At 44.6% G+C, this 144,179-nt stretch overlaps 1 protein-coding gene across 3 annotated transcripts; it reads left to right on the top strand.

Annotated features, from left to right (window-relative positions):
- Positions 1-57,993: 57,993 nt before the first annotated feature.
- Positions 57,994-138,502, top strand: ST3GAL1 (ST3 beta-galactoside alpha-2,3-sialyltransferase 1). Of its 3 annotated transcripts, none has more exons than XM_075085881.1 (7): positions 57,994-58,146; positions 113,298-114,130; positions 123,774-123,970; positions 125,799-125,978; positions 130,446-130,491; positions 132,958-133,077; positions 134,956-138,502. In XM_075085881.1, exons 2-7 carry the CDS (start codon positions 113,762-113,764, stop codon positions 135,127-135,129), a joined length of 1,086 nt encoding a protein of 361 aa, XP_074941982.1. In that variant the 5' UTR covers positions 57,994-58,146; positions 113,298-113,761; the 3' UTR covers positions 135,130-138,502. The 3 variants fall into 3 exon arrangements, with proteins under 3 accessions (XP_074941982.1, XP_074941983.1, XP_074941984.1); XM_075085882.1 differs by lacking the exon at positions 57,994-58,146 and adding an exon at positions 58,349-58,420; XM_075085883.1 differs by lacking the exon at positions 57,994-58,146 and adding an exon at positions 112,797-112,984.
- The last annotated feature ends 5,677 nt before the right edge of the window (positions 138,503-144,179 follow it).

The raw sequence follows: 144,179 nt of genomic DNA, 5'->3' as shown, positions 1-144,179 counted from the left end.
CAGGCAGCTCCCTGCTCTCAGCCCAGCGCTGCTGAGCAGATGGAGCTGACCACACTGCAGCAACCATTGCTGCAAACTGAGCAACTCAGCAGAGAACAGAGAAGCCAAGGCCTGACTGGTTATGAAAATTGAATTGCTCTGTCATCCCTGAAGCATGGAGGTGTCCCTCAAAGGCATGGGTGTGGGGAGAAAGGTCTCCACCTCTGGGAATCTCAGGCTGTTACCTTTCTGTGAAGGGATCTTTTTTAATTTTTCTTTTTTTTTTTTTTTTTTTAAGTAAAAGAAAAACTACAGAACAGCATATGCATCTCTACAGTCTGAATCACAGAACCACAGAATGGTTGAGGTTGCACAGGACTTCAGGAGGCCATCTGGTCCAACCCTCCTGCTCAAGCAGGGCCACCTAGAGCCAGTTGCCCAGGACTGTGTCCAGACAGCTTTTGAATATCTCCAAGGAGGGAGACTCCACAACCTCTCTGGGCAATCTGTGCCGGCACTCAGTCAGCCTCACAGTGAAAAAGTGCTTCCTGAAGTTCAGAGGAAACCTCCTGTGTTTCTGTTTGTGCCCATTGCCTCTTGCCCCGTCACTGGGCACCACTGAAAAGACCCTGGCTCCATCTTCTCTGCACCCCCCTTCAGGTATTTATATACATTAATAAGATCCCCTGAGCCTTCTCTTCTCCAGGCTGAACAGTCCCAGCTCTCTTAGGCTTTCCCCATATGAGAAATACTCCATTGCTTTAATCATCTTCACAGGCCTTTGCCGGACTCTCTCCAATACATCCATGTCTCTATTGTACTGGGGAGCCCAGCACTAGATACAGCACTCCAGATGTGTCTCACCAGTGCTGAGGAGAAGAATCACCTCCCTCAACCTGCTGGCGGTGCTCTGCCTGACGCAGCCCAGGATACCATTAGCCCTCTTTGCTGCAAGAGCACATTGCTGGCTCATGTTCAGCTTGGTGCCCACCAGGACCCCCATGTACTGCAAAACTGATATCCAGCTGTGATTTCCACCACGCACCGGTGTATGGGGTTGTTCCTCCCCAGGTGCAGGAATTTGTGCTTTCCATCAGATGGGAACAACTGATCCCATCTTTTAACAATAAGGCCATTAAGTGATTTTCAAATAAAGAAGAAACTCAATAAAAGGCAACGTGCAATGCTGAAAAATAGCACTAAATGGGGCACCATGGAGGACATCCCTGCTGGAGAGCTGCTTAATGGCAGAGTGAGGTGCAGAGAGGAAGAGAGGCTATTTCCCTGTCCTTGTCCTGCCTGGATCCTGTCCAGTCTGCTGGGTTATGGCTGCAGCCAGACCTCACACTCATAATAAATGACATGAGGTTTGCTCTGTGCCAAAAGACTCAAACATAACGAAAGTTGTTGAGCACCCTTCCACTGCATGCTGGGATTTGCAGGGGGATAGATGCTTCCAGGCATGCAGCCAACACGCCAAATCCCGGGGAGTGCAGAGCATGTGTGCCTCTGTGTGCGGGAGGCGTGAGCAGGTGGGAGAAAACAGGGAGAGCCATGATTTCTGTCATGGCTATTTCGGCTCAGGAAAGTCCCCCTTGGAGCTGATCCTGGGGGAGTTGTGACAATACAACTTTCCAGACAGGAAAAGCATTGCTTTTCCAATTAAAATATTTCAAAAGCAGTCATCAGTTTAACAAATGACCAATTTTGAAAATATCTTTAATGGGAGAAAAACTGAAAAAAGTTTCAATTTTCTAGTTCTTATTCATTTTGTGTTGACAGATTAGATGAGTTTATGTTATATTTTATTGTGCTGTCTATGTGTTATAGCAGTATTACAGTAACCGGGGCTACCAACCCTTTGCTTTATCTTGTTGAAGTCCTGCATCTTCTGGGAGCAGAGCTGTCAGAGTTAGTCCAGTCCAGAACATTTCCAGTCAGTCTCAGTACATCCTCCGGGAATGTTAAATGGGGTCAAGGGAGAAGGAAGAAAAAGAGCACAGAGCCAGGTATAAATACAGGATGTTAGGTTTTCTTTAACTGTGAATTCTTACACAATAAATGATGTCTTCTGAGACTGGTTTGGTTTATATTGTGCACATATGTTATCAGTAAGATGAACTCTAAGAGAGTTTTCCACAGGGAATTCCTCTGCTTTTATTAAGACTAAAAGAAATTAATTTATAACTATGCTTAATTGGCTGCTGTCTTGACATAACCTTTTGAGAAAAGTGAGGGCTGCTCTTGCTTTTCAGTATCAGGGCATCCCCAGAGACCCTGCTGCTACATGTCCCTCACCTGGAGAAGTGCACCAAAAAATGAGGGTAAGAGTTGTTCAGTGTCAAGCTATACTATGAAGAAGTTGAAAGCTGAAGACTAATGAGTCTTTGGAGCACACCCTGGCCACAGGTCTAAGGGCTAAACAGATCCAAATCTCTTGCTGAGTTGGCAGATGTGGCTCATCTGGAAAGGCAGAGGGGCCATGGATGGTCTGAGAGACATGAAGCAACTGTAATTTCACCAGTTACCCACCAATCTAAGAAATGTGCCTCCTCATTGATTTTCCCTGTATGTTGTACCTCTTGGTCTCCTTCAGAGAAGTTTCCCCAGAACTCCCTGCCTCTGCATGCCCTCCCAAAAAGAGGCCTCACCAAGAAAATACCTATCTCCTAGGATACCCACTGCTAAGGGAGGGCATTTGCTATTCCCATGGTCCAAGACTTCTTCTGCAGTATGCTCTTTTTCAGGTAAGTGTCTTTCCTGAAAGCCAGGCAGACTGAAACTCCCTTCAAATGTCCCCTTTAGCTCCTGATGATGCAACAGTGGAAGGAAGTAGGCTGCTCCCAACCACAACTCACAGGGGAATGGCCCAAGAGGCAACAGGCTAAGTAACTCTGAAGCTATAGATCAGACAAGGAGAATGGCAGTAGTTAAATAGATACCTCTGGTGACAGCTTAAATGACCCTGAGAGTCAAGCCTTTAGAGGCAATTGAAATGTCTGCTGTCACAAGTGAAAACATCTAAGTCTTAAAATGTCTTTTACATCAAACTCTGATCTCTGGTTCCTGCGTGGAGAGGTCAGCCATCTTTCAAGCCACTAGAGAAGCCACATCAGCAGAAAGTGTTCTGTACCAGGGAAGGCTGGGAACATTTAAAAAGAAAAGAAGCAGGGATGGGGATTGTGCAGAAGAGAAAGTTGATAAAGAGTGATGGAAAATCAAAGAGTAAGTGAGGGAAAGAAGGGAGGGAGGGAGGAGGACAGCAAACCAGGGTGAGAGCCAAAAGGCAGGCTGAGAGAAAATGAGAGGAGACTGAGGCAAAACAGAAACTGGGGCAGGAGGGAGGGGTAGGGAAACAAAATGAAAAAGAGCTTGAAGGAAGCAGTATGAAACAATGCTGCGTAGAAAGGAGATGCAAAAAGGAGCAAAACACAGTGAACCACAGAGAAAAACAACAGGACTTTCAGAACAGCAAATGTATCCATAGAAGCAAGATGAAGTGGAATGGGGTATGGACCTTCCTATTTGTCCGAACTGAATTTGTATAAATATATGCTGTCACCAAGAACAGCCCATCAGCAAGTAGATAGCTGGGACCAAATCATCAAGTATGCTTCTCTGGGGCTACAGGAGAGACACTGTCTGTCTTGGGAACAAAGCAATCACTGCTTGGGAGCATATGTTTCAGCCTCATATTTCTAAGGAGAAACAAGGATCTGAGAGGGAAGGAGAGAAAGAAATTAAAGACCTCTTTGCCCTCAGCAGCAACATACAGACAGCTTTTCCTCTGGAGGTTTAGTTTTCTTCTAGCTCTTACACCCAGCTAGGGTCATAGTGGCAGCAGGATGAATAAAGTTGGTTGACACCCATTGCTATGCTCTGTCAGGGATGGTTTGAGGTCTTGCAATGATTTTAATCAGCACAGCTAGGAGGTGAATTACTTCAGGGTGAGCTTCCTTGCTAGCTTTGGTAATTTGAGTGTTAGTAAGAAGCTGTCTTCCCTATGACTGATGCTATTTCCGTCTCTTCTTCTTGTGCAGGCACATTTGCCATCTTCTTGCCCCTCCCCTTTCTTTGCAGTCCCAGTCACAAAATTGAAGTAGAGACCTCCCTGTCTGCCTTTGGTGGCACTTCTCCCAGCCTACCATGCTCATGTAAAAGATATGACATCCCAAAGCTTGTTTCTCTCTATATAAAAAATCTCATACATGTCAGCCAAGCACACCAACCTCCCATCTCCATTTTCTGGTGGCTTTATGCCTTTATGGTCCTTCTCCCTTTGAGCTTTGCAGCCAGGTGCAGGAACCAAGTCATGACTCGTACCCTTCAACTTGGAGCCCAAAACCTGGCAGATCTGTCTATCCTCCTCTCTGTACCGCCCAGCTCTGTAACTTGAAGCAGAACACATCACTGGGGCAGAAGTCAAGAAACATCCTCTGCTGTTAATTACCTGGTTAGTACTGTCCGGTACCAAGAAGTAGAGCAATGATGGCTACCCACTGCTTCATTCAGAGAGAGTCTCCCATCCCAATTCCTTCTGAGGTGATCTAAAAATCTAGTCCTCAGTTCATTCCCTTCACCCCAAGGCTGCAGTAGCAGCAAGAGACATACATGAGCTAAGCACACAACCAGTACTGCATCATTTCCCAGCAAAAGGAATTCCTCAACTCTATTATCTTCTTACATGCCACATCACTGTATGCCAGATATCCACCTGGCTGACCATCTATCAACAGATTTCACCCAACAGAGTATATCCCATAGGAAAAAATGTCAGCCTGTTGTTTCAGTCTAGTTGAGGAAGCAATTAAAAGTTGGGTGACAGCTGTAAACAGCAAAGAGCACTGCCCAAAGCTCCACCTGCAAACAAGGCTGAGGGGTGTACCCTAGGGTGCACAGGGTTTCTCTCAGGCCTGGTAAAGTAAATGTAGAATGCATAAACATGTTGCAGAGCGAGATATCCTTTGGTCCCGGATGCTACTACCTAGAAAGATGGCAACATAACACATCTACAAAGAAAGAGGTAATTAAAGGAAGAAGGGTGGGACGTCAGTGAGCTGCTGCCTTCCAAGTCACTGCCCGATATCGGTTAGAAGCAGAACTGCCTACCTGCATAAACACCTTGGCCATTAAGTTTCCATTCTTTGGCCCTCCTCTCTTATTTGCTGAATCCAGTTGCAGACACGGACAATTTCTCAGCCTTTTTTTTTTCTCACCATCCAGGTGCATCTGGAATAAATATGTCTAGTGTTGTACTTATTATAATTATTAAACATATTCTCTCCACTATTCCTGTCTTTTTTTCTCTGAAGGGATTGACATATACAACTTTGTGAGATTTAAATTTACAATCAGTTTAGATTCAGGTGTTTCAAGGTGAAAAGTCTTAAGGAACTGGAAAGATATGTCTAAATTACATTGTAGAATTCTGCCCTTCCATCTCTGCAACTACAGTTATGAGGAGTGTTTACACATGGTGTGGAATCTGTAGCATCCTGGACATACAAAGTAATTTTTTCTGTGACAGCCAGGACAACAGAAATTAAATCAAATTAAATCTCAAAATAAGTAACTCAGGAAATGGCCATTATTTTATTTGGAAAACAACCAACCAACCCCCTCTAACTCCTGCCCCCCGAAAAAGACCCAACAACAGCCATACCAAAAACCAACCCCTGCCCCATTTTATTAAAAAGGGTGCAGATCCTAAACAGAATTCTTTGTGTTTCTGCCAGTTCAGACCCATTGAGTATCAGGACCTAGTGTGTCCATCTTGCGGCAGTTCACACAACTATTTTCTAAGGGAGGACACTGAAGAACATGTCAAATATATAGTGCTTTGGGAACACACACAGGAGGCTTTTCATTACCCAGGCCCCAAAGGAAATATAATTGGTTTCAGAAATTATGTGGAATAAATCCTTCTGCTTGATTGCTTGTTAATTAACACTTCTGCTTATAATACTTTGCAGTGCCTCCGGTGCCTCCTCTGTGTGTTGTTGCAATGGAAGTCCAAGTTTTGTGTGTTGGACTGTTGGGGTATTGATAGCCCTGCAAACTTAGATATGAAAAGAGTAATGTCTCATACTGAGGCCAGAAGATAGTAGTCAGGGGAGGTCAGAAAAAGCCCTTCACCTTGCTTCTGTGCTGCTGTGCTGTGCTGTGGTGGCAAGGCAAAGGCTAAGGTGCTTCTTACTTTGGGAAGGCACTTGAGTAGGCAGCATTAGAAACGTCCAGGTATAGGAGGAATGGCTGGTTGCTGGTTGCTCTGATTTGCTAGTATTTCTACTGACTCTGAGAGTAGATCTGTAAAGCAATTCACATTTGTGCCTCCCATTTTTTTCTTCGACCATTCTTTTTAAATCATTTCCATAGAGAAAATCTCCATGCATTGCTGCGGACTGTGAAGGGTCTCAGTCATGGGACTTTTAATGGCCTAGGTTTTGGACAGGGGGCAGAACTGTTAGGACGTTTATCTTGGGCAGCAGGTGACGGTGTTAGGCACTGACATTCAGATGAGCCTCTCAGAGAAATTTTGTTAACACAGTGTGCGGATGGTCTATCTCAACAGGAAAATACTTTTCAGGACTTGAATGAAAGCACTTGGATTCAGCATGTCTCACATTTGGTGTCTTCATCTGTGTCCCTGCAACTGCCATCCATTGATCCAAAAATGCATTGGTTTCAACCACATCACAGGGTTGTTAGATCGTATCATCCGCTTCTGGACAGAGAGTGAAAACCCATGGAGCTGCAACAACAAATTCCCTTCCCTCGGATCTATCCCAAAGGAGATGCCTGTCATATGCATGTTAGCACTAGCTGTTGGAGAATGGCTGGGGGAAGGGAGGAAGGGAGGGGGGGCAGGCGGGAGGAAGGCAGGCAGGAAGGCAGGAAGGCAGGAAGGAAGGCAGGAAGGCAGGCAGGAAGGAAGGAAGGAAGGCAGGAAGGAAGGAAGGAAGGAAGGAAGGAAGGAAGGAAGGAAGGAAGGAAGGAAGGAAGGAAGGAAGGAAGGAAGGAAGGAAGGAAGGAAGGAAGGAAGGAAGGAAGGAAGGAAGGAAGGAAGGAAGGAAGGAAGGAGGGAAGGAAGGAAGGAAGGTCCTGCCAGATTTCTGACTTACACTGTGAAGTCGTAGGGAGTCCACAGGGCACCGTGCACCATTTTGGCCCATAAATACCTTAGTGTCTCACAGACACTCGTTGCATGTCCAAGCCCCAGGTCTGTGACTTCTCCACAAGGCTGAAGTGGACTGTAAGGCCTGAAAGCACAGGATTCCTCCCAAGGACATGTTGAACCCCAGGTGAACAAACAACAATGTTTACATGATACCAGGCTTCCCAAGTTGGGTGAAGAGCACACAAGTCGTGCTCTGTTTGTTCTCTCTGTAAGAGTTAGGCAGAGCCACTGTGACAGAACAAAACCACACCAATTATGGGACATTTTCAAGTGAAGAAAACATGGCTTTGACCTGGACTTAGCCTTCTCCCTGTGAAGAATAGTTCTCTCCATCATCATTACATCAGTTGGGACTCCCCTCGGGGATCAGACATAAGCAGCTCACAATTGGTTGACAAGGAAATCCTTTACTCAAACAGTGGTTTAGTTAAGGGTTGGGTTCAAAAATATACAATGAAATGTGAAGGTTGCATTCAAGAATGTTTCCCCAAAAGCTGATTCCACAAAGGTTTTGAGTATCCTGTGTTACTAAATCACTTCTTATTTGTAAACTTCTCTTATATCTATAGCACACACTTGCCAAATTTAGACTAAAAGGTGGCTTATATTTTATAAGAAGTTATGACAGGGCAGGCAAAAATTGGATTTTGGAACTTACGGTGAGTTACAGCCTTGGATGGTTTAAAAAACACCAGAAGATAAATGGATGATACATGCCTAACACTGCACATCGATCACTGTGACCCAGCTTTGGGAAAGGGTCTCGTTGCCTTCACTTCATTCCCTGCAGCCCTCTTTCTTTAACTGCTGCATGGCCCCTATGTGCAATAAGAACCATCCTCAGTTATAAAACGGCAAGAATTTTACTTTCCAGTAATCTAATTTATGGCTGCCAGTGGTGCTCTTTCACTAGTGAATCTTTTGTTTAAATTACATTGGAAAGAAATGGACAGCTTGCTGTGCTGCTAGACACATCTTTGGAAGAGGGAAGGGAAGGGAAGGGAAGGGAAGGGAAGGGAAGGGAAGGGAAGGGAAGGGAAGGGAAGGGAAGGGAAGGGAAGGGAGGGGAAGGGAAGGGAAGGGAAGGGAAGGGAAGGGAAGGGAAGGGAAGGGAAGGGAAGGGAAGGGAAGGGAAGGGAAGGGAAGGGAAGGGAAGGGAAGGGAAGGGAAGGGAAGGGAAGGGAAGGGAAGGGAAGGGAAGGGAAGGGAAGGGAAGGGAAGGGAAGGGAAGGGAAGGGAAGGGAAGGGAAGGGAAGGGAAGGGAAGGGAAGGGAAGGGAAGGGAAGGGAAGGGAAAAATGAGGAAATTTTATCTATAGGGAACATATATTATGGAAGTAGTCTCTCTAAATAAGGGCTGAGAGACCTTACTGGAATAATATGAAAGACATGTCCTCTCTTGTCCAGCTGTGTGTGGTCCCTCGGTCTCCTTTGCTGTCCATTCAGTATTACATTCATTTTTTTAGGATCCATACAGCAGCAGTCACATATTATCCTTCAGTATCAAATGCTGCTTTTCCTTTGGCCCTTGAGGCATGTAGTTTGAATTTGCTTGCCATATGTGACTGAAATCACTTAAATGTCATCTACCGCTTCAGTGTGAAGTGGGCTGGAAAGACAGCCTTCAAGCACACCGATGTCAAGGCTTGCTTTGAAGGAGGAAGAACTTGCGGCTTCCTTACAACTCATACTATTCCTTGTAGTGCAGATGTGCAATATGTTTGGAGGTGAGCTGAAGATGAGCCAGAAAGATCCTGGCAGGATACACCTTCAGCCCAGAGAGGAGATCCCTGAAGAAGGTCTGAGTAATCTGGTCCCTGAGCTGGTAACAAGACAGTTGCTTCAGCCTTGCCTTCAGCATACTGAATGAATTCAATGCACAATGGGCAAAGGCTCACAAAGGCCCAAGCTAGATCAAGTGGTCATGCTGTTCAGCTCGATCAACTGACTTGTTTAGACAAAACTTAAGACACCTCCAATACCTGGTGGAAAGAGGGGAGGGGAAGAGGCTAAAATTAATCTTGTTTTGGACTTGTGGACTTCTTTACTTCTTTTGGTAAAGAAGTCAAATGTTAAAAAACCACACCCTTAGGGTTTAGTCAAGCCCAAAGCAGAAGAGTTTTCTCTGGACAGTTGTCAAATCCTCATCCTTTTTTTCACATCTATAGCAGCAAAGGAATTGTCAGGTGCTGTCGTCTGCACCCTGAGCCACATCAGTAAGCATCACTCACAGCACATGCCTCCAGCACCTGAACCAAGTAGATCTGCTGGAAGGTGACGTTTAAGCCTCTGTCTAATGAGCCGTAACGGCAGAGTGTTCCATTTTCTTCAGCCATAATCCAATTTCCACATAGAGAATAATCCACTCTGCCTTCAGACAGGAACTTTATCCATCAAGGGGAAGAGAGATTATCGCCTTATTGAACGAAACAACTATTGCTCCCGAAGTAAGCTCTCATCCATGTTGTTGGCTGCATGCAGAGAGTGACTCTTTGTCACTGTCGTTTAATATGTGTCTATATTCCCCCTCCACTGTGATGCCCCTGTTACCTATTTCCCAGCTACTCTTTTAATTTTGTTATCAGGAAAGGGGCTTGATCACAAACCCCTAAAATGGATTCTGGCTCCTCACTCAGCAGAAATCAGGAATTTACTTCACCTAGTTTTGCTCAAGACAATTAGCAGAACTTTGTTTATGTGTTGGCTAAGTGCCTCTGAAACACCCATTACGTATGAGGGTAAAGATGGAGTGAATCATTGCTTACAACTTACAAGGTTTTCTTGTTTTCTACAGTTGTGTTGTTCACCTGCTGTTCTCATGGTGCAGATAGTGACAACACCAGATTGCTGTGTGTCCTGGAGTTTATCTACTGCCATTGTATTGAATTTGTACTGGGCACCAATCAATTACTTATAATACAACACAGGCACTCCTTCATATACTCCCCCTCTGCATAACAGGATGTATCACTAGGCTACAGAGAGTGATCCAGGATCTTCTCCTTCAAAGAATGGCAATGGTTTACAACCGCCAAGGATAGTCTCCAGGAAGATTTGCTACAACTGCTATAGCAATTAAGACAAGGGACTGTACTGCAGACAATTGTCTTCTTGGCGACAAACACGGACACATTTCTGGGGTTTATTTTAAAGTGTCCAGGGAGAGCTACACCTAGACTAGTTCAGACTTGTTTCTAGTGACCTGAATGTATACCATAGTTTTAAAGCTTATTGTATTCCTTCCCCTTTGTATATAACAACATAAGTGCAAGAAGCAGGTAACTGAGCTTTAATTCAAAGAGAGCATAATACAGATTAAACTTGGTTTGGGGAGCTTCAGTATGAAAGTCTGTCACACAGTTGTTCGGGTTCTTACTCCAAGACTCATCTACGTCCCTGGGAACAGAAGTCCACTGTGCTATTTTTGAACAGTTAATCTATATCTTTTGAAAGAAGGGAAATACTAATAAACTTGGTTTAGGCTCTCTTTAGGTACCTAGTATGAAAACCCGTAATACTGAAATAAGCCAAAAGTTATAGACAAGATGGCTGAAGATATACTGAATTATAAAAAGACAGAGAGAGATATGAGCTACACTTGTGTATATATACACATATGTATACATATAGATATTCCTTTCTTTTCCACAGTGCTCATTACCTTAGTATGAAAGTGTGAATTTGTTTAACATCAATTTCCCTGGGGAAGCTGAGAGACAAAGACCTGGTGAAGAAAATGGGTAAGAAGAGAGGAGATTTAAGTCACTTGCTGAAGGGCATGGAGACAGTCAGTAACAATCACCTATTTCTCATACTATGCCAACAGGAAGATTGTTTTGACTGTGAAGCTAATACATTTTGCAGTTTATTATAGTAAAATTGCACAGTGGTTCGGGAAACTTAGCCCTGTCCTGATCCAGTGCCAATAAGTATGATGGGTGTAACACATGAACCTAAATAGCAAGTAAGATAGCTCCTCCTCAATCTATGTGCCTTTTTTTCACATAGGAACCTGGTCCATGCAGAGTCAGCTGTGCCCAAAACAGCAGTGGAAACAACCCTGGCAAGAGTTGTAAGCAGATTAGATTTAATTGAACGACATTTTGCTTCGTAAAGATCACACAGATGGAGAGGCCTGCTCTTAAGGAAAGCTAAAGGTCATGCACTGCTTAGGCAGAAGTGAAATTTGTCCATTCTGCTAACTCTAAAAATAAACTGTTAAGAATGTAATAAAATTGGACTTAGGACTGGAGGCATTTTGATTATTTTGAAATGTTTATGCATGAGCCATGTGGATACATGTAAATAACCAAGGAAACAGGGAATTTACATAGTGATTAAAAACATGGGCAAGAAGACTGTAAGTCTGCAAGATAGAAACCACATTGCTGTCCCAAGTCAATCTATTAACTAGGACAATTATTTCATTGCCCGTCATTTAAGACATCGTGGCACCAGAGCAGCAGCAACGTCTGTAACCTCAGAAGAGTAAGTGCGTATGATCAAATCACTGAAACTGGTAAGGATTGTATGGCCTTGTCCATTGACTTCAGGCAGCTTAGGAAAAACCCTTGTTAGCTTATGTGTGATACTAGTTTTTTGCAATTAAACTCTCTGGTAGATAAGATTTTGGATAACAAAAGAATTCTTCCACCCCCAAAGGAAAATGTACATCCATATATATCCATACATATCCATACAAATGTATATACATATATGTTTGAGGGTCACAGAGCAGCGGAACAGGCTGCCCAGAGAGGCTGTGGAGTCCCTTCCCTGGAGACATTCAAACCCCACCTGGACGCGCGTTCCTGTGCCCCCTGCTCTGGGTGTGCCTGCTCGAGCAGGGGGGTTGGACAAGGTGATCCCCAGAGGTTCCTTCCAACACCTGCCATTCTGTGATTCTGTGATTCTGATACATCCCCATGTCTACATCAGTTTCAATCAGTCTTAACAGGGAAGGTGAGTCCTTCTAAAAAACTGACTGAGGAGTGCTGGTTTCTCTGTGGTGGGTAATGACCGTGAAAGAACTCAGAGCTCACAGAATTAAAGCAGCTCATTTTCTGAGAGAAATATTTAGAAAGATGCTGCAGCTAGCAAGCATCTTTTTCGCCATGCATGCACAGAGTGACTGTACGGATGTCTCCATTTCACATGCCTACTCATCTTTCTTGCCTCCCTCTGAACCGTAGGCCAGTTGCCAAAGGCACAAGTGACACAAGATTTAGTGGGAGACCTGCCTGAGCCACCAGTGCAGGTGTCACATAAGTGCCACCTACGTCCTTCAGGTCCTATAGGAGATGGAAGAGTACGAGATCCTAAAATAACTCTCACTGTCATGATAAAATACCAAGCAGTCATCACACGAGGTATAATGCTTCCTTGAAGGTTATCAATTTAATGTGATATTTTGAGAAGACCACCTGTTACAGAAAAATGTTAAATATATTATATTATCAGAACAAATTGCCACCCTAAGGGAGGCGTATTGTTCCCAGTTGTTTAAGGAAAGAATAGCTTAATGCAAAAATAAATACTTTAAGGCCTTTTAATACACCAGCATGCAATGAAGCTTCATCCTACAATACTCCGAGCAAATGCCAAATCATTTTCATTCCCTGTGGACTCCAGTGGAAGCAGAGGGTCTCAACTGTTTTGAGGAGCTTAAAGTACATAAGGAGGAAGGTCACAGTGTGAGGATCAACATGTGTTCATTGTGGGGGCTTTGGTCATCAAATAACCTAAGTTTATTTCTCTGATGCAGAAGACTCTTTCCTACATAAGCAGGATTTATCCTCATCATGATTTGAAACCTAGGAAGAAAATGCCAGTGAGATAAACTGGGAAGTACTGTCTTTCACTGGGGCTTGCACACATCACTGTAGGGATAAGGGTGATATTTTGAGTGGTACAAAACCATCTAAAGACCTCGAATAATATACTTCTCTTTCTTTGCAACTATATCTTGTCTTGAACTGTACGATACACAAGGAGTCACTTCACCATGCGTGAAAGTAGGGTGGTACAAATCAGACCATTTCAGAAGCAGATCTGATGTGAAACAGTGTTTGAGATTTGGGCAATAGTAAATATGGCATCCCAAACCACCTGCAAATGCTTACAAACTATCTAAAGATGGTATTACACATGGGTATGTCAGACCATCCCCACAGTTTTGCTTTATAGTAGCAAAACCTTTTGGAAACCTTTCTGTGCAGTTTCAGTCCACAGAGCCCAGACTGCTTCACTGGAAACATCTGGCATCTGAGAAGAAACCTGCAGTAACCCAAGGCAGGGCTCTGAGCCCAGTGGGTCTGCTCTACATCCCTGTGACCCTAAACACACAAAGCTCCCTTTCACTGGAGTTATCTTTGCTGTGAACCTGACAAGAACACCAGACTGGTGGAGAGCAAAAGGTTGGAGGGCTTCCAGCTTCAAAAACCATAGTTTTAATCTGGAGTGGGGCCAAACACATTAAAAACAAAAGCAAAGAAATTACAGCCAACAGGAAATTCTGATCATTATTTGGATATATTTATCAGCTCCTCAGGATCATAACCCAGACTCTTGCCTGTAACGTAACAATACTAGTTATCATTTGACAAAAAATTAGCACAGGCAGGACTTATGTGCTTTGCTGGTTTATGGGGACTTGTATTTCATGATAAGGATTAGGTCCTTTTGAAAGCTCTCAGCCTTCTAAACTAACAAATTCAGAACTGAATTTAAGTTTATTCAAGGCTGGAGTTTCTTTATATGATGGAATTGTTTTAGGGTCTATGTCTGCCTGGTTTTATGCAAATTATTCCCTTTGTTTTGTTGTTTTTTGAGGCTTTTTGCCTCAGAAGTGTAACTGGCTCTAAGAAATCAGAAGATGAACTACTCAGGCTGCTGGGCAGTTGACAGTGCCTCTATAAATACTGCCTCTATAAACACACAAAAGAAACATAGAACAGAGAAGTAAGATACATTTCTGTCTTCACCATTCGTGTTGCTTTGGAGTGGGAATAACCTCACTTGCTGTGCTGTGATAGAAGAAAGCAGGAAAACTATCAGGCTGGTGCTAGACCAACCTGCTAGTCTTCAATGATGGTGTGACTGCCTGGGTAGATGAAGGGAGAGCAGTGGATGTTGTCCATCTTGACTTCAGCAAGGCATTCAACACTGTCTCCCATAACATCCTCACAGGAAGGCTAAGAAGTGTGGGTTGGATGAGAGGACAGTGAGGTGGACGGAGAACTACCTCAACAACAGAGCTCAGAGGGTCGTAATCAATGGAGCAGAGTCTGGATGGAGGCCTGTCACTAGCAGCGTTCCCCAGGGGTCTGTGCTGGGTCCAGGCCTGTTCAATACATTCATCAATGACCTGGATGAAGGGACAGAGTGTAACCTCAGCAAGTTTGCTGATGATCCCAAGCTGGGAGGAGTGGCTGATACACCAGCAGGCTGGGCTGCCATCCAGCGAGACCTGGACGGGCTGGAGAGCTGGGCCGAGGGGAGCCTCATGAAATTCAACAAGAGCAAGTGCACGGTCCTGCAGTTGCAAAGGAACAACCCCAGGCACCAGTACAGGCTGGGGGCTGACCTGCTGGAGAGCGGCTCTGTTGAGAAGGACCTGGGAGTCCTGGTGGGCAGCGAGGTGACCCTGAGCCAGTAATGAGCCCTTATAGCCAAGAAGGCCAAAGGTATCCTGGGATGCATTAAAAGGAGTGTGGCCAGCAGATCGAGGGAGGTTATCCTCCCTCTCTACTCTGCCCTCGTGAGACCTGATGTGGAGTACTGTGTCCAGTTCTGGGCCCCCCAGTTTAAGAAGGATGTGGAACTGCTTGAGCAAGTCCAGCGGAGACCTACGAAGATGATCAGGGGACCGGAGCATCTCCCTTGTGAGGAAAGGCTGAGAGACTTGGGTTTGTTCAGCCTGGAGAAGAGAAGACTGAAGGGGGATCTCATCAATACCTATAAATATCTGAAGGGTGGGTGTCAGGATGATGGGACTAGGCTCTTTTCAATAGTGCCCAACGACAGGCCAAGGGGCAATGGGCACAAGTTGGAACACAGGAAGTTCCACCTCAATATGAGAAAAAACTCCTTTCCTGTGAGGGTGCCAGAGCAGCGGCACAGGCTGCCCAGGGAGGCTGTGGAGTCCCTTCCCTGGAGACATTCAAACCCCGCCTGGATGCGTTCCTGTACCCCCTGCTCTGGGTGTGCCTGTGCAAGCAGGTGGTTGGACAAGATGATCTCCAGAGGTCCCTTCCAACCCCTGCCATTCTGTGATTCTCTGATTCTGTGATTATGTGAAAGTGTGTGTTGAAGTAATTAATTACCAAAAGAAAGGTCTTCATGCAAAATAGAGCCATCTTGCTAGCAGCTCCCCACAGATGTCTTCTCCTGGGCTCATTGCTCAGGAGCATGACCTGCCTACAAGCATACTGACCAGCAACATGTTTACATGGGACTGGCTACTTGACCCCTTTTTCCTTTATTTTCCCATACTTGTTTCTCCCTAAAACCAGTTAGATCCTTCCTTTCCCCAACTTTTCTTCCTCCCCCAACCCATCCCATACTAGGTCTTGTGCAACTCCCAGATGCTCTTTCCCTGCATCCCATAATGTGTCCCATACCCAGGCAGTGATCCCTCTCTGACCTGTGAGATGAGCTGGGGAGGAGCTGTTTCTGTTTCCCCATGGGGAGCGTGTCACCTCCAGCCCATAAGGCTGAGGCTCTCCTGGGTCAGCCCCAGCCCAGCTCAAGACCTTGTGTCCCTGATTAGGATATTGTGCCTCCCCTGCTTGCCGTTGTGCCTCTGGGTTCTCTGTGTGGAAATGAACCTTTTATTACACAGCCTAATACAGTTCTTCCAAAATATTTCATGTCAGATGAACAAAGATCCCAGGAACAAAGCCCTGGAGCTGTCCTACTGCTTGCTGGGCTCTGCAGCTGTGTGTTGCAGACTTGCTCTACAGCTTTGAGTAAGATACTTGGTGCATACCATGGGGCATCACACACTGTGTGAATAGAGAAGGCTGATGATGTTGTACTTCCTACCGCTGCAAAATGCATTAATGAAATGCACTGTTTTAATGGTTGTGAGATATTGCCAAAGACTTGGTTGAGAAAAACCTTAAAGAAGGCAACACAGAGGGTTGTGTTCTTCCAGAATATGTTAGAAATGAAAAGGAGAGACAGGACTGTCCTGGGAGAAGGATGCTCTCTGGGGCTTGGGACATCTGGATTTGGTTAAAAAGTACTTAGAAATCTTGGTTGTATGGTAATGATCTGTGGCCCCTGCATCCTGGAATAAGCCTACAGGGTGGCATGGGACAGGGTAAGGCCAGAATTCTTGACCCATGCTACCATATGCTACCACATGCTACCACACAGCCTTTATCCCATACTACACAACTTTCAATACCAGCCCTGCTGCCCTGGGGGACTGTATTCTGTCTGTGTTTCCCTATTTGGGCATTGAACACAGATATTGATGCTTCTTTCATCATCTCCCTTGAGGCCAAGGGAAAGCACTACTACACTGGCTGAATTCATCACTGTGTGTAAACTACATCTATATGACAGCAAATCTATATATCTTTCCTGTGTCCATTTACTTTGTTGTTCAGCTAGCAAGTTAAGGAAACCCATCAGGTCCTTGCCAAAGAGCACAATAGTTGCCTCTTTCTCATGTTTGTGCATAGAATCATAGAATCATTAAGGTTGGAAAAGACCTTTAGGATCATCAAGTCCAACAATCAACCCAACGCTACCATGTCTCCTAAACCATGCCCTGAAGTGCCATGTCTACACATCTTTTAAATACCTCCAGGTGACTCCACCACGTCTCTGGGCAGCCTGTTCCAATGCCTGACTACTCTTTCAGTGAAGAAATTTTTACTAATATTCAATCTAAACCTCCCCTGATGCAGCTTGAAGCCATTTTCTCTTGTTTGCTTTACACTAACTTGGGAGAAGAGTCCAACACCACTTTGCTACAACCTCCTTTCAGGTAGTTGTAGAGAGCGATAAGGTCTCCTCTCAGCCTCCTCTTCTCCAGCCTAAACAACTCCAGTTCCCTCAGCAGCTTCTCATAAAACTTGTGCTCTAGACCCTTCACAAGTTTCGTTGCCCTTCTTTGGACACACTCGAGCAACACACAGAATCACAGAACAGTAAGGCTTGGAAGGGACCTCTGGAGATCATCTTGTCCAACCCCTCTGCTTGAGCAGGGACACCTAGAGCAGGGGGCACAGGAACACATCCAGGCGGGTTTTGAATATCAAGATGGACAACATTCACTCCTCTCCCTTTGTCAACCCAGCCAGTCATGCTATCATAAAAGGCTATCAGGTTGGTCAAGCATGATCTTCTCTTGGTGAATCCATGGTGACTGTTTCTGATAACCTTTTTGTCCTCTACATGCCTGTAGACGACCTCCAGGATAAACTGCTCCATCACCTTTCCAGGGATGGAGGTGAGGCTGACTGGCCTATAGTTCCCCAGGTCCTCCTTCTTGCCCTTTTTGAAGACTGGAGTGACATTTGCTCTCCTCCAGTCCTCAAGCACCTCTCCTGTCCTCCACAACCTTTCAAAGATGATGGAGAGTGGCTCAGCAAGAACATCTGCCAGTTCCCTCAGCACTCGCGGGTGCTTCCCATCAGGGCCCATGGAGTTGCAAGGATCCAGTTTGCATAGGCGATCTCTGACCCAATCCTCCTCAACGAAGGGGAAGTCTTCCTTTCTCCAGATTTTCTATCTCTCCTCTGGGGGCTGAGATGCCTGAGGGCCAGCCTTGGCAGTAAAGACAGACGCAAAGAAGGCATTCAGTAACTCTGCCTTCTCTGCATCCTGCATCGCCAGGGCCCCTTCCTTGTTCAGCAGTGGGCCCACTGTATCCCCAGTCTTCCTTTTACTGGTGAAGCCCTACTTGTTATCCTTGACATCCCTTGCCAGATTTAATTTTGAGTGGGCCTTGGCCTTCCTCATCGCATCTCTGCACACCCTGACAACATTCCTATATTCCTCCCAAGCGGCCAGTCCCTTTTTCCACATACTGTGAACCTCTTTCTTCCATTTGAGTTTCTCTAGAAGCTCTTTGCTCATCCATGTGGGTCTTCTGGCTCCTCTGCTTGACTTCTTCCTCCTGGGGATGCACTCAATGTCCTTCTTTTAGTGCACACAATATTCAAGGTGCACCGTCACCAGTGCCGAGTACAGGGGCACGATCACCTCCCTGCTCCTGCTGGCCAGACTACTCCTGATACCAGCCAGGATGCTGTTGGCCTTCTTTGCCACCTGGGCACACGGCTGGCTCATGTTCAGCTGGCTGTTGACCAGCACCCCCAGGTCCTTCTCTGCTGTGCATGGATCCTTTGCCAGCCACCAGAGCAGCAATTTCCTTGGGATTCTGTTTTTATTTTTCCCCAAAGATCAAAAAAACCCCACCCTAAATAAAAAAAAAAAAAAACACAGCTAAATTCTAACAGGTTGTTGGTTTTTTTCCTTCAGTAATTAATTTTTAACTTTCAACAATAAATCTGGTCCCCCTCCCACTGTATTCCATGTTTTCCTTAATACATAAACATGTATAAGCCAAGCAAGTTAAAGGCGTGGACAAAAAAGATAAAGCCCAAGCACAGCTGGTAACATATATAAGGGAGGAAGGGAGGATTTTGCTTTATCTGTGCCTTGCAGTCATGAGGTGATGGTGAAACACTACTGTGAAGGTAGGCTTTGAGCAATCCAATGGAGTGTTTGTAGGGGACTGGAAATAAAAGTAGTCCCAGAATAGCAATCTAAGACTATCTGATAGCTCTAGATTGGAAACAGGACTAGTGGATCTCAAATTAGACACTGAAAACACTTCTTTTCCTAGGGCATTCATAGATTCCTAGACTTCCTAATTTTCCTAGTTGTTGTTGACCTTGGTCTTTGCATACCATAACATAGACTTTAAAGGGACAGGGCTTAGTGTTGTAAATTGAGTACAGCCAGAAAATAATAAAGATGATACAGTCTATAGAACCAAATTTTGCTTGAAAATGCCTATTTGAAGTATCCACAGAAATGTATCTATTGCAGCAACCTCTCACTAAACTATAAACTTGTATGTGCCTTTCAGTTTGGCAACCATAGGAGGAGGCCCCAAGGCTCTACTGTATTGGCAGGTACAAAGGACTTTAATCAAGCATCAGTTCCCAAGCAGTCCCAAATCCTTAAAAACTTTGACTTGAATTTTGTTATCACCACCAAGTCTATTATAAAAGTTTGAAAGACTTGAGAGCCCCAGGTTGACATGGGGTTTTCATACCTTCTGTGCTACCTGAGGTGGATGGAGGAATGTGGAGATTAAGGGATAGGATTCCAATGCTAGGAGCTCTGGAAAAAAAACAAACTAATAGATGTCCTTGTCCAAGAGACAATAATTCATCCCATGTTTCCTGGCTTCAGGCTGAGCCTTCCAGGAATGCACAAACCCAAAGTTCCCAGGCAGCCTGGGAGGAGGAATGCTTGAGGGTCACAAATCAACCTGACTGAAACTTATATATGGGTCAGATATGAGTGGCTGACCACTGAAGAGCCTCTCTTTCCAGTACATCACCTGATGGAGATTTTGAAATTAAAATTTGGTAATATCAAAACAATTGGTAATTCAGTTTCAACCAACAGCATTTTTGACCTCTTACATCCATTTTACTTATGTTGAGAGAGTCATTCCTGACATTGTGATTGGGGAGTGATCAGCAGCAAAATCCAATTAGGCTGGAGTTGATTAACCTGAGCATTACCCTGATAATTGTATTTAGTGTGTAGCATAATGTTGCTGACCCCTGGTAGTGGGTTGCTAAATCCATCCTGTGCATAGATCGGAGGTATCTGAAACAGTCTATGTTCATTACAATTTGGTAATCATATCTGTACAATTTTTCTAGCACCACTTTATGAGAGAAGATGCTGGCAGGACAGTAAACATCTGGTTGTATATAGGAAAACAACAGATGTGACCCAGCAGGCTGCTGATCCCTTGTTCCATTCCTTGTTATCTTGCCCGTGTCTCACAGCTCAGCAAAGGAGTCCCACACAGAAGGGCTGAAGCAGAATTTTACTGATGGACAAGTCTCTTCCTATGCAATGAAGAGGACTCAGAGACAGCTTTCTGAAGCCAGTTGTTTTAGTGTGAGTTTACTATCTAAACATCCTGAAAAAATTTGCTCTAAGTATTTGTCATGGTTTTGGCTGGGATAGGGTTAATTTTCTTCCTTGTAGCTGGTAGAGTGCTGTGTTTTGGACTTAGTATGAGAATAATGTTGATAACACACTGTTGTTTTAGTTGTTGCTAAGTAGTGCTTAAACTAGTCAAGGACTTTTCCAGCCTCCCATGCCCTGCCGGGTGCACAAGAAGCCGGGAGGGGAGAGAGCACGGCGAAGAGAGCTGATCCAAACTGGCCAAAGAGATATTCCGCATCATATGACATCATGTTCAGTATATTAAATGGGGGACTTGACCCGGGGAAGCAGCGATTGCGGTTCAGGGACTGGCGGCGTCAGTCAGCGGGTGGTGAGCGGTTGCAGCTCATGTTGCTTGTTCCCTACCCCACCCCTCCCCCCCAGGTTTCACATCTCTCTCTTGTTATTTTCCTTTTCATTATATTATTATTATTATTATTGTTGTTGCTATTCTTATTATTACTATTACTATTATATTACTATTACTATTACTAATACTATTGCTATCATTAATTATTAAACTGTTCTTATCTCAACGCACGAGTTTTCTTGCTTTTGCTCTTCTGATCCTCTCCCCCATCTCACTGGCGTGGGGGGAGTGAACGAGCGGATGTGTGGTGTTCAGTTGCTCACTGGGGCTAAACCACAACAGTATTATTCAGGCTCGCATGAAAAATGAGTCTCAGTGAACCCAAGTGTTAACTTTGGCTTGTTGCAGGGTATAAGGGGATAGTGAAGTCTCTAAATGCCACAATAATTTTAAAAGAAACAATACCCCAGTCCCCAGACCTCAGTTCTGCTCACAGTGTTCTCATCACTCCTGGGTTTCCCATTTCGCTCGTTTTCATGAACAGTTTTCTCCGTTCACCTCACAGCAGCAATAATTGTAAGCAAGATGAGAGGAAGCGCATTTGCAACAGAGGCACACAGCATTGTAAACGTGGACTTGAAAGATGTTGTCATTTAAGACTACAGGAAAATGTGGAGGCTGAATGGATTTGGACAGTCAGGCCCTTCCCTAAAGCCTTAATGCTTCATGTAAAAATTAAAAAACTGAGCAAGCATGATTTTTTTTTGTCCAAGTTCAGCATAAGCACTCTGTGTGTGTGTGTGTGTGTGTGAGTGTGTGTATGCGCGCGCACACGTGAGATGGCCTTTACCATAACTGGACTGGGGCTGTGGCCTCGGAGGCATATATCTCTAAGTGCCAGCAACTGGGAAGACTGGGATCCAGGGGCAGCTACTGGGCAGATGGAGTGTCTGAGCCCAGCTCCTGGAGGATACACACTGTACATATGTGTATGTGTATATCTATATAGTCCCGCTAACTGACCATTGTCCTGCTCAAACAGAGAGGGGAGCAGGATGAAGCCACTGTTGCTGTCTGTATTCACGTGAGTGCTCGTTGTGTCTGTCCGTGATCTGTGTGGCCAGCCGTGTATGTATGTATATATGTGGTGTGTAGGTGTGCTCTGTGTGTGCTCCTGCAGGGAGTATGTGCTCAGCCTGGCTACTGGTGGGAGCTCAGGCATGGAGTTGTCCCAGCGTCACCTCCTTCAGGCTGCTGATCCAGTCTTCCCTAACAGCAACCATCACCACTGACGTAACAACACCTCTAAGTACAGACGGGAGCTTCTTGACCCACCTCTGGCAGCCCAACTTCACTGCTCCAGCAGAAAAGGCCAAGGAAAAAAGGAAAGGTAAAGCATAGCTATAAAACTCAGCCTGCAGTAGCAGCTGCATCTATCAGCTATGAGCACATCTGATCTGTGGGTTTCGTAGCCCCTCTTCCCTTCCTTTCTCCTCCATCTGCATCCTAGAAAGCTCCTGTCTCCATAAAGGAAAATGTGTAATTACTCCTGAAATCTAGCCAAGGCTTTACTCCCTCCCTCCTTCCTGCCTTCTCAAACCTAATCTGTGATCAAATCCACCCACCAAAGTCAGATGTCTTTCCAGGTATGAACTTTCACACAATCTTGGAAGCAATTTTCTAGTCCTGTGGTTGGTGATAATAAAAAATTAATGCAGCTTGTTCCATGTAGAAGCATCAGTCATGCATTGTGTGTACACTAGATTCACGGGGCCATAGAAATTAGAGATTGGAAAGCTCAGGGGAGAGAGCTGCTGCAGCTCAGGAGCTGTGCAAGATTGTTCTCTGCATCACATTAAAACGAGGAAGGGATTTGGACATTCCTGAACTGTCATGTTGTCCTTGTTTTCTTGTCACCTTCTTCTTGAAACAGAGGTGTGGGCATTGTCTTTCCCAGAGAAAGCAGCTTATTAATTTTAATGAGCAAGCAAGATGTGTGCTGTTGAGGAACAAGCTCAAATTAAAACATTATTATTATGTAATCAGACACGGTCCTACACAGTGACATTTAAAGAGCCGTGTCCTCATTTTTGGTTAAAACCTGCACTAAGCTGGCTTAAGAACCATCAATATTCCTTTCTGAGGGTCTGACCCATGTTAGATATATTTGATTCAATTCTCAGGCTATTATATACTCTGTCATTACAGTTCTAATCTTAATGCCAATCAAATGGTATTGGAAATGCTCCAAATGGCTTCAGCCGAGTAGGACTGAGCCCTGTTCAGACCATGTGCTTAAGGACAGTGTCTGCTCTCAGGTGTAAATCCAGCAGTGTGTCACTAAAATCAATTGAGATATAGCTGATTTATAGAGATGACATTGCCAGCAGCAATTGACTCACTGCAACAATCTGTCTGTGGCCTCAGCTCAGACCAGAGATCCTGGGATACTCACGCCAGGTGCTGAAATCAGTGCACAACAGGACCTGTGTCTTGTTATCTTCTGACTCTTGCTTGAGTTCTTTTTGGCTTAATATTCTAACAGAACACCCATTGGATGCGCTGATTCTGGGGTGGAACATCACGATGTGATTGAAAAATGTTGCTTGCTGTAAAATTATTGCCATATGTTTGCTTGGCCCCTGCAAGTGGCCAGCAACAGGAAGAAACTGTCCTTCACTTTGCCTTGCCAGCTGAGGCTCAGCCTAAATGCCCCTGTATTTCTGCATGAAAATCAAGACTCACCCTGTGGTACTGCTGTGACATTCCCATTGTCCTGCACCCTCATTCAGTCTCTGCAGAGATACTGGTGGTGCCTACAGGTGTTCCCCCTGTTGCATGAAGCCTCCTCCACACTTCTCAGCACAGGGTGTGACATTGCTGCTCACCTTGTTCATGTCCTGGATTCACCCCCTTCGCAGAATTAAAAGTTCAGCAAAGGGGCAGACCTATGCAAGGATTTAGAGGGTTCCTAAGCTGCTGCTGCAACAAATCTTTCAATCCCACTCCAAGTAGTGGAGTACTGGACATGAGAAGAAATCCACAAGAAGCAAGAAAAAAACCCATATTATTTAGCAGTGATTTGCTGATGATGTGGTTTCTCTGTCAAAACCTGTGACCTGAATTACCACTGCCTGTGTTGGAAAACAGATAGCTTTGCAGGGAAAAGAAATCAGACTGGTGGACAGAGCATTTATTAAAATAAAATGAAAAACCCCCACTTCCTTATACTGCACATAAGCAAAGAGGGCATGATAAGAACATCTATCTATGAATGCTAGATCAGGCTGCAGAATGCAGCTGGTCTATGTTAACCACTGGTCAGGGATGCTGTAAACTGCCTTCATGGCCTCTTCAGCTAAAGCCTCCAAAAATGCATTCCCCAACCTGCAGTTTTTTGGATGCAGCTCTAGTTTCTGATAAGCTGAAAAAAAATAATCCCAACCAAAGCAGTGTCATGGCTGTCCGCAGCCACGTGTGAGGGTTGTCCGTAGACCATCTCCCAGTTTTTGTGATCATCTTCACAATGGAGTTCTGAGGAGGTTTAAAGCTGCTGGCAGCCTGGAGTTCTCACTTAGATGATGTTCCTGAGTCACTGCCAAAATATCAGGGGTGGAGGAGCTTCTGGAACAGCAGTGAGCATGACAGTCTGTGCCCTGTCTTGCTTCTGGCTGGATGCATTGCCAGGTGGGCAGTTAACCGGCTCAGCCACAAAATCTCTGGGTAGTCTGGAGGACAGACTTCAGTGACCTGCCAGTTGCATGGTATAAAACCCATTCAAATCTAACCTGGAGAGCACCTTTGCAATCAGCAGCATATTTATCACTATGGAGTGTCATACGCTCTGCTGCAAGAACAGGCCTATTCCTTGTTTTGAAGCAAAAAACCGAGTTTAAGGATGTCCTGTTCATGCTGCCTTGGGTTATTCTTCTCAGAGTTCACAGGGCTCCTTGGGTCAGAGGCTCTGCACGCAGCTGCAGAAAGCTGCCTCACACAAACTTCCAAGGTATCCAGTTCACAGGTTATCTTTTGGTTACGGATATGTCAGGAACAGCAAGAAGGGACTTAACAATGAATTCACTGATAAGTCAGTCCCAAAGCAAGTAAAGAAGCTATAAAAGGGATATTAACATAATACTATGTTTAATTAAGGTACAAAATCAGATTGCACTGTCTTTGATTAATACTTGCTACAGTGTCATGTCTGCCTGCCCTTCTCCAAAACCTGCTTATCTCGTGTGCATAAAGATTCATTGGCTATATGATGTTGTACAGAAGCAGGCTGTGGAGTGGGGAGAAGAAAAGGCACAAGGAGGCCAAGAACACAGCTATGGATTTCACCAAGCAGCCTGCACTTGGCACCCCAGTTTGGCAAGGTGGAGCCATCAAAACCTTTAAAGTGAATGAGTCATCGTACTGCTGGCACTCCAGCATTCCCAGTGTTAGTCCTTCACAGCATCTTGCTGGAGAAGCTATAAAACCTGTCTGTCCCCAGAGCAAACTGGAAGAAAATAACCCACTCCTTCTGCCTCCTGGTTGCTTGCTTTCCTCAAGAGGACCACAAAGTAGCCCCAAGACCTACATAATCTGTTTACTAAAGATATCAGTATGGCTTTAGGAAAATCCTTAGGTAGAGAATCATTCTCTTCTAATCCAGGTGAAGGTGGTTGTCAGGGTAGTGACCAGGTGGGTCAGTGGTCACAGCATCTCAGAGGTCCTGTTGCCTGACCAGACTTTTGCAGGCAGGTGGGTGCTTTGCAAAAGAGCTCTTGGGCCGCTCTTCAGAAGAACTGATATCAAACTGCTCCACATAACCCACCATGGGCATCATGGCATAGCATGTGCTTGCCTGTCTACTGCATCCTTCAGGCACTTCTGTGTATTTCACACTCTCTCTGCAATATCAGAGGCAGCTGTGGCCTGACAGCAATTAATAGTTTTGAAAACTTTGAGAGGGACAATATCAGTGTACTCACCTGAATACTGCTAACTGGATTGGTCACGAGTTTGTCTCAAACAGGTGACCCAGGTCTGTCACACATGCATCTCTTCAAAATCACCCTAAGGCTGGAAGTGAATTTGGTTGGTTTAGTGGCTTTTCAAGTTTTAGCTTTAAGTTTTTATTTGCATGGATATAATGTCACTTGATAAAGCCCAAAGGGCAAAGTTTAGGGTACACATCATGCATAATAAAAGGAAACAGCAAAATTAAACAAATAAATCATTAACACTGGCCTTTATACACCCTTACTCATAAATCAACATTCTTTATGTCCAAAACACTTTTAACTATATATAGATAAAAAGGCCTTTTCAGACCACAGTCTCTTCTGATGAATGGAGTCATTAAATCTCAAAGCTTTTACTATTCCTACACTGTAACGTTTCTGTCATTGTGTCTCTGTAAATTGGATGCTGGTAGGACTCAGTGACTTTAATAAGCTGCAGAAATATTCCCTGATGATGTTACCCTTTATAGAGATATCAGAGGGTGTTTTCTTTGTTTCTGTTCGTAGACACCTTTGTTGACTCTTTGTGTATTGTAGGTGACTTCAGAGGCAAATTATTTGAGGGGTAAAACCCCCACAGTTTTCTTTCAGTGTGTTTTGGCATATTTCAACATACTGGCCTGAAGACTGATTGATGGGCATCACCAATTTTTCCCTCTACAGTTTTTGGGTTTGATGGTAGTTTATTTAGACCAAGGCTTTGTCTGTAATGGGGGATTAGCTTTGATCTCAGCAAGTCATCTTCCCTTGTCCTTTAAGACAAATTCACTTAGTCAGCTGAGTGCTGGTGTGATAGGAATCAATAAATTTGATCCTTCGTATATTATTGCTTTCCTCGTAAACACTATGTACACTGACCACGCTGATCTAGCGCTCTCTTGCAAACCCCTGCTGAAAATCCCGCTGAGTTGCACAGTGCAGCACCAATTTATACTGACTCAGTAAATGTACTGAAGGCACATGGTAGCTTTCAATACTTAGGCTGGTAATGGCAGTACCACAACTCCTGTGCCTGATTGAGGCCTGGGCTAATCTCCAGTACAAACCACTGGTGATATTTTCAATGGCATTCAAAGACTACATTTTAAAGACTTTAAACATTTCTAGGCACTGGATTCATTGCTACTATAAGATACACACTTAAAAACCTATAAAAGTCTGCTCTAAGTGACTTAGGAATTTATGTCCTATCTCCTGAAATGGAAGTCACTGACATGCCCAAGTGTCAATGAAAGCCAGAGTGCTTTAAGTTAGTAAATTAAGCAGCCAATATGATACCTTGACCTAGAAGCCAGGAAAAAGTGTCCCATGAATTCCTGTTGCCATCCCAGTGCATAGAATCATAGAATGGTTTGGGTTGGAAGGGACCTTCAAAGATCATATAATCCAACACCCCTGCCAAGGACAGGTTGCTAAAAGCCCCATCCAACCAGACTTTGAATACTTTCAGTGATGGGGCATCCATAACCTCTATGGGCAACTTGTTCCAGTGTCTCATCACACTCATTGTAAGAGTTTTCATCCTTATGTCCAATCTAAATGTGTGGGTTTGGCTGGGATAGTGTTAATTTTCTTCATAGCAGCTCATATGGGGCTGTGTTTTGGATTTGTGCTGGAAACTGCGTTGACACAAGGATGTTTTCCTTACTGCTGAGCAGGGCTTACACAGGGTCAAGGCCTTTTCTGCTTCTCATACCACCCCACCAGCGAGTGGGCTGGGGGTGCACAAGAATTTGGGAGAGGACACAGCTGGGACAGCTGACCCCAACTGACCAAAGGGATATTTCATACCATATGATGTCATGCTCAGTATATAAAGCTGGGGGAAAGGGAAAGGGAGTGATGTTTGGAGTTATGGCATTTGTCTTCCCAAGTAACCGTTACCCATACTGAATCCCTGCTTCCCTGGAGATGGCTGAACACCTGCCTGCAAATGGGAAGTAGTGAATGTGTTCCTTGTTTTACTTTGCTTGTGGGCACAGCTTTTGCTTTACCTACAGAACTGTTCTTATCTCAGCCCACGAGTTTTCTCACTTCTACATTTCTGATTCTTTTCCCCATCCTACCAGGGGGGAATGAGTGAGCAGCTGTGTGGTTCGTAGTTGCCAGCTGGGATTAAACCATGACACTAAACATACCCTCTTTCAAGTTTAAAACCATCAGCCTTTGGCCTGCTACTACAGGCCCTGGTAGAAAGTCTGTCTCCATCTTTCTTATAAGCCCCCTTTATATATTGAAAGGCTGCAATAAAGTCTCCCTGGAACCTTCTCTCCACCTTCCCTGAGAGGTGTTCTAGCCCTCTGATCATTTTTGTGGGTTCTTCTGGAATGGCTCTAAGAAGTCTATGTTCTTCCTATGCTGTGGGCCCCAGCCCTGGGTGCAGTACTCAAGGTGGGGTCACATGAGAGCAGAGTATAGGGAGACAATCACCCCACTCGTCCTGCTGGCCACGCTTCTTTTTATGTAGTCCAGGATATGATTGACTTTCTATGCCACGAGCACACACTGCCAGCTTATGTCTAGCTTTTCATCCACCAGTATCCCCAAGTCCTTCTCCACATGACTGTTATTAATCTTGTCTTCCTCCAGCCTGTACTGATAAATGGGGATTGCCCCAACCCAAGTGCAGTACCTTGCACTTGGCCTTTCTGAACTTCACTCATGAAGATCATGGACTCACTCGTCAAGCCTGTACAGGTCCCTCAGATGACATCCCTTCCCTCTAGCATATCAAATGCAGCACTCAGCTTGGTGTTGTCTGCAAACTTGCTGAGGGTGCGCTCAACCCCATTGTCTGTCATTGACAAAGGTATTAAAGTGGTCCCAGTACAGACCCTTAAGGGACACCACTTAATGCTAGTTTACATTTGGACATGGAGCCATTGCCTGTAACTCTTTGGATATGGCCATCCAGCCAATTCTTTATCTATCTAACAGTCCATCCATCAGATCTGTATGTCTCCACTTTAGAAAGAAGGATTGGGGGGGGACGACCATAACAAAGGCCTTACAGAATTACACATAGATGACATCTGTAGCTTTTCCCTTGTCCACTGAGACAGTCACTCCATAGTAGAAGGCTTCTAGATTACTCAGGTACAATTTGCCCTTGGTGAAGCCATGCTGGCTGCCTCTGATCACCTCCCTGTCTTCCATATGCTTGAACATAACTTCCAGGAGGAACTGTTCCATGATCTCATTGGGCATGGAGGTGAAGCTGACTGGTTGGTAGTTCCCAGGGTCCTCCTTATTGCTCTTTTTAAAAATGGGTGTGATATTTCCTTTTCCCATCACCAGAGACATCACCTGACTGCCATGACTTTTCAAATGTAATGGAGAGTGGCTTAGCAACTATATCTGCCAATTCCCGCAGGACCCTAGTTTGCATCTTGTTGGGTCTCATAGACTTCTGTATGTTCAGGTTCCTCAGGTGGTTTCGAACATGATCCTCTCTTACGATGGTAGGGACTTCGTTCCCCCAATCTCTGCCTTGAGGTTCAGGGTGCTGAGAGATGTGGGAAGAGAGGTTACCATAGAAAACTCAGGCAAAAAAGTTTTGAATACCTCAGCCTTCTCCGTGTTTCTTGTCACCAGTATTCCTGTCATATTTATCAGGGCAGGGGGTTCATTTTCTTTAATCTTCCTTTTCTGGCCAATGTACCTATAGAAGCCTTTATGATTTTTCTTCACATCCTTTGCCAAATTCAGCTACAACTGTGCCTTAGCTTTTCTGATCACCTCTGGGAGCAGCATCACTGTACTGACATCCTGACAGCATCCCTATATTCTTCCCAGGTTGCCTGTCCCTGCTCCCACTGCCCATGCGTCTCCTTCTTACACTTGAGTTCAACCAGGAGATCCTTACTAAGCCACACCAGTCTCCTGCCTTCTTTGCCTGATTTCTTACACATGTGAATCAAGAGCTCTTGTGCTCTAAGAAAAATGTCTTTAAAGAGCTTTCAGGTCTAGTCTTTTCTGCTGCTTTATCCCTGAGGGCAGTTTCCCAAGGGATCCCATCCACTAATTCCTTAAACAACTGAAAGTTTGCTTTCTTAAAATTCAGAGTCCTGTCTCTACTCTTCACCTGGCCCATATTCCTCAAGATTGTGAGTTCCTCCACGGCATGATCAGTGCAGCCCATGCTGCTGCCAGTCTTTACATCCCCAAGTAGTTAATCCGCGTTGGTAAGCAATAGGTCTAGTAACTCTCTCTGTTTGGATTGTCTGTCACCTGGATTATGAAATTATCTTTGATATACTCCAAGAGTCTTATGGACTCCTTACCCCTTGCTGTGCTGCTTTTCCAGCATATGCCAGAGTGACTGAAGTCCCCCAGCAGGACAAGAGCCAGTGAGAGTGATGCTTCCTGTTGTTGAATTAAGAACACTTCATCAACTTACTCCCCTTGACTGGGCGGCCTGTAGTTAAACACTAACCACTGGTTTCCTTTATTGTCTTGGCCTCTAATTTTCACCCATAGACTCTCAACATGTTCATTGCTCTTTTTGAAAGACAGCTCTGTGCAGTCAATCCATTTTTTTACACAGAGGGTACCCTCCTGGCCCTCCTTCCTTGCCTGTCCCCTCTGAACAGTTTATAGCCATTGGCTGCAGCACTCCAGTTAGGTGACTCGTCCCACTAAGTTTCAGTGATACCAATAGCATCGTAGCTTTCTGGTTGCACAATGGCTTCCAACTCCTCCTGTTTGTTGCCCATGCTGCATGCATTATTACAGAGGCACTTCTGTTGGGCTATTGACCACATCAGCATTTTAAAGGAACAAGCCCTAATTCCTTTGAGGCATTTCACAAGTGTTTCCCTCATGGTTTCTAATACATCAGCAGCTCCTGCCTTCCCTCACTAAGTCTAGTGAATATCTCTCTGCCTCTCAGTCCCTCTTTCCTTCTTTCACTAACTTCTTTCAAAAAAATGTCCCAGCCTAATATCTCTACCAAACTCTCCTTCATCACTCATTCTCTACTCTGTCTTTCCTCATTATAATCTATTTGTTATATCTATGGAAAGCAACTGCACCGAATCCCATCCACAAATACAGAAAATAAATTAAGTGCCAGTGCACTAGAATGGAAGCTTAGGCAGACAGATTATTTTTCTCTCCCAGAATTTGGTTTATTTGCCAAAATGTATACCTTCATGTCAAATCTGGCAGAGTTCCAGCTGATCATATATATATAAAAATATATATAAATATATAAGTATTTAAATGTATAAATATAATATATAAAATAACTTAAGAAAATGGCCCTTTTGTCTAATAAATCATAGCTTATGCCAGCCCTGCAGGCTGTAGGATAACTAAGTTCAGTTCAGATCCTCCAGAATAACACCCCAATGGCAAATTAACAGAGTTCTATATTTGCTGTTTTGCTGCAGTGGTTCCAATTTGTATAAAACATTTACATTTTAACTAGCACAGCAGCAAGAACCCAGATGGCTCACCTTCCAGGTGAGTCTCTGAGTATCTGACACTGTTGATCCCTCTCTTGCTTCTCATTCTCCTGTTTTCTAGCTCAGGAAATAGCTCAGGGAATAATTACTTAATCAGTGCAAAAGACAATATTATTAAGAAAAATAATAAGAGAAAAACAGATTGAGGATGCATGTACAGTGTCCTGGGAGCTGTGATCCAAGAAGCAGGTGAAACCCAAGACATTGCTTAAACTGGCTTCTTATATCACACCTGTCTGTAGATGGGCAAACTTACATTAAGGTGCAGGCTGTGCAGAAATTCGGGCTACTCTACAGTATGGGGGGTCAGGACACTGTTATGGACCCCATGGGGCCCATCTGAGGTCACTGGACATACTGGTGGAAAGGGAAGTGGTGGACTGGGAGTCTCTCCCAGAAGGACACATTGAGGGGCTGCACAAGTGCAGATGCTTGCTCCAGTTTTTCTGACAGCTCCCTGCAATGAACTTTCATGTTTTCACTCACTCACTGCAGATACAGGGCAAACTGAAACTCTAACACGGGCTACGGCCATGTTGAACAAGCATCCTAGCTTGTATCAGGAATAGTGTGGCCAGCAGGAGCAGGGCGGGGATGGTGCCCCTGTACTCGGCACTGGTGAGGCCACACATCACATACTGTGTTCAGTTTTGGGCCCCTCACTACAAGAAGGACATTGAGGTGCTGGAGCATGTCCAGAGAAGGGCAATGAAGCTGGTGAAGGGTCTGGAGGGCATGTCTTATGAGGGGCAGCTGATGGACTTGGGGTTGTTTAGTCTGGAGAAGAGGAGGCTGAGGGGAGACCTTATTGCTCTCTACAACTACCTGAAAGTAGATTGTAGTAAGGTGGGTGTCGGTCTCTTCTCCCAAGTTACAAGTGACAGAATGAGAAAAAATGGCCTCAAGTTGCACCAGGGGAGGTTTAGATTGGATATTAGGGAAAATGTCTTTCCTGAAAAAGTGGTCAAGCATTGGAACAGGCCGCTCAGGGAAGTGGCTGAGTCACCATCCCTGGAAGTATTTAAAAGACATATAGATGTGGTGCTTAAGGACATGGTTTAGCGGAGGACTTGGCAGATTATGGTTGAACTCGATGATCTTAAAGGTCTTTTCTAGTGCAAATGTAAAATATGTAAACAGCTGTGCTGGTTTCGGCTAGGATAGAGTTAATTTTCTTCATAGCAGCTTGTATGGTGCTCTGTTTTGGATCTGTGACCAAAATAGTGTTGATAACACAGGGATGTTTTTGTTACTGCTGAGCAGGGCTTACACAGAGCCAAGGCCTTTCCTGCTTTTCATCCCACCCCACCAGCGAGTGGGCTGGGGGTGCACAAGAATTTGGGAGGGGACACGTCTGGCACAGCTGACCCCAACTGACCACAGGGATATTCCCTACCATATGACATCATGCTCAGCATATAAAGCTGGGGGAAGAAGAAGGAAGGGGGAGACATTTGACGTGATGAGGTTTGTCTTCCCAAGTAAACATTACGCGTGATGGAGCCCTGCTTTCCTGGAGACGGCTGAACACCTGCCTGCCTATGGGAAGTAGTGAATGAATTCCTTATTTTGTTTTGCTTGGGCATGCAGCTTTTGCTTTACCTATTAAACTGTCTTTATCTCAACCCATGAGTTTTCTCACTTCTACGCTTCCAATTCTCTCCCCCATCCCACTGGGGTGAAGTGAGCAAGGAGTGGTGTGGTGCTCAGTTGCTGACTGGGGTTAAACCACGACAAAAGCTAAAATGTTGCTGCTGATAATTTTCTCCTTACCCAAACATATCTCAGAGGCTAAGACAATATTTGGACAGTCCCTCTTATAAACTCCCAGAAGTGGTGTCGATACTTTACCTTCTTCCTCAGTTGCATGAGAAGAAAGAGACTGGAGACACAAAGAAGCTCTTCACACACTGCAAACTGCATTCTGAACTCCATTATGGGATTATGTCCTGGTAAAGTGCTACAGGTCATCCATTGTCAGCCTGTTCTTAAATCCTTCACCAACTTAGTTGATTAACCTCATACTAAACAAGAAAGGGAGAAAAAATCAAGGAGAGGAAAGTGAAAAGGTTTGTGAGAGGCAGCTGCCAGAGTGTCCTGGAGACACAGGACAAACCCCTCAGCACCACATGAATCACCCATACTTACCTGTTGCCACAGGCAAGAGACAGTTTTCCAGATTATTAGGTTGTGTTGTGAGGAGGGATGGTGATGGTATTTTCGTGACATGCCAAATACTGTTAAATGAAGAAGACAAAATCTGGAGAAAGCAAATAAATCAAGAAAAGATGGAAAAGGGACACAGCTGTTTTCTTATTAATTAGGCAGAGTCCGTTGTGTCTATGTGCTGACAGATGTATCCATGACCAGTCCTGATATTTTTTTTATAAAGAGAGAATGTAATGTGATATTTGCTAAAAATCACAGTAAGCAATATTTGAAGAGAGATTTTGGTCCCATAGCAACACCAGCCAAGAATAATACTATAAAAGACATTAACATGGCTAACAATTTCTGTCATACTTAGGGTCATGTAAAAATTGCCCCAAGCACCATCACTTTAAGGTGTTTCTATGAAGAACTTGAATTTTATTTCCCCACTTTGTGAAGACCAACCTAAAAAAAAGCCTGCTAAATCTTTGGGGTTGTGGGGGAATCTAAATGGGCATGAAAAGATAGATTATCCCTTCAGAGACATTCACTGTGCCAGCATACAGAGCAGCATGTGATTGAATAGTCCAGCTGTTGGGTAGCTAGAATATGCAAAGTTCGGTTGAGACCTCGCTCCCCCATATCATAATTAGTCAATTGTTCGTATGTGCTGAACCAGCGCTGAACACTTTCCCCAGCAGCCAGCTGGGGTGTGGAAGATATGGATTTTCAATCCTGGACTTGAGTGAATTTGAAAATAAGCTGTGCAGGGCTGAGTCTCTCTGGCACTGACCACCGATTCCTCACTCACAAACTTCTCCAGCTGAAGGCATAATTTCATCCAAACAGTAGTTTCTGGAGATCTGGTCAACTCAGTCAGTGGAACCAAGATGGCTTGTTAGCTGACCAATCTACTCTGGGGAGAACTAAGTGCTCCCTAGGCTCCACTGGATTTCCATTGACTATAATGGGAGTGTGGTGGGTTGACCCTGACTGGACGCCAGGTGCCCACCAAAGCCACTCTGTCACTCCCCCTCCTCAGCTGGAAAGGGGAGAGAAAATATAATGAAAGTCTTATGGGTCGAGATAAGGACAGGGAGAGATCATTCAGTAATTGCTGTCACAGGCAAAACAGACCCAACTTGGGAAAAAAATTAATTTTATTTATTACCAGTCAAATCAGAGTAGGATAATAAGAAATAAAACCAAATCTTAAAAGCACTCCTCCCCTCTCAGGCTTATCTTATCTCCAGATTTCCTCTACCTCCTCCCCTCCATGTGGCACATGGGGACAGGGAATGGGGGTTGCAGTCAGTTCATCATATGTCATTTCTGCTGATCCTCCTCACTCTCTTCCCCTGCTCTAACGAGGGGTCCCTCCCATGGGAGACAGCCTGCCATGAACTTCTTGAACCATGGGCTGCTGTTCTTCACGAACTGGTCCAACGTGGGTCCCTTCCATGGGGTGCAGTCCTTCAGGAACAGACTGCTCCAGCATGGGCTTCCCACGGGGTCACAGCCTCCTTTGGGCATCCACCTGCTCTGCTGTGGGGTTGTCCGTGGGCTGCAGGTGGATATCTGCTGCATTGTAACCTCCAGGGACTGCAGGGGGACAGCCTGCCTCACCATGGTCTTCACCACGGGCTGCAGGGGAATCTGCGCTCTGGCACCTAGAGCACCTCCTCCCCCTCCTTCTTCACTGACCTTAGTGTCTGCAGGGTTGTTTGTCTCATATATTGTCGCTCCTGTCTCCAGATGCTATTGCTGTTGCTCAGTAACTTCCCCCTCTTCTTAACTATGTTATTCCAGAGGCACTACCACCATCGCTGATGGGCTCGGCCTTGGCCAGCAGGCAGGTCCATCTTGGAGCCAGCTGGATTTGGTTCTATCAGACATAGAGGAAGCTTCTGGCAGCTTCTCATAGAAGCCACCTCTGTAGCCTCTCCACTACCAACACCTTGTCACACAAATCCAATACAGGGAGTTAATTACCTACCGCATAAATAGATGCCTACGTTAGGTATCCTCACCTAGAGCTGATTTACACTCTAAAGGTCCACAGTGCAGAGGTATGTATCTGAGCTAAAGACCTACACCCCGTTTAGTGTCAATAAGAGAGAAAAGGAAACATCTGTGGAGCTATTTGTCACCTCCTGATGTTTGTGTCTGAGCAAGTTTTGTGTCTGAATGACCCTCTGCAGATGCCTCCACCAACTACAAAGGGACTTTGGTTCAATGTGAATGACCTCACTAGAGATAACTAATGTAGCTGAGGTGAAACCCACCTCTGCCCAGCTCTAACCCAGACCAGAGTGCCCCCAAATTGAGGCAAACTCCTGAGCTTTAGCTTCACCTAGGCACTGGAGGGTTCCTGACACCAATTTTTCTGTTCATCATCCTCTTCCTTGTTTTTAATGCTTTTGTTTTTTTCCTTCTGACACCAAGGTTCCTGAATTAATCAGACTCTCCTTTTAATAACACTTCTGCAAACTTCTGACTAAAGGGGAAGTCAACATGCTGCCAGACACCAACGCATCTTCGCAGTAAGAGTGGACAACAAGCAATGTGCTTGTCTGATCCCCTCCCAGCAAGGCTACCTTTAAGTCAGCTTGGATGAATCAGAATTCCATACCTGTGTTTGCCACTGGTGAGTACATTTGTTTCATTTCTTAAAAAAAAACAAGGTGAGACTTTGGAAAGAGCAGCAAAATGAGGATCCCAGCTTATCGACCCTCTCATTTTCCCAAAAAAGAACAATTTTTCCCGTCTTTATCAATATGTAAAAGATGCTAAGCAAACCTTGCCAGTGAGAAGGCAAATACCAAAACCTGCTAAATTCTTCTATCACAACCACATTTTTTGAAAATCTGTACAGTACTGTAGAGGCTTTTTCGTACTTCTGGTTGGTCCTATATGGCTCAGGGCAGTGCTGTGCAGATACACCCAAGCAATATCTGAACACACCAGCTCAGATATTGAAAGCAGACTAACCTTGCTAATGAAGTCTTCCAACCAGGCAGTTAGCCCTCCTGAAAAGCAGGACAAACCAGACAGGAAAGGCTGGCTGTCTCATTCAGAATCATTGCAGTTTCTTTATGTGCTATTGCACTGCTCTGCATAGATACCCTTTGACTTACAAGCTTCATTTATTTCACTGAAATTAATGCAACAGCATGCAGTTACTATGGTGATGTGGGCTACCTAACTATCTTAGGCTACATCCATACTCATGTGTGAACTGGTTCTTGCTGTGCCTGAAGTTTGCTGGCTCCTGACTACTACCAGACTGCAAACCAACATGTGAGAATGGCTGGATGATCAGGGAATGTGAATATAGCTTAAACAGAGATATTTGCTCTTCAGTAACTATGGGCTTGTTTGGGTGTCTCTATGTACCTGTATGCTCCATGTACCTATAGGGGACAAGCACAAATGGCTTGTGATCTTTATGAGGAAAGCGGTGACACAACCCATGTCTCCCAGCCTCATTGCTCATGCACCAGTGTATGTTGCTTTAATTTTGCCAGCCCCCTGCCTTAAACACAGCAGATAAGGGTACTTCTGAGTTATCCTCTTGACTCCAAAAGGCACGACTTCCCAGTAGGTGGAATTCACCCGGTGACAAGATCCTCAAAGTCTCTGAAATACTTTGGATGCTGGAATACCCTCTATATCCAGGGCTTCATGGGATTTAACAGATACACAGTACTTACATTGGTCCACTGCATAAAGGGCTCAATTTGTAATTACCATAAGCAAGTAGAGGACTTCCAAGAGCTTTAATGATTTGTCTGCAGCTAGGAGAAGGGTGAACTTAATCAAAACCATGATTTGCTGTGAGTTACCCACTCAGCTGTTGATGGTGTCTAGCTTTACCCTGCTGCTTGCTCATAATCTCTGGAGCCTCAGATACATGAACATTGCCATGGAGATTTTATCTCACTCAACCTTTTCTTCAGAAATAAGTCTTTGCGTCCACTGATGGCTCAGAAAGCAGATTTCTTTGCCTGGTGCAGCTCACCGGGGCATAAAAAGTTGTACTGTGACATCTTATGAAAATGAGCAGAGTTGCTGTCATACACTTTAACAGGGACTGTCTTCCTGCTAGGGTGGCACAGAAATGTTTACTCTGTTCAGAGATTAGAGAACATCTGTAGAGCTTTCCACTGATAGGAATGCGTCACTTCACAGCAGGCTGTTTGCTGAAGCACCCTATCATTGCCCTAACTGCTCTGTCCGCAGCCGTGTGCTGCCCAGAGGAGGAAACAGGAGTGGGGCCTATTGCATGGTTGCTGTTGCAAGAAAGCAAAAAAGCGAAAGCATAGCTCTGGGTAATGGTAGTGGTGACGGGGAGATGCTGAGTCTTCCTAGCAGGTCTGCTTCTGACTTACCTGCTTCTTGGTGCACTCACCAGTGTCAGACCAATACAGACTACCAGTGCAGAAACATATTTATGGCCAGATCTTAAAAAGTGGCTGTAGATGCAGAAATCTTGCCAAAATTAGGGGAAAAAAAAAAAAAAAGGAAAAAAAAAGAGAGACTAGGGGGACCAATGTAAGTTGGATGCCTATGTAGCTGGGGATCTTAAAAATCGCACTTCCTTTCTGTATTTGTAGGTATTAAGTAACTTTGAAAACTACAGCTGAGATTTATAGATGTATTTGAAAACTTTATCTATGGAGGGTTATATCTTTGGATATATCTTTGGAACCCAATGAGTGTGAAGCTCTTCAGGTGCTCTCCAACAGCCAGCCCAGAGAGCAGAGGGAGCTCTGAGCTGCAGAGACAGTTCTCTGTGGGGACCTATCAGGGTGACAAAATGTTCACCCACAGTTATGGGAAAGAAGACAAATGAGTGTCTCAAGCTGTTTCAAACATGCTTCCTAAAGAGGGGACGGGGGTGAGAAAATGGAAAGCATGCCGAGAGGGGAGGCTTCAACACATCAAGTTCTCTAGCAACACAAAGCCAACAACTTCAGGCTAAATTCACAGATTGTTTTAGCTGGTGTAAAAAAGCACAGTGATCATGCAAAAACAAGCCCACTGGGACATGCACTGATGTATCTGAGCTTTCGACTCTGTCACACCTCTGCTTTTTGAAGTGAACTGTCTCTCATGAACCCCCTCCTTGCACAGAACAGAACGGCCCTGCTGGTTAACATGCTATGCTCCCTCACACAGACTTTCCTTTTATTCTCCTTTGTTTTATTTTTCCCTCAGTGAAAGAATTCATTTTAATGCCATTTAAGCTGAAGGAGTCTAGTGGCTGTTACTGTGCGCTGTAAATGTGCTGCCCTCCTGGTGCAGCTCAGCCTTCCCCCACCCGTGGCAGCAAAAGAAACCAAGAGAGAGATGGGAATGAGATCTGAGCTACACTAAGAGGTGATTATTTTAAAAAGCTCATTGAACAGTCCATTTGGCAGTACATGTGTCACCTGCCAATAAAACTGGAAAGGAATTTTCTCTTTTATCTAGCACACAGCAGTGATTTTTGTCTTAGTGAAATGTAATATAGGTGACTGCCCAGTTCAGGGTGTGCTTGCCTGCTCCCAACACTGCAGACCAGGAGTTACTGCTGTATTTTGCTTCTTAGGCAAAGAAAGAGAAAAAAAATGCTCTCCAAAATAAAGAAGAAGAAGACTGGACCTCTAGGCAAAACGAAATCCAGTGGAACCACACAACGCCTCTCCCCTTATCTCTGTATGTCCACACTGTCTCGGCGTGAGTTGCACAATGGCCAGTTCATGTCCCTAGTACAGCAAATTAGCTTTGTCATGTACACTGACCAGTCCGACCCACCCACATCGGAGCAGAACCAAAGTGAGGGTTTGGTTATTCAAAACACTTCGTAGCCATAAAAGTCTGAAACATAAATGGAAATCCCCATTTTTGAGGTACAGGAACTAGGCTACAGCTAGAAGGCAAAGTATTTAAAACCCAGACCCAAGCAGTCCTAAATTTTTCTCAAGGCTGATAGTACTGTGATGCTTGAGACACCAAGAACACCTGAGGTGCCATGAGTCAATGAAAGCTTAGCTGGAAGCAAGAACTATGTGGGGCAAAAAGAAGAGTAAGAGTGGCAGTAAGGCCAGCAGGAGTCATCATGGTCATGTCTGCTGAACTGCTATATAACGTACACCAGTGTTTCACCAATGCTTCCCATATCATGGCTGAGCATGCGTGTCTTTGGGTTGGCACAGTGCCAGCCTAAACTCTAAGCCTTCAGTAAAGATGTCAAGTGATGGTCAACACCCCAGTGCCCTCAGGAAGGAGATGTTAGAGGGTGGGCATGACTTTGGCCTGGAAAACCTCTCAACCCGCTGCTTTCATGTTCTAACTAGGACTAACCACCTCTTGGCACAAGGAGCATACTTCCCTGATGTTTTCTACTTACTCATTAGCTTGGTTGTGACAAGCTTTCTCCTTATTTATGTTGTAAATACATTTAGATTCAGTTTCCAGACACTGGTCCTCACTGGGTACGGTGAAGCTGGAGTTATACATAAGAAGTATAAGGTGAGCTCTGCCTCCAAAGTCTACACCTGCTTAAGGAGTGGTGCAGAAAGGGTGGTTTAAGGTGAATTCAAGAGCTCCAAGGCAAAATCTGGTTTGGCTGGCAGGATATGTAAGGTATTCAGAACCCTGCACTTTGACAAGGTTTCTGCTTCTCACCTGCAAGCTGAGCATCCGAAATCTCTCCTTAGATCCTCAGTGTGCTGTGATCTGCAGGCATGGAGCACTGCCCTCTCCACGAGAGCTCTATGCAGTACTGTGCGGGGTTACCAGTCACCTCACATGGCTGCGAAGTGGTAGCCAGGGCCCTGAGTCAACCTGCACTGGGGCAGTTTTGCTGCGGGGTGGGGAGGAAGCTTTGCTGTGTGTTGGTTTTTCTCTTGAGTTTAATGTAACCAAATGCACTCAAGAGTTTCTTACTGTTTCACAAAAATTCCAAATTCAAAAAGGGTGAACTAGGTTATCCCAAAATCTCCACACGAATATTAAAATAACTCTATATTCAAAGTGATAATAAATATTGGAGTGGTTTTGCTTGTCTTCTGCTTTCTGAACCTTCAGAGCACATTCAGTACGTGTTCTTATCAAAATTAGAAATGGTATGTATAAATAAAAATACAGTTAATGTATGTTTATATTATGTATAAGAATTATATAAATATAAAAATTTAAATACATAAATATTAATATAACTATATATAATATGTATATTACATACACTTTATTATATAACTATATATATAACATGAAAGCTAAAAATATTATTTTTCTAAATTATGAGATATTGCTCTGTAGAGCATTTTGCTGGGATAGTGTTAATTTTCTTCATAGTACCTTGTATGGTTCTGTGTTTTGGATCTGTGACCAAAATAGTGTTGATGACACAGGGATGTTTTCGTTCCTGCTGAGCAGGGCTTACACAGAGCCAAGGCCTTTTCTGCTTCTCACCCCACCCCACCAGCGAGTGGGCTGGGGGTGCACAAGGAGCTGGGAGGGGACACGGCTGGCACAGCTGACCCCAACTGACCAAGGGGATATTCCACACCATATAACGTTATGCTCAGTATATAAAGCTGGGGGAAGAAGAAGGAAGGGGGGATGTTTGGAGTTACGACATTTGTCTTCCCAAGTAAAGCGTGATGGAGCCCTGCTTCCCTGGAGATGGCTGAACACCTGCCTGCCCATGGGAAGTAGTGAATGAATTCCTTATTTTGTTTTGCTTGGGCACGCAGGTTTTGCTTTACCTATTAAACTGTTCTTATCTCAACCCACGAGTTTTCTCACTTATACTCTTCCGATTCTCTCCCCCAACCCACTGAGAGGGGCTAAGCTGCCTACTGGGGTTAAACCACAACACTCGCAAATCAGCTATTTACAGAAATGGGGGATTTCAATGAAACACTGATGAGAAGCCCAAGATAGACAGCAGTTCTACGCACTGTTTGCTCAAATAGTGGCAGTGATTTTTCTCCCCTTCAGATTTTATTATAGATGAAGCCATAGCACGGACCAGTTCTAAAACTGCTGCACAAATATTGTGTGTTACATCAGCAGTTTGAATGCTGGGCATTCAGAAATGACAATTCAGCTTTCTAATCTGAGCATGAAAAGTAAAAACTATTTCCAAAAGTCTGTTTGTAACTGGTGTATGCAATGACATCCAGAAATCCAGTGTCAGTGTTAAAATTTGAACTCCATAGTCTTTAATTTGCAGAAACACATTCAGTCTCTGCATATGCTACCTTGGGAGATGAAGGTCCATCTGAAAAAGACTATAAATTTGAAAAATAACTCTCATAAAAACTAATGTGATTTATGTAAGCACATTAAGGGGAAAATACCCTGAACAGTTGGTTTAAGTACTTAGACTTCCTAAACTTAATATTTCCATATGGTTACATTGTAATTTTAGATTTTTAGTGGCTTCATACTCTTCTTTGTTAAATTTGAGAAACAAATCAAGGCACTGGCACAGAGAAATTAAGGAACAAATACTCCTGCAATGAGTATTTGATTGTTCCCACATGAACCAATGATTCTTTCTACAAATTCCCCTAATCCTCTAGGAAACATTATTCCAATTGTCACAGGGTTGTTTGTGTGATGTTGTGAACATATGATTATAAAAATCTTCTGATATAAATAGCAGAAAAATAAGGGAAGAAATGAGAAACCTACATTTTATATTTTTTTAAAAAAAGCAGGATTATATTAGCTAAGAAAGATTAGTTTCAAAATACCAGAGATGGTTTGAATTCTTGCTGAATTATTTCTTGCTTCTAACACTTTCACATTATCCCACAAGATTTTCACTTTTGCCTAGTCTTTACTATCACCACTAAAAAAACTTGGTTTATCTGTAGCTTTCAAACTGGCTTATGTGCCAGTTTTTAAATGTACCAAACATTTTGAAAATGATTATTTAAACCAAGAGAACCCATTGTGTGAACCTTCTCAAATCAATGGAAGCCCACAATATATTGGTTTAACTGAAGGTGATCACTACCAAGTAAAATTAAATAGTTCCAAATCACTTTCAGAGCAATGTGGAGGGAGCTGCAGGGGAATCATCTCGGCTCGCTGACCAAAATAGTGTGCAGCAAAATTTAACAAGAAAAATCAATTCTTTGGAGGAATCTCTTCTCTACCATGATCCATTCTTGCTTTCCCCAAAAGAAAGCCATGTGAGAAGGCAACATCATAAACAGCCAGTACAATCTGCCTTCATTATCTGTATTGGACCAGTTAATAGGTAAAGATGAGGTTGACATGAGATGATAGAGTAAGTGTAGGCTGAAACTTGGTTCTCTGCCATGGCCTGTACATCTTCGGGGACACAGCCACGAGTAAGAAAAAATGGCAACACTTGTCCAACAGTGCTGTTCATTTTCCTGAAAGTGGCTGCAGTCAGAGCTAGTAAACGTGACGGAGTGAAGAAGACAGCGGTGGAGAGTGGGCAAGACAGAGGAAAGAGAGGGACAGACAGGGCTGAGATGCCTGAGCTGTTCCTACAGTCCCTCAAAGAGAATAGCAGGACTCTAAAGGGAAAAGCTTTTCTCATTTCTCCCAGACAGAAACACATACAAGCTCCTATTCAGCCATCACTGCTGCCCAGGAAAGTAAATAATGTATAGATATATTATAGCAATCTTATTTATCACATGAGAGCATTACAACCAGCCATGCTTAAAATAGGGATGTTGGACAAGAGAAAGGATTTTCATTCAGCATTTTTCCTTCAGAACAAATACACCATAGAGTGATGGCTAACACACCAACACTTAAACACGCTTTGCATAGATTAAAGGGAACCTGGTCAGATAGATGAATCCTTTGCCTTTTGTTGCAGAGATTGTGCAATTCTTAGCTTGTCTTCTTCAAGAGGCAGAGAAAAAAAAAGCCATTGAGAATGGATTCATTGCGTTCTGCTTTATAACTCAACAGATGTAAGTATTTACTTAAAAATAAAAACATCTGGCAGCTGTCTGGCTGGGCTAGTGGCTGAGCCTGGTATGATTAGATGCAGCTGAATGGCTAATGCTAGAAAACCAAGCTGGATGGAAGGAGCTGAAGTCTGTGATGCTGTAGTGGATGTTAGTATCAGAAAAATGGAAAACAGATATGGAGCAAAAGTATCAGGTTTAAGAGTTTCATAACGTGCTCTTTTTGCAGAAGGACCACAGTTATTAAGGCATTTTCTCATCAGTGCCACATGTATCTCATTACAAAGGTACAATCAATAGAAAGTACAGACTATAGACAATATATATATTGAAACCCAGCTATCGCCCTAACCAGATTTTCAGTGAACTGCTCCAGTGGGCACTCCCAGCACATAAGAGTGAGGCCTCCTCATACATAGGCATTAAAGCCATGCATCTGCTGGAGATGCTGCAAAGCCTCATCAGTGTGATGTGCAGAGGATAAAGCCAAGGAATTGATTCAAAGCTGGGAAAGTAACTTCGCCAGAGAGTCAGATTCATCTTGCCTAAGTCCAGAGGTCTATAATGCAGGCAGTGACATGAGAGGTAGTCAGCACTGGCTTCCTTGACTGTTGCTAGAGAGAAATAGAAATGCTGCAAAGCACATTTATCTAGTCTGTTTTAAACATCCACTTTAAGATGAGATGAGCTTCACCCTGGAAAGACTCATTTCTCTGTGCTGTCTCCAAAGGGAAATGATGGTGACTAGTGCTGCACAGCCATCTGTTGGGTAGAAGTTCACATCTGGTCAGATATATCCCACGTGAGAGATTAAAAAAGCTCAATCTACTTAATTCATCAGAAGCAGATCACAGTACTAACTCGATTATAGCATGGAGGACCTTCAAACAAAGACAATTCTCTTTCCAGTGGGCATTGTTATCCAGCAGAGAGAAACAAGAATTAACAGTTGTAGGCTCAAGCCAGATATATGCAAAGAAAATACAAAATGAGGCTTTTTGTACAATGAATGAGACAAACCATTGTCAAACATCAGCAAGAGAAGAGGTGGCTTCTTTGTCCCTGGGAGCCTCTGATGTCTTTCTGGAGTGTCTGTTCAGACTTTACAGGAGCACCTTGTTCCACTTTACAACGGTTAACTGAATAAAAGCCCTATGGACTGTGTTACTCCAGAAATCAGATCAGATACCTTGTCTGTATCTTCTGGCTGATTTCTGTCTTAAATTTACTTTAAAGCTTACATACTTCCTTATACCTAAATGTCCACAATCTCCTCTGTTCTCCAGGGGAAGTAAGTAAATAAAAAATACAGCAGGTTATTTTGTTTGCTAAAAAAGAGGGCTAATCCTTTTTGAACATAGCTACATTCTACATAGCTATGGAATGATCACAAGGATTTGGTCTGCACAGATAGGAACAATTTTGCAAGCAAAATAGGACAAGCCTTCTGACCAGCTATGCCTAGAAGCAATGGTTCTTCAGTCTTACACTTCCTTCAAGTGACAAATAGCGATTAGAGGGATTGAGTTTTTTCAGCCCCTTTCAGATAGCACCAGTGTCCATAACCTTCTAGTTTCTAAGATAAAGAGAAATCGTTGACCTGCATTTCAGGCTCAGTTCAGATCTCGGAGAATTCAGTAGAACATGTCCTACTGCCTCATGTAAATTGCTGCCAACCAGCTCTTCTGACTCTGTTGTGGAGCAGGGTTAACGCATCATGGGAGCATCAGGGAGGTGGTGTATGTGCTCTGTCCTGGTGTCTTTATATATATTGTTTCCTGCTTTGCTCATTTTCCTTGGTGTAAAACAAGAAGTAGTTTTGCATGAAGCTGTATCTCTCTTCTCAGTGCTCAGAGACACAAGAGAAGCCCATAAAGATGGTATAGCAGCTCCTAACGCAACTGCTCTTCAGGGATGAGTGGCTGGAGTATAAGTTGAAGTAGGTAATATGTATTTCTTTTTAACTTGTAGTACAAGCCAGCTGCAGTAGACAATATGTGTTTGTACTAAATAGGTCCTTGACCCTTGACAGGGACTGCTACGGATTATGACAGTGTAAATGATATCATCCAATGATGATGGTACCTAGTCTTTAATACAGTATAGAGATGGGAAGTGGAATAACAGAGAAACGTCATTTTGTATGCATTAGGATGGGTGTATTTCTGAAGAAAAGAAAGGCAGGTTATATCATTGAGAAGATCTATGAAGATACCATAGGAAAAAGTGGTACGTAACAGCCCAGTACTTTATTTCTTAGACATGTTCCTATGATGTGCACTTTACGGTTAATACTGGGATGGAACTTTTAATGATGTGAGTGGTAGAAGAAGGGAAAGACACAATAAGTGTCCTGCAAAAGAAAAGGTGAAGGTAGATCCCTGGATGATACATATCATCATAGATCTATGGAAGGTGACAAAAAGGTGATTTGTGCTAGCTGAGGGTGGAGTCTTTGCATCTGAAGTTATTGATAGACCAAGTTTTAATGCTCAGGTGCACAGTGGGAGAGTTCACCACCAGGGAAAAATGTCTTCTTGGGGAAATAGAAGACTGGGACAATTGCAAAGGCATTCCAATCTTGGATGAATTCATGAAGCTTACTTTGAAATGCATCCTTATTTTAATTAACGGTACTATTACATGTTGGGTTTTCTTACAATTTTTTTTACAATTACAGCCTGTACCACAGCAGGTGTTTTCCCCCCACGTATCACTTTTTTTGACTTCTCAAAGTATGGTGCAAGTAAGGAAAGAGATAAAAGGTACATTTGATAACACAAACTATCAGTAACAAAGGAAACGGAACCATAGCTCGTGTTATGCTGTGGAAAAACTACTGTGCTGTACAGGCTAGGTTCTTTTTTTTTTTTTTTAATGAAAAATCCTTCCTCCACCCAAACATAAACACTTAGAAACTGCATTTTGGAATAATTTATCTGTGGAAAACTTTAACATTGCAGTCAATATGTGACTGACTCAACAGCACTTCCCAAGACAAGCAGGTCCCTATTTTCAGCCTTCTTTGGGCTGGTCATAACCTCAGCACTCTTGTAGGAGCAAACCAGGCATCCCGTTGTCCATCAGAGAGGTCAGGAAGGGGTCTTGGATGGTGGCCTTTGCTAGGGCCAGCAGAATCTCTTCCAGGCTGTTTAATATCTTTGTTTCTCACTCCTTTTAGTGCAATATAACTGATGCCACCTGCTAGAGATCTATATCTTTGAGCATATGCGATATCAAGCTACGCTTGATAAGGAGATATGGGTCTAATTCATTAAAGCAGGCTGTTTTCTCATACAGGAAACCATATAAAATATTCCCCAGGAATGCATCAAACCCCATATGTAAACATTGGAGAATTTGCTCTCCTTTCTCAACTGGAGGCTTTGCTGCATCTTTTTGCCTTTTGTATGATAGTTAGTAACATTATATTAATTTACAACCGGAATACATCCCTCTCCAGCTAATACTCATTCCTCTTTTAGCTCTTATGCATTCCTGCCTTTCCTGATATTTACTTCCCAATCAATCGACAGCAATCAGATTCCCCTTCAGCTTTCATTTTGCAAGGCTGAGCAAATCTCGTTTGCCCATTTCACGGCTTTGTCCTGCTGGCAGCTTAGAGTCATCTTGTATACCACAATCTTTCCCCTCTTTAATTGTAAGTAAGTAAAGAGCTCTTATCTCAAGGCAGATGGTTTTATTCATTCCTAAGGATGAGGTTCACCTCACTTGCCTTCCCTTAAAGTGCACCTTGACAACTCCCTCAGATTTGCTGACTGCTTTGCAGCCATGAAGCAGGTAACCCCCCAGCCCAGGTAACTCATCCTACACACCCAAGAGCTGTGCTTTAGCTGGCTACCTCCTCTTTCTGAGTGGTGGGCTTATCTTTTGACCTGGCTTGGACAACAAGACAACCTTCTGCCTCTGCAATATCATGGAGATGTGCTATGCAGCATTTTTAACTACAATGGACATGCACCCTGCTCCACGGCTCAGGGAGAGACCCATTTCTGCACCCTGGCTGCATGCAGAGCCTTGTAGATCAGCTGAACTGCTGCAGTGGTGAAGGTGAGCTTTAAACTGAAAGAGGGTAGATTTAGATTTGATTTTAGATTTGAATTTAGATTAAATTTGGTATAAGGAAGAAATTCTTCACTCTGAGGATGTTGAGGCACTGGCACAGGTTGCCCAGAGAAGCTGCAGATGCCTCATCCCTGGAAGTGCTCAAGGCCAGGCTGGATGGGCTTTGAAAACCTGGTTTAGTGGAAGGTGTCCCTGCCCATGGCAGGGGGGTTGGAACAAAATGATCTTTAAGATCCCTTCCAACCCAAACCATTCTATGATTCTATGGTAAGATAAACAATAACAAGACTACAAAAACAGTTCCCCAGTTGCAGAAGAGAGAAGTTGGGTAAACTAAGGAATTGCTTTAATGATTAGAGATGAGAGCTGGACAAAAGATTTCAAAGGCTTGAAAACAGACTTTCTATAAACTAGACAGGTGCTATATGCAGAACATAGCCTACATATAAAAACTGAAAAAAAAGTGATTTAGAAAACAATTAATGTAAGCTTACACAGTGTGATTTCTTAGAGTAAATGTAGAAGAAAAAATGTTTTAAGATCTGGAGATAAATACAAAATGGAATAAAAGGCAAAACTATGTTTATCAGAGAGAGATTAAACAAGATTAATTTGTAAGTTTATTTGAGACAAGGAGTGATTCTCAGGAAAAGATTAATGTAGTAGATTGGGTTTATCTGGTCTTTGATGAAGCAGATGAAACAATGCTACTTAGACAATAGGCTGTTTTCTTGGAATCTAAGGGTGGAACAAGGCTGGTGGTCCAAAGCCCATGTGCACTGAGCATGAACTATTAGAAGTTACAGACAGAGCCTTTGATGTTTTATGTAAAAGTAGATCCAAAATAGCTTCTTAAGAAGATATGGGAACTTTTGCACTTTTCTCAGTCTCCTACCATCTCATTGGATGTACCGGTTTTGCCTGGTGTTGAGGTGCTCACCTTCACTACTGCAGCAGTTCAGCTGATCTACAACCTAGCATAGGAACTCAATGTAGGTCCTCTCCTCATTGGCTCCTCTATCACTTGGAGATGGAAGTTATTATCAATGTATTCCAGGAACCTCCTAGATTGCCTATGCTGTACTGTGCTGTCCCTCCAACAGATATCAGGGAGGCTGAAGTCCCCCATGAGGATCAGAGCCTGTGAACGTGAGACGGCTCCTATCTATTTATAGAGGGCCTCATCTGCTTGGTCTTGCTGGTTGGGTGCCCTGTAGCAGACTCCACTATAATGTCACCTGTCCCTGCCCTCACTTTAATCCTGACCTGTAAGATCTCAGTCAGCTCCTCACCCATCCCCAGGCAGACCTCCATGCACTCCAGCTGGTCCCTGACACAGAGGGCAACACCCCTTCCTCATCTCCCCTGCCTGCTCTTCCTAAAGAGCCTGTATCCTTCCATTCCAACACTCCAGTCATAGAAGCCCTCCCACCACATCTCTGTGATGCCAGTAAGAACTTAGCCCTATAGGCATGTGCACGTCTCTAACTCCTCTCGTGTATTCCCAATGCTATGTGCCTTTGCATAGAGGTATTTAAGCTGGACCCCTGGTGAAGCTGGCTTACTGGCTGGAGTGGCTGGAATTCCTTTGTGCTGCTCTTCAGGTGCTTTCCTGCTGACTTGTGATCCTTCTCCAGGCTCTGGTCATCTATTGCTGGCACTGGCATCAAACTGGTAGGAGTGGGATGGATTGAGGTTGCCTTTCCCTGGCAACTTTAGTCTAAAGCCCTCTTCACCAACTTGACAAGCCTATGACCAAAGATGCTCTTCCCCTTCTCTGACAAATGGACCCCATCAGCCCCTAGTAGACAAGGTTTCTAAAAGCAAGTCCCATGGTCTAAGTAGCCAAACCCTTGGCTGTGGCACCAGTCCTGTAACCATTTGTTGATTCACCAGATTCCACCGGCCCTTTCAAACCCCTTCCCTTTGACCGGGAGGATTGATGAAAATACCACCTGCACTCCAGAGTCCCTTACCATGGCCCCCAGCACTCTGTAATCCTTGATACTCCTCAGGCTGCTCCTGGCTGTATCACTGGTGCCCAGATGAAACAACAGCAGCAGATAATAGTCAGTGGACTGTACGAGGCTTGGTAGTCTCACAATGACATCCCTGATATGATGTCTTGGTCAGCAGCACACCTCTAGAGAGTGTATCAGGTTGGCAAATGGGTGCCTCCGTACCTCTCAGAGGAGATTCACCTACTACTATCACCTCTTAGTTGCGCTGGTTGTTATACGGGGAGCAGATCAGGATGCCTTACTCAGCTTCAGCATCTCTCTTAGTGACAGGTCTTTCCTCTTCAGGCTGCAGAGTGGTGAGACGGTTCTGTAAGGGCAGCTCAGGCTGCAGGGGAATCTTCCTCCTGCTGGTCTTTGCTGTTGCAACCATCCATTCTTCTGCATCATTGGCCCCCCTCCCTTTTGTGTGTGCCAGTGGGAGAGTTTTTGGCTGTTTGGCTGTGGTCCCACTGCAGACTGCACTTGGAACCAGCTAGCTATCTCCTTCTCAGCCTCCCTGATGTTACGCAGCATTCTCACCACCTCCTGCAGCTCAGCCACCTGCTGCAGGAGCTTCTCCACCTGGGCACACCTTCTGCAGGCAGGACTGCCGCCTGTCCCTGCCCCAGGAGGAAGGTCTAGGCAATTTCTGCAACCTGAGGTCTGCACTGCAGCAGCTCCACCAGGGTGGAGGCATCGTCCACCGCTGGGGTAGGTGGTGCAGACCCCCTAGCCAGAGCTGCAGTCTGTGCTCTCAGACGAGGGCCCACCATTCTGCCTTGAGGGTCAGGTAAGATGAGTGCCCTTGACCTGTGCAGGTTGTCACAGAACAATGCCCGGTTGCTGTGTTATGTGTACTTCAAGCCTCCCACTCAGCGAGTGGAATGTCGCTCCTTCAAAGAGGCACCCTCCCTACTTGCCCTTCCATGCAAATAGCCATGCCATGCCCTGTTTGCCCACCCTGTTCTCAGTGTGCCTGGTCGCAGCACTCCCTGGGGCTGCTTTTTGTGGAAGTGGGGAGTGTCCGCCCTTAGTTCTGTCCCCACCCAGGCCACGTCAGCCACTCTCATGGGAGCTGCCATCTCCTGGAGTGTCTCTGCACGCCCCTGGGGTTTCCCCTGCTGAGGAAACCACCCTGTACACCATGTTCCCCTGCTCCATGGTGGAATGTGACTGCACTGGAGCTGATCACCTCTACCATGCTACTTAAGTGGAAAAAAGTCATGATCAGTTACTCCAAAGCCATCTTTGATGACAAGCTCTTCTCTAATCGCTGGTTTGTTAATACCAGATCTAAAACAGCTGACTTAGTGATGCTTTAGTGAAGAATTCTGCTAGCTTTTGCACATAGAAATAATACGACCTCAGTATTTTCTAGTCTACATCTGGGAAATTTATTTCTAGACCTATTTTTTTTTTCTCAGATACTCTATCCTACACCAAGCTCCAGGCTGTGGGTTAACAGCAGATTTTCAGCACAACCTCTCATGATCCCTCCCTGGAGGGATCCTGGCCACACCATTTATCCCTGCCCAGCCCATCCCACCAGCTGGAAGGGACTGCAAAATGTTATTTTAACCTATATATCTGGCAAGAAAAAAACTTTTCTATCCTATATTGCTTTTCTACCATTCAACATAAATGCCTTTTCATACCAAATTAGGCTATGTGACTAACATCTGTCAGGTGTGGTTCATTGTTTTACGCATAATTTTCCCAGGGGATGACTTCCACATGCAATTAGTGTTTTGTTTTTTTAGTGTGTTTAACTTAATGCAGCATGTACAGCCCTCGGTATGTGTGCGATGTCCTTTGAGGAAAAGCATTTATCTTGAAAACTGCATGGTGGCACAGCCTGCGTGCTTCTGTGACATTCAAGAGAGATGAAATGGTTAGCCGGTGCTGATCAGACAAGCACGTAAGCCTGACTTTGAAAGGGTTCTTCTGTGTTACTATATTTATTTTGTTTGAGCCACAGAAAAAATGCATTCTTGTCAAAATGTTTCTTTAACAGGCTTTGCTTGCCATTCTTCTTGTGGGCTGAAAACTCAAACACAAACCTAATAGACACTTCAACCTAATCAACAACATTTATTTTCTGAGTCTAAGCCTAATTTCACCTTCCGGTTTATTCCTGACTATCCTGGGGGATAGCTGAAATTAAAGAAAATGAAATGATGCTAATAACTTCACAATCAGTTAACGCAAACATTTTCAAGTCTTTGCTAGAGAAAAGCTGAGGATTTTCAGCTAAAGCGACTGGGAATAGAAGGTGCTCAAAGAGCTGTGGGATCAAGATGCATGAAGGTAAATCAGGTGAATTTTACTGTTGTGACTTTCCATAGGTGATGCCTGAATTGCCAAGAAGGGTCATTTATGTTGGGGAGATTGGACATGCTACATGTGTATGAAGCACCTAAAAAGGATAACGTATCTGTCTCTGCCATATATTTACTTAACTTTGTCCCCATTTTATGTGCTTATGCCATTCGTTTGTTCTGCAGTAAATTATTGATGGCTGATGAATGTTCCTACGTTAGTTTAACTTCCTGTATACTGACACAGGTACTACAGTTTTATCTATTTTAATATACTCACAGTGTTTTATTCTTCTTTAGTGTTTACTATTCCTTTCAGGCTTTATGTTGTCCTTATAGCAAAAATGGTATTTATCTAAGAGTACGAAAGCAAAGAAGTATTTCATGGCTAGGACTGGTTTTTATATGAGTTTGCTTGAGCTCCAGATCTGCTGAATGGTTCTGCAAATGCAGCTGTGCTGTTTACCGTGTGGTTTTACGTGCCGCAATACCGAAAGGTTTTTCTGACTTTCTCAGGTATTTATTGAGAGGAGGTTGTGCCATATCACAACCTTCACACACAGCAGATGCTCCCGTATACAGCACTAATGAGTCCTAGAAGGTAAAAACATGTCTCCGTGTAATAGTTTGGCCTCAAAAGAAATCCTGCTTTGATGTCAAAGCTGTCCCAGATGCAGTTCTGCACCTAGGTGCTGTGAAGCAGGTGCTGAGAGCACCGGCTGTATGTCAGCACCACCGAGCTCTTGCAGCTCCTTGCCATTTGAACTCCAAGAGCAACCAGGGAAGGATGTTGGATGTTTTTTGTTTCTTTCCTCTTTGCTTTCAACACACCTCAGGTCAGAGTCTGATTCTGTGAAGTGTGGAAGCTGAGGATGTGATCTAAAAGCCCGTTTTAAACTTCTGAGCTCTTACCAGTTGCCTTTAGTGGGCTTTGGATCAGGGGAGGCTATCTGAGGTATCTGTCAGAAGTGCAGGGTGTTGTTTGCAAAAAAAAAAAGAGAAGACGACCAATCCAGACAAGATAAAAACTGTCTCTCTGTTATCATGAAGTCAGTTGCCATTGGTTAGCGTTATAAAGTTTGTTCTCACTGTGTATAATGTGCTACTGGAACAAGTTATGTAAAATAAGGGCAGTACCTCTTATACATTCACATACAGAACATATTTTATCTCTTCAGTGGAGGTAAGATATAACATATATGGCATATGTAGACCATCTGTCTCTCTTACCAATCAGACTAAACAAATTGTGCAAAGTCTGTTTGTGGTCAATATTCTTTGTTTCATGTCATTAAGTTTTGTTGGAAGCATTTAATCTCTTTCACAGATAGCCATGCTGATCAATAGGGGCATCTCTGTACAACACATAGCAAACATGAATCATTAGCTACCTAAAAATATATAGACTTACCAGTAAATCACTTTGCCTTATAAAGGCATCCACCTGTGTAGAGCTTGGTCCTGGACTGGGGACATAGCTGGCAAGGTCAGTAACCACTCCCGCTCTGTTCAATTGTGAGAGCAATTATCCAGCGACACTTTGGCTTGCGCAAAGAATGGTCCCCTTCGACAGAACTAGCGGGGGAAGCTGGGAATGGGGCATTAGTTGGCCACTCTCCTGGATCCTCTCCTCTTCCCTCCCGTTGGGAGCAGAGTGCAGCAATAGCACTTAGCACATCTTTTAGAGCAAGCCAACCATTTCTGAAACACAATTTATCTACACAGGAGAGGAGAAATAGCTTCTTGGCAACCGCATACACACCAAATGCTGATTTTCTGTTTTAACTTCTTCTTCTTGGCCTGGACACAATAGCAGTTGGCTTGTTTGAAAGACGACAGATTACCTACTGAAGGGAGAGCAAATGAGAGGAGAGCAAACACAAGCCCAAATCGGCACTGCCCCCGTGCAGTGCCTAACCTTACATCTTGCTGAAATCCTTGAAACTGGTTTGGTGCCCTGTCCTGGTTTTGGCTGGGATAGAGATGATTTTCTTCCTTGTAGCTGGTAGAGTGCTGTGTTTTGGACTTAGTATGAGAATAATGTTGATAACACACTGTTGTTTTAGTTGTTGCTAAGTAGTGCTTAAACTAGTCAAGGACTTTTCAGCTTCTCATGCCCTGCAAGTGATAAGCTGGGAGGGGGCACAGCCAGGACAGCTGACCCAAACTGGCCAAAGGGATACTCCATACCATATGACGTGATGCTCAGTATATTAACTGGGAGGACTTGGCCTAGGGGCAGTGACCGCTGCTTGGGGATGGACTGGGCATCAATCAGCAGGTGGTGAGCAATGGCATGGTGCATCACTTATTTTGTATATTCTATTATCATTGTTGTTGTTGTTGTTATTATTATTTTCCCTTCCTTTTCTGTCCTCTTAAACTGCCTTTAACTCAACCCATTAATTTTACTTTTTTCTTCCTCATCCTCTCCCCCATCCCCCTGGGGCAGGGCAGGGAGTGAGCAAATGGCTGGATGGTGTTTAGCTGCCTAGTGGATTAAACCACAACACACCCAAAGAGCTTTTAAAATTATCAAAATTATTTATTTTTAATTGTAAATCTGGGATAACTATAAAATAGAAATGAAAAGCTGGATAATACGGAAAAACATGGAAGAGTGTGGAAACCAGTCCTTAAAGCTGAAACCCAGACTTATTTTGAACGCCCACAGAGTAGGTGCCTCCTCCCTTTGCTGTTGCGAGGAGTTAGGAAGGGACAAGAAATTAAATGCATAAAAGGTGAATCTCTGGTTATTTACTAGCAAGGTGACTAAGCTGGTGTTCCTGGGCACTACATTGTTTAAGAAGTTAACAGGAGATTAGCAAAATCAACATTAAAAAAATAGCCAAAAGCCAACATGTTGTGACATCACAGGCTCATGCCTCCTTCTCCAACACCACCGGGGTCCAGCCCTTTTGTGGTATCAGGTTAAACAAATTAGAGCTCCCCTGTCTCTACCTCGGGATGAGGCTTTCTGAGATAGGACAGCCAGACTTTCGCCCACATCTGTTTTGCCTATGTGTGTTAAGAGGAAGAAGCAGTAAAATTGCTTCATTCCTCCTCTTTCCTGATCAATGCTGGTGATAAAGATTTCCTTCTTATGGCTTTTAGACTCCAGCACACCGCTGTGTAGAGGCATAGGAGGACTCAAATCTGAGTCTTCAATAAAAAAGAGGTTTGGTTCCAGCACAGCATGTTTGTAAAATATCTACTAACAAGACAAAAAAATATTGGTCTGCATGGCTTGTAAAACATATGTTAAAAATTCTGCATCATAGACCAGCTTTAAATTATTCATTTTTAATTCCTTCAGCCTTGAAGGGCCTTTAAACACTGACTATGAGAAACAATCCTACCACTGAGGGAACAGAAATAAAATAAAATACTGGCTACTTAAAAATATAGAGAAAAATGCTTTACTTAGACACAGTTTCTGATTTTTAAAATATGAATAAAGGGCTGGATCCCCACTCGGTGAAAGCTGATACGGCTCCTTTGATGTCTGCGTAGCTATTCCCCATCAGCAGCTGAAAGCCCTGGCCCAGAGTTTAGAATAGCTATCGCTTCTCTACATAAGAAGACAAGCGAGATTTGCATCGTTAGTTCAAACTATTTCATATTCACTGAGCTGTTGAGGAAATACTGTCTGTGAAACAAAACCTGGACTTTTTCCCAAAAACATCTAAATGACACTTGTTAGGGAAATGCTGCACTATAAAGGGGAGTGGATCCAACCCTCCAGGGTGGACCCTGCTGTAATTACTATGGCATTATCAGGGAGCACTCGCTACCTGCTCACTCCTTGGGGTGCGTTGGTGAAGTTTAGAGCATCCAAAGGAGTTAACTGAGTGCAACACTGGTATAACAAAGAGAAATAGGTTCCACACTTGCTGTTTCGGGAGGATTCATTCTTGTGCTCTCCTTGGCTCAGCCGAGCACTGGCACAGACTTGAGGAACTTCTCCATGCTCCATCTGTATCTCTGTGTCATGCCTCCCCGGGGCAGCCCTAGGGCAAGCACACTCCTATTCTGCCTTGCTCTACAGAAAGGAGCTTTTCTGACCAAAACCAGCCACTACAGAGCTCTCTTCCATATCTCCTCCTTGCAGCTTGTAACCAAAGTGGGTGTGGTTGCTTGGACGGGTGCACCATGCCTTACCCCTTGTGTACTCCAGAGAAGCAATGCACAGATAGGACGCAGAATGCAGAGAACACTTCGTGTTATTCCCTGCTCCCTTTCTTCAGTCATAGAATCATAGAATGATTCGGGTTGGAAGTTCCAACCCCCCTGCCATGGGCAAGAACACCTTCCACGAGATCAGGTTGCTCAAAACCTCATCCAGCCTGGCCTCCACAACTTCTCTGGGCAACCTGTTCCAGTGTCATCTTGATTAACTATCATTAATTAGGACAACCTTGACTGCAGGGTGCTTTCCTTCATACAACTGCTAGACACACTAATAAAACTTTATATACTGCATATATATATCACCTGTTCTACTAGAATCATCCTTTTCCTCAGTTAAACTCATGGACAGACCGGGTGTGGTACAACAGGTAGTGAAATGCAGAGTGCTCAGCCTTTTCCTTCCCCTGTCACTGTTGCTTTTATAGGATATTTTTCAGAGATCTCACCAGCCTCTCACTCCCTCCATCACCTCAAAAATGCTGGGAGATCTCCGAACCTGATGCACAGCCTTCTTGCTGGTGAGCTGTTCCCCAGCGATTTCTTCATAAACAGACCCACTCACCCACAATCATCAGGAAGAAAATGAAGCAGCAAATTCAACCAATTAGCCTGAAGGTAAGACAGTATAAGTCGAGAGGGTTACAGAAGCTGTCACAGGTGATCAAGCTGCAGGTCCTCAGGGTCGTATCCCACCTCCAGCAAAGAAGCAAGCAGCTCCTGGGAAAAAGCAGTGAAAAGCTATTGAGTGCGCTGTTTCCCCCACACAGTAATTCCTTGTGTTGATACATTCTTTGTAAAAAAAGTCTAGCTTTTTTTTTTCACCCTCATTACTTCAGATTAAATCCCTTCCAAGCCCTGTTTATGAAGGATATAATACTTTGTTGCTCTGCAGTATCCACAGGCAGGATTTAGTGATGGGCTGAGTCCCTTAAAGGTTTTGCATGGGCTCAAGCTCCTAAGCAGAAGGCTCAGCCTGTCACAGGTACTCACACCCGAATGCAAATATCTGCACAGTGCGGTACACGATGTGACACCGGTCTAAATTCACACTTAAGCTTTTACTAATATAACTCTATGGAAACAAGCTCAGTGATGATTGATGACTTACAGCTCCTACGTAGTGCGTTACAGTTTCCAGTGGAAGTATGTTGTGCTGCATGTAATAAACCAACAACGTGGGCAGTTTCGCTAAGTAGATTAATAACCTCTAAACTCATCTGCTTCACAAAGGGAGTTATGCACCGGCTGTCCAGCGTTAAGGAACATGTTTTTCAGAGCTCAGGAGTACGTTCTCCCCTCTGTCTTGTGCTGTGGATGTTTACTGTGCGTGTTACACTGCCCACGGGGAGGGGGGGGATGACTGGAAAGAAGACCAGAGAGATCTTTTGCTGCTTTGGAGGTGCTATAACCTCCCTGCTTCTCCTCTTGGCTCCAGTCTTTACACATCGACACTAAAAAAGCCAGCATTATGTTGTTAAATAGTTTTAGCAGACACTTTATCAGTTGAATGCATCTGTCTGGGGGATTCTTTAATGATGCTGTATTCTTTTTAATTCTGCAGCGTTTTATAGTCACCTTAAAAATGTCTGATGCTGGACCGAAAGGTGTTATTTACTGTGCGCTATTTTTTTTTATTATTATTAATGATGCAACATACGTTTTCTCCTCCGAGGAGCACTGCATTTCGTTTCACTTTCCCTGCTGTGACCACCTCTGGGATCCATACAGCCCAATTCGGATACAGGAGTTTCGGGGGGGTGCGGGGGGTGGGGGGATGAGAACGCAGGCATTTCTGGGCGCTGACCCTCTGGGGAGGGCTTGTTGGGAGCAGGAATTTCATGCCGGCGCAGCCCAGGGGGGAAGTTTGGGTCGGCGGCCGGGACATCCCCCCCCTCCTCCCCGCCCTCCCCACGCCCCCGGGACGGCCGCAGCCCCGACGGGCTCCGCCGCGCTCCGCCGCGCAGCCCCGGGGGGCGGGCGGGAGGGAAAGGAAGGGAAGGGAAGGGAAGGGAGGGGGGGCCGCCCCAGCACCGCCCTGCCTGGCTCCGAGGAGGAGCCGCCGGGGCCCCCGGCGCCGTCCACGTGGCTGGGGGCGCGCTATATGAGCGGGCAGGAAGGCCTGGCGCGGAGGGGAGGGAGGGACGGGGCGCCCGGAGCCGCTCCGCGGGCAGCGCCGGCGGACGCCGAGGCGGCGGCGGCAGCAGCAGCGGCAGCAGCGGGGACTGACCCACCGCCCTTCCCTGGCCATGGGGCTTGGCGGCCCGCCGGCCCCCCGCGCCCCGCCGTGAGTACCGCGGGACCCCCCACACCGCCGCCACCCCCTTCTTCCTCCTCCTCCTGCCGCCTCTTCGCTTACCTGCAAATCCTCCCGCTACCCGCCGCTGCAAAAGGCGCGGCGGGAGCCTCTCCCTCCCTTCCAGTGCCTCATTCGGCTGTTAAGTTCTTTTTATTTATTTTTTTTTTAAAGTATTATTAATATTACTTAGAAGCAGGGGGTGGCCCCGGCGCGGGCGGAGCTGGCAGCGTCCTCCGGCGGGTGCCCCGGCACTCCCGAGCGGGTAAGCTTCGCCCCATCCAGCCGGGATCTCCCCGGCGCCGGGGGGCAGAGGGGGGCTGCGGCTGCAGGGGTGGGCGCCGGGGCGAGGCGCGGCTCCGCGCGGTGCGGGGGGACGCGCCCCGCAGGCTGCCCCGCGGCATCCCCCGCTCCACGGGGGACCGGGTCTGCCCCGTGCCCTGCGTGGAGGAGCCGCTCCGCTGCAGGGTGGGCGCTGGCAGGCGGGGAGCAGCCGGAGGGACCAGCCCGGCGGAGTCCTGATTTTTTTTGTGTTTATTTTTCTCCCCCTTGGGTAGGCTGTGGGGGGAGAGAGGAAAGCCAGCATTACTCCCTTAGAGGGGAAAAAGAGCAGACTAGCTGTCTTAGGTACCCGCTCGCACATCTCTGCTTGGAGAATTAATTTCCAGTGGAGTATAAATAACTAATCTTCGAGGTCAGCAGTTTAGTTGTTGGCTGTGCTTTTATTACACTTCATATATTTGTCTCTATAGCAAGCATACATCCCAGGTCCTTGCTGTGATTAATTTTAATCTTGGCATAAATGAAAACACACTGGTAAAAAAAATGCCTTGATGCGTATTTACTCATTTGAGACACACAAGATTTTTCAACTCTTTGTAACGGTAGGGCTCTTATGTATCCAATACGCTGAAATAACTCATTGTATACATAATTGTAAGTCTGAATTATATATTTGCCCACTGGGCACACATGTTAAAGGAAAAACCTCCCTAATTATGGATCTTGCAGAGAGATTGGAAGGGTGACAAAGCCCTTGTAATCTTTTGGGTCAATTTTCATAAGCTCCAAAAGCTTTTTTTGAAAAGGAAATTAAATTTCAGTGTGGAAAGGGGACAGGAAATTCAAGGATATAAAAAAGAAAGTCCCTATTCTACTTTGATCCTGTTCTCAGGAGTTCATTTAAGTTGGAGCTCTTCAGTGACAGGAGTAAAAATGAAGAGTTGCCTTTAACTGGACTCTTCCTGCCTCTTGGCAGTTCGGAAGATACTCGATTAGCAGCACACTCCTCCCGTATATTATTTACACGGTTTTAGCTGGAGGGGTGGCTCTGTGTGAAGCATCTGCTTTGAAATATTTGGATCGCTACATCCATAGCGTCCCGTGCAGTCTGTGCCAGCCAGTGCCTTCTGCAGCTGATATGTTCACCCCTCCTTGATTTTTACCGCTCGATCCAAAGCTGGTGGTGCTTTGCCCGCTGTTCGTAATGCCTCGACAGAGCTGCTCTCATGTTAGGAGAAGTTGCAGTTGGCCCTGGGTGGTCTTTCCTCCTTTTGGCAATGGCACAATGGTTATCTGCAGGGCATGGCTGCGCTTCAGTCCTTTCTGGCCCCATCTGAGAAACTGATAGTTTTTAATCTGTTGAACACATGTTCAGGCAGTGGCTGGGTATAGAGGGAGGGAATGGTTGGATGTAAATAAAAAAGGTGTATTTGCTTATTGTTAAAGGCACTTGTTTTCTTGATTATCCTGGAAACAACAAAACCCCAGCGTAGGTCTACGGTGGACTTGGCGCTCTGTTCCTCTGCCAATTTCTCACTTCATTTACTCTGTTTTGGTGCTGCTGTAGGGTAACATTTCAGTGGCAGCAGGCTTAAATCCTGTGCCTCAACAAAGTCCTGGTCTACGATCCTGCCAAACCAGCTTTAAAGCTACCACTAGATTTTTAAAGTGCACTTCTGCCTGACCCACATTTATTTTACCTTTCTGTTAGTAGCATGTAAGGGCATAGTCTCCGAAAGAGCAAAAGAAGACAAAAATCCAATTCCTTATTCATTTGGCTCGCTCACTGGTTGCACAGTCTGATTGTGCAGTGGAGACAGCGAGTTGCCCTGTTTGTATGAATTTTTCACACATCCCAGCCAGAAATGAACTTGCAGCCTTATTTGCAGCTTTTCTTCCCAACTTGATGATATTAATAACGATGACGGCATCTCACTTGAGGAAGGTAGCTTTTAAAGCGAAACATCATTCCGTATAAGAGTTTGTGTCAATTTGCTTTTTTGTTTATGTAAAACTGGGAGTAGTTTGAGGGGAAGTTAGGGTCATGCAGATGGCAGTTCCATGTTCTAGCTTATAACAGCATCTTTTATGCCAAGTGCATTGCAAACGCTACTGTTAAATGATAGTAGTAATACGTTTTTATTAGGAACTTCTTTAAGAAGTATTTTCAAACGTGTGGTTGAAGCAGAAGTGTGCTTTAAAAAGCAACGGAGTAAGAGCAAATCGAGCTTCACAGTAAATTTATAGTGCTGTTAATCCCACCACCTGGTGGAGCTTTTCATGGCACCGGCTGAGGGAACGCTGAATAGGGATGCATTTTTTTGTCTTGTTTCAACACTGTCAGACACTACATGAAGAGTTAACTTTTTTCTCATACCAGTCTTAATTAATTTTCTATACCTTCTATATATATTCTACACTTCGCAGAAGGCAGCACAGGACTATCAATGTCTCATCTGAAAAAGCACTCCTCTATAGATAGGTGAATCAGTGAAGTAGGAGATAAATTTCTTCCTTCCTGTCCTTGTCTCCCCCCCTTTCCCCCCCTTTCCCCCCCTTTCCCCCCCTTTCCCCCCCTTTTCCCCTTCAATATGATGCATAGAGCATGACTAGAACCTGGGCATCCAGATGCTATTAATTTTCACCTAGGACCAATTCTTAAGTGGAAGAATAATTTTTAATAGCCAGCCCCTCTTCCAAGATAATCTGATGAAACAGAATCCCAGAATGCCAGGGGTTGGAAGGGGCCTCTGGAGATCATCTTGTCCAACCCCCTGCTTGAGCAGGCACACCCAGAGCAGGGGGCACAGGAACACGTCCAGGTGGGGTTTGAATGTCTCCAGGGAAGGGACTCCACAGCCTCCCTGAGATTACTAGTATGGGTGTAAATTCCACTGAATTAGGTAAGATGCGGCAGAGATACTTTTGGCCCTCTCTGAAGAATGCAGTCCTCCCTAACTGCATCAAAACCTGTCACATTTATGTTACACCTATTAACTGCTAAATGAAAATATAAGTCAGAGGTATGGAAGCTAAAAATAACTTTAGGAGTATCTGTCAGCTCATACTTCAGAGCAGAATTACTTAAAACAGTGAGAAACTTCATCGTTCCATACAGGTGTTTCCTGAGCACTGTGATTAATGTAAGAGACACATAGTGCCTGTGTCAGCAGACAACAGACTAATGGAGGCTTTGGCTAGCCTAGGAAGGTTTCGTGGCAGGCACAGTACACCTGGTCCCACCACTGAGATGGATAAATGCCTTTGCAGTCCATCCAGAACAGGTCTGCATCCCTCTCTGGGCTAGCCTGGTGTTTGAAGATTGATTCAACTCATCTTCCAGTAGGTATCTGCTCTGTATCCCCCTGGAGGTATCTGCTCCAGGGAGCTGTGAATCATGAACGAGGTTCAGGGGTCTTTGCTTCTTAACCATCGTCACCTAGTGTCTTTTGAACTGTGCTGAACTATCTGTACTGGCCTTCTGGAGCTGGTCCAGAAAGGTGTGAGTCTCTGACTCCTTTTGTCATATTTGTGACCTCTGGAAGAAGGTGGCTTTGATGCCTAGGGAATCTCTAGTGGGATCTGAAACCTGCGTTTGGCAGCTGAATTGACCCTGTGGCAGCTATGTGTGCTTACTGGGCACTAACCTTGAAGTTATGAAATGGATAACATTATCAACATAAGTGGCCTCTATTTAGGAGGAAAGTTTGTTACAGAGAAGTTGCCTCCTGCCTCATATGACTCCTCTTGTTCTGATAAGGGTTCTGGGCCGTCCTGGCTCTCATTAACAGCAGCCACAGAGGAACTGCCATCACCCTTCTGGTCACCTTTCCCACTCTTACCCCACCCTCTTCTGTCCACTGGTGCTGAGCATCCTGTGCTCTGGTTTGTAAGTAGCGAACTCAAGTCACTTCACAGAAAATGTCCTGTAAGGCTTTGAAAAGCTCCTATAAGTCAGGGCTGTACAACACCACAGCTGTGAAATAGACATGGAACGTGGAAAATGAGGGGCCTTGGGGGACAGAGAGCTCTTTTCAAAAGAAACTCCCAATACCGTGGGTAGAAGTTTGCTTTAAAGCATGAGTTAAGATTAGGGGTGTCATCAGTTGTAAAGACTGTAGTAATTGTTAAATGTAGTTTTGGGGGGGTGGGGAAAGGAGGGTGGAAAGCAATTCGTTCCTGGCTCTGCTGCACTTTGAAGTACTCTCAGTTAAGTTGCTTCATCTGGACGGACTTGTGCGTCCTTCCTCTGGGAGAAGACAACTTGTGCCCTGCATACGAGATGACAAAGCCTTTGGGCAGAGGCGGGGTGTATTACTTCAGGAAACCTGTAAACCTCATAAAACCACAGCTGTTTCTGTTTGCCGATCATGAGGTATCACAGCGTGCAAAAGAGGCACAACATAAATGGCTGTATTCTGTGTCTGGTGACAAATATTCTTGCTCTAAGGACATCATCACCACAGAGCCTTTTGTTTTTGTAGTAGCTTTTCCATTTCTTTGGAAGACTTTCTTCCCATCAGTAGTTTTTGATGCAGGCTCAGCCATCCATAGCTTGCAGCCCTGAAGGATTTGGGTGAAGGAGGGGGTGGCTGTGGTCGGACCCCACAGGGTCCAAACATGACCACCTTCACCTTGCTGGTGCCTGACACAGGACTGCTGCTGGCATGGAGGTGACCACCCATATTCTGGGTATCCCTAAAACTCCGCCAAGCCAGATCAGTCCTTATCCATCCCTTTGGAGGATCGCTCTGCAGAGCAACAACCAGCACAGTGAAGCCGAGGTACTAAATGGATGCAATTTTAAAATGTCTCTGGACTAGATAATTGCTGCTGACATTTTCCCAGGATCAGTGGATATTTTATTTTTTTCTGGCTGTGGTACACCAACACAAACCAAAGGTTGTTCCTTTTAAAGGACACTAACTTATTTCTGGAGGCTGGATCTTCAATCAATGACTTAATCTTACATATCTGAAATGCTGTGTGTGCTGACACACCACAGTGCTGTACCAGCTCGACAAAAAAAATTAATTCTATCAAATCTGCAAGCTCAGTTACTATGACCCTGCCAGGGAAGTATAAGGCATCACCTCCATTTTTTTTTTATGTAGGAATCAGGTTCCCTATCTCCAGATCAAATTCGATGCACAATGCACATGTCCAGATCTGGATTTTTTTTTTACGGTACCTGCTTACATCCTGCATGCAAAATCATAGATCTAATTGGAAGATGTCATCTGAACATTTGGGTTGAAACATACTGGTTTGAGTCCTGCAGTCAGTCCTTTGGGATTAGTCTTGAAGCAGAGACCTGTGTTACTTCATCCTGAAAGTTTGACAGTCATATGTAAAGAACACGGTGTAGGGCCTGCAACTTCAACAGGAGCTGACCTTACAGAATTTGTCGCTTTTATCACAGAATCACAGAATGGCAGGGGTTGGAAGGGACCTCTGGAGATCGTCTTGTCCAACCCTCTGCTTGAGCAGGCACACCCAGAGCAGGGGGCACAGGAACGCGTCCAGGCGGGGTTTGAATGTCTCCAGGGAAGGGACTCCACAGCCTCCCTGGGCAGCCTGTGCCCCTGCTCTGGCACCTGCACAGGGAAGGAGTTTTTCCTCATATTCATGTGGAACTTCCTGTGATCCAGCTTGTGCCCATTGCCCCTTGGCCTGTCATCGGGTACTATTGAAAAAGAGCCCAGTCCCATTGTCCTGACACCACCCTTCAGATATTTATAAGCATAGATAAGATTACCCCTCAGTCATCTTTTCTCCAGACTGAACAAACCCAGGTCTCTCAGCCTTTCCTCACAAGGGAGATGCTCCAGTCCCCTGATTACCTTCATAGCTCTCTGCTGGACTTGCTCAAGCAGTTCCACATCCTTCTCAAAATGGGGGCCCAAAACTGGACACAGTACTCCACATGAGGTCTCACGAGGGCAGAGTAGAGGGGGAGGATAACCACCCTTGACCTGCTGGCCACAATCCTTTAAATGCATCCCAGGATACCGTTGGCCTTCTTGGCCACAAGGGCACATTGTTGGCTCAGGGTCACCTCGCTGCCCACCAGCACTCCCAGGTCCTTCTCAAAAGAGCCGCTTTCCAGTAGTTCAGCCCCCACCCTGTACTGGTGCCTGGGGTTGTTCCTCCCCAGGGGCAGGACCTTGCGCTTGCTCTTGTTGAGTTTCATGAGGTTCCCCTCGGCCCAGCTCTCCAGCCTGTCCAGGTCTCGCTGGATGGCAGCACAGCCTTCTGGTGTATCAGCCGCTCCTCCCAGCTTGTGTCATCAGCCAACTTGCTGAGGTTACACTCTGTCCCTTCATCCAGGTCATTGATGAATGTGTTGAACAGGACTGGACCCAGCGCAGGCCCCTGGGGAACACCACTAGTGACAGGCCTCCATCCAGACTCTGCTCCATTGATCATGACAATGACAACTTACACTGCATCTGAAGCTGTCAGGGTGTGATAAGGGCATCCATGCCTATATCTTAATTTCTTTTAGTGTGATGGGATATGGTGATGCGTTTTACATGACCTGCCTTTGGGCAGGATATAGGCTGCAGCCTGCATTAGTGCGAGACTTCAGCTATAACAATATTGCTCCATGCATCTAACGCTTTTTCTTACTAGATCTTGATTTAAACCAGTTTGTGCAGATGATCTGACTTAGATTTTTTGGTGACAAAGTTGAGAAAAATACTGGTTTACACTGAATCAAAGAAAACCTTAATTATATAAAGGCAGGTCAAGGTAATTATGGTTTTGATCAAGGATGCATTCTTGCTTTGGGGGTTACTTAATTCCAAGTCCATTACAAACTCTCAGGTGGTCAGAATGACTCATTTTGAAAGAGCCAAGAAGAAAACTTTCCTTCAGAAATGTCAGAATGATTCCTCTGAATTTGATGTGACCTTCATCAACACAGTTTATGTTGGCCAATGGCGGTACTGATATTATACCTGAATTTGGTGTTTTGTTTCTTGTCTCTTTGAAACTATTTTTGTATTGAAGTTATTATTCTTCAGAAGGTTCACCCAACTTTTCTTTTCAGGGGCAATTCTGTGCATTTCAAATAAAGGAAGGTTCTTTCCGGCTTCTTGGCCTAATGCTTATTAGAAGAATTAGAAATCTTCGTTCTTAATCTCTCTTTTCTCTTTCTTCCTCCACATCCTTTGCTTCAGCTAAAACTTGCTCTTGTTGAGAAGCAGTGACTGTATGATCAGGTCTCCTGTGGCTTCACTCTGTCTTGCAAACAGACCTGCTTAATTAAGCCAAATAGTTGGCTTAATTCTAGCCTAAAATTTCATCCTGAAAAGTAAAAATGAGCTTTTGCTTGCCCTGTATCCCATTAACAAAAGTTCAGCATCAAACTTCAAATGTTAATGCTGAGGGCTACCTAATATCTCTGGGTGATCAAGCAGTAGCACCAGTGGAAACACAAAGCAGGTAGATACTAAGTTGGCAGACAGGACATGGAGGCACATACAGTTCAGCAGCTGAGAATGCCATAACCTTTGAAATGAAGTTATGATGAAGTTCTCTCTCATGCTCTGGAGATTATGCTGTAATGGCAACACAGAAATGCAAGGAAAAATTGCATTAGCCTTTTTAAAAGGTTAGTAGTTAAACAGACCTTTGCAAAAACTTCTCTTTTTTAGGAAGGCAATATTCAAATGTAAACTGACTGATAAAATATCACATGGAAATCAAAATCTTATTTTATGGTGCTAAGAGGAGGAAAACAGTTTGGAAGGATAGTGTGGGGATGTTTTATAAATTTGGCAAAAGGCAGCTCCTTTCTTTTTGGGCTGCCAGAAATGCCTGTGGTGTGGCTTACCTGTGTAATTGGGGACCCTGTAATGGATTCACAGGGAGTGCCCGGGCAGGAGGTGCAGCTGTGGGGCCAGAGGATACACCTTTGCTTAAAGATCTCAGGTGGAAAAAGTGACCTCCAATGATATTATTCTGCTGGCTGCAGTGCAGCTACATGAGGTGCCCATAGAAATGCAAAGTGTGTGTGAGATACTGAGAGCTTCTTCACAGCTTCAAGGAGAGTTTTCCTATCTCCATTTCTCTCCTTCCTGAGTAGACACTGACATGTCCTTCAGTCCTGCTGTTCTGGCACCCTTCTGTGGTTTTTGTCCCTGTTTTGCCTGTGTTCTACCTCTCATCCGTCCTGTTTCCACAACTGCTCCTTGCTACAGGAGAGCAGACTATTTCTGTGGCTCCCACTACTCCCTTACCTCTGCCGTGCTTTGTTCTCTGTGTGCCAAGGTCAGAGGGAACCAAGACATAGGGAGGACCGGGGACACTTAAACTTTGCATCTGAGGACAAGCGTGTGGCAGTGGGAGGGCATACTTGTTGCTGAGAACCTGGCGTTGGCTTGGAGAGATGAGCCCTGTCCTGTCTCAGCTCTCTGTTCCAGTCTTGCCAGCTGTAAATGAGAGTGTTTCAGTTTCCTGCAGGTTGAGTTCAACCTGAAAAACGCATGGAGACTCCAGTAAAGTTACAAATGTTGCCCGTTTGACCAACAGCTTGATTTTGAATCAGGAAAGTAATAGGAAATCTTCAACCGCTTAGACAGAAGAGTTTTAGAGATGGGACGGTGGCTTTAGCTGTTCACTGAATGCCACTCCATTGAGTAGTGCAGTCATCAGAGATGTACAAAAGCAGTGCTGATGCAACAAAAATCACCTATATTTCTGCTTTGTCTACTACAATGAAGTTATCACCGTAGCGCTGCAAGGCTGTGCAATTCGGTGCCTTTTCCATGTGGCTGTTGGTGCGCTGCTTTTCCTTGCTTGGTTCCTGAGCCCTTACAGAGAGATATAAAGTGTCATTGACTCACTGTGGCTGTCGCAGCAGATTTCCTGTGAATATTGCAAAAATATGCAAAAATAGATATGCAAAATTAAAAATGGCTTCCAACCAGAAATGGTAGAGGGAAAGCATGTATCGTGGTAACAGGATGCGTGAAATAGCAGCAGCTACACAACTCTGATAAAACTGTGGGGACGCTGGAGCATAGCCGTGCTGCCATCTCAAATGGCCACTTCATTAGCTTGCCAGGGCAGCGAGATGTATGTGTAGTCTGGGAGACAACCTAATAAAGCAAACCCATTAAAAAGCGTACCGATTACGGTCAAAATTTGCCCCAGGCTACCAGATTAGGTTTGATAGGACTTGTTTAAGTATATATGTAGTTCTGTGCTTTTTTGGCCCCTTTGAGAAACTGGAAGTGTTTCATTCACCGGTAGAATATGTGCACTGTAATATTTGAGGACAGTGGAGAATTGTGATGCATATTCTAGCCTGGGGAAAAATGGGGTGGTTTACATCTCCTACAAGTCAGAATTTCACTCAAGTTACAGGAAATTAGCATGATAGAAACTGAGACACCTACATCTACTTTTTTTTTTTTTAATGGTCCTTTAAAATGATGGAAGTTTTCAGAAAAAAAACATATATTGATCAATATATATGTTGGTCCTCCAAATGTTTTTGTGAGTTGACACAATGCTTACAGTTCAGGCAGTTTAATTACACCAACAAGAGTTGGGTGTAAATGCCAAGTTAAGATGCTGATTTGTGCCCTACCTGGGCTTCTCTTAAAGCTCTGTAACTCTGCTCTGTAAAATGGCCAATGCTTCAAAGAGAAACAAGCCTCGGGCAGCGACATAAGTGGTTGTGAGGCCAAAGAGCGAAGGAGCAGGAGATGGATGCTGGTTGTTGAAAAAAAACAAGGCTGTTAAAAAATACAAGGTGATACAGTAATTGCAGAAGTGCCTAAAACATTTGCCAGTAGCAATGAAACAGAGGACGTTAGAATAAGTTGCTTCTCTGCAAGGCGAGAGTCTCCTGTCAATACCGAGTTGAGTGTAAGTATTGTATTGGCAGAGGATGTTGCTGTGTAATTGCAGTTCATTTCTGGGATATTTTAAATAAGGGAAAAAAACGGAGGCTTTGATGGAAAAGAATTGATAGGTTAGAATTACCATCCCGGCTCGTTTGGAGGGGGTTGTCTGTGTTTCATGCAGCACCGGGCGAAGAGGCTGCTCGTTTCTTCCTCTGCTGCTCTCTGACCTGCTGCCAGCATAGGGAAGAGGCTTGTTTATTGTGCTTTGTTTCTGCTGCCTTAAAAGGAGGACATACACTTTTCTTTTACCTGTAAAAGCCCTGGCTGAAGAATGTTATTTAAAGCTAAAATTTTACCAGATTAAGCCAGAAGTGCCCAGTGTGGTCACTGCCTCTATTGTTTCTTGGAGAAGAGCTTCCCCCACCCTAGTTTAGAGAATAGCCCTTTGTCCCTGTGGCTTAAAATACCCAAGTCCTGTCTGTGGGGACTGTCGTCACACTAATTGACCGACAGTCCTAAGAAATTTGCCCCATTTAAAGTTATTACTTTGGAAAAGGGACAGTTGTCCTGTGGGAGCAAGCCTGACCACGAGTTAGATGTTAGTGCAGCAGAAAGCGATCCTTAGATCCTCCTCAGGCAAGCTGTCAGGGGCACACACATCCCAGTTTTCTTATTTTGTCTATGCGTGAATTTCTTAAAGAAGCTTTGCTCAGAATGTCATTTTCCTGATTTATCTTACCACACACAAACTTAGAGGTTCTCTGTGTTTTATGAAAAAACCCAGCACAGCTTCATTTTGGAAAGCTTTTCATCAAGGTGTAACTCTTCCCTGAGGTTGTTCTCAGAACCACCAACCACACTTTTGGCATGTCTCTGAATTTGGAAAATAATGTTATGAGTCTGGCTGTTGTCTGCCAGTAAAAATTTTATGCACTTACTGTCTTGCTTGGAAATTTACTGGCTGTGATACGCAGAAGATATTGGTGTGTGTCCTCAGTGAGGAGCTTCTCATGGAACACGCTGGAGGTGGAACAAGAGACCCTGAGGCAACCTGCTGCTGTTCCTATGGGAGTTTCAGGCTTGATTGGCAGAGGCGCACATGCCGAGGGTGAGATTACCAGGGTGGGTGTGTAACCCTTCCCACTCTCAGAAGAAACAATCTGGCTTTTCAAGACAGCTCTTCTGTGTGGTGAAACTTGGCACCGTTGAAACAGGTGCCGCCAGTTGCTGTGCTGCTGACATGCTCCTCACTTGAATTTGAAATGTGGCATTCTGCCGTTGGTGCCCGAGGGTCAAGCTGAGGGTAAAACCAGGTGAGACTTGCTTGGTTTGAAAAGCATCTCCTTCACAGTCCCTCACCTCTACAAAGGGAATTGTTCTGAATTTGTCAAAGCTCAGATACTTTTTTTTACTTTTGTATCTAATCAGGTTTCATTTGACAAGTGTATCTTTTAGACATGGAAATTCTGTTATTAGGGCACTGACACATTGCTGAATATTAAAAACCCTCTTGCTTTTATAGCTGTCAGAATCAATCTTTCCAATCTCCCCTTCCAGCTGCCATGCTCTCTTCTGAGCTGATTGCTACTCCTGAGCAGGTGTGGCAGCATCGCTTTGGCTGGCGCCGACAATATTGACTTCCAAGGAAATTAAGGTGATTCCGCATCTCGGACCAAGTGCTGTGTTTTGTTTTTAATCCTCTCTTCCATCAGTAACAAATGCTGCGTGACAGTTTCACCTTTCTCCAAGAGAGAATACGGTCGTGCACAGTAACCTTGAGTATAGACTTGTCATATATAATAAGCTTATTAGGGCTTGATCTGCTCATTACCTGGAGAATATTGAAGGCAAGACCAAAATATCTCACAGAGGCAGAGTGGGTAGCATGCGTCCCTCTGAGTCAGCACAGGGATGTTGCTCAGCACGTGTGTTTGAATCGACTGCTGAAGCTGTCGTCTGCTTAATGAGACTTACAAAGCTTGTGACTCCTCATAATCCTGAAAACACATGGCACTTGTATGAACAGGCTTTTTGATGGCAGTTTCTTACCCAAAGCCAACAGGATTCTTTTCAATCTGATAGCAGACCACTTTTCTTAGAACCACCAGTCATCACTGTCCAAGAGTCCAGTTGATAGTATATAAAGGTAAAATTTTCTTTTTTACAAAGTTATTCTCCCCTTCCTAAAGGCAATTCTTTCATGGGTGGGACAGCCCTTATCAGTCGACTTACAGCTCCTATTGAATTTCAACTTCCTGTCCAAAATTCTTGGGACATGAGTTTGTTACAAGACTTTTTTTTTTTTCCCTTTCCAAGGCCACAGTGTAAGGGATCCTTGTCAGCCACACATGGTAAAAAGATTTCAGATCTGATGAGTGAACCTTAAAGCATACAGTGGGAACCTGTAGAGTAACTTGGGTGTTGGGAGAGTTAAAATTTGTAGGTTTTTTTTTATGTTTGTTTGGGTTTGTTGTTTTTTTTTCTGTTTGTTTGTTTGGGTGTTGGTTTTTTTTTCAGGAGGAGCAGGACAAAGCAACACAGTTGGCATCTAGAATTAAAGGTGTCCTTCAGTCTGCTCAGTAGGCTATTTTGGGAGGCATAAATGATGAAGCATCATGGCAGAGAGACTAAACTACTCTATATCAAATGAGAATAATATTTATGCAGGCTCATGCTATCATTAGGAGGTAACTTCATAGTTCCCCATGACTTGTAGATTTGTATCTTGATCTTAAATAGGATGGAGATTTAGATCTGAGCCTCTTTCACCAATATTCTTTAGGTCCACACTCAAACTGGTGTGTTAGCAGGAAGGTACTGCAAACACAATGAATGGCAAAGCCTGTATCCTTTTGGTATAGTTGTACAGTGATGCACAGTTTTATCAAGGTTTTTGACCTTACCTAAATATAAGGAAGGTACTCACTGGCATGTTAGTCTTTTCACTGCCTGACCCTTCAGAGGACATGCTGGCAGGAGAAGGATACAAGTGACTTTCAGATGACATTTTATTCATTCATAAAAATGATGGAATTCCTGTTGAGATGCTTCCTAAGGATGTTACATGCATCTGGCAAGAGCTCTGCTTGCGTTTTCCTTTGATATATGCCCAGAACCAGAGACAGATGCTGTAAATCGAAGTAATTAAATGTGTTGGTTTCTTGTAAAAGATAGTTGCTGTAGTTTATTTCATGGTTCCGGGGTCAGGAGGGATCTTTAAACACAAATTTTCTCTGCCTGTGTAATTTGAAGGTGTTTTTTTTGTTTGTTTTATTTTTTAATTGCAAGGCTTATTTAATAACTTTGTAGGCAAAAGTATTTTGCAATGACAAACATTTTCTGTTGGATGTTATCAGCAGCACGTCCTTCACTCCTCAGTTCAGAGTGCTTTAGGCAGAATGGGAAAGGGACGTGCTGAAGGAGAACCGCTTTGTACTTAGCAGAATTAGAATAAGCCCAGCAAGCACATGGTTTGTGCTTAATTCCAAGAGTCTGAAGCTGATCTCACTCCTACTAATCTCGAAAGGGATTATTCCTGATTTACATCATGCTGAATGAAATCAGAATCTGGCCCTGAAAACCTATTTGTACTTCAGACATTGTCTCAAGGCAGCTGAGCTGCAAATATAAAAAAGAAGCTTGGCTTCCTGCAGGTTAATTGTTTAAATTTGTCAAGCTAAGTGGACTATAGCTTTTAGCAGGGTTTATATTAAACTAAAGACTCTTTATACAGGTAACTGTTGCAAAAACTCAGGCTAGAATCCATTTACCTCTACCGAACTAATAAAAGATGGTAATCAGAGGACCCTCTTTGGTACAACACAGTGCTCTTTATTTGCATAGTACCTTTCATCTGAGGATATTAAATAACTACTTCATTGCAATTCTGGAAGCTGTTCAGCCAGACAAGTCTCTTTAATGACCTGCAGTGACTCTAGTTGCTAGCAGTGAAGTAAAAATAAGCTAGTACACTAGGTCTCTGGTCCTGAGTGGCATCTGTAAGAAAAGGTTTGCAACCTAGAACAGCGTGAGGCTGTTAGCTGAAAATACTGGGATTTCTGGAGTAAAGTCTATGGCATACCTATCTGCTGTGAAGAAAATTGATCTTTATTAGCACAAGTTCAGCTAGTGATCACTGAGGCAAGTACCAAAGGCAAATGTCCACTTTTGGGGTGGGAAATCACAGGTTGCCTTTAGACCATCATGGCCAACTCCTTTACAGCCCCAAACTGATATACTTCTTGCTTACATCCTGATTGTCTACATGCTCTTTTTTAAGGCTGTGTTTATGTCATACCTGTTTGTATCATGATAAAAAGAAAGAGCACCTTTTCACAGGACTGCTCTAAAGGAAACTAGTATGTTATTATATACCCACGCATATTCCTAAATGAACAAGTCACATTTGTCGTTGCTGCAAAGCACAATTTTGGGGTAGTGACACACTTGCACAGTGTTTGAACTACCTAAACACAGACATATAATGTCAGGGAGCAAGGTGGGTGGCCTCATGCGATGGCCTGCCTTATTCCCTTTGATGATTTTGTTCTTGAATTATATTGTCAGCTTTGATTTCCCAATAAGTGTCTCTTTGCCATGACTATTTGATATGCTCCAAACTTTAAACTACAGTAGTGCTATATAGTAATCAGGGTTGTTAATATTTATAAACACTAAAAGCATGGGGCACATGAGTGACTGAATCAAATGTCTTAATTACTGGCATTGGGAAGAGACTGTAAAAGGCTGTCTCAGCAGACTAGCAAAGGGAAACGGCTAGGCACATACTAGGTTGTTTAGATGACCATGGAGGGTGCTGCGTTTATGAGCCATAGGATACATACAGCCCATAACTCACCCGTGTAGTGAAAAAATACTTAATTCTGGGATACTTGTCCAAAAGGCACAGTGAAGGAAGATTTTATTCACACTGGTTCAGTTATCCCATACAAACATCTGCCTCTGCTGTGGAGCTGAGCCACCTTTTCCTGGCTGAAAGTGTGGCTACGTTGTTAAATATATTGAACCAAATTTGATGTACACAGCCATTTGACTGGAGAATACCCTTAATTTTCTTTACAATGAGTAAGAAAGTCTGCTACTTCATCAGAGGCGTAATTTAGCTTTATTGCTAGCTGCTCCCAAGTTGTTAGCCATGACTAATGTAAGCCCTGCCTGTCTATCAGCGGAGACCAGAGGAGCTAATGACTGTATTCCTAGAGAAGAGACTTCATTGATTCAAACTGAAATAGCTGGTGAGCGATGCTGTGAGGAGTTTGCATTAAGAATAAAAGCCTGGTTGTCTGTGCTGGTTTGTCTGAGAAGGGGTTAATTCTTCTCACTTCGGTGCCTGTGGTGGTCGGGGCCCTTTCCAGCTTCCCGCGCTCTGCCGCGTTGGCGGGGGGCCGGAGGGGGCGGGGCCACGGCCGGGGCGGCTGACCCCGACTGGCCAATGGCAGGTTCATTCCATACCATGTGACACCATGGCCGGTATATTAATGGAGCGGTTGGCGCGTGGGGGGGCAGTTGTGGCTTGGGGAATGGCGGTGTTGGGTTGGTGGGCGGTGAGTTGTTGGTACTGAAGCACAGCTCTCCTGGCACCCCGACTGCCAGTGCCGGGCTGGATGTTCAAAGGAAACGTCCCCTCTACACACCATGCAACTGATGCTACGTGGAGTAAATGGGTTGCACTGATCACCCAGCGGGCTCGAGTAGGAAACCCCAGTCACCCAGGAACCTTGGAAGTGATCATGGACTGGCCAGAAGGCAAAGACTTTGGAATATCACTGGAGGAGGTGACACGTGCTGAAGAAGCCCCACTATATAGCAAACTGCCAGAAGATGAGACGCAATATGCCCTGTTCACTGATGGGTGCTGTCGCCTTGTGGGAAAGCACCGGAGATGGAAGGCTGCTGTATGGAGTCCTACACGACAAGTAGCAGAAACTGCTGAAGGAGAAGGTGAATCGAGCCAGTTTGCAGAGGTAAAGGCCATCCAGCTGGCCTTAGACATCGCTGAACGGGAAAAGTGGCCAGTGCTCTATCTCTATACTGACTCCTGGATGGTGGCAAATGCCTTGTGGGGCTGGCTGCAGCAGTGGAAGCAAAGCAACTGGCAGCGTGGAGGCAAACCCATCTGGGCTGCCACATTGTGGCAAGATATTGCTGCCCGGGTAGAGAACCTGGTTGTAAAGGTACGGCATGTGGATGCTCACGTCCCCAAGAGTCGGGCCACTGAAGAACATCAGAACAACCAGCAGGTAGATCAGGCTGCCAAGATTGTTTTGGTGGTTCATTCCCTTCCCCCCCCGCTCTGGGTTTCACGCCTCTCATTGTTTTCCTTTCCGTTGCATTTTTGTTGTTGTTGTTTAATTTTAATTATTAAACTGTTCTTATCTCAAACCACGAGCTCTCCCCTGTCCCACCAGTGGGGGAGTGAGCGAGCAGCTGTGTTGGGCTGAGTTTCCGGCTAAATCACAACATGGGCTTTGTATAAAGAACCCAGAAAACCATGTAATGAACTCGTAGTATTTTTCTCTGTTTTCCACAAAAAACCCCATCATTGTTGTCTTTGCAGATCCATGCTTCTCTACTTTTTCTTTATTCTTTATCAACAATCTGGATGAGGGGATCGAGTGCACCCTCAGTAAGTCTGCAGGTGACACCAAGTTGGGCAGGAGTGTTGATCTGCTCAAGGGTAGGAAGGCTCTGCAGAGGGACCTGGACAAGCTGGATGGATGGGCCAAGGCCAACTGTATGAGGTTTAACAAGACCAAGTGCCGGGTCCTGCTCTTTGGTCACAACAACTCCATGTAACGCTACAGGCTTGGGGAAGAGCGGCTGGAGAGCTGCCCCGTGGAGAAAGACCTGGGGGTGTTGGTTGACAGGCAGCTGAACATGAGCCAGCTGCGTGCCCAGGTGGCCAAGAAGGCTAACGGCATCCTGGCTTGTATCAGGAATAGTGTGGCCAGCAGGAGCAGGGAGGTGATTGTGCCCCTGTGCTTGCCAGTGGTGAGGCCGCACCTTGATTACTGTGTTCAGTTTTGGGGCCCTCATTACAAGGAAGATGTTGAGCTGCTGGAGTGTGTCCAGAGAAGAGAAATGAGGCTGTTGAAGGGTCTGGAGCACAAGTCTTCTGAGGAGCAGCTGAGGGACCTGGGTTGTTTAGTCTGGAGAATAGTAGGCTCTCTAAAACTACCTGGAAGGAGGTTTATATTGTATATTAGGAAAAATTTCTTTACTGAAAGGGTGGTCAGACATTGGAACAGGCTGCCCAGAGAGGTGGTTGAGTCACCATCCCTGGAGATGTTCAAAAAACATGGAGACATGGCACTTAGGGACATGGTTTAGTGGTGGGCGTGGCAGTGTTAGTTTTATGGTTGGAGTTGATGATCTTAAAGGTCTTTTCCAATCTAAGTGAGTCTATGATTCTGTGATTCACCTGATAGAAACCAGCATGAGTGGCACAGCCATGTAAGCAAATGTACAATTTAGTGGTGGAATGAAACTGCCTGGTTAACTCTAATGCTCAGCAAAACTCTCCCCTCCTGCGTCCTCTCCTCTGCGGCAACATGTGCATCAACCTTTGGAGCTTTTGCCTTTTGATTGAATCAAATTGCTCTTAAAATTTTCTCCATCCGTATCCCCACTATAGGGTGAGAGATATTTTTCCCCTGTTCATCTCTGCTCTCAACTGGTCCCACTAAGGCTGTTGTCACAGCAGGTGTAGAGGTGGGGAAACTTCCAGATACACCACATGCCAGATATCAACTATACTGCCTTACCGAACCAGTTAATGTTGTTTAGCTGACAATTCTGTAATGTAGGAAAAGCTGCGTATTACTGGCCAAGCGCTTCATAATTTTCTGGTATTTCTAAAATGGATGCCAGCACTTGGAAATATTGAGTAATTTTTAATTGAAGGGATATGATTAGTAGGTGATTAGTTTGTGAAGTGCCTTGGATGTATGCTGTGTTGTAGAGACAAGCCATCTGGAGTGAGCCTGTGGTTTAGCTTCTGTAATGAGTACCCATAGACTAGGATGCCAAAACGATCAGCTTTTTTACGTAGATAAAGATCTTGAGTAATTCAATCCATTTTCACAGGTCTAAATGAACTAAAATAGGAACATAATTTGGCCCAAAGTTTTAGTTACATGTTCTTAATTATTAAGTCAGAATCGTCAATGCATCTTCCAATATCCTTAATATAACCAGCCACCACAAATCAGACTCTTGAGTTCCTTCCTCTGCCTGCAGCTTTTACCAAATTTGCTGTGGCCAGGATTTTGCCCTGTTTTGCCTGGACAATCAGTATGGCTCCTTTAGGTGTTTCTTGTATTTGCTGCTCCTCTAACCTGCAAGCATAGTCCTCTGCCTCTGATCTCGAGGGTAGGCTGGCAGGGTATAAGAATCACAGAACAGTTTGGGTTGGAAGGAACCTTTAGAGGTCATCTAGTCCAACCCCCTGCAGTGAGCAGGGACAGCTTCAACTAGATCTGGTTGCTCAGAGTCCTGTCCAGCCTGACCTTGAAGGTTTCCAGGGATGGGGCATCTACCACTTCTCTGGGCAACCAGCTGCAATGGTACTGTCTCACTGGTGGGAGTTACTGGGCAGAAGGAGTCCCATCACAAATCTTAGTTACAAAGCCCTTGGCTTGCATTGCTGCAGGGTACCTGGGCGGTACTGTTACTGGGTACCTGCAACAGTACCGTTTGTGTTGCCAGTCTTGTAGCTGCTGGAATTAATTACTCTAAAATGGAGATTGATTAGCAGTATCACAACAAAATTAATCCTCCCTCTTTCTGAAGTTATCATTACATCTTGCTGAAGTCTGATCAATCATGGTGATGTACAGCATTAAAACTTAATTCTGAAGTGTTGCCCTGTATCCAATGTATCAAGGGGTGTAGGAAGGAGTGAGGGTGACTGGAGGGAGTGACTGGAAGTAGCTAAAAGAAAAAAATCCTTGGGAAGGCTTTGATCCGAAGTTGGATATCTGCACCGAGGGGGGAGCGTACTTCTAGAAGGGCACAGTCTGCATATAAGTAGATGTATTCTATTTGATGTGCCGAGATCAAGGTGTTGGAGCCTTTAACTGCTCATCAGGCCGTCTTATCTTGCATTTTTCCTCACAATTTTTCCCTTGTGTTTAAGAATCATTTTTCCTTCTTGTTCTGTGAAGCATTCTTATGCAAAGCCAACTGTCCTGCAACCAAAGCAGGCAGTTTGTAGCACAACAAGAGCGAAGAGATGCAGTTTTGGCTTTGCATAAAAACGCATCACTTGTTTTTTCTTTTTTTTTTTCTTTTTTTTTTTTTTCTCCCCAAACTTGAACTTTAATGAATCATTTGATGGAGGGGAGAAAAAAACCGAGCTGCTATGCCCTGTAGATTTTTCCCAGATCCCTGAAGGAATGAGTACTTACAGATTAAAGCCCTTACTGTTTCCTGTGTCATTGTAAAGCAAATAATGAGCAGGACTTGAAAAGCTCTGGTATCTCCTGGTTTGGAGTACCAGCCCCTCTCAGAACATCAAACAATCATGCCAGCACTTTTTCATGGTACCAGATGACTAAATTTCATAGCAGATTCTCCCCCAATTTAATGCTTCTAATGACTATGTGAACAAGACTTAAAATGTAAGCACAAGTTTAAAATCTCAGCTTCAGCATATGAATTTAAACAAGTCTGTACAGGAAGAGTCTGTTGGGAAGGGAAGCATCATAAATTTGCCAAGTTTTCCAGTTTTTATTGCGATTTCCCCAAAGCCATGCAATCCACAACAGACCCAGGAATAAATTGTAGGAACCAGGTTTTTGCTGTAAGCACAGAGAAGCGGCGTGCTCTGAACGCTGGCTTGTGACGAACGAGCCAGTGGTCTCTCTCTCAGCAAGAGGTGAGCCACTTGGTTAATTCCTTTTTTAAACCAGAGAACTGGTTTAAAGTTCTCTGTTTAAGTAAAATTACTTAAAAGAAAAAAAAGTAAAAAATAAAAAGCAGAACTGGACTCATGCTTCAAGCAGCTTCAGACAGCCAAAGAGGAATGAACTTCAAGTTAAAACCTTGTGTTTCATGTTATTACCTTTTTCTTCTTCCTTTTTCCCCTGCAGTGACAATGTGTCAGCGGATAACAACAGGAAGGGGAACTTTGCCACATGTGGGAATAATAAGAGCTAGCAAGGTCTAGGTGAAGTCCCAAACCACAAGAAAAATGGGAGCACCTCTCTTGCCTTCCAATATATAGGAAAGAAAGATTGAGGCAGGTTTAGATGGAGCATTTGGGCAAGCTAGGCAGGTTTTCCCTACACAAGGTACATCTTGGAGCAGGTGAGGAGATAGATACATACACAGATATATATACACACACACATATAAAAATATATACAACTATCCGTCCTTGATCAAGGGAAACCACTTCAGGCTGACCGAAATCTGTTATTTATGAAATATCCAGACTATATCTATAACATTCTGCTGGTACAAGCCCGAATCACTGGCCTCCCAACTCCACTTTCCAACAACGTCTGGTAACACTTGGTCCCTCTACCTGCAGTGCTGCTACAGCCACTGCTTTGAAAAGATGGGTTTCAATGACAATATTGACCTGAGATTATTCTTAACTACTGTATAATCACAGGCTGAGCACTGGTGACCTACAGTTTCTGGGAAACAAGATAACATTTACTTTATCTTTGTTCCAACAAGAGTCTGTGATATCATCTCTGATTCTAGCCTTTGAAGGGATGCTGTTTGTAGGGATTAGATAAACAGAGATTCTGCTTATTTTTAAAGGGAGCAAAGGGGCTTTGGGTGGGACACTGGATTGAAAACAGGGTTTCATTTCTTTGTCTGCCATACAGGAGCTGGGAACTCCTCTTTGGCTGGTGTGGTTTTGCCAGCTATAGACTGTAACTGCTACTTTGCACCTCTCTCAGAGCTTGCCAGGTTTTAATTATAATTTCTTTTCTATCCCTTTCTTAGATGTGTTATCATACTAAAAAATTTTGGAACAGAGCTGGTTGGGTCTGCACAGTACACTGAAGTATTGACAATCCTTAGGCATCTACTGTTGGAAGAGTTGAAATGCAGATGTCTTATTCTGTGGGGTAGTCACAGATGCCAAAAGTTTCAAGTAATGAAGACATATGGGGAACCTTTGAATTTGCAGTATAATGAGACTCTGGTAGCATAAATAACACGATGGGCTCTTTTTTTTCTCTAAAGGTTCTCCATATCCCAGGTTGTGCAAACATGACTGATGAGATGTTAAGATCTGCCAGAGTAATATTCCTAGGCACTCCACTGTTGTGGATGGGGAACGGAGAATTTAATGCTTACTTGATCCTAAATACACCTATTTATAAAATAAAAGTGTGCTTCCTTTTGCTGGACAGGTATTTTATGGTACCTGAGCTCTCAATATACGAGTGTTTTAAGTAAATGTTTTTCTTTTGTAACCTACAGCCTTGAAACCCTTAATACACAAGATGAGAAGAATGAATGTGGCTCATTAATAGCTCTTGATAGGTAGTAGGCATGGTTGCAAATGTGGTTGGCAGTGTGTTGAGGGTACGTGTCCCTCAGCAGGTTTTGGTGGCCCTATTTGGTAAAGAGGTGGAACATTCCTGGAGGGGGTATCAAAGTGGGCTGCTGCTGGCTGCCTGCCTGTGAAAGCAGAGGTGAAATCCAGCCGCGATGACCCCCGAGTAGTGAGAGGTACGAGAGGCTGCCCAGAGAAGGTGTGGAGTCACCTTCTCCAGAAATATTCAAAACCTCCCTGGATGCATTCCTGTGCCCCCTGCTCTGGGTGTGCCTGCTCAAGCAGAGGGGTTGGACGAGATGATCTCCAGAGGTCCCTTCCAACCCCTGCCATTCTGTGAATGGATCAGTCCACATGCACAGTAGTGCCCCATGGGATGATAGTTTGGAGGGCTGCCAGGCCTAAAGTAGCTGCAAAGGTGTCAGCCTTTCAAGGAGAAAACCTTGGTGGGTGGAGGAATTACTGCCATCCAGGCAACTCCATAATCTGGGGTGCCATGTGGACTGAAATTACTCTGGTACCTACTCAGGGATGTTACTGTAATACTTCACTTGACGTGCAGTAATGGGGAATGGAGGGAACCGCTACCACAGCATTTGTCTTTTCTTCTCTGGCAGAATGAAACCTGGAACAGTGTTATCTCTGTCTTGTCTTGGTCACGGCGCTGGGAGGGGGGATGGAGAGGTGGTAGTTGTACCCATGCCAGGGAAGGTGTTTTCAGGTTGGCAGGGCAAACAGTACATTTTGTTCCCGCTCCAGTACATTTTGTTCCCAGGTATGCCTTTATTCTTAATTTCTGTGGCTTTTCATGCAAGGAAGCACTGACAGCCCTGTTCTCCTGAGTGTCATAGGCTAGCAGTGAGGACAAAAAGGGTCAAGGGGAAGCCATTGGGCAGAGTTGGTGCTCGGAGAGACCAAGAAAACAAACAGCTGGAAAAAAAAGCCTGGCTTCTAGGATTTATTTCCTTAGGAAGTACAGCAGGGAGAACAACCATGTAGGAGACTAAGATATGAAGGAAAAACATGTTTGCGTTTGGCAACAAGCCCTGCCCTTCAGCGCTGAGGATAGGGCTTAGTTTCTACCTCTCTGTCCAGGTCTAGCACACGTGTGTCTCTCACCGGCAAGACTTCTGCTCCATCTGCCCCCTTTCAGTGGTGCTGGCTGACAGTGCTATTGGCAGAATCGATACTGGGAATAATATGCTGCTGTGACCTCGTAATTTAGAAATGACCTTGCAGAAGGAAGTACATTCTCTGGCGTCGCCAAGGGAACTGGAGCTTCATTTTCTTTTAAGAATACTCTTGTTTCTTTTAATTGGGAGAAAACTACTTGGCTTATGAAATGAAAGGGAGTGCATGGAAGACAGGCATGGGCAAGGGGGAAGCAGTTCATACTCCTTCTGGACCAGAGAGCATTTTCCTGTTTTGGGACCTTGCTTAGAGGGCAGGAGATCACTGTGGGATGCATCTGACCAAGTGTAAGCATTGCAACACATGCGCTGCTCTCAGAGATGGTTATTCATCCCTTCATAGGTTGCAAAGAGAAATAGGCACTTTGGCATGTGATTCGTCCCTTTCTAGAGGAAACATCTTAAAAACAGGCTCTGGAGGTGAGACTTCATCCCTGTTGACAGTTAAGAAAGCCATGATGACTTGCTCGGGCGTTGAGGTGTAAAGTTAGAACAGATGGGTCCTGCTCTGGCATGGCTAGGAGTTAGACCCCATTAACCTCTTTGCTAGGGATGTAAGTGGCATAGGGTAGAGGCTGGAGCATCTAAACTGAGGGAGCTAACGTTGGTTTTGTGGTTTTCTTGTTCTGTGGACAGTTTAAGCCCTAAAGCTGGGTCCATCAGGTAAGATGATGGGAGGCTTTCAGAGCCCAAACAGCACTGAGTTGACTGCACCTTACTGAAAGGCAGTGAGAGCTGTGCCTACCTGCTTCTTTTATGCCATTTAAATATGTATATGTGTGTGTGTGTTATCTATTGAAAATACATGCAGCGCATAGGTGTTGTCCCTTGTAGGTGAATGTCAAAGAGACGGATAAGCTTCTTTATGGTCAAAAATTAAAAGGGTCTGCTCCTCTTTCTGTAGGAAGGAAAAAAATTTCCTGGTCTGGTTGACTCAGGGCTGCCCTGCAGACCCCAGGCTCTTTTTCATAAAAGCCTACTTGACATAAACAATCAAACCCCAAATAATCGATCATGCTAAGATACATGGCTTAGCTGAAAACTAACCCAGCTGGTGTCTTCCCATTGCGTGACCCCCCCTTGTACCTTATCACAGATGAGAGGTCCAGACTGACCCGATCCCAGACACCCACACATGCAATGAGTGAAGCCTTTTGCAAAGTGTTTGTGTTCCACATGAGAAAAGAACTTCCTCAAGTATTTAATAATTGGCCTTGTCCTCTGCTTAAAAGGATGCTGTGAGCCCTCTGCCACAGGGCAAATATGAGCATTTTTTGTGTGTGTGAAAGGAAATAGCAGCAACATTTAAGTTCCAGTGAGGCAATGCTGCTTTGTCAAAATCTAGTTGTCTCTGAAACTTGCCACTGCGGTACAGTTTTGAGTAAGCCAGAAAAGCAGGGCTTCTGATACGCCTGACATTGAATCTCATGCTTTGGGCTGTATTGTCTACAAAAGGTTGAGAAGGAGGTGGCTTTTGCTATCTTAAAGAGTCTTTCACAACTTTCTGGTGGTCTTCTGAAGCACTAATTGCTGCTGATAATCTGGGGAAGGAATTTCTCCTGCACAAATACCTGATCAGTTGTAATTTCTGTGGCAACTTCCCTTCGCTCACACTGTTCAGATGCTGTTGTCTGATGTTTTGCAACATAGGATTCATGAGCTCTTTTTGCAGTACGATAGCTCTGCTGTGTATGCAGTCACCGTTGATATTATAACACGTTTGCCTTTAATTTGATACCCCTATTGTTCTTACACATGTTCACTGTCATTGCAAGAAAGTGCTTTTATTGGCTTTTCTCGGGAAGGGATGGGGGATGCAGATGAGAAATTTCTTTAGTAGAGAAATGTCATTTCTGCTTCCTGCTAATAACTAAATATATAAAAGAGTAAAGCTAAAAATATTGTTCATTCTGTAGAGAAGTAAAAGGACCACTGCCTTGCAAATGCACCTATGGGATGTGAAAACATGATTCTCGTTCAGAAGATTTTGGATTGTAATTCTGCATCACACCTCTGCCACCCTGCGCTCTGCTCTGTGTCTCTCTGTGTGTTCAGCTCATAATATTTTGAGTATTTGTGACGAGTTGGACAGCTATAGCCTTAGATATGATGTGATCTAAAATCCTCTGAGACACTGAAATACTTAGAGGCAAGGAAAGATGTTGCTAAAGTACACATGATGTAACTGGAAAGTCTGACCACAGAAAGCCCAAATGTCTGTTAGAGGTAATATTTGCTTAATTACCAAATTTTGGACATTTAAGGAACTATGTAAAAAACCCAAACAAACAAACAACTAAGTTGCGGGCAGTTTAATTGAGGTCTAAAATGACAGTGATGGATGATCCTTAGACTTTCAAAATACAGATGCTTCCAGAAAATCAACCAACCAACTAACCAAACCTCTACTATTTGCCATTCTAGCAAGCTGATTTTTTTTTTTTTAATTTTGGTAGCTTTTAAATCAAAAGTTCAATTTCAGGTTCCTGGGAATGCCAAGTCTGCTTCACAATGATGCTTCCCTTATTTCCAAGGTTTGTGCTGAACCATTCATGAAAATCTGGTTTCGCAGAGTCCCCCAAATTACCATCCGCCCGCGTGCAGCTTTGCACTGGCATGGCTCTCTGGTGCTCTGGCTGCTGCCATTTCTCAATGCCAGACCTCAGGCAGTGACAACTTCCCAGCACAAAGCACTTGCCCCTGTAGTTCTGCTTCTGCATTGCCATATTCCAATTTTTAAAAATATTTTTTCCTTTCGACCTGCTGCTGCTGACCATGCTGAACCTGTGTCCCAATATGCATCCTATGCTACCCTGAAATTTCATGCACAGGAAGCATCTGGCTGTTCCCCTGATGTATGGGGAATTCTTTCAGCAGATTATCTCTGTTTCATTCTGCTTCATGCTGGCACAAAGCCCTAAAAAAATCATTTGGCTAACCCAGGCTCTCTGCAGATCCAGATCACCCATCTCTCGCCGCTCTTGAGATGCAAGTGATTCCTGCTGTGTGTCGTGGGCATTTGTCAGGTTTGCTTTTCCCCTTTCCTATTGCTTTACCATTCATATCCCCTGGAAGAGGAATGGCAAGTTGCCAGGAGAAGGTGAATCAAAATATGCTCAAATTCAGGAACTGAAGTTTGGGGTGGGATTTTTAAATATCCGCTTTAAGTATTCAGAGTGCAGGGGGTGGTTTTCTCCCAGGGCTCTGCGTTTGCAGGTTTTCCATTGAGAGAAAAGAGAAGTTAGCTTTGGCTTTGAGGGTATAAGAGAAAACAAGTGTTTGTGGCTTCCTTTTGATTTTGCACTGATTTGGGTTTGGTTTTTTGGTGTTTTTTTTTTTTTTTTGCATTTGGCGCAAATGCTCTGTACAGGCTTGGCAAGTACTCAGCTCTTTGTGCTTTCTTTTGTCGAATCAACAATAAATCCAGCCAGAGGAGAACAGCTTAATGCTTTATAATAATCATCTAGCCAAAATACTGGCTAAAATATCCTCATCCATCCAACCTGTGTAGCTCCTGGGTTTGCCTCCTTTCATCCCAAAGGGGACAGCTTTTGTGTGTGCGATGGGGTCTTGGAGGGTTCTTGTTATGCCTCGTCATGTGTTCGAGGCCAGGTTGGATGAGGCTTTGAGCAACCTGATCTAGTGGAAGGTGTCCCTGACCATAGCAGGGGGGTGGAACTTTATGATCTTTAAGATCCCTTCCTACCCAAACCATTCTGTGATTCTATGCCATGAGTTGGGCAGGGGATGGTGGTGCATCAAGAAGTGGCCAGGACCCCTGGCTTCCCCACATCCCTCGTGAAGTACCTGCCTGACATGGCCCCTTTAGGAGAATCTTCAATTGGGATGTAGTGCCTTTCCCCAGGATAAAAAATATTCTACTCAGTTCCCAACAAATGTGTTTCACACTAACATCGGAGCTGCAGGCTTTAGTCTTGTGGATTGTTGCTGTGTTGATAGGATTAATGATGATGTCGTGGTCATCTTAATGGTGTTTCACCAAAGTGCCCCCTCTTCTGGTTGGGTAGGGATGTGGGAATCTCTCCCTTCAGATTTGAAGTTGTTTTCTAACTTTCCTATTAGCAGGAGAAGCTTTGAGGTGTGATTCTCAGTGCTGAGACCAGGTCTATTGAAACAATGCAAGACCTCATGATTTCTGAGGCCTGACTGAACGATGTTTAATGGTTGGAGCTGCTGACATGCAGCAAACCCCTCAAAGCATGCCTGCAAGGAACAAAAGCCTGTGAGAGACATACTTATTCGTTACTGTGTACACTCATAGGTTATAAAGCTTAATGTTTTCTTGAAGCCTGGGTGGCAGGGTCTCCATTTACACTGTGTTTGGCTCTTATTCATTATGATAATTTATTATACATCATCTCTAAAAGGTAGATGAAGTCCAAGCAAGACAAAACCTCCTATTGTGTTGCTGCTGAGATCTGCCCAATAAAACCAACATTAGGTTTATTTTATTTTTTTTAAAGCAAAGCTCTTATTTACCTGTTACCAAGCCATGCAATTACTTAAAGGCATTATTTTTCTGCTCAGTGATGAAGTAAGCCCCGAAGTCATATCGGTGGGGTCACCCGGATACCTGCAGATGAAGTCTCTGAGCTTAGCAGCCGTCTGCTAATTACCGCTGCTGACACAGTGCCCTGTAAGCAGCAATCGTTAGTAAGACGCAGTCTGGCTGCCGGCAGCTCCCAGCCCGGTTGCACAGCCCACCGGTGGCTGTGCTGTTCTCAGCGTTACGGAAATCCTGAAGTAAGTGATAACTGTGCCCTCAGCATGGCCAAGCGTAAGCAGAGTGGACATCCTGATGGAGGACAGGCAGTGGTGTTTACTTCACAGCGCAATCTTTTCAAATGGCAGGAATTTATTTTCCCATTTGGGGCCCCTGGGCTTGACTTTCAAAATAAGAACCATATTCTGAGCTTTTTGTTCCAGCAGAAAATCAGCTCGCTTGCTCCTGCCGAAGCTCTCCTAGTGCTGCAAAGGTGTAAAAAGAAATCAGGTTCTGGCTCATGCCTTAAATATAACTTTTTGCATTTGCCAGATAGGCTCTTTTTGTTGGCCCTGTGTTCCCTGTGCAGGCTGTGGCTTGCAGGGAGGATCCCACGGGATTAGCACATGCTGCCGAATGCAGATCTGCTCCTCGTGTGCGGCTGCTCTCGCTGCCTACAACTGTTTCAGCTCACTTTGTGTGAGATGCCTCTCTTCCAAGTGAGTAAACCACAGATGCAACTTCCCTCATGATTATCAGCTTTTATGGAAAGCTTATTGCTCCCTATGAGGTCTCCTCCTTCAATCCCACTGTGCTGCTGTTTTTCTGGAGGCAAATTAAACGGGTCTATTCCTATCTGATTGCAGCCATTGAATTACTTAAACAGATTGACCTGATTTAGGCTTATCAATTTCTTTAATGAGGTATCCTCTGCAACTCCTGCTTGGCTTTTCGCCATCCTTCTCATTAAAAACGTTTATTTTGGAATTTCTTTGTTCTAGGTGGTGTCATTGCCAGCTAGTTGGCTGGGCATGTGCCTCGCCCTCAGCCCCTAATAATGCTTTAATTTTCATTTTTTAAATGTAGCAAAGACACTGAGAAGTTGCCTTGCTTATAAATGTATGATTTGGAGAGCATTTTAACTCGTACCTGAGGAGCAGCAGTGGAGAGGGTGCTTCTTACCTCTGGCTCCATGGAAATAATCCCGCAGAACAGAAAGAGATTCAAGATTAAGATGCTGTTTCTTGCAGCCTGGGTGAGAGGCCTTCTCACGATTTTAAAATGGCACCAGTGACAGATTCCACCCAGGCTAGAGGATAACCATTTCCCACTGCAACTTCTTTACAAAGTCAAACCTTCAGGATCAAATGGAAGCACTTACCTGAAGTGTAGGAAAAATATCATTAACGATGCATAGAGAAGCTGATGTGTTCCTCTGGGATGAATATGCGCCAAAAATGGCTGAATTAATCCAGATTTACCCTGATAAAACTGCGCTCTGTCCTGGAGCATCTCTCCATGGCTCCGTTTTTCTTGAGGCTGATGGTCCATCTCCTAAAGCTATTAATTGGTCAGGGGTTGTTTTGGTTTTTTCCCCTGCAGCCACTAAATATCATTTGTATATTGAACACCACTCAGGGCCAGATCCTCCACAGGACATGTATGTGCATGAAGTCATGCCTTTATGAAGGCCTTATTCCAGGCTGCAAGGAGGCTTCCTTTCTTGTGCTCCAGATCCTTCACCTTGCACCTTCACCCAAAAGTACCTCCCAAGCTCTTCCTCCCAACCCACCAAGCCATACTGGATATCTCAGGGCACAAATTATTAATCCTGCTGGTGAGATCCAGAGCAGGGCGCTTGGTGGTGGGAAAGGAGGATGTCTCTCAGTCTCCTTCTCAACAAAACTGATGCTTGTGGCTAACTTTTCTGCAGAAGCCTGCCTTGTCCACGTGTGTTGGGCACAACACATACAATGTGGAGATCCCAGAGAAGCACAGGCAGAGGAATGCCTGATTTTTGGGTGCCTTTTGTGTGCAGCCGTGAGATAGATGGCAAATACTCTCTCCTGCCAAGATGCAATGTGCAGGGACACCACCCCAGGTACCTCTGGACACATTGTCATCACTGCTACTACTACTCTGCTACTACTATTGTTATTACTTTTTTTCCTTTAATAAAAAGTCCCTGCAGTTTAGGTGTCAGGCCGGGAAGAGGGCTGCTAACCAGAAGGTTTTAGATGTGCAAGTCGGCACTCGGGCATCCTTTTTAGTCTCTTGTTGTTGCCTCTCTGACCCTTTCCTGGAGCAGAGTCTATCAGAGCTGACCAGGTTTAGCAGGGACCAGTTTCACCTTTGTCTTTGGCGTACTCCATATATACTGTTAGTGGGGGCAGGTTCCCAAGTCCAGTGAAGCGTCAGTTTGCTCTTTTATCCCAGTAGAAATAAACCCAATTTAATACAAAGTTGCTGCAGAAGAAAAGCCTGCTCTGGCAAATAAACCACCTCTGTTTCTGCCCCTCCTGCTTCAGACACCCAGCCTAGGCTCTGACACTATTTTCATTGCAAATGCACGCTTAGAAGAGCGGGGCAGGGAAACCCAAGATAAATCTTGCATAATAGATAGTTTCTATATAGAGACATATCTTATTCCCAGACAGGGAGAGGAGGAGGAGTGTGTGTGGCTCTCGGCCCAGGGAATAGAGCCGGATGCGGGGAAGTGGAGGCAATCCCATGGCACTAGTGAGGACACTGCATTACAGATCCCAGCAGCACGCTCCAACCTCCTGGCTGCAAAGCGGAGATTTCTGGATGTCACACTATTTATTACTGACTGCTATTGGATTTTTATAGACCTGATTCAGCAGAGCATTTGCATCTGCATTATTTAAGTGAGTGGGAAACCCACTCTGTCTTTATAAAGTTAGATGTGCGCTTAAGCGTCTTGCTGAGCTGGGATTAATTTAGGGAAAATAAATAGCTGCTTCCTGGCTTGGATAGCAAGCAATCTGGGGCCAGTGTTTGCAACCTGATTAGATTTAGGATGTTTCAGTTCCGAGTGCCTAACATGAGATACCTCAGCACACAAGTTTATCAAAAAATACAAGCACCCATGAGAAAAGCAGAGCCTTAACCGCATTGAACCACATTCAACAGCCCAAACACTAATTTACAGAGTGTTTTCCAAAGTGTGCAGTCCAAACAGTTGGATAATGAATGTAAAGCCGTTCAGAGGGCCATGTATATTGGATTTGCAGACAGTATTATCGAGCTGTGGTCAAACTGACCACAGATAGACCCGTTCTGACTCAAATAATCGGGTAGCAGTCTGCATGTGAGCGACAAGAGTTTGGAGAAGGTGTTTCTTGTGTCTTTGTGTGTGCCTGGTGGGCCTGATCCTGTCTTCCTGTGCTGCTCTCTGAGAAATTGCCTGTTAAAATCAAAGAGGTTTTTGAGTGAATAAGAAGTTCAGGCTGTATCGCTGCAGATTTTAGTTCCTTCCATTCATTTTCCTTTGATTATCAGTACAACACTTTATTTTTGCACAGTGTAATATTTTATTAAAGGCGCATTTGTAGCTAATAACATTTATGAAGAGGCAGCTTTGACTGAAACTGCATCTGAATGTCACTTAAATAATGAATGGGAATGCCATATATTCATTAAAATTTGAACAATGATAACTGTATGTCTGTTAGAGTCCCCTTTTTGATGGATATGGCCAGCAGCCATTAAAATACAGTGGGAATTCTTGTTCACAGACTCACAATGGCTGATAATAACACTCTTGATAAGTATTTGCAGCTCAAGACACTGAATTTACAAAAAGGATTCATTGCAGTTAACAGTGGCTCTGAAGGTTGAAATATTACCATCATTCAGCTCTACTTTTTTTTTTCTTTAGTTTCATATATATAAAGAAAGGATTTTACTTCCCCATCAGTCTGTAGAGTTGATTTGCTGATGGCCCCTATGAGAAGCTACTCACTTTTTGAATTTAAAGTATTAGCCAGTATCCCCAGCCAGTGCAAACTGGTCCAGCACCACAGTGGGAGAAGTGGAGTCTCGGCGCAATGAAGGTACGCACCTTTTGTAGGTTTTTCTGCCCATCTTCCTTTCACAGCAAACCACGCGTAGGCAGAAGAAAACATGGCATATAGGTAACATTGGGATGTTGTTTCAAATGACTTGGCACTTGATTTCTGACCACTGTGACCAAGGTGATCTTTAATATAAATAAAGCCATCCAACAGATCTTTAAAACATGCCCATTCTTGCCCTGAAGACAAGGCAGTGTTTAGCACCATGTCCCGGATGCATTCTCTCTACACAGAGTGTATATAGTTACTTGTGACCCTCTAATTACACATGACCCTCTCAATTTATAACATCAGTACTGGTTTACAGAAAAAAAATCTACTTTTTATCCTGTTTTTAGCCTGGAAGGTTTGTAGAATTTGGAAAATGAAGGGACCTACTAGGTTGTCGAGTCCATTTTCTACACCCTGCCACTCTCTTCCAAGCCTCCCATGTTTCTGGGCTTTTTAATGTTTACAAATGCATTGCTGCTGCCACTATTTCTCCAGCTCAGTGATGTGTGGATGTCACTTGGCTCTAACAAGGACACTCAAGCGTCACTTTGAAGTTGGAGGAAAATATGGAAAATCCTCTTAACAGCATCTGTCCCAGAAAGTGACTTTGCTTAGCTTACAGTAAATATGAGGTACTTAAAAAAATTTATTAACTACAGAGCCTTGTAACTCTTTGCTTAGACCTACAAAGCTGACCCAAAAAGGCAGTGTAGTATAGTGGCAAAGATGACTGACAGATTTATATCCTTCATTTTGATGTTGAAAAATTCACTTAATAGAGCTTTTCCTTTCTACCCTTGTCCATTCTGCAGGGCAAGGGAAGGGCAGCAAAAAGTGTTTGCTAAGTAAGCATCAGCAGAGCACCTACTATGTCAGGATGTTGAGCTTTATCTCTCAAGCCTGGTCAAATAGAAAATAGTAAGCTGGTCTTCTGAAGAAATAGATCTTGGAAAGATCTACTCTTTGAAATAAAATAGAATCTTTGAAAGAATCTTGTAGGGTTGGGTTCTTGACTGGTGCAAAATGCCACAGTTCTCAAGGATTTGGCAAGCTGTCTGAGTTTAGGTTTTCATTTATCATCAAGGATACAGTCTGACTTCTCTGATTCTTTTCCCCATTCCTGTGTTCAGTTCCGTTCTGGCAGCAGGAGCTAGAAGAGTCACATCCTTGTGCATTAAACAGGATGCAGTGCCTAATTATTATCTTGATTAGATTTTGTGATTAAGTGGTCTGTAACTGTCTGTAGGCTCAGACTTTCCGACATATTACTCAGAGCTGTGTTGACTGACGGTCTGGTCAGGGTTGAGGTGGCACTGCGTTGCTTAAATCTTACTTTAAGCGGAAATGGCACACATCTTTGCGTGTGCTTAAGCTCTGTGGAATTTTGTTATATTTCTCTTTGCTGAGCAATATGTAAAAGTCTATCAAGTGCAAGGCTAGATAGGTAATACATGTCAAGAAAATGTCTATAGAGAGATGTATGTATAAAATATATTAATGACTCCTTGTTTAATTGCAGGAGTGAAACATACCCAATTCCTGATAAATTTCCAAAGTATGTACAAAAAACTGAGAAAATAAATATATGATAGCAACATAATTTCCTCTTGATGACTAAAGCTACAGCATTTTTAAAGCTAGGGAAGAAGCAATTTCAGGGATTATTAAATTGAAATCTCTGTCTTTCCCTGTCCTCTCAGAATGAACCATCCATGCTTTTTAATTTTTACTCCTTTAATATGCTATGGTATATTGATTATTATTATTATTAATATTAATATTAATAATAATAATAATAAAGCAATGCTCCTTTTAAGAAAGAAAGGGCAGCCTGGAAGTCAAATGTTGTTTTTCAAGCTTGGTGCAACTTGGACTTAAAAACTTGAATATCACCCAGCAATAAGAGTGTGGAGATGAAATCCACTTGAATAAAAAGTACAAAGCAATGCAACTTGACAGGCTGAGTCCTAAAGGGCAGCAGTCTTGGATCCAATAGTCCCTCTCATTTTGAATAATTGCTGTGCAACATGGAATCAAACATTTATTGCTGAGTACAGCTGCATTTGCTCTCCCTGGTGACCCTCTATAAGCAAATGTGCAATACGATTTTATTACCAGGAGTGCTTTTCACACAAACTGTTTGCTTTACAGAATTAAATAAACCCGGACAAAGGACAAGGTCAATACTATTGTTTTGCCTTCTTGCATTTAAATGCTGTCTCCTAGACAGTTCAATAGCAAGCCAGGAGAGAGAATGGTTCTGTCTAAATGATTCACATAGAGAAATTCACCTTTGAGGAAAAGCTCTCAAGAGCACCAAAATCAAGGCGTTACTTCTCTGTAGACAAAGCATTCAGACTATTGCCTTCATCTAAGTGGACTGTTGCGACTGATGGCTAGTGGGAATTAGGTTGACTGGAGAAATCTTAGCCAAAAAATTCGTTTCCAAACTGGAACAGCTGAGCAGTGGTGAAGCTTTGATTTTGCTGCCAATGCAGCACTTGAAGAGTGAAACCATATTTGTGGCTATGGCTGAAAGAGCTTCTGGGAGACATTTGAACCCATGCCATGGAATTATGAACTAGAAACATTTTTCACTGTGCAGGAGAAGGACACCTCAGAGCAACACTTGCCTGGGGAGGGGCTATGATCAGTCTTACCTTTGAGCAGAGTCTTCAGTGCATCTCTTCAGTGCAATTAAAAATAAAGGCATCTGGTGCCTGGCTTGTCATGATGACAGCACATTGTACTGTAGTGGAGGGCGTTAGGAGCCACTTAAAGTTCCAACCAGTGCCTTATTTGTTGTGCTAATGTATTCCTGCAGTGTTGACTCTCCCTTGCTAGGACAAAACAACACTAAGCAGAGTCAGAAAGGTTAACGCGTTTAGTCTTTTTCTTTCTATCAGCTTCACTAGCACCAGAGGCCTAAGGCATCCCAAGGCGTGGAGCAGGGGCTTTGCTGTCTTCATAAAACCTTGAGAACTCCACTGGGAGATACAGATCCAGCACAACACCCTAAACTCTAAAATCTTGTAATTGTTCATATTCAGACACGTGCTGGTGTTCTCTCCGCCAACGTGATGCTTTGTACAATGATAAGGTTAAGTCAAAGGGGAACGCTGTAAAATACATATTGGATGTGATTGATAGCACTGCATGGAATCATGAGTAAATTCTGAACTGCAGAGTTATCGTTCCAAGCCCAGCAACTGGGCATTTTGTGAGACTTGAACTAAGGATGGCAGGCAGTGGGACTGGCTATTCAGGCTACAGCACCAGTAGCCACTGAGAGCCACCACAGAGCAGCAGAGAGAAGCCTTCAAAACTTTGCAAGAAGTCCTCAGCTGTTGCAGATCTGTTGGTGCAGGGATGAGATGTCCTGGGGCCCAAACCCAATCAGGGTATTCTGGGGGGCGGTTTCGCCTTCTGCACGATCAGGGTCAAGCCTCCAGCACCAGGGAGCAGAACCGGCACAGGGTGCAGGATGATAGCCATCGTTGACCATTTTCTGAGGGTCTAACCCCAGGTTTGGAGCAACAGATTTTGTCCTGAGCAAACAAAGGTAGAAGATGTGCGACCTCAGCACTCTGAGTGTGTGATCTGGCAGAGCAGTCCTCTCCGCCCAAATTTTCTTTGTAATCATTTGGGAGATAAATGAACTGCAAATGTCACACACAGCTAAACGAAATGGAAGCTACAGCAAAGTGTGTCGAGTGGACAATAACAAGGAGACTTTTAAGTCAAGGGGACTTTTTCTCTAAAGAAGCTGGGTAATCGGTAGCCCAGAATTTCAGGATGAAATTTTTGACAAGTGAGTTTGATCTGAAGAAATTCTCTAATTCACTCAGAAGCTCCTGCATCCTGCCAACTCAGTAATGTGCTGTTGGGGCAGGTAGAAAGCGCTGCTTTCCAAAAATAAGCATATATTATGCAATAAGCTTAGTTATGTTAATAACTAAAAGATGGATGTACTATTTATTATCTGCTTTCTAATCCAAGTAGGCAGTCATACTGATGATTACTGATTTTTTTTTCCTCTTATAAAGGGAAATGTGTGGAGAAGGGCAGAACTTGGTATTTAGCGTTCTATTTTTGATTCTGCATTGCAGCTTAGTAATTGATGAAAGGTCCTGGCACATGTTGCTAGAAGCTTTTCTGTTGGCTTTATGCTTTGAACCAGGTCTGACAGGAGTCCTTCACAGGACCCTTGCTCTAGCTAGAGTAAGATCCTTCTTGCAGGACCTGCTTCTGGAATTATTATTGAAGCAAATGGAGTAGATCTGGATAGAAAACACCTATCCCCATTCTGTTACTTTGCATTTTTTTGTCCTGATTCTATTGAAACTGGGAGCATCCACTGTTGTAAACAGGAGCAATCTTAAAATTCATCCTGAAGTTTTAAAAAAGAGACTTTGGATAAAATGGCTGCTGGAAATCACCTGGAAGACTTGGCTGTCTTTACATGAACTTGGAGCAGGCTCAAAATACACTGACAAGTCCAGCAGTGAAAAAAAATCTCTGTGTGTGTTGTCAGCTAATATATCCTTCCCCTGCACTCTGGGTTATTCACACTGCCTTTCCTTAGGCACTTAATTGTGATGTCTAAATTAGAAGCCCAGTGAATGAGAAGGTGAGGCTCCCCACGTTGCCAGTGGAGGGAGTGAGCCCCTGTGCCATGGTCGCTGAGTGGAGGAATTTAACTTCAAAATTACAAGTATGAGTTGAAAGTGTGAGATCGATGCATGCATCCCAGTACTGGGCTGGAGCTGCACGTCCCAGCTGTTCATGGGGAGCGACCCGAGAGCTTATCCACCTCCATTCACCTGCTCCATCATCCCTAGGTGACTTACATTGCTCTCTGCAGGAGCACCACTGTCTGCGTAAGGAATCTGTGGGTGATACCACACTAAGCACCAGATTCACATCTCTCTAACCTGAGTGACCTAAAAGGAGCTGCGAAAATGTGAGCAGATGCACATGGCTTCTCTGCCCCTGAGAAAGGCAGTATGTGAAATTCGGGCTAGTATGCTTACATGGAGATATGTAGCTAGAAAATAAACAAATAAAAACCTTGAGTTGATAATATGTACCCATGTCACACTCAAAAATGCTCGTGAATAGGGTGGATGAGAATAGCATGGTGTCTCCTAGATGCAGGTGGAGGCAGCAGATCACTGCAGTGGCTGGTGCCAGGCAAATCAGTTCCTGCCGCTAGGACCCAGCCTGGGACCCTGCGGCTCCTTTGCAGGCATCGCCTTGGGTCACGGAATCGCAGCCAGAGCGCCAGCTGGTAGCGCGCTCTCTGTCTGCAGTTTACTTTATCCCATAAAGTGTTTCAAAGGCTTTTTTTCCTTCTCTCTCCCTCCTTGCTTCTTAACAGATGGCACTGAAGGACTTTTATCTTTTTTAGGCTCTTCCTGCCTCTCAACATGTCATGGGTGATGCCCCTGACAGCTGACTGCCAACTTCTGCGCCGGCAAGCTTTTCCCTTGTCCAGAAACCGATATGTTACGAGGCTGCCTAATAATCCCCTCCTCCTGCCGCAGGCACAAAGCCCTCACCCCCTGAGTGGCTGCTCCATCCTTCTTCTGGAGGCATCAGGGATCGGGCCCATAAAGACTGTGGGAACAGCAATCCCTGCCTCCCCACTCAGCTCCCACGACGCTGCCTTTGCCAAGTAGCACGGCAATCCGGGCTAAATTACCGAAGCAAAAGCCAGCTGAAGCGGTGCAGTGTTACCCTCTTCGGAGAGCGGCTGCTCTCACCTGGCGTCTCGCAGCTAATCATATTGACAGGAGCCATTGTTTATTTTCCTCTGTCCTTGTCTTCCTTGTTTTATGGTAAATTAGAGCAGTCAGGCAAGCCATCCGTCAGCCTATAAATGCTGTGGAGTATTTTGGCTTTGTGCTAAATAATTGGGCATTTTATTGCTATTTACACATTCATTTTCCTAGGCAATAAAATGCAAACTGCAGTCCCCAATACTTTTTATATTTCGTATCTATATTGGGGCAGCCGTACAGGCTTCAGCAGCAGCGTGGAGCTTGCTGCTGTAATTTCACTCTCTTATTTTAGTAGGTCTAACATTTATTTATAATTAATGTCAGGGACCTTACACAGTAATACCAATTATTGATTTTTATTTTTTTTTAAGAAAAATAAATTACTTTTTTTCTTATTACTGCCATAGCAACACAATCAAGTTACAGTGGCTAATCTTGTCCAGAACAGTGGAAGAAAATGTTCTTAAAAACTGAATTGGTAAAGTTATAGGAAGCAGCATAAACCACAACAAGCATGTGACCCCTTAACTCTTAACTCATGTAGATGGAGATTATTTTATAGGGGGCTTGGGGCAGGGACTCAGATTATCAGCTCTGTTGGTGTCAGCGAAGGCGGGTGGGAATGGGGAAGCTCTGCAGCAGGAGCTGTTGTAGCCACTGCAAAATGAGCACCTTTGGCAATGCAGCTGGGGACAGGGGCCATCCGCGGGCTCTCCGGTGGATGGTGGATCCCCCACGCCCATCAGTGATGATGGCGGGGTGATCGTTGCGGCTGCAGGTTGTGCACTGCCGGCAGCGCTGAAGGGGTGCAACTCTCCCCGTGCAATGGATGTAAACAAAACTCAGCCTGAGTCACCACAAACACATGCACAAGGATGTGAATTGGACCAAAGAAGCCTCAAAATACATTTTTATACTTTGAATCTCCTAATACCTTCTTGTTGTTAAGATAGCTGGCCATACATCTGCAAACTAAATTGCCCTTATCAGTAGCCCTTGTGTGGCTTGTGCTTCTTTTTCAGGCCAACTGTGGCCCATTATGCCAGCAAATTTGCTGAGGGCAGCATCAGACTTGGCAAAGAGCGATAGGAACAGCAGCCAAATCCGTCTTAAACTAATTTTTACCTCTGCCAGGGATGGCTGCCTAACAAGTGCTGGGAGGACCCAGGCTGAAACACAGCCCCGAAGAGGTTGCGGGTTGGGGCTGCAGAGAGGAAAGTAACATTGCTGTTACTGCTCCAGCTTCCTGCTCCTAATGATTTACCTTCAAAATGCTGAGTAGCAGCGAGGAAGGGAGGGAGCAGAGTCTCAGACCAAAGCTGGATGTTGCTGAAAAAAGGGGTGAATTGGGGGGTTCTCAATTTAAGGAAGAGCAATCCTGAGGGATTCTGCTGTGGCTTCTTGGGGGTGTTGAGTGGCTAAAATTGTGGAAACCAGTGAAGGGTGGACGCTTAACATCTCTGGAAACTCAGTCCCCAGACGTCTCAAGTGGAGTACCCCAAATGAAAGCAGTGAGTGCTTTGGCTGTTACTTGTTTGTCGTCATGCAACCACAGATGCCACCTGCATTTTGTCATTTCAAGTCTGGCATTGCCAGGGATTTATTTTTGTTTTTAACTTCTTTTTTTGGTCTATGACTATTAGGATTTTTCCTTTTTCACTTGCTCATCAGGAAGACAGCTCTATTTTAATTTCTTAATTAGCTTGTTATTTCCACAGTCATTTAAAGATGTCTGGCCAACTTGAAGTTACATGCAACACCTGTCAAGCCCCAAGGGTTTTGCACATCAGGGCTAGATGGCCTGGAGTTGGGAGAACATGTACACGCCATGTGTGCTCTGATAAAGCTATATTGTCTGGGCTTGGGGCAGGTATTACCCACAGGAACCTCCCCTGCATGCAGGGGAACATTGTTGATGGGCACCTGGGCAGCAAAGGGGCTTTACTCCTCCCCAGTAGCACTGGCTACTGGGGCTGCAAAAACTTCATTCCCTCCATCTTCTGTGACAATGCTGTGGAGCCCAGGCACTGAACATGCAGATCAACTCCATCATTTTTGTAAAGCTGCTATTGAAAACAAATCCCATTTTTATCCTGCCTGTGTTGAGCAGGTTGAGCTGCAAATCATGTTTCACTCCATGGATGCTTTGCAGTCCCAGCCCTGCTTTGCAGAGGATGAATTGGAGAGGGTGCCAGTAATACCCTGTGGCCTGTAGCAATAGGAAAAGAGGTGAAGGTTTTAAACTAAAAGAAGGGAGATTCAGACTAGATATAAGGAAACATTCTTTAATGTGGGGGTGGTGAAACACTGGCACAGGTTGCCCAGAGAGGTGGTCGATGCCCCATCCCTGGAAACCTTCAATGTCAGGGTGGATGGGGCTCTGAGCAACCTGATCTAGTTGAAGGTGTCCCTGCTCACTGCAGGGGGGTTGGACTAGATGACCTCTAAAGGTCCCTCCCAACCCAAACTGTTCTATGATTCTACTACAAGCCATGGGGAAGAAGAGGGGCAATGTTCCTCTCATTTATTTCAGCCCTTGTTGTAGAAGAGGCTTTTTGTTATGGTGGGAGGTTGGTTTGGTTCAGACCACCAGAAATTTGGACAGTGGCTAGATCCTTGTGTGCCCCCACCCTCCTTGCACGCAGCGGTATGACCCATATAAGGGTTAATTCCAGCTGTAAGCCCTGTCAGCTGGGCAGTGAACCTGCTCCCAGACCCCTCCTGCTCCCAGCTAATCCAGGTAAATCCGCTTTCCTTGTACCTTTTCCTCTTTCTTCCACTACCTTGGGGTAAAAAGATGAGGACAAAGGAAAGTTATGGAAGCACTCTCTAACCGTTTTGGTATGCGCATGAGAACAAAATCAGTCTCCCCCAGGTACAGCATGGCCCCTGCTGTCCCTATGGGCTACATGCATACTGCTGTGTGCAGTCTGCTCAGCCCACCTGGTCCTCCCCACTTGGACACCTGGCCCGCAGCATCCCAGGAATTTTCCTGTCATTCCCAGCATAGTGTCATGTCCTGTGAGGTTTGGGATCACAGGCTGAAGCTGTTTCCCAGGACACCTGTATCTGGAAGCAGGGGACCAGTCTGCCTGGGGAAAAGGAGGCTCAGGGCAGACCTCATCGCTCTCTACAACTACCTGAAAGGAGGTTGTAGCGAGGTGGGTGTTGGTCTCTTCTCCCAAGTAACAAGTGATAGGACGAGAAGAAATGGCCTCAAGCTGTGCCAGGGGAGGTTTAGATTAGATATTAGCAAAAATGTCTTCACCAAAAGGGTTGTCAAGCACCAGAACAGGCTGCCCAGGGAAGTGGTTGAGTCACCATCCCTGGAGGTATTTAAAAGACATGTAGATGTGGTACTTAGGGATGTGGTTTAGTGGTGGAGTTGGCAATGCTGGGTTAGTGGTTGGACTTGATGATCTTGAAGGTCTTTTCCAACCTAAATGATTCTATGATTCTTGCCCCCCTGCATGCCGCATACCCCCTTGGCAGCTGCTGTGCAAGCTGGGGTGCAGCTTCAGCAGTGGGTAGATGCTCGCAGATGCTACAGGGTGATGCTCTGAGGTGTTCCCAAATAATTTGGGGTTGATTCAGGGTTGAAATGTTCACAGCATAGTGTTTCATCTGAAGGCTGGGCTTGTTTCAATTTATTTCTTTGAGAGTGTTAACTCAGTCTTAAAGAGAGTTTGGGGAAGGGCTTTTTTGCTATTGTCAGAGCCAGGGATGGTCTTTTACTGATAACAAATTGCTTGAAGGGGCAGGAGAATGTCCTTTACTGGCTGTTTTCAGGAGTTAGATAAACTGCTATTAAAATAGTTATGTGTAACTGGTTGGTGCCGCCTTTGCATGGGAGGAAACCTCTCAGCACCTCACCCAGCTGAGCCTCCTATGATTCTATGAACGAATGTCCAGAATTAAAGCCAAACCACCTCAGTTTTGGGTGTCAGCCAGGAGCTGCACCTCGCTGAGTGGCTGCGAGGGGTAAGCAGTCCTCTCCTCATCTGCCTTTCTGGCCGCTAGCCCCCTGAACAGAAATGACTGCATATCTTTGTAAAACTCAGACGAGATCTTTTTGCCTCTGTATGCCATGTGCTGTCACTGTGAGCCCTGTTGCTGTCTGTCTTCCACACTTTCCTCACTGATTCTCATACAAATTAGCGATGCACCAAATCTGCCATGCACATAAATCAGAGCAGGGTCAATGAAATTCAGAAGTAAGAAATACAGGAGGCTGTAAAATGAGAGTTATTTCCATCAGCTGCAAGTTTGGAAATGTCTCTTGCAGCAGTGACGCTCGTCCCTGGAAACTTCATCTTTAAAACAAAGATCTAGGAGCGATCCAGCTACCTGCTAAGGCACAGGATCCCCTGATAACCATCTATCATTTCCTAAGAAAGGGAACAGCTCAGCAACAACTACCATGTACTGGATCAACCCCTTGTAGCTGAGTGTGACAATACTTCTGGGTCTGGGAACTCTTGTCCCTTAAAACAATGATGCCCTTCAGCCGATGCTACGTTTGCTCCGTAAGAAGTCATAGGTCAATTCTCCTCTGGGTACATTTAAGCTCTATAACTCTATTTCTGATGACTTCCTTTTGGATGCAGTCATTATTTTTCAGCTTTTTTTTTTTTTTTGAGCAAGAGAGATGTAATAAAAGAGGCTAAAAACTCATCTTACCCTGTTTAAAACCAAGCCAAGCAGAACAGCGTATTTTCGAGAGTTTCTTGGTATACAGTTCCTAGCAAATCCTTGAGAAGTTTTAATTAAAGGCAAAATGACTTTTCTTTTTCCTTTGCTTAATAAAGACAAAATAAAAACAAAAAATCCTGCAGCTCCCACTTGCAAAGCAAACTTTTTGACACAAATCTGTGACTCATTTAAAAGAAAACCAAAACCCCAGGGCTGCGCTGCCTGCGGTCAATGGGGACTGTTAGTTTTTATCTCTGTGCCCATTAAAACTTGCCAGGAGCTTTATTGCTAGAGCAAGCGGTGACATTTTTGTAAGCCCCGTTTTAAAAATTACCATGAAACTTTTCATTGGAGTGAGAACGGGATCCCACATTCATTGCAATAGTAATATGCACAAAAGCTTGCAACAGAAAGAAAAATCTTCCCTGTCCCACCAAAAAATGGAGGGATGTTTTAGATGGGGAAAGCGTATTGCAGTGAATGTGGGAGCATGTTCTAGGTGTTTGGATGGGAGACATGATCTTGAACCCAAAGACAGGATTTAGCTTTAGATGTTGTTCCTCTGTGGGGTTTGTGCTGACATAGTGCTGAGATGGTTATGGTCACCTAAGGATAGCGACCCCAAGGCTGACGCTGGGGTTTCTGACCAGCACCAAATCCGCCCGTGTAGGACTGATGTTTATCTTTCACTGAAGCAGGAGAAAAAGTTTTTGTGTTCCTCATGCACCACCAATTGGGCAGATGTTCAAAGTTATTGTTGGGAAAAATAAGTAGCAGGGGCTTCCCCATCCTGGTTCAACAATCAGAGCCCAAGGACAGAGATCTTCCCTCTGCCACTCTTTGTCCTAGGTGAAAGAGTAAACCAGGCTCTTGTTTCCAGCATCTGGCCTGTATGGCTTGATTTCTACATAGGATGTGGTTGGCAGCACTGCAGAGGGCCAAGACCAAGACCAAAGCGATACTGAATTGATGATCACTTTGTTGTGTTAAAGTTTCTGCTTTTACAAAATCGATGGCTGATAGTACGATGCCATTTTAGAACTGGAAATTTTGATACTAAATAAATTAAATCTTCCTCTGCTAATTATTTCTGTATGGATAAGTGATACTTTGAATTTCTCTTTGAACCAGATAGCCCTTAAATATTCAGGGATTGCTGGCTACCTTAGCAGTCTCCCTTTTTATATTTTAACCATCTAAGTCAGACAAGTGGAGAAGATGCCATAGTTTTGTGCATGTCTGTGTGTGTTTCTCCAGCATTCAATTATCAGCATTCATACAATTCAGTATTAACATTTTTAATGCACTTCAGGATGCCCAGTTGAGTGGCTGTATGTGCAGCTCTGATATATGCAAATCCATTTTGTATGCAGCTCTTGATGTATTTTCATATTCAGGATTATGGGAAGCCTTTTCTGTGCCACTCTGATGTACGTTAATCTTTGTTTCTTTAAAAACATTTTAAAAGTCCAGACAAAAAGGCAAAGTTTCTTCTTCACTGAAATCCTGCGTTTTTTCTGTACCCAGGCTGCCACATAGTCCCAAGCAAAGCTTCCACCGATGGAGCACAAAAGGGCCATACTGCCGCACCTCGAGTACTGTGTGCAGTTTTGGGCCCCTCACTACAAGAAGGACATTGAGGTGCTGGAGCGTGTCCAGAGAAGGGCAACGAAGCTGGTGATGGGTCTAGAGAACAAGTCTTACGAGGAGCGGCTGAGGGAGCTGGGGGGAGAAGAGGAGGCTGAGGGGAGACCTCATCGCTCTCTACAACTACCTGAAAGGAGGTTGTAGCGAGGTGGGTGTTGGTCTCTTCTCCCAATTTACTAGTGATAGGATGACAGGAAACGGCCTCAAGCTGCCTCAGGGGAGGTTTAGATTGGATATTAGGAAAAATGTCTTTCCTGAAAGAGTGGTCAGGCATTGGCACAGGCTGCCCAGCGAGGTGGTGGAGTCACCATGCCTGGAGATGTTCAAAAACCGTGTAGACGTGGCACTTTAGGACATGGTTTAGGAGGCCTGGGGGTGGTTGATGGTTGGACTTGATGATCCTAGAGGTCTTTTCCAAACTTAATGATTCTTAATGATCAACCAATTAAAGTAGCTGCCTAATGGCTTTGTAATTCTGGCTTGTAACACTATATTAATTATCGAATGTGTTACTTATATCTGTGGTATATTTTTAGTTTATTATTTATTGACTTCTTATAAAGTTACTGTGGCTGCCAAACTCTCAGAAGTGTGCGCACTAAATGGGAAACTCGGCATATTATTTTGTACTTGTCATAACTTGCACTGATTGCCACGTCCAGACTACTCACTGATGCTAAAAGAATTCTGAATTTAATTGTGGGCAATTTGACACCTTTGTAGCACAAGAAGGACTACATGTAAATCCCAGGTTAATGAAGGAGAAAATCCCTGTGGTGTCATTAAACCTTCCCCAGAGTGAATTCAGTCTGTCTGACGAATAAATGTTTAATGGTTTAATGCAGAGCCATATCAGTTGGTGTCATCGATTGTAAGAGAAATCCTGTTGGTTTAACAAGGATCCCATCAGTGTGAACACAAGTTAACAACCTCTTGGTGCCAACAACTGCTTGGTATTGCTTCAGGGCAGGAACCCGAGTGAAGAGAGTCAGACAGAGATGCTCACACAGGCATGGAAACATGTTTCTTAGATTTTAGAGATTATTGACAATACCGTCAATATTATCATTATAGTCTAATCTTTCTCTGTATTATAACGGCTCATGGCATTATAATGCCATGAGAGTCCCTGTGGTGTTTTAATCACTGTCTTAACATCAGAAATCAGGGTTCCTCACAACGTATTTTTTGAAGTCTGTTCCACATGAACAACTGTATTTATAGTCACATACGTTTCCTTACCATTTTAACCAAGAAATAGATTGGTGAGTATTTTTGAGCTGGATACTCATAGGCAGGATAGCAAAACACCTGCTGCCAATGTGATTGAGTTCCACCTTTAGTTTAGAGCGTCCTATAATCTGAAATAATCCTATATCCTTACTTGTAATCCTATAAAACTGAAACTAATGCATGTAAAGGAATTTGCTTCTACAATACTTTTAGCTTGCCTCTATTTCTGCTACTGCTGTTGCCACCATTAATTTGTCTTTCTGTATTTGGATTACCTGGAAGTAGCATTCTTACTGTCTCAGGGGAATTAGCAAGACTTTAAAAAAAGCCATAATCAGCCCAATATGAAGTAAAACCAAAAAGAAAAGGTGATAGTTTTTTCAGCCTCCTAGTAACAGGAGTTAAAGTAGGGCTTTTTCCTTTTTCCCATTTTTGAGCTTCTAAATATTTTGCTTTCCTTTAATTGCTGAAAATTACACATTTTTAGAATAAGTATTTTTGCAAAATGAAAACTAGAATTTTTCATTTAAATTGCCAAAGATCCTTCTTTTTTGAAACTTTCTTGAAATAGAAAATCAAGGTGAAAAATAGTTTTATCCACAGAAAGATGCAATTTTGACAAACTGATTAAAAAAAAAAAAAGAAAGAAAGAAAAGCCAACTGCATAGCAAATGTCCTTTCCAGCTACGGTTGTCCTATTGTGAACCATTAAAGAAATATGTGAGGTGCAAACACATGTGGGTGCCTTGGAAATCTCTTTGACAGCTCCTTTTCCCAAGCAACAGGTAGCAGAGCTTTGATCCCAGCCTACAAATCACCAAATGGCATGGGAGGGATTTGAGGGTACAACGACACTCTGTCCACCGTGGACTCTCTGCCATCGAAGGTATCAACAGGAATCAAACAGCAATTTTATGTGTCCAGTTGTGTGCTTGGATGTTTTTGAAGAACTCTTCAAAATAGAGCAATTTACAGAGATAGACTGAGTGAATTTTAGTTTAGGATTTTCACTGTAATTATTTTCATTGCCCCAGCTTTGGGTTCTCGGCATGACAGCCTATATAGAGACAACAACAAAAGTCCCTTCCCAACCCATCAGTGGATATTGGCCCACCACAGAAAAGCTCTCATAGTCCTGCAGGTTAAACCTATGTGTCTGTCCAGCATTGCAAACGACAAGATGAGGAAGGAAAAGTATATTTATTAAGAGCTTGTAGTGATGTATTTACTATTTAAAACGTCGATGTGTCTGTGGGGAAGGGTATTTAGAATATATGAAAGAAAATGAAGTACACCAAGGAAGCAGAGATGACATTTCTTGATTTATAGAGTGTGTATAAAGAGGTAGGACTCTTCCAAAATCACTTTCTAGCAAGACAGAGGCTGCGGAAGATGTTGTTATTAGCAGCTTATTTTTCCACTGTTTGTTTTCAGCACACCCCTGGTGAGACATGGCAGCCTCCAGCCTCTTGGCCATAATCACTACGGTTCAAGGCTTGGCTGGACAGTGCTTTTTTTCTGGTGTCCTATATTGTCCTGAAAACACTTGACCTGAGTGTTGAGCCAAAGGAACGGACCATAAACAGGTCAGCAGTTAAATTTGAATTAATCACCCTTTTCACTGGTTTCTACCAGTTCATCCTATGAAGAAGACACCAAGGGGACAGTTTGCAAGGGGTGGCTGGTTCACCGTGTGCAGATGTGGCTGAGTGCTCTCTTGGCACTGTAATAACCTGGAAAAGTTAGGTTGAGGCTTACATTGGCAAGTTTTGGTACAGTATCAGTGGGCTTTTTCACCAAGCCTGGCATGATAACCAAGCCTGGCCGCAGTAACAAAGGACTATCATATAAAAAGTAATTTACTTACATTATAGCTCCCACTGGAAATAAATTGATCATGAGTTTATCTCCACAGTCACAATCATCCATGTGTTTCCCAATGATAAGTGGTACCCAGGTGAGTGTTGTCCTTGCATAGCTGGTGCCACCAGGGGAGAAAGCTGGCCCCGCCCAGCCTTGCCTTTCACCCCAAACCCAGTTTTGCTCCTCTCTCAAAGCTGAACATCAGGTACTGTATGAAAAAATGGCAGCAGGGGACACATTTATTAAAAAGGTGGCAGTTTGAATGGTCTCCTGGAATGAATTTACAGCATCAGAATTTTTTATTCATAGATTCGTAGAATAGTTTGGGTTGGAAGGAACCTTTAGAGGTCATCTAGTCCAACTCCCCTGCAGTGAGCAGGGACAGCTTCAACTAGATCAGGTTGCTCAGAGCCCCGTCCAGCCTGACCTGGAATGTTTCCATGGATGGGGCATCGACCACCTCTCTGGGCAACCTGTGCCAGTGCCTCACCACCCTCATTGTAAAAAATTTCTTCCTTATATCCAGTCTAAATCTACCCTTTTTTAGTTTAAAACCATTACCCCTTGTCCTGTCACTACAAGCCCTACTAAAAAGTCTGTCCCAACTTTTCTTATAAGCCCCCTTTAAGTACAGAAAGGCCACAATAAGGTCTCCCCGCAGCCTTCTCTTCTCCAGGCTGAACAACCCCAACTCTCTCAGCCTGTCCTCATAGGAGAGGTGCTCCAGCCCTCTTGTCATTTTTGTGCCCTCCTCTGGACCCGCTCCAACAGGTCCATGTCCTTCCTGTGCTGGGGGCTCCAGAGCTGGACGCAGCCCTGCAGGTGGGCTCTCACCAGAGCGGAACAGAGGGTCAGAATCCCCTCCCGCGCCCTGCTGGCCACGCTGCTTTTGGTGCAGCCCAGGGTACGGTTGGCCTTCTGGGCTGTGAGCGCACATTGTTGGCTCATGTCCAGCTTTTCATGCACCAGTACCCCCAAGTCCTTCTCCACAGGGCTGCTCTCAACCCCTTCATCCCCCAGCCTGTGTTGATACTGGGGGTTGCCCCGACCCAGGTGCAGGACCTTGCACTTGGTCTTGTTGAACCTCATGAGGTTCTCACAGGCCCACCTCTCCAGCTCGTCCAGGTCTCTTTGGATGACATCCTGTCCTTTTGGCATGTGATCTGTACCATTCAGCTTAGTGTCATCTGCAAACTTGCTGAGGGTGCAGTTGTTCCCACTGCCTATGTCATTGATAAAGGTATTAAACAGTACTGGTCCCAGTATGGCCTCCTGCAGGACACCACTTGTCACTGATCTCCATCTGGACTATTCATCAAGGCGAGCTTTGAGATCAACCAGGAGACCAAAGGCTTAAGCCCAGGCTGTCACATTTTCCTGGGGGGGTTCTTCATTTAGAGTGTGATGCAAGCTCTGTTGGTCTGAGCAAACTTTGTTTCAGACACATTTCTGGCTGCACTGGCTCCCCAGGGGTGAAGTGAAGTTGTCCTGTAACCCCACAAGAGAGGTGGTTGGAGCGTCCACCTTTTTGCATGCTCAACAAATAAGACAACTTCTGCCACAGACATGGTGGACAGGCGAAGGCAAAGATTTTGGAGCCAGACCATCTTTCATGGCACCTCCAGGCCAAAAAGTCCCCCTTGGCCTGAATACATAAGCAGGAATTGTAGCGCATGGGAGACAGCACAATTATTCCTGGATATTAACACTGCAATTTCTCTAGACCAAACATGCCTTCCAGGAATCGACTCTTGGTATGCACAGGAGGAGGAAGCTTTTGCTTCTGCAAACCCCTCCACAGCATTGGAGGGCAAAATGTCTTCACCCCGGTGGGAGAAGGCAGGGGTAGCAGCTCTCAGCACCCAAGGGTACAGGTAGGATCATGACTCTTTCTGAGCCAGAGCCTCCAGCCCTTTCCCCAAGCATTGCGAGAGAGTTTTCATTCCCAGACTGCTCAGCAACATGCCTGATAAAGTCTGCCAAGATAAAGATTTGTTTTGAGGAAACAGAAAGCAACTTCCCCACCCAAGTTTCTGTTAATCTTATACACATCTTGCACAAAAAGCTCTTTGCTTACCCTGACTGCACAGACCTATTATGCGTGTAGGCAGAGCAGGCTGTGTTAGAGCACCAGGGAGATCTCCTATCTACCTGGCCAGTCTAAGCCTGCCTGTGAATGTGCTTACTGATAAAACGCAAGTATGTAATGATTTTTTTTCAGATCACTGGCACCTAAAATGCCATGCAGTTACGCTCCATAAAGCACCTCCAGTTTTTCTTCTATTCACTGTGATGGATGAAACACTGCCCAACAGCTGGCTCCAAATTCAAGAAGCATGGAGGAGCGACTGCCTTCAAATTTGTCTAAAGCTACTTTTTCTTATGCCTTGAATGGTCCTGAATGGTTTTGTTTTCTAGGCAGTATTGATAAGATTAGCTGGAGTTGCTTGGGGTGAGCATTTTAATAAATCCAAGAGCGATATACTAATTGGCTTGCCCGACTTCGATACTGCGACCCCGTTTGACAGTGGCAGTCGGATTTATGCTTCACAGCATGGTCAGGTATGGGGCGGAAGAGTTACAGATCATTTTCTCACTGATTAATGGCAGAAGGGACTTGAGGCTGCTTTTCTGTGGCTGTGGGCACATGGGAGAGCAGCACCTGTGTCATCCCTGTGAGGATGTAAAGATGGACAGGAGAGGGGAGACAGTTAGCTCTGAGAAACAAAATGCAGCCTGATTTTAACTGTTATGGGTGGAAAAGGAGGAAGTCAAGGCAGCTGGTGCTTTTCTGAAATGGCATCCTGTGGTGCCTTTTGGTGCCTGAGGAGGGGGCTCCCCCTTTGCCTGCCAGGGCTGTGGGGCTCATGGGAATCACACCACGAACAGGCTGAAGTCACAGAGGTTATGCTGGGGCACAGGCAGCATCCCCCACCCCACGTCTCCAGCCCTCATGTGGCCTTCGATGCTTAGTGAGACTGATCTCCTGGAGCTGCACGAGATGGACCAAAGGTCTCCCAGCATCATCTGCTTAAGGGAGATTCAGGTTTCTGCCCTGTGTTTAACTCTGACAGGCTGCCAGGCTGTCTCATAATTGCACAATCTATCTCACGTAGCAAAAGCCTCATGCTCAGAGGTCTCTGGCAAGGTGTCAGACCAATGAAGTGTTTCTTTCTAAATGTCAGCCAGCTCTGGGCAGTGGGGGTAGCCAACAATGAGCTGGGCAGAGCAGACAAGCCTGTGGTTTGGAGCGAAACAGTCCCCTCCGTTGTTTCTCTCCAGGCCTAAGCACAGACCTGGGGCTGAAATTTATGTGTATTTTTCCAGGGGCATGCTTTTTCTGCCCCAGGATGACGTCTTCTGAGACTGCTTTGGGCCTTCGTGGGTACAGTAAAGCAAGATTTAACCTTCTATCCTCTCCCAGGCCAGGGCTTTGAGACCGAGGGTTGCTCAAGTAGTTACTCGCGAGGAGTGCAGATGGGAAGAAAGTCCCAAAACAGCAGGAAGGATGCTTGAGGACATGCTGTCTGTGTTGCCAAAAGGCTTCATAACAGTATAGCTGTCAGTGGCTTAGCTGGGAAACTAATTCATCTTTGAAGGTTTTGCAGGGTGGGAATCTGAGCGGTGCTTCTGAAAATGGGTACTTGCAGTTCTGCCGCCGAGACCTTTCTAGCACAGCACAGTCTCTTGAAGTCAAATTGCAGCAAACCCCTACTCCTTGAAGTATACATATTCCAGCTGTAAAATACACTCTAGAAGGGTTGCACAATGACCACCATCAGACGTGAGAACTCCGCAGCAGGTCACGTTGTCTTTCTCCATCTTCCGCCAGGGTGGGTGGGTATGCGAGTTTTGAGTTTAAAGGACTTCAGGACCTTTGAACTATCCAAGCAGTGAATGGAAAGCTGGAAATACCTCTGTACAGGGATGGTGTTCCTTGTTGCCCTTGTGCTGTTCTGCCCGACACGCTGTGTCTGGAGAATGCTGGCAACTTCAAACTAGGGAAGCATGTTTCACACCAGGGTTTTAATGTGAGTTACAGACCAGAAGAGAAAAAAGCTGGATCCTGAACCGTCAGCATCTAAGGCAAGCTAACAAAGATCTCCTCAAAGTGGTGCCGGTACAAAGTACTCTTTGCTAGCAAAGTAGGCATCAAAAAGGGGTCAAACTCTACCTTAGTGTAGTGGGACATTTACAACTTGGGGGGATGAGAAGTGCAGCGATTATTTCTCAATTATTTGTCATGATTTTCTACATTCTTTTTGTTTAAGACCCATCTTTTAAAAAAAAAAATCAAGAAATGAAGCATGCTGCTAGTATTGCGTGGCCAACCACACAGATCTTGTGCATTCCCCAAATGCTCTTCCCCTGGACCCAGTAAGGTGTCCCATGCCCCCAGGCAGCAACCTATCTCAGCCCCAAGGGTGCTCTGGTGTTGACTTATCTGGGTGAGTTTCATGCCTGGGGCTGAGGCTATCCTGGGCCATCCCTGGGAGGGACCCAGACAGGGGCTCCCATCTTCTGAGTCCTTATTTCAGGTTCCCACATGCCTTTGTGCCCCTGTGCTCCTCTGGGCTGGTGCGGAAGGGCCTTTGACGGACTGACGGCTCCTGGGATAGACCTGGGAGCCTTTGGGGTGGGGTATTATTTGGGATGCCCCTTCTGCCCTTGTCTCCCTATGCTCCTTTGTGGGTCTGCAGATGAGCTTTTATCACATAGCCTAAGTGCAGTGAGAATACATTGCATTTGTAGGTGTATTTGTCAAAAAGGTATTTCCTGAAGGTGTTAAGAATTGCTTTATATTAGTCCATTGAATTGCTGTGCTTTTATCCTTGTCTGTTAATTGCCAAATTGTCAAGGGACCAGGGACATTCTTCAGATTGTGAGTTTACAATACAATAAAGGTCTACCCTGGGGGGAAAAAAAAAAAGGTCTTTCCGTTCTTTCTTTCTAAAATGCAAGAAGACAATGAAGACAAACAATTAATTGCAATGGATCGATCCTAGCGTATTTTATAATACAAAATGTAAACAAAAGATTAAGCTCTGCTCTCCTTTATGACCATTTAATCAAGTGGACCCCCTCCTGCGCTCAGGACAGAGCTTGGAGCAACCTGCCCCTCTCTGCTCTTGCCTGGGACACATCATTTCACGTTTTCCCTGCATTGCACGTCACTGGGTGTTGGCAGCGTAAATAAGTTATCCCAGGGTGTACAGGGGTGTCTTACTTGGGGACAGGGGTATATGTAGGAAGGGGGAGGGGGTGGGAAGGTAGCAGGAGAAATCCAGACCACTAATAAGACCTAAAGCACCCAATCACTTAAGGTAACTTAACCTGCTGCTTGCATGAGCAGAGCTGGGATGGCTGCCCACAGGCACGGCCGCATGCACCCTGTACTTGCTGTACTTAAACTCTGTTTAACTCTTAGGGGACTGTAGCTGGACTGAGGGTTGGGCACGTAATTTAAACTGCATACCTGAAATTCCCAGAAATTGTTTCTGGGTCTGAGGCCAAAATAGCCTGTTCACAGCTGTACTAATGGCAAGGTCATGCCGAGGTGTGTTGATAAGGACTGTGGCTGCTATCACACTACTTACTTGTAACGGTTTAAATAATAGTATCAGGAGGTAAAACATTTGCAACAGCTGGGGTTGGCAGCCTTGCGTGGTTTCCTACACCAGCTGCTGCTTCGGCATCGTCCCTGCCCTTCCCGCTTCCCGGCACCTTGGCAAATCCTGTGGAAACGCTGTGAAGATTTATGACTATATGTGGGCAGAGGGAGGTGCAGGATGGTCTGAGCTGTGGTGCAAGATGCTGGGAAGCCTGAAAGTACTGATGTCTGGGTTGGATCTAATGTGTGTTTTAAGAAAGGAAAAAAATGGTCCCGGTAAAAGTTACGGTGAACTCGAAAGCGTTTTCCATTCATTTCAGCCTTCCTTTTCCTCAGACCCTAAATCATACTTCTAGTCCCCAGAGCCTTTCTGTCAGGTTATATATACACATTTGGTTTTCTAATCTTGAATATCTATAGGAAACATGAGCATTCATAGGAAACTAAGTAGCCAGAATTAAAATAGAGGATGTTGTGTTTATTTCCACACTGGAAATGAGCCTTGGGAGTTCTTCTGGTTTCTCACCTTCCCATCACGTACTATAAAAGACAGGATGATTAGGCGTTTGGAGGCACTGCAGTCCACTGCATAAACACTGGTTTCGGTTGTTGGTTTTTTTTTTTTCAAATCTAAATATAAGTTTAATGTTAGCTCAGTTAAAAAAAAAAAATATATCTGGTGAAACAGATGTTTGTTCTGACGGCCAGAACTGCTTCTTTTATGAAAAAGACTCCATTTTATTTGCTTTTCCAAGAAAGACTGGATAATCCCCCTCCCTCTTCAACTTAAAAAAAATAATAGAAGAGCAGGAACTGTGTTTACAAATACTGAATTATCTGACTGTTACTAGCAGTAGGGGTTCAACCCATCAGCATTGCAGCGCTTGAATTATCCTGTCCATAAATGGAGAATCAATCTGTTTCTGGGTTCTGGCATATTTTTGGAGGTTTAGACGCTATGTTTTTGTTTAGACTAACAACTACATCCAGGCTAGTAAAGCAAATGTGTTTGAGGCTGCTCTCTGGCACAGAAGCCAGCTGGCATGGATGGCGCCGTGCTGGGGGGCCGTGATCTTAAGCTCCCTTTCTAACTCTCCAAAGCACAGTGGCAGCACCTCCACTGCCTTTTGGGTTGCTATTTCTAAACTGTACCCGGGAATAGTTTGGAAGATTTCTGGCTAGCCCCAAAACTTCCCTCTAAAAAGTTAAAGCAAACACAGGCTTGTTCCCTGGTGCTGTTTAATTTACTGGTGCAGGCAAGCCTGAGCAGCTGGGGTTAATAAAGCCTTTTGTTATCGAGCCTGACCCACTTGTCAGCCCTTGAGCTCCTGTAAATGCATTTGTAGGGGCCAGACTTAAAATAAATCTTGAGGCATTTGGCAAACAGCAGCTAATTGAACGGCACACACTACCTATCACGTGCTGCAGATGAGAAACCTGAAGCAGAGCAAAGGCTTAAGACCACAGTCTGAGGCTCCTGTCTTCAGATTTGACTTTATGGGACTTGGTAAATATTTACACACCACCTCTAAACACCAAGCCTGTGCTGACTCTAAGGCACCATGTCAAACCCCTTGGAAAAGCAGTTTGGCCTTGGGCAGCTCCTCACAGATCCCCAGGAGAAAAGCCATCAGCAAAGCTGGGGATGCTGTGCTCAGCCCAGACGTGTGGCCACCAGAAGCACTTCCCCCATGTCTGAATAAGCATTGGATTTGGGTGATGAAATGAGAGGGATCCTGCTTCAAAGTGACACACAGAATGGGTTAAAACGATGGATTTTAACAGGTAACAGTTGCAGTTTTGGTCTTTCTTTGCCATCCTGAAGCCTGCAGCTGAACGGTGGATGAGGCTTTACTTGCTGAGCTTTTGCTTGTTTATAAATTGCACATATTCTGCACATATTCTGACACAGTTGCTTCTCTGATTTTTTTCTTTTTTTTTTTTTTTTAATCAAAAGACCATTATTTAAGCAATGGCACTTTTGGGGTTTTTTGCAAACATCCCAAGTTTTAAAAACCACAATGCTTTTTTCTTCTCACAAAACAATGGCATTGTGGGAGGAAGCAATCCATTTTTCAACTTTTAAAAACTTTTTAAAATCACTGTTGCCAGGCAGGGGACACCAGGAGGGGAACAGAGAGCAGCTCTGGGTCCCTCTGTATCCCCTGACTTGCTGTTTGGTTCAGGATCTCACAGGAACTCTCTGAGATCACAGGCTGACCTCACCCACCCTTCCTTGGCAGGGAAAACAGCAATAATCCATGCAAAATAAAGGCCATTTATACTTTGATTTCCCCTGTTTGTCCCAGGACGTATAAGCTGTTCTTGCTTGGCTTTCTCTGAATCACGAGTTCAGCCTCGATCCTTAAGCATTTAAGCCGGTTCAGGGGAGGAAGAGAAAGGAACTGATTCTTCTTCCTCCCTGTCCTGCTCCTCCCTCCTTTGCCGACTGCTTTTTGTGGAGCTGCTTTGAGTTATGAATACTTTGCTGCCGTACTTTGTGGGTACCAAGGTCAGCCTGAGGGAAGGAGGTGAGTCATTGCCATACGAATGGCTACAAACTGTAGCTCAAATAAGGCTGGAGCACCACCGGGGCTGATTCAATAGAAAGGGACTCAATGTCCACAGGTCGATGCTCTGCCCTTTCAGAAATTTCACGCTGAAACTTCTCAGTATGCAAATACCGCAGCAGAAATTGCAGCTGGTGCTGCTGTGCCGAGAGCGCTGAGCTGATCACAAGTTGGGGATGGGATGGGATGGGCAGAGAAAAGCAGAGAAATTAGGTTGGGAGGAATGCGAAAAACTTTCTGACAATAATTTTTCTTTCTTTTTGCATGTCTCCAGGCTGCAAACTGCTCTCCGTGGCTTAAATGGACATCAAAGCACGTCTCTCTCCTGGAACATTCATCCCCGGATGATCTGATCCTTTGTGAACTAACTTCCAAGAAGAAAAAAAACTCACTCTCTTCTTTCTACAATTTGCTTGCTTTAATTTATGGCTTGCTCCCACACAGAAAACCTACATTTTAATGCTGATATTGCTCCCATCTTCTGGTAGGCAGAAGGGCAAAGGGCTGCCTTCAACGAATCCTTGGTGGGAGGGGTTAGCAGCAGGCCACAGAGAGGTGGAAAAGACTTGGAAGCACTGTGAGAAGGTGAAAGGAAATACTCAGCTTTGCCTTTTTAAAGCATATTTGGGGGAAATGAAGCTTCTTCTCTTATGGATGGAGGTAGTGGAGTTGGTATGTTCAGCCTAAGCCCGAGGTGGTAACTGGCAGGTTCCTGCAGCGCCCCTTCCTTTTTGCCTTATGTTGGACCCTACATCATACTTGGTCAGCGGCAACGGCAGGACCCGAGCGGGAAAGATGGTCGTCGTAAGGAGGAGGAACGTGAAAGTGTTTACCTTCGCCTTCTTGCTCATCACGGTAACGTCATTTCTGCTCAACTACACACACCAGGTGACCATGACCACCTGGGATCTGAGACATCTCGTCATGCAGTTTTCAAAGCAAGCCCAAAAACTCTTCAAGTACCCCAGGAGACCATGCAGCTGTCACACATGCATTTCTGAGCTGGGACATTCCCTCTGGTTCAATCAGAGATTTAATTCAACTATGCAACCTTTCCTGACCTCACAAAATGCCTTGATCCCAGAAGACAGCTACAGGTGGTGGCTGGTAAGTAGGAGGTGTGATACAGCCCAGCGTTCACGCAACGGTTGCGGTGTCGGGCTTCGAGCAATGCTGAGCAGATTGTTAGAGACGGTTCCTGCCAAAAGCATTTGCCGTCTCAGCTGACAAGGCAGGCAGAGGTGGAAGAAAGTGGGCGTTTGTGGTGCTATGTAGCTCACGGGCACTTGGAGTGCGTGTTCACTTGCTGCAAGCTCAAAAAGTCCCAGGAAGAGTTAGGCGGTGAATCCAGACTTTGCAAATGTCAATATTACCTTTTTCTTCCTTCTCTTCAAAAAACTAGGCTTCGTAAACCAGCTTGTTTTGCTTCAGATGGTAAAAAGGGCTTTTGCTGTCCATCGAGGTAGCAAAGCAAACATGTTGTGAAGTGTGTAGGGCTCTCCCTACAGTAAAACATGTAAATAATTAGCAGGATTAAATGGAAAATTATTAATTCCATGTGTATGAGAACAGTTTCTGTTGTGGCTGGTGATGTAAAATGTGTCTGTAAAGCGCACAGGTGACCATGGGTCCTTGGGAAGGAGCAGCCTCTGCGTGTCCTCTGAGTAGGGTAGTCCAAAGAGCCCAGTCCAAGCATCATGAAAGCTGTGATACCTTGTCTGAGAAGCACAGAAGGGAAGAAGGTGTATCCTGATGTTTTGCCCCTTTTAGCTTCTCTTGAAACAAGACATTGATTAAATGAATTGCTCATGGCCTACACAGCCGAACTATCAAATCGCAGTTTCATTATGAGTTGCTTTTTCCCCCTTCGGAAAAAATAGCCTCGCTGTGCCTCTCTTTGAACACCCAGCAGCCTGCAGCCTGGTGTCCTCACTGAGCACAGCCCTTGGGGCTGATGAATCTGGGGCTTTCAGCCCTTCCCCGGTGCCCTGGGGAGGCCCCTCCAACAGGCGCTCGCTTTTGCAGCGGGGTAGTCAGGTTTCGGAGATGTTAAGTGCAGTGGGAATGAGGCTGTATCTGATTTATCCGCTGGCTGTTGTGTTTACCGATGAAAAAGAGATGCCACTGAACTCTGATGTCTTTAACTGTTGCATAAATGATACCCTCATTTTCTGATGAAACCCTCCCTTTTGCTATGAGTCTCACATATTCCAGGCGTTCCATCCTTTCACATGCCCTTTGGCCATGACTCAGATTTCCCATTGCTTATGTGTTTTCTTGCAGCCCCCAGACACTTTTCCTTCTGGGGCCCGTATTTTGTAGCTGGGCTTTGCTGGAGCTATGAGAAGGGAAGATGGCAAGCTCAGGTCCTAGTTCCCCTTGGCCTGGGGTGAGGTTTCACCAGGAACCTGAGCTGATCCAAAAACTGGCAGTTTTTGGAAGGGGGGGGGATACCCCAAATTGAGCTCAGTAGATGAGAGGTTGTTAATGGACGCCGTGAGTGTTGAGGCTGGTTGTGAAGTGCCTCCTGATTGCCTCTGAATACAGAAACCAGCAGCACTCAGCACCTTGAGGAGGTGCCGAGGAAAGGGTGGAACGATCAGTCCTAAATCCTGGCATCAGCATGGGGGCTGCGCTCCTGCAGCACCCAAGATGAGGAGGAGTCCTATGAGACATGGCTGGGTGGGCAGGGGCCTCTGCTAAGGGGGCTCTGTCCCCGAGGGCTTGCACATTGCCCCCAAGAAAAGCCACGCTCCATTCTGCACTCAGATCCCCTTGTGATTTAACCATGAGGTTTCAAAGCATTCTCTTAAAAAAAAAAAAAAAAAAAAAAAAGGAAGAAAAAGCTTGGGACTTCCAGTACAGAAGTCTGAATTTCCGATTCTTCTTCTTGTAGTGAAACTGGAAAAAAAAAAAAAAGCACAAAGATCTCACTTCAGCTCAACCTGAAATAGATTTTTTGGGGGAGGGTTGTTTCTTCTTCAGCTAAATTAAAAAATAGTGACTTTCAGAACAGCCAATAGTTTTTCCCCCCCAACTTCCTACCCTCCCCCCTCAAATAAAAGCTGTCCATTAATTTTCAGGGCTCTCTAACCCTATTTTTAATATTTTCATTCATTTCTTGAATTCAGGTCAAGTTCAAAGGGAATACACCGCTTTAGAACACAAAATCAAAGCAGCTTTTTTCTTAGATGGTAAAAATAAATCTTTTAAGATTTCTACACTTTTTCCAGCATACTTTCTTCAGCCAGAACTTATCTTCAACTAGAATGTGTGAAATATTTTGGTGTCCCCCAAAACTGCATTGGTTGTTAGAAATCGGTTACCGAAAATACTTACCTTAATCTATGCTGGATGGAGAAGGTGCCCTGACTCCTCTGAAAAATGCTTCTGAGTACACCCAGGCATGATGTGGTCTCAGTTCCTCATCGCAACCTATTCCCTATGTACATGTTGCTGTGGGTAAGACTTTCCAAGACAATCAGTGTCATTTCTACAGCATGGAATCCCCAGGTGCATCCTGACTCCACTCCTTATTCGCTGTTCATTCTTAGGCTCATCTTCAAAGCGATTCTGAGATTTCTGCCAGTCTTAAAGAAAACATTGCTCATGGCCATGTTTTACTGCCGTTTACTTTGCCAACTCAATAATTTGTGACTTTTTATCATACTTGCACTTAAAAGATGAGGCATGAGGACATTGCAGATTGCTTAAACCTCAGCTCAGGGGAGAAATGACCGTACATTCTTTCTCAGGAACTGACTTCAGACAGCATGGTGGTTTTGTTACGCTGTAACTGAGACAACGGTGACTGCAATGGAGCTATTTATTATACGGCTGTGACTTTCCTGTCACAGGGAGACCCATGTGATGTGCTCGGACTAAACACAGGCAGAGCCCTCGCTGGAGAGCTGTCTGCCTACCAAGCTCAGGCTGCACCCCCTTTCCATTAACCCTGTTGTTCTACATGTGAATAAGGATTATTCATCCAAAAAGTCCTGTAGCATTAATATCCCTCCACTTCTAGGAAAGCGAGAACTGATTTCAGAGACTAATGGCCAGTATTTGAGATGAAGTGACATTTGGGGCTAAAGGATGGGGTGGTCTCACTGGCTTACAGTTCTTCACAGGTCTGTTAGGCTGCTTCATGGTTTATTTGGAGAATATATTATTTAAACTCTTCCAGCGTGGTAGGATGTGGCCTTTTGGAAGGAAACAGTCCTGCTGCTGTGAATAAATTGTGTTGTTCATACTGGAGTTAGCAGTACCACCCGTGCGGGTAGGAAGGAGCAGGTAAGAGAAGGGCAGTGCCACCGTCGCTGCAGCAGCTTGTCCTGCTGCACGGGGCAGCGCTGCTTCTGGAGAAGGTACCTGAAAACGTACCCAGCTGGTTTTTGTGTTCACGGAAACAAGGGGGCTGTTGTCAGGGCTGTTACTTGCTTTTCATTTGTTTAAATCTACCCAGCAGATAAACTCTCCCTTAGTTACTGTAGTTGGGTAACAACAACGGCCCAAATTCTCCTTCTGTGTACACGCCTGCGGCTGCCCTGTGGTTTTTGTGACTTAGAGTTGAATTGGAGTCCTCCTCTCTGGGATGATCTGGGCATTAATAATACCCCAGAATGTAACCAGCTTGTTAGAAATTCCTTCCTCCCTCCCTCCCTCCCTCCCTCCCTCCCTTCCTCCCTTCCTCCCTCCCTCCCTCCCTCCCTCCCTCCCTCCCTTCCTCCCTCCCTTCCTCCCTTCCTCCCTCCCTCCCTCCCTCCCTCCCTTCCTCCCTTCCTCCCTTCCTCCCTCCCTCCCTCCCTCCCTTCCTCCCTCCCTCCCTCCCTCCCTCCCTCCCTCCCTCCCTCCCTCCCTCCCTCCCTTCCTCCCTTCCTCCCTCCCTCCCTTCCTCCCTCCCTCCCTCCCTCCCTCCCTCCCTCCCTTCCTCCCTCCCTCCCTCCCTCCCTCCCTTCCTCCCTCCCTCCCTCCCTCCCTTCCTCCCTTCCTCCCTCCCTCCCTCCCTCCCTTCCTTCCTTCCTCCCTCCCTCCCTCCCTCCCTCCCTCCCTTCCTCCCTCCCTCCCTCCCTCCCTTCCTCCCTCCCTCCCTCCCTCCCTCCCTTCCTCCCTCCCTCCCTCCCTCCCTCCCTTCCTCCCTCCCTCCCTCCCTCCCTTCCTCCCTCCCTCCCTCCCTCCCTCCCTTCCTCCCTCCCTCCCTCCCTCCCTTCCTCCCTCCCTTCCTCCCTCCCTCCTCCTCTCTATCTCTCTCTTCTCCTCTACCTGTGGGTCTCTGTCCGTGCTTCTGCCTTCCCTCATTTTAGGCTCAGGGACTGTGAGAGTGTCAGTGTTTTGGAATTTGGCACTTTATGTTATGTGATGCATTTCTTTCTGTTTATATTTTCTTTCCCACCATCCTGAGCTGGTTCACTTGCGAGTTTTCCATTGTTGTTCCATAACACAAATGCTGTGGATATTTCCAGTAAATTTAGTAACTTTTGTATAAGGAAACAGGGCAAGAATTATATGCTGTAACAGAGCATAGCATTTATTTATGGTTTTCTTATTTTATTCTCAGGGGTTTTGACATTTTTGTTGGTCAGAAAGTATAAAAAATACGAGACCAGAACCTGCTCTTCTAAGTCCAAAATAACCCTGTTGAGGTTGATGGATAAAGCTGTGATAAGTCAAATGAGGCTCCGAGTTCCCTCGTAATCTTATCTGCAGCACATTGTTCATTAACTACCATGTTATAACAATTTTTATCTCAAGTCTTATGATATTTGAGGGTTTTGTTTTCTTTTTTTTTGGAAGAAAGCTCAGCTCTTGGGGCCGTGTGATTAGCTTATCTAAATGAAAATGTTAGCTTTTAGTCCTTACTTTTGTAGGAAAAGATGTAATATGTGGCTTAAAGTGTTTCCAACCAAATGGCGAACAAAAGGGCATTCCCAACACATGAGCTGGGGGAACTCGTGGAAGCTGCACTTACTTTTAAGAGAGTGGCAGAGCTACTTGGCACCTGAGCCATGCATTTTGAATGCTCTTTGTGGAAAAATTGCCCAAATACTTTGATCACCAGAAGTTTCCTTTAGAACTGGGACACTGTGATACTTTGAAAGCAATACAAAGGGCTCAGCGCTCTGGAGGTAGTGTGTTCACAGGAGAAGGTGCTACCAAATCCAGCGCGGGTCCCAGGCTTTAGTCCCAGTGCCTGCTACATGACAGTCCCGCCTGGTGGTGTACTGCTGGGGTGAAAGTGTGACATTCAGCTCAGCCTCGGACATACTCGGAGAGGGAACCTGACCCCGGGCTATCCACTATCCCCGCTGGCAGCCCCGCATACGCCTGGCTGGGCTGCAGCTCCAGGGTCTCCTACAGCAAGGACAGATGGATCTGAAGGTGGTCCAAGCTCATGGGTCCCTCCAAGCACTGCACTCTGCCAAGCTGCAAGCATCCTGCAGCCAGAAATGAGGGCACACAGAGCCGGTGGAGGCAGGGTCTTTGCTACTTAGAGTAGCATGGAGGTGACCTGTACCAGCCATGGAAGTCAGAAATCATACAATTTGGCATAGGCATACTAGTGTGTGTTATTTACATAATATATGCACATTACATTCATATTTGAGAATGCGTATTTTTTGACAGACACAAATCAATAAACAAAACCTGAACTCCTGAAAGGTCCTGTATTCTTCCCCTTAATCTCTTTGATGCATAGTAATTGCAGGACATTAAATATAACAATAATAATGCCATATTTTCCAGACCGAGGAGGCACTTTTAAAATTGATCGTTTCCTTTTAACCTCTCCTTCAGTCTGCAAAATGGAGATTACCTGGATTTGCCCCACCAGGCTGTTGCTAGGATTATTCTTTGTACAATGTTTTATAGCTGGGAAGAGCTGCATGAGTGTTGATGCCTCCGAACTGCTGCAGCGAGGCAATTAGTAGCTGTGCAAAAGAGATTCTCATGGGGCTTTATTCCCTCTTTATCTTCTAAAAACAGTTTAAAAAAAATTAGAAAAATCATGAAAAATAGTATTGCTACACGAACTTCCCCAGGCTGCCAGGCTGTGTGCTTGCGGGAGGGCTGTCCTGGCAGTGCTGGCTGCTGCCAGACCCACACCCATACCTGCCTGTCTTGATCCATACTCTGTCTGCATCCACATCACACTAGTGATTACAGGTTAAGCAGGATATTTTCTACTCGCTAATAAAGTGGGATTTTGAAGGTGTATTTAATACGCTGTCAAACGTGTCCATGGCTGTGGGATGCACAGGCACCAGGCGAGCTTTCCTCTGAGGCTGTCCTGATTGCAGCTGTGTCCTCACCACTCCAGGCTACTAGCTCGGAGCAGCCCTGGCTGAATTCACGTCCTCCCCCTCACCATCTTAGCTGAGTTTTGGATATTGCTGTGTGGCAATCGCTGGCGATGTGATGGTACTGGCAAGCCCAGGGAAGTTTATAAAAGTAGCGAAGTCCCTTGGAATGAAGGTGTGCATGCCATGGTGTGAGCTGGAGCAACAGAGCAACAAGCTTTTCCTCAGAAAGCCGTTCATGGGTAAAGGAAGGAAGCGCATGTGTTTTGAGGTTTTTTTTTTTTCTTGCTCTTTTTTTTTTTCTTTTTTAAAATAAGCAGATGCAAAACCAGCTAGTAAATTTCCGTATGTGAGGTGGGGAGTTTCTAAGGCTAGGAGGGCAGGGTTAGTCTGTCTTCCCTATGAAGATGATTAGGAAACTTCTCAAGCTGGACTTACGATTATAGTTTTTAACAACCTAAGGTGAAGAGTTGACTCTCAAGTGCCAGACAAATATTTGACGGAGGGGAGCTGGAGTGTTAAGTAACCTAGTGGTATTTTATACGTGGACACATGGCGGGCTAAGATGCATTTTGGACTTGGGCAAAAGGTTAAGCTGCATCATTAGGCGCGACTGTTGCTTCACAAACTTCTGAGAAAAGCAGCCACTTCACTCAGGACACAGAGGTCAGGTATTTCAGTGTATTTAAGCCCACTTCTGGCAGCTATATCCATACACGTATCCCTGGCACACCCCTACGGCACTCGGAGGGAGGATGCCATCCCAGCACGGCATGGAGACACTTTCACCCAGTGCTTCTGTTGATTTATGGGAAAGGCCAGACGGGTGGGAGCTTGTTAAAAAAAGAAAAAAAAAGACAGCATTACCCCCCCAAAAAGGACAAGGTGTGGGAAAGTGAACTATAATTGCTTGTAACTGTAATGCTATTAAAATGGTCTTTTTCAAGAAGTCAAGTAAACATTGTGCAATGAGGAACTGGCTGCACATTAAGTCTGAACTTTTAAAAACTATCTGCCTTGGAGTTAACTATTGTCATTGCCCGCTCTGCTCTGTTTTGCTAAAATGTCAAAGACTAACCAGTGCTGACTGAAGATTAGGCCTGAAAAGTGCAGTCCACCCAGATAATCACCGAGGAAATTAAAAGAGAGCACTTTTAATGAGTTAAGGATGGATGTCTTATTGTATGGATGTTCAGCACACAGTGCAATAAGGTCATCATCCTATTTAAGGTCATTGAGGGGGTCTCTAATGCAAGGAATAACGTCTGCTGCGGAAAGGGTGTACAACTGAGGGATCGTAGGAAGGTGGTGTCCTGCTTTCAGGCTGGTGTCGGTGCCCATGTTTTAACTTGGTTGCCGTACAGTTGCTCTAGACCAATAGCGGCATAACAGAAAGAAAAGGGAGATCCCCGTTCTGTGTAAATGGAGGTGCCTATCCATGACAATGTTTCTTACCATTTTTTAATGCATCAAACAGAAGTCAAAACTCCAGGTTCTTTTCTTTACTGACGCTCTCAATCTGGCTGAGAAGGCAATTTAATTTAGAAAGGGGCTTTGGTACCTAGAATTTCCTGAAAATTACCTTCCCCATCTGAATTTTCTCAGGCAAAATGAGTTCAAGAGTAAGTTTTTTGTTCGTTTGTTTGTTTGTTATTTCCTCAAAATAACAATGTTCTTAAAGATTTTTTGGTGCGTGTTTGGTGGTTTTCCCTTTCGTTCCTTAAAGATAGTTAAAGTCAGTTCAGCTTTACAGAGAGAGAGTATACATGGGTGTATGCACATACATGTTCAAATAGCTCAAAATAAGTTCCCTTTTAAAAAAGGTTGGATTTTTCTACATTATACACCTGATACTACACTCTAAGACATCTATGAACTCACCATTTATTTTGAAGGCCTGAGGCTTCCTAACATTAAGTGGTTTTCATATATTCAGAGTAAGAACAGGTTAGATTGGATTAATGAAGAATACACAAGAGTTTAGATATGTGAACATGTGTTTGAGCATCACACACAGATTTAGAATGAGATAACCTTTTTCACATAAATAACTGAGCCATCCGCTGAATAGTGGCATGCGTGGTAATAATGACAGTGTTTGTCTGGACAACCTAATTACCTCGCATCCTAACCACCTTGTGCAGTCCATATATGAGTATATAGGCTAGCAAAGATTAACAGGGAGATTAATCTATGTATGCAACATTTCTTTGCCTTCTTTGTTTCAAGTTCTTGGCCCCAATATGTCTTGTAGCTCTGAGTTCCACAGACCTGTTGTTCAGTTCAGTACAGGTAAGGTTGCTTTACACAGGTCTGCAAAGAGGCAGCACAAAAGTTAAACAAAAGTTGCAGCGTTACGTCTGTTTGTGTATCTGAGAGAGAGATGGCAGGACAAATTAACAGTTCCTGGTGCAGTCAAGGGAAAGGCATTGGAAACTAAAGCCAAATTACCCCAGGCCATTGATGGAGTCGTGGGAAAAGGTGTTTCTCCTCCCTCCCTCCCCGTCTCTCCTTGCTCTGAGTTGGCAGAGCAAGGGCAGAGTCTTTTGGCAGATTTTGTGTTAGGAGCCGTTCTTCCTTTGTGGACTTGCAAGCAAGCGGCACCACAAGGGCAGGCAATGCTTTTTGTGAGCCTGCCAGCACTCCCAACCTCTTTAGTAGCCCTCAGAGAGCAGAGCCTCAGAAAGGGAGTGTCTGAGCATCACCTGCCCTGCACCTTGCCTGTACCTTCCCACTCCAGCCATTGTTTCCACCATGCACCACAGAGCTGCTACAAAAGGGTTTCCCTCCATGGCAACAGACACAATGACCAAGGTCCGGGTGGTTTACTTCATCCTGGAGAATTTTTTAAGATTATTTTACATCCCAACCCTCAGGGCTAACTCTACCATAGTTTCCTATTGCACTGGCAGCTGTTTCTTCCACAGTCCTGAACAGCAGCAATAAGATCTCCCACTGCCACTTCTGGCGTGTGCCAAAATCTGTGGAAGGGTTGTTGGCCACTTCGGTCTGTGCTCTATCAGGTTCCCTGAGACTCTTCTGCCCTTCATAGGAGAGTTAAAAGAACTCTTACATGTGTCCTAATAGAATATATGTGGCTCAAGGAGGGATTAGGTTTATAGACACAAGAGGAACATTTATTCTGCTAAGGTCAGCCTTGGGGAGAACACATGACCTGTTCCACCATGCCTAGATAGAGACTGAAGAGATGAGGGAATGCAACGAAAAGGGAAGAAAAAGGGGAACCAAGATAAAAAAGTTAATGGGATGGGATTTTCCACTTTTTTTTTTTCTTCACACTTCTGCTCCTAACCTGAAGCCTTGTAACACATACTGCAGGAGACAGTATCTGCAGGTAGATGCAAGAGTGGTCTTTGAGAATACATTTGAAGCCACATCTTGCTCACAGAATAGCTATATCAGTAACCTAGAGTGGTTTTTCTCCCCAACAGAAATTGCAAGGAGAGAAAACTCCGAAGAATATTAATGATACTCTCAAGGAATTGTTTGGATTAATTCCTGGGAATGGGGATCCACTGCAGGAGCGAGGCACTCACTCATGCAGGCGGTGCGCTGTTGTGGGCAACTCTGGGAACCTTCTGCAGTCTCAGTATGGCCAAGATATTGACTCCCATGACTTTGTGCTCAGGTGAGTAGGCAACACCTCAAATCCAGATGTCTCTGTTGTTTAAAATTCACTGGTATTTTGGGGGACAAGTGAGCAAACAAGATTTCAGGGGCTATCTAGTGAATCTGGTACTTAGGTCAAATATGAGTTCCAGGGGTGTAATCTATGTGTGTTGGAGAGCCAGGGAGTCTGAGGCGACACCTTTCCTTCCAAACACTGTTCCAGCCCACTTTTATTTGTTCAACTGTCTACTTTCATGCTGCTTGGCCCTTCCTGCTCAGACTGGGTGTGAACACTGCCTTCTGCCGTGCCATGCAGGCAGCCCCACCATGGATGGTGGGGAAGGTAAACAGACCCAAAGGCAGGGTGCGAGTAAGATAACTAAGATACTACCTTTGGCGTTGTCCTGACGGACAAATATGTCCCCTATTTTATACGTGACTAACTAATCTCAGGATAAAACATAGTAAGTCTTGTGCTTTACGGGGTATTTCTACACAGTGCGATGTGGGTCACTGGCAGGGAAGAAGCTAACTCAATAACAAGTTGTCACAGGCTGGCAGGATAGACTGCCTATGCAGTCTAACTAATTCACCTGGGGGACCACTGCAATAACACAGCATGGCATAGATTTGATAAACAGATTTTACCTTCCCCCTTATCAGTGACCAGGGCAACACCCTGCCTGGCAATGTACAATGCTCATCATCATCTCGTCAGCTACATCTTTCCTTGTCCTCCCTACATTCCTGCCGGGAGCTGAGCTAATGTCTCTGCAGGAGACTCCACTGGGCTGCAGAGAAACCCCATTCTGCTCAGAGCCAGCTTGGGAGTTTCTCCGTGGTGTTGCACAGCACCATGCATTCATGTAAGGTCAGTCAGAGCCACTTTGGGGATCTCTAGTCTGCACTACGCTGCTCCACAGAAACATAGAAATCTCTACCAGCAGCGAGCTAATGCACCAGGGAGGGAATTGCTGATGTGTCCCCAGATTTGGTTTTGGGAGGGAACACATGCATAGAGGTGTTTCTGCAGCCCTGAGTTCAGACCCCTCTCTGTTCCCTGTTCCCTGATACACCCAACATAAGGTAGCCCAGCTTGGCCAACACGTTTTGGCTGAGCCCTGGTGGGCCCTGGGTAGATCTCCATGTGCTGACCCCAGGGTTACTGAAAGCACACCACACGTGTGCAGAGCAAACTTAAGTAGGTGTGTCGAAGTTGGGGGACACAATACAAAGTACAGTTTGAGTAAATGAAGTGTCAGCAGAAGGGCCTGCATTTGTCACTGTGCTTTTGGTGCCTTTTCGTGGGAGGACCATAAGAAATATTTACTGCTGCTTATCACAAATAACATGGTTTGTTACCTTGACCCTAGACATCCAAATACATCTGTACAAATGGGGGGAATGAAACTGCAATAAGTCAAGCTGACAGACTTCAGGGAAATGTTTTTCTCACCCACTGGAGGCTTCAGATTTAGGATGATAGATGTCCTCATGGACTCACTGCTTTTTTGACCAGGTCTATTTTGACTGTAAGGGGAACCAAGGGATGCGCTCGGAAATACGCTTGCCTGGCAGAAACTCCCACTCAGTCCAAGAAATCCCACGCTAAAGCTGAGCTTTCATTTACTTTTAATTTATCCACTATGGGTGATGGTCACTTCAGCCTGCTGGAGGATCATTACACTCTGCCAAGGCTGTCTGAAGAGCCTGCATATAGCACTTCCTTAACCATGGCAGCATTTTCCTGCCACCTCAAGCAAATGATCTGGGGAAGAATCACATTTGTGTGCACCTACTTAATTCCTCTCCCACTTCCTCACTCTCTCACTTCTTTTGGGCTGCAGAATGAACCGTGCCCCCACCACTGGCTACGAATCAGATGTTGGGAGCAAGACCACTCACCACTTTGTTTACCCTGAGAGCTACAAAGACCTGGCAGAAAACGTGAGCATGATCCTGATCCCCTTCAAAACCCTGGACCTGCGCTGGGTTGTCACTGCTCTCACCACAGGCACCATCAACTTGTGAGTAAGGGCAGGCCTGAGCGGGCAGGCTGAAGGGGTGGGAGCCCCCACATGTTGCTGTAGGACAGAAACGCTCACACTGGGCAAATCCCCTCTTCTCATAAGGCCTAGGGGAGCTTTACAGACCCTCTGAGATCAGGGTTCAGTCCTGAACAGTTGCTCTGTAGGAAAAGTTCAATGTTATGGTGCAGTCTTTGAGGCAACAACCCAGATCCAGCTCTTTGCAGCCCCACACAGTGGTCCCAGAGAAATGAAAGGAGGTTTTTTGGCTGCTGGAGGAGGCCAGTTTGAGCAGTGGCTTCCTGGGCTTTGAGGTTCAGTGCTTCATTTTGGGCTTCTGCTTATCCTTCGTCCTCTCCAGTCCCTTGGAGGTACAGCGGGTGCAGCCAGCATGCCTGCCTGTACTCAGACGTACCCATCAGAAAGCCATCTGCAGAATCAGGTGTTTGGCGGATTATTAATTCAGCAGTGGTCCTAGATACCTGGATTATTCCACCTGAGACACTCGGGTGGCCAAGTGGTCCTCCAACATATATATTATACTACTTGCAGAAGAGGACAAGGAGGCAGAGAGCAATGTGCAGGCTGCTCACAGAGGGCAGTGACAGCAGAAGCAGACTGGACTGAGACACTTAGGTCCCCATCCACAGTACCCTCCCCTGGACAGGTTGGTCAGGAGTTTTGTCCATCTTTCCTGGCAGAAGGTGACTGAGAGCTGTGCAGGGGAAACAGCGTTGTTTCATGTGTGACCTGTGTGCCTTAGCTTTAAATTAACCTGCTTTACCCAGCAATAATGGGCCACGCTGGTATTTATTCTCCATTTCTTCTTTGTGCTTTCAGTAGTAAATGTTGGCCTGCTTAATACATTTATGGCAGCACCAGAATTAGAAATGTGAACAAAACATGTTTCTTCTGGACGCCTGCTAGCAGATTCTTTCCCTCCTATAAGCTGGCTTTTCCTAATCCAGAGAATGAAATACGTGACATTTGTACTGTGTGTGAGGTTATCTGCTGGATGTAAAGCCACAGCCTGGTGGGATTGCTCAGTGGTACCCTGCTACACATAGACAGCAAGAGCAGATCAGATTACTTTATTCTAGAGAGAAGTATTTCAAGACATGTCAACTTTTTTTCCCAATTTCAGAGTCTCAGAAGATTAAAAACTCATAAAAGTATGTCCCTGTTGACTGGGAATAAGACCCGCTTTGCATTTTTAAGGAAAACTTTTTGATGGGACAACAAATGGAGTTTTATTTCTTATTTTCTTTTTCTTTTCTCTCTTTTCAAACACATTTTTGATTCTTTTCACTTTTTATTAAGATTCTCTTAGCTTGTAACAAATCTGATTTAGTCTCTCTTTACCTTTTTTTTGCCACCAGCACTTAGTAGATACAGTCATAAGTTGTCTTGAAAAAGTCCACCTTCAGGACACACTTGTATCTCGGAAAAATCAACCCGCCTAGAAAATTGGCTTAAAAATATAATCTTTTTTGCAAGGCTTAGGTTTTTTTTTTTTTCCTTTAGAAGCTGTATTGATAAAACAGGTTGAGAACCTTTGCCCTTAAGCCTGGATCCAAATCCTATCAGAAGCAATGGAAAGCTCGCAGCTGCCTTCAGTGGCCTTTGAATGAAGCCCCTTGCTGCATCTTTGTCAAATCCATCCCTGTGCTAGGAAGAGGCACCCGCAGAGGGCCTGTTGCTGCCACCATCACCCATCTATGTTTCCATCACTGCCACTGCTCTGAGCCCAGATTGCAAAGCTGTTCACTATTTTTTGTTGAGTACCTTCAGAAGTGGCAGCAGGTGGGTTGCAGCAGTACAGTTGAGTAAGCCCTTGGCTTGTCAGGAAGATGTAACTGGTTGACTACAAGGCAGTCACAGCACATGAAAGGAAAAACACCTTTGCTTAATAAATTACAGGACATATTATAAATTTAAAATTAGATTTTATATATGGGCTTGGTAAGCAGCTGGTATAAATTAGTGTGTGAATCTTTAACCCCATGGAAGAAGTACCAGTATTTTAAGATTTTTGCCATACTCAAAGCAAGGAAATTGCATAATTAATAAGCTGGCACATGCTGGAGCAATAAAACCAGAAAATCATAAGCACACAAATCATAACAATACATTTAACTTAATTTTAGACTAGCAGAAATAAAGCTATGAATATGCATTAAACACACAGTGTCAGATACAGTGTATAAGGAAACCATTGACTGCACATTTATAAAGGTGAGAAGGCATCAAATAAAAATAAAACCCATCCAAAAGTTGGTATTTTAGAAGAGAAGGAATACTCACCTTAGTGCATTCATAGTTAAAAAAGATAAGCATCCTGTATTATGGTTCTAAAGAAAAGCCAGACTGAGATGGCCTTAATATCAGACTGAACTGACAGCTGATTCTCTCAGATGTGTCCCATTTGACTGTCGCTCTCTAAGACTGAGCATTGTCCCAGAAAAGACTAAGAAAAAGTCTTCTGGGACAGCAAACCTGCAGACCCTCATCAGTCAGGTATTTAGCGTAGTTGCCTTAGCTTGCCTTCTGCAAGTCTTCTGGGAATTCCCATAGTGAAAAACGCTCCACGTGTCTCCACTTGGTTTGGCAAAGAGCAATTTTTGTATTCCTTACAATGTTCCACAAATTCCATTTGGGTCAACGGTATAGTAAATATCCTGGACAAGGTGGCCAGAGATGCCAGCAGACTTCACTGGAGCCTTGCCAAGTGGCTCATAGAAGATATTTTCTAGATTATATGAATTCCACCTGTACCCACCTTCATCACAGGCTTCACTCTTTGTCCCGCTCCTGTGTGGTATTTACTAGGTCACTAACTCCCTGGCTGCTATGTGGCCCGGTTTTTACATGGTCATAATGATGTAGGTCTCCATTCGGTCTTAATCAGCGTGCCAATACTTTCCATGCAGTTGTATGAAATTCTGCAGCCAAGTGGCAGCAGGACTTTGGTATTGCTTCGGAAAAAATGAAATAGCCCATGATTAAAATGAATAACATGTCATCTGACAAGAGCTACAGTAGTCTCCTGGCTGGATTAGAGCTGTCTGCAAATACTGTCTTGAATAGTGCATATCATTCTCTTTAGTCTTCTACTGTACCTGGCTAGAGGACCATGAAATATGGCCCTCTAGTTTCCTCCAAGTCACCTTTTCAAAAAGGACTGGTTGTTTATTTATAAAATAACAAGGAGTTTTTACCAGCAAAAAAGCCATTTATGTCTCCAAAACCACAAAAAGGACATGGGATCACCAAGCCTACTTCTACCGACTTTGCTAACCACGGGAAGCAGATGCAAGGGCAGACTTGCTGAGGACAGATTAAGAAGTCTGCATGGGTGTGCTTTTCCCTGTTAGCATCTCGCGTCACATCTCGGGGGGTTGGAACCCACCCGTCATATCTTCCACTGAACCCAGCCTGGGGCAAGGACCTAAGGTCAGGGATGCCTAGAAGCACCTATGGGATGACAACATTGCCAGGTCACCACTGGTTTGGGAAGACTTAGACTAATGTTTCAAAGTGCTGATGATCCATGGTTCAAAGAGAGGTAAAAAATTAATCACAGGAATCTTGTTGTTACCAAAAATCAAGCAAAAATATTTAGATTAAACTACTGGAAGGTTTTGGTGATTTATCACAACCTACCTAAAGAGCATGCAAGGTATATTTTGGGATATAGACCAGTTCCAAGGCCAGTTCAGAATTTTCTCACTTGAAACAAACTCGGGGAGGTTTTTGTTTTACAGCACTCGTGATGAGCTGCGTAATACCAGCGTGCACAGTGCATGAGATATGAGGCAGAAAGATTTTTTTGTTTTCAAGACATGACTTGTGATTTCAACCCAGTCATAAGGGTATGACTTGGAAGTTTTATGCTGGGAACTGCAGGAAGCCTTCAGCATCCCCAGGGCTGGTGAGGGGCTGTGTACTGGGAATGCTGAAGTTGCACATGACCACAGAAGTTATGAACTCTGTTACCACCTACTCTGAAAGTCATGCAGTATCTACAAGTATTAGGAGGGTAGAAGTCTCCCCCTGGTGGGAAAAGGTTTTTCTGCCATTAAATTAAATGGAAAGCCCTTCCCGTCATCAATGTGCAAAGACTGCAACAGTCTTGGTCCAAGAATTAGAAGTCATGAATTCTACATAATATTGACATTACAATATATTGTCAATTAAATCTTTGGTGTCCTACTGTCAATAATTAACTTGAAAATTTAAAAATGTAATGGTTTCCTATAAACTTGCTTCAGTGAAACCTCAGTTCTTTTCATGCTGTATTACTTAGTTGCAGCCTCATTTTCCAACAATTTCTTGAATTTATTGCTTTCAAATAATTTGAATTTATTCCTGTACGTGAAGAATATTCTTTCTTTGTTTGGAAAGACAGGAAAATATTAATATGTTGGGCTTTCACTAATCTTGGTGTTGTGTTTTTTCTTCTAACAGCACATATGTTCCAGTTCCACGGAAAATCAAAGTCAAAAAAGAAAAGGTAAGAAATGCTGTTTTATGAATTTGTTCTGCTAATCTATTTGTAGGTCTTTTGCCTCTTTGGGAGACTGCAAGAATCCAAGGAACCCCTTGACATTCATAAAAACTGCAACCAGAATACACACACTGTACAAGGCTCAGCTAAACTAAATGTTTAGTTCCTGCGTGCCATTCAGGCCATAGAGCAACCACTAAATAACTGAGGTTGGAAAGAAACTGCTCTTGTGACTATGCCATTGCATTACCGCTCTTCTGAAGGTTGCCTTCCTTCCTCTGGTGCTGTTCAGGGAGATTTTAAGGTGCACTGTTGGCCAGCTGTGCTCACCCTCCACAGCAGCTGCTCTGTTCCCACTTGTTGCGGTCATCTGGGTGTAACGGCACTTTGACCTGTGGAGAGCCTGTGGAGTTTTTAAAAAATAATTTTACTCTTTCAACATCAAGGGTGTTGCTCACACCCAGGTCAGTTCCTTGCAATTAAGAACTAAGTGAACTCTGAACAAATAAAGCTGTGTGTTTTAAGTCAGTGGAGAATCCAAGATAGTATCAGTGGCTCCTGGGGAAGGCTCTTAGCCCACAGCTGTAATAACTGCCTGTACCTAATTAAACAAGCCTGGAGACTGGGCTCAGGCCAAGTCCATGCTGGTTTCGTCCCAGGTGTATTAATACACTCCCAGGCAATGTTCAAGCAAGGTTTGCAAGATAGCACGGACCAGGGAATACTCCCTGTTTCGCACAGGGACAGAATTGAGCAATGTGGACATGGCCTGTGCCATGTCACTTCCCTCAAGGTTCACAAAACATCACTGACCCATTTTATTTCATAGTGGGGATGTGTAGAAGGCAATCGGTCAAGGGGCCTGACTGGTCAGACCTGGTGCCCACCCTACAGTGGTCAGAAGACAGTTCATCCCATGCATTGCCCAAGTGTGCTGTGGTTTAAGAGACATGTCCTACTGTTGGAGGCAGGATTTCCCATGGGGCAGGATGGTCATTCCCATGTTGCACCTTTAGCTACCGTGCAAAGACTTTTGTTGTAGCTTCATGGTTTGAGGACATAACCAAAGCAGGCTTTGTACGGAGAAGCAAAAGATATTTCCTCTTCCACAGACCTTCCAGCAAAATAGAAGTCTCTCTTTCAGCCTTTGGAGAGGCTGATTTTCAGAGGAGCTCAGGCTTCTAATGTCTCAAGGGTTGGTAAAGTATGACATTAGCCTCAGAGAATTAAAATTACAGGTTAAAGCACATGTCCTTCATTCGGGAGGCCAGGTTTTGCCAAAGGCTTCAGATGAGATCTTTAACCAGTATCAGTTTATACCCCCGTACTTCAAACCATGGACCTCTGGGGGTATTAAATAATCACTTAGCTCATCCCTACCTGTTGTAAGGAACACATTAACCTCTGCAAAACCCTTGTGAGATGCATTACGGCAGGTTGTTAAACTTGCGTCACAGTTGAGTAGCTCCAGCCCAGGGTATGGCTGTGGCAGGGAGATGAGAAGCTTGTATTTCTTCCCACACCGCGTAATGCAAAACACCCTGTGAGACACGATTACACACAGATACAATATCAGCAATTAACCTCTGACTCTGTAAAAAGGAAAGCCCTGCAGCTAACCAGATAGCACTGAAACGCTGTCACTCTAATTACAAACGCAGCATGGAGGGAAAAACCTCTCTTTGCCTGATTCAGGGAAGAGGGTTGAAACCAAGGACTCCCACCAGTTCTTGGATTTACTGTACACTCAGGACTGATCTTAAGTGCTGTGTCTCTATTAGATGGCCCCATAATTTCCCCAGGAGATAACCAAGTGCAATTTATGTCTTTAAAAAATGTATAGAAAAATAAGAGGTTTGGGAAACAGAAATGCAGCTGATGCAACCTGATAGGCTTCCTGACAGTTTACACCTGACCCCTGGTTTCCTTAGATCTGTGCCTGTAGAGATACAAAGACATGGTTGGCATATTGTGCAGAATATGCAGTTTCTTCTACGTTCCCACCCAAATTACAGTTGGACTCAATGATCTTAAGGGCCTTTTCCAACCTAAATGATTCTGTGACTCTATGAGATCTGGCATGGCATCTTACACTTGCTTTGCTCAGGCCTACAACTCCCCAGAGCTTGTGTGTGTTACAGCAGGATGCTGCAGGGAGAGTTGAATGCCTGATTTTTTTCTCACTTTTGCCATTTCATACCCATTAGTTTCAGTAGGAATCACCCAGGATTTATATTAGTGTAAGCAGGTGGGGTATCAATACCAAGAATAGTCATATTCATGTGCACATAGGAAATATTCTTGAATGCGCTTAACTATGGTTTATTTTTTTCTTTCACCTGCCTCAAGAATAACTATTATTCCTTTCTCCCCCACCCCACTACCCCAATGTCCTTTAGTGATGACATGCTACTGTTGGGTTTTTTTCCCAGGGTATTTTACTAATGAGTCTTTCTCTCCAATTTTGCCTAGATCCTGGTTTATAATCCAGCTTTTATGAAATACGTCTATGAAAACTGGCTCCAGCATCATGGGAGATACCCCTCTACAGGCCTTCTGTCTTTGATATTTGCACTCCACGTGTGCGATGAGGTCTGGCTGTGTTTGGATATATAGATAAAAAATCAGGACATTCACACTGAAGTGCCAGGAACATGTCCTGGCCACTCACTCAGCCTTTATTTCCCCCTCTCCTTGTTCTCAGCCATTCGCCTCTTCAAACAGATGCAGAGCCCTCGGTAACATGCAGATATGCTCAACTGACAGGGACTGATTTTTTTTTTAATATCAGCAGGTGGGAGGGTTTAAAATGCATCCTAGAGGAATATAATTAAACAAAAATAGTGAGATTCCACTTGGCGTTAAAAGAAATCTAAATACGGATGGTGTCCATGCCCGTTTTGTTAGTGGAAGCCCAAATGATATTTTGTCTCACTGTTTAAGCACCTGGAGCCATTGGTGTTGCCCTGGGCATGCCTTCTGCCGCCAGCTGCCACACCAGAAAAGTACAATACTCTTGGCCTGGCCTTGTGTGACATCTGCCTGCCTTGAGTAGATGTACTGAGTACACAAGGACATCTCAAATGGCACTTATGTTTGGGCAACTGCACTGAGGTTTTATCTGGCTAATCGGTGGAGCCGGAGGCTGATTCAGCAAACCAACCTCCTGGTAAGACATTAGGGGAGCAGGATCCCTCCCTTGTTTCCAGTGACTGAGCTCCCTGCATCGCCACTGACTGTAATGGATGCTCAAGCACCTTCATTTGGATATCTAAACCTTAAACATAATCCCACCTGAAGAACTTCAATGATCAGCTCATACATAAGCCAATTTGGGGAGTACAGATGGTCTATTTTCAAACCCAAGCTTGTGGGTTTATACAGTAGGTTATGGTAAATGCTTCAGCTCCAGCAGTTACTTGAGGAAATTCCCTGGCTTGCTTGATGTGAGGTGCTCCTAGGTGATAGGAGACTTAGCTAGTTAGCGTAAAGCCAGGTCAGCTCTACAAAATCCTGCAGGCATGGGCTTGTCAGCATGGGGGATAAAATCACTATGCTGACAAAATCCCTGGCCTGGACACAGGTCTGATGATGAAAGAGAGCTTTTATCACCCGGGCCTGCGTTGCTCAGAGAAGTGATAGAAATACTCCTAATGATGCTGGCAGAAACTACAACACTCAAGGCAGACAGGATGGGTGGCTTGGGTGGAGCCTGTTTTCTGGTAAGCAGGCAATGAGCAAGGCTTTGACATTACGAGAAATAACTTAAAACGAGCTTCTATTTGGGTGGATCCGGGTGTGGGTAGGTTAGGGCACTTGCTTTGTGGGCTATGGCCCATTCAAACCCAGCCATATCACCACTCCGTTTAAATAAGCCAACTGTGATGTTTGGACTTTTGCCACCAGAGGAGACAGGCACAGCCATCAATAAATGAACTGTTGGGAGAGGAAAGGCCACAGCAGTATACACACAAAGAACATAATTTCCATCTGCCTCTGAAGTGACTGCAAATGTCATATAATTAAGCATATAAGTAGGGGTAGATATGGGTCATCATTTGGAAGACTAGGAGCAAAACCAAAATTTTTCCACGCTTTGTGGCCTTAATCAGCTAAAGAGGAGATTCCCATCCCAAGCCACTGACCTCCTGAGGTCAAACATCATGCTTAGGGGACAGGAATGTGTTTTTCATATTGCTAAACAGGAATTCATGGGTAGAAATGTCTTTTTCTGTCTGGATTCAGGTGTGGTGGTGGTGTCAGCATAGCTTAGGATGTAATGTCTCTTGAGTAGGCCTTGGGCTGTTATTCTATGGTTGCATCATCTCATGCAGCAGAATAGCTTGGCTGCCACCGAGGTCCTTGGAGCTGCTGCCTAGAGATAAACAGAGTCAAGAAAGTTTCTTCAACATTTCAGATGAAGACCAATTGATCTCCAGGCCATAACTCTAGTTCTTTCTTACTTCCTAGGTGAATGTGTACGGTTTTGGAGCAGACAGCAAAGGACACTGGCATCATTACTGGGAAAACAACGCTTCAGCTGGAGCTTTCCGGAAGACAGGTGTCCATGATGGGGATTTTGAGTTCAATGTAACTTTGACTCTTGCCTCCATTGAAAAAATAAATTTTTTCAAGGGCAGATGACCCTGGCCACGGGAAGAAGTGGGGGCTGCAATTTCCAACATGCAGCAGAACAAAGCTCAGTGAGGATGATCTGAGCACCAGCCAGGTTTGAATGCGTGAATCTGCAGCGGATTCGGAGCATCTCACTGCTGCAATGCTCACCGCAGGGAGCTCGGCTGAGGACCGCCTCTGCGCTGCACGTGATTTCCTATCTACAGATAGCTGGGAACTACCAATCAGTCGTGGGAAAAAATGAATCTCTGCTTAGGCTCTACGGCTTGATTCTCGAATTACTGATGAAAGATCTACCTGTTGCAATTAGGGGAAACCTGGGCACAGGGACTGCTGTTTGTGTGTCCATTCTTTCTTGAGAAAGGCAGGCGATCATTGAAGAAGAGTGAAAACAACTTCTGGGACTTAAGACCCGCTAGGGCAGCTGTGAACATCATAGTAAGGATTACCTCAAAGAAATTAATTCACTTCTGCTGTTGATCTTGGTTTTGAACTATCTCTTCTTTTTAATCTATTACTTCTGGTTTCATACCGTGTTAAGCAAAAACATGAAGAAGTTGCCTGGAGTAGTAAATTTTTCAGCCATTGCCTCATTCTGCATTGATAGCATCTAGAAAATAGGGATCGAATCATCTCTGATCGTATATTATTTAACATTGCTTCCTATAGAGCCATAATGAGCAAGAAAACAACACTGAAAACTCCAGCAAAAAAAAAGAGAAAAAGGCCTTTTTAGCTACTTGTATGTCTGTCTTGTTGCATTATACATAATTTTTATTTCTTTTTTTTTGGTGGAAAATTCTCTGGAATGCTCATTTTTATTTTACCAGTTTACAGTTGGAAAATGGACTTTTTTCTTTCAGTCTTTTATATGTATGTGCCTTTTATAATTGTGCAACAGATGCGATTTTTTTTTTTTAAAGATGACAAACCCTAAATTAAACTTTTTTTATAAAAGGGGGGGAAATTAGCCAAAGTCTAGCCTCCACGTGGCGTACTTTTGTAGTCAGAAACTATAATAACAGCTCCTATATTGTATTTGAACAAACACAAACAAAACTAATTTTTAAAGGTAGCTTTTACCTTTTTTATGGGAAAATATCCAAAAGTTCCAAGGAAACTTTTCCTCTTATTTTTTTACAAATCTCTTTGCCAGGTCTCTATCTGAAATGGAAGAAATATCATGGGTTGGGTTATCAGCTAGCAATACAACAGGAATCTTTTGCCCTGTAGCAGCATCTACAAGGACACAATCTAAGCAAGCTGATCCTATAGTATAAGCCAGACTTCAAAATTATGGACACCTCTGGAGGAATGAGTGTATTAACGTCAGTACCTCTAGGCAGTGAGGGGAGGGAAATGACAGTGGAGATTTTATATCCACAGATTTTTGCTGGAATCAACACATTTAATCCTCAAAGACAGATAAAGTATGAATCCAAGAACAAAGTTCAGGTAGTGAAGAATGGGGAACAATGTTTTTTTTTTCTTCCCGATGTCATGAATATAGGATTAATGGATTATTGACCCATTTTCAGCTCTGGTGAAGCCAATGGAGTTCTTGCCACAGACTTCAAGGGACTTTAGATCAGGCCTGGAAAAAATGGCACATTTAATTTTTAATGGATTTTGATGGTTGGTGTTTGTGGCAATTTAGAAATCATCTAAATGACTCGTCTTTCATGCACTAGTTCTGGCAGCATGTCCAAGTGGATGAGTGTTTGAGTTCAGTGAAAGCCTAGCCCTTCAACCCGTGATGTGCTTCAGTCCAAGATTTATCCCCTGGATTTTCCGTGCCAGTTGTTAACAGTGAGCTCCCCTCCAAGGAAGCAATTCACAGTACAAGGGCACGGTTGGCTGTAATATACACATTTTGGGCCACAGCACCACTCTCCAGCATGAACTGCTTTACCTGCCTGAGTAACTGGACTCACAGCTTACAAAAGAGATGAGGATGCCAAACATCTATGCGGAGAACTGAGCTCCCTCTGCTGTACACACATGACCCTTCAGTTTAGCAACATTGAAAGGGCAGGATTTTCAAATCCTTGTGTTGAGACCTGTTGATGAACCTCATGTCAAGAAGCCCTTTCCTAGCATGGTGGCCAGCAGAACTCACCTGCATGTCACGGGCGCAGCAAATGCAATGGGCTTACTGTCTTCTCCATGTCCTTTGTAAAACTATGGAACGTTTCTACCTGAACTATGTTCGTTTGTTTTAAGCACTTCCACTCTTTCAATTGTTAGACAATATGCTTCTGGTGAGATGTCACAATAATAGAAGCAAAGCAACTTTAAGAGGAAAAAGACTCCGCAGATGACCCCAGTGGTATCTTCACCCTATGGCTGGATTTTGGAGATACTTTTTCTTCATCATGAACTTCATATATTTTTTTTTCTCATGCAAGGATGTCAGTAATTCAGAAACACTTCATTGCTGTTTCAGTCATTTTTAGAAAGACTTGGAAGAAAACTCATAGTTTGGTCCTCAGTTCACATTGATATTTTTTATCACAGGTGTCAGTATAAGATCAAAGAAAGTGGTAAAAAAAATCAGCTATTTTCTCATCTGTGTTGTTCTGAAAGTTTTCTTTTGCTGTCCATACTAATTTTCCAATTTTCCCCTGAGTATTCTGCCTCTGACAACACGTATGAAACATCATGGCTCATACTATCGTGGATAGATTTAGTGTCTTTGTCATGGAACAAGCTGCATCTCCCATTTAATTTTCCTGCTGCCAGCAAGCAGTAACTGCGTGCCACAGATTTCCATTTTTCAGAGCATGAGGAGAGCGGAGAGTGGAGAGAGTGGACCTTTCTAGCTGTAGGATGAGGGGTAGTCTGTGCCATCACATTTCTATTCTAGAGGAACTTTTTCTGGAGTCCTTTAGGCAACTGACGATTGTGTGTAGATCTTTGTCTCAGTTTCTCCACAATTTTGCTGCTCTTTCCAATGCCTTCAGAATAAGGAGCTACCAACAGATGATGCTGAGGGAAGAATTAATTCCCGCTGCCAATGTTGAAGACTCTCTGTTCCTGCTAGAAACTTTCTGGGTTTATTTTGTTTAAAAGAACAACAAAGGAAAACGTTTCACAACATGTCAAGGCTTCAAACTCTTGGACTGTTTTTGCCACCACTGCAAAGGCTCTGAGGCACTCCTTAAGTGTGTGTTGTGTTTTTTACCAAAGCCAAATCTCTTGAGCACTTTTTTTCTCCCATGATCAGATTTTCTTCCTATTTTCCTTTGACTACAAGATTGATTATGTTAATAGTGTTTTCTTGTTCTGATGGTGGGGAGTCTCATTCAATCATGCTTTGACATTTTATTTATTTAATTTTTAGTATGATATGAATCAAAATAAATTTTTTATTGTAATCAAAGATGTTTCTCTCTGTGCACACTTCTTCTTCCCACGATATTTTCATTTGCTCCTAGAACCTCCTCTGCAACATAACAGTGGAATGAAGCCTTATTCCATTTCCCTCCCACCCATCTCTTGGGTGACATCGGCAGAGGAATGCATGCTTCAGGCTGCTGGAAGCCTTGTGGCTGTGGGTATCACATTGCTCAGCTTATGGCAGCTCTAGACCTCTCTGGAGAATAAACTTAAACTTTATATGCCTGCGGTGTCCTGATGGATCTATGCTGTATATAGGTTATACATTAGGGAAATTAAGGTAGACTCAGAAATCAGTGACTTGAGAAGAGATTTAACTCACCTGTTCTCTGGGGCTGACAGACCTGGCTCCCCCCATAGGAGAAATGCTGATGATCCACCCCAGGTCCCTATTTTAAGTGCCTAATTATCTGCTGTGATCACACAAGCACTTTAGTCATGGATGGACTGGGGTGTCCATTAGAAGAACCCCACCTAGAGGACAGACAACTTTGGCCAGGTATCACTTCAGCATGTCACACCACCTCATCTGCACGACCATGGCTTTATGTGGGGAGCCTCCACCTTAACTATATCTTGTGGACCTCATAAGCTGCTCGGTTTCCTTTTGCACCATTTCCATTCATTGTTTAAGGGAGTGAGTAGGGTAGACAGCTTAGCAGCAACGCAGGCTGCTCACTGAAATGCAACCAACCTGGCTGCTTAGCTGTAGAAGCTCAAGAAGTCACCACAGGGCAGCTCAGGAAGCTCCTGTTCAGATCAAGGCAGTGGTCTAATGGTCACAGTAAGAGCTGTTTTCTAGTGGGATCTTCAGAGGACCACATTCTCAAAAGCTGTTTCATACTTTGCTTTCCAACCCAGGCCCTAGACATGCTGCATCAGTGAGATGTTAACCACCATTAATGGACACAGCCCAGCCAGCATCACAGTTGTTGAGAATGAGTGGGAAGTAGAGGCACAGAATTCTGAGGAGCTATCCCAGTCATTTCAGGTCCCAATGCCTGCTTTCTGCCCAGAGCTTCTATAAACAGTCTGATCACAGGGTTGTTCCAAACAGAGAAATTGAGAGTATTAACCTGGGATGGCTATCAAACTGGACTGTCCTTCACAGTGACTCTGTATCTTCCTACTTGCCCCTGTGCAGAGGAGATGCAAAGCATTTGCTCCTCTTGTCATCCTCACCAAGTGAAATAACACTGGGGAACAGCTTGCTCTCGAAAATCGTTTTGTATTTTGTTTCATGTCCACTCACAAGAAGAGCACTGCAATGCAGCTTCCAGGGCTGAAATGATTCTGTCAGGAAAGTAATTTGCATAAAATTACAGTCTGAAGACCCCCTGAGACCAGTAAGAAATGCAGCAACAACCACAGCAACATACAGACAGATGGATCGACCACAGGAGTTGGACAAAGGACTTTGCTTGTACCATCAAATGAAAAAAGAAAGTACCCACAGGGGAACAATATGGCTTCAGTTCATGGCACAGGTTCCTTTGATGGCTCACATTCAGGATAGCAATTAAACCCAACAAATGAAAAGGCAAGGGAGTCTTTGCCATCTTTAAACATCTCTGTTTTTACTTGTCTTTCTTACAGATTGTCAAGAAGCAGATCTCATTACATTTTGTTATCTTCAGGCAATGTGAAATAAAATGTGGTTCACATAGTGAAAAGTTCTCCAAGGTTAGGTACTTTTAGGCAGAGGTAAATCTCTGTGTTTTAATTTTACTTTTCTCCTCTAGGAAATTCACCATGTTGCTTTACTGCTTAGTTTCTAAGGTAACCTTTGGCTGGCAGAATATAAATATATCCATATGGGAATTTGTCTGGACCTGTGACATAAACACTCCCACTAAGACAGGACATTCTGCAGAACAGTTACTTTTTCCACATAATCAGAGACTCCAGAGTTACACAGTGACTACCAGATGCCTCCCTGTCCACCCAGACACTAAATCAATAAGAAAAGCATCCTGGCCTATGCGACTAATGCTGCATCCTGCAGCACCATGACATTCCTCCAAGGATGCCCCAACCAAGCATCCAAGTCAAGTGTAACATTAAGAAGGCCCTTACAGCGGTTTCTTCCTGTGTGGATTTTTGTGTTCCCCTGCTTGCTTTCCTGTGGCTGGCCACAAAGAGCTGTCACCATCCAGGGGAGCTTCACATTGCTTCCCCAGCCCCAGCCCAAACCCACAGTCTGGGGCTGGGTGTTTGAATGGACTGGCTGTACTTGAACTGTGCTTGGAAGCATTTCCAGTTTGCAGCCACATCACGTGTTCAGCCTGCACACACGTGTGAATGGGTTTTGTATGGTAGAAAATAATGGAAAGAGTGATTTCCACTCCTGTTTCTTCTTTGAGTGTTGGAGGATTTTGTATAACACATCCACGCGTTCAGATATCAGAGGGTGGGTACGTGTGAGCAGGTTCCCCAAGATGCTGATGAGGCACCGAGCTTCTGCCTGCAGCGGTGGAGTCACAGGTAAAGTCATGGGAATGACCGATGATTTGTTGCTGGGGGCATCAAAGAGCTGGCTGTGGGGAGAAGTTCTGCCAGCTGACGGGCTGTCATTCGGGGGTTTGATTTGAATAGGTACGTAAGGAAATAGAAATAGAAGTAAAGGTCAGGATAGACTAAATAAAGTCAATATAACTTCTAGAAAACCTTTGGAAACAATGTAGTATTATCCATTTGTTTGGTCTGTCAAAAGTAGGTGGGCCAGGAATTAATTAGGCTGGTGATGCTTTTGGGCAACAGATGCTGTTGTGATTTCACCCTGGCCAGCAGCTAAGTACCCACACAGCCAGTCACTCACTTCCTTTTCTGGCTCCCCTCCATGGGACAGGGGAGAGAATAGGAAGAGCAAAAGCAAGAAAACTCATGCGTGGAGTTTAATCAGTTTAATCAGTAAAGGAAGAGGAAACCCAAGCTATGTAAATGTAATGCTATGTAATCACTATGTAATCACTCACCACCTCCCACCAGCAGACCAATGCCCTGCCAGTGTCTGAGCAACTCCCCATTTCCTCATCTCTTTCTCCCTCTGTCCCAGTTTATTGCCAATGTTGATGTTACATGGGATGGAATAACCCTCTGGGCAATTCGGGTCAGCTTTTCTGCCTGTGTCCCCTCCCAGACACTTGCTCACCCCAGCCAAGTTGCTGGCGGGGGCAGAGTGAGAATCAGAGAAGGCCACGACACTGTGCAAACACTGTTCAGCAAGAGCCAAAACTCTGGTGTGTTATCAGCAGTGTTACAGCCACCAAACCAAAGCACAGCACTATATGGGCTGCTGTGAGGAAAGTTAACTCCATTCCAGGCAGACTAGAATAAACTAGAGACTTAAAGAAGTCTGTGGATTCAAGGGGTGCTAAGACTCTTCCTGAAGTCAGAGAGCAGGTAATACCAACAACACCTGAGATAAAACTTTAGGTCAAATTTGCACCAAACTACCTCAGTTGCTAGTTGTTCCAAATTACTCACCCATCCCACTGATAACCCACTGGAATCAGGTGAGATTTCTACTCACCACTAGCAGGAATGATGTGATCCAAACAAAAAAAAACCACAGGACATGCTTCAAGGAGGAGTGCAGCCAGGGGCACTGGTGGCAGTTCAGTTCTTGTTACTGTAGGAGCTGGAATATAATTTTAAACCAACAGCCAGGGGCAATGAGAAATCACTGTTTTATGTGGTTGTGTGCATGATGTTTTCTTCCCTCCCTGGGTAGGCACAACGCTTCCTTCCCTGAAGGTGTGTTGCCATTCCACCAGGAACAGTCCTCTCTGTGGTGGCTTCCTTGGGGGACAAGGCAACTTCGCCGCTTGTCACCAGTTGCAAGTCTGGCCCACAGCTACAAGACTTTACAGCTTAGCAAAGAGATCCAGCAGATGCAAGTAAATGAAGCTGGAACAATGTTTTTATTTCCTATAATAAGCAAAGGAATGGAAAACATCGGCATGCACGTAGATTAATGGGTCTCTGAGCAGTGAGATGTGATTAACTTCTTTCAGTCAGCACCGGGGATCTCAGCACCTCATTAGCTTTTCCATTAATGGTTACAACTAATATCTGATTAGTGTCTCTGTTTCCCCAGAAATGAGTTCTCCTTCTTAATGGAGATGGAGTTTTCCACTGGGTGGTGGCGAAAGGGAGAGAGAGGGAAGGAGCCCTTTAATTACTGTCCTAGTGGGGCCCCTCACCACCGCTCTCACTGACCCAGCTGTCCTCCCTGCCCCCTTGTAACTGGCCCTGCCACACTGGCATGGGCACCTGCGTGGTGCGCCAAGCACACGCAGCAAGCCAGAGGGAGAGGACCCAGTTCTGGCTCTTGAAAAAGAAATCAGCGCAAGCTGAATGACAGTAGGTGGGACATCCTTGGAGTTACCGTCCCCCTCCCTGGGCTGATGGGTATGAGGGGCAACGAGTGACCAGAGATGCACAGGGAAGGGAGAAGAAATGCTGGGTAGGGATATGAAGCAACAGCTGCTTTCACATGGAGCACTCAGTGCAGCGATTTGCTTTCTAATAGATTTTAATAATTTCCCCACTAGAGAGTGCTATTTTCCCATTCCCATGAGTTATCTGGTGGCTGCGGGAGCACACAGCTCTCTCACACCAGTGTGTGTCACATCACACGCCCAGAGCTCGTTCCCTCCTGATACCACTATCTTCACGGCTATAAGGCTTGGGGTTTATTTGCTAAATCTATGTATTTTGGCATCTGGATGAGAGCTGAATGTGGGAGCCCGCTGGCCATGAAAGGGATGGGGGAGCACAAGATAGAAGGCCTGCAAAGCTTCACACCCTGAGGATTTACATCAGTGCTGTGATATGTGTAGGTTTCCTTTCCTGCTGTGAAAGGGGATGATGCTCCCAGATATGTGTGTGTTGCCTTTTGTACTGACCCTTCAGAAATGCTCATAACCGAAAAAAAAAAAAAATTATTCTTCCTTTGAAACTTAATTCCCTGACCAGGGACCAATATTTGTGACTCCTGGCTATGTGGTAATGCTCAAATCTTTTTAGTTGGGGATGTAAAATGCTTTAGTTATAGCAGATCAAAATGTCCTTTGTGAACCATAAGAGCAACTCAGTTGTTTCTAATAGGACTTGTGTGTTATGTTATCAGTATAATCAACTTGTGTAGTTTTGGATTTGTTTGTTCTCAGCTATAGCACCCATATGTTAAATGAGGGGCAGATATATTGTAAAAAGCAATCAATGCTGCAAAATAATTAGCTGGGTTCAATGAAAGCAGAAGCCCTATCTGGCTGCTGACTGCCAGCAGTGCATATGCTTGTGACTCAGTTGTGCCCCACAGCCAAGGCACTGGGGAGCGCCCCATGGGGATCACTGGCGACCACTTGGCAGAGCACTGGGCAGGGACCTCAGGGTCCTGGCTCCAGCCTTGGGCTCTGGGATGGCTCTGCTGGGTGACCACACCAAGTCCTATTGCTTCTCTGCTGCAGGGGAAAGTGCACCCATCCCAGGTAATCCCAGGGATGGTGCTGGCTGGCGTGCGCTGGCATCACCCATCATACCCCCACATGCACGCAAAGCTGCCTCCCACCCATCTTGTGGGAGGATATGCTTGTGCCAAGCCTGAGAGACCCACAAAACAGACTGACCTGCTGCTGCACACTCAGCCTGCATGG

The sequence above is a fragment of the Phalacrocorax aristotelis genome, chromosome 2 (assembly GCF_949628215.1).
Source record: "Phalacrocorax aristotelis chromosome 2, bGulAri2.1, whole genome shotgun sequence".
NCBI classification, from domain to species: Eukaryota; Metazoa; Chordata; class Aves; order Suliformes; family Phalacrocoracidae; genus Phalacrocorax; species Phalacrocorax aristotelis.
This window is presented reverse-complemented; position numbering and strand designations above follow the sequence as displayed.

Bases quoted from the DNA above. Each gene is read 5' to 3' on its own strand.
- ST3GAL1 (XM_075085881.1), top strand. From the start codon at position 113,762: ATGTTGGACCCTACATCATACTTGGTCAGCGGCAACGGCAGGACCCGA. The intron at 114,131-123,773 runs GTAAGTAGGAGG...TCTCCCCAACAG, and splicing joins ACAGCTACAGGTGGTGGCTG to AAATTGCAAGGAGAGAAAAC. The intron at 133,078-134,955 runs GTCTGGCTGTGT...CTTACTTCCTAG, and splicing joins CACTCCACGTGTGCGATGAG to GTGAATGTGTACGGTTTTGG.